Source organism: Ochlerotatus camptorhynchus, unplaced genomic scaffold, assembly GCF_037179485.1.
Source record: "Ochlerotatus camptorhynchus isolate MF236.1 unplaced genomic scaffold, CSIRO-AGI_Acam_v1.1 ptg000434l, whole genome shotgun sequence".
Taxonomy (NCBI): Eukaryota; Metazoa; Arthropoda; class Insecta; order Diptera; family Culicidae; genus Ochlerotatus; species Ochlerotatus camptorhynchus.
In genome coordinates, this window is record NW_027040920.1 from 9,784,041 (window position 1) to 9,928,219 (window position 144,179).

Here is a 144,179-nt window from a genome sequence, read left to right on the forward strand (position 1 = left end):
AACTGTAAAAATTCTTTGACCAAGAATTTTTGGCTAATTTGTTAGTTCATTAACTGTTTTAATTGATTTTAATTGTTTCAAACATTGTTTTCTGAATATAAATTACAGTAATGACCCGATTTTGTCAGCCCCTCCGCGCTTCAGACTTTTTTCTTTCAATAATTTCACATACCCATAAATCTAAATTTTTCTCATTCATCGTTAAAAGGGATATTTAAAGTATACTTTGGTGCAATAGGTTCAAGAAGATTACTGAAAAAGGGCATAGGTTTTGTAGAACATTGGACAAAATTGGGGGTTGACAAAATCGGGACATTACTGTATATGAAGAAAAAAACGTTAAAAAATAAAAACAAAATGACCAAGAGTTCTGGCTATACCCGATTTTTTATAATATTTTAAATGTCCATAACTTTAAACATAAAAAAAATGTTCATGAACTTTTTTAAAACTAAAAAAAGTAATATAATTCGGACAAGGGCATTTACAAATATTTAGGTTTTTTTTTAAATTTTCACTTGCAATTAATAAAACATTATTTTTCTCTACCACTTTGTCTCATGCCGTTTTAGTTTGAAGCGAACCCTCACCCGGGTTGCAACCTAAGAGCTGTCAAACTGATAGTTTGAACGCCATTTACCAACCTAGGTTCGTCACCAAGCAACCTGAAGAACGACTAGGTTCGAACCCGAATTTTTTTCGATGTTCATCAGTTTCACGCATACATTCAATCAGTGTTGCGAAAATATCAAAAAATCAAATCTCACCAACGCCCAAGATCACGCTTGATTTTCGTAGACAAAAAACAACAAGCAAACTACTGCGGTTGATTTTGCAAGCTGTGATATCGCAGCTCGGAATATCAAGCTAACCAAACTCACCAACTGCAAATCTCACCAAACTGTGGTGAGATTGATTTTAATGATTTTTGCTTTAAGCGAACCCCACACGTATCAATATATTGAAGAGAAGGGGAATTATTGACAATAACATTGATGATGTGATGACATAAATATTGTCAATACCGATGTATTGACGTCAATATAGAATGTATTGACAATACGGTTATTGTCAATAAAAGCAATCGTGTAGGGTCCACTTTACACCCGAATGCAACCGCAACTTCCATAACAGCTTACAGCAGTCCCTTCGCATCTGCCATCGGTGATGATTAAAAAGAGATAGCAAACTATGCTTCCCCTTTCTAAAAAAACGATGTGCAATGGACACATTTTTGTGTCTAGTCAACTCTCAGCTTGATTTTTGCACGTTGTGGTTAGTCTCGCAATATCAAAGGAGCTTGTAAAATCAATATCAAGCATGATATTTTGTTCCAATATCACGCGTTATATTGCGAGCGCATGAGAGCGGAAAAATATCAATTGATTTCTGATTTTGCCAACACTGCATTTAATGGTGAAATTATTATGGTGAAATGTCAAAAAGGTAAACAACAAAGAATCAGCCAGTCTGAAAATATTGAAAACTATTTCAGTGAAACAAATAGGGAATCGATTGGACTTGTAGTTGGCCAGTTGGACCGAGAAAAATAGTTAGTGGCTTATGGTCTGAAGATTTCCGGAAAACCCCCGGTGAATGGTCAATTCTTGAAAGACAGCCTAGAGATTAATGTTTTTTTTTGTAATTTGTATAGAATATTGAGCATAGATGAAATATGCAATCCTCAGACTGATTCTGTTACTGGGTGGCCAGAAAATGGTTATATGAATATCCCGAATCACCGCAAGTCTTACCAATTTTTATATGTGGTACGAGACAAACGCGGTTTTGTTAAACTGCATACAATTTTGAGCAAAGATGAAATATGCAATTTCAATAGTGATTCTGCTACTTACTGTCCATATTCCTCAATTATATGTAATTATGCTGTTGGATTACGTCTCCTTCATGGTCATAAATTAGTTCGTAATTTGCGCGCGTTCAAATAAATTTTGGAAAATATAAAATGGCAGCGGTCACAATCAGCAGTGAACAAGGGAATTCCCAGTGTATATTTAAGCTGAAAACTGCTGTTGAGCAATCGCTTGGCAGCTAACTGTCATTGCCTTTTTGACTTTTCTATTTCAAGTCACACATGCACATGTACACAACATTTCAGTTCACCCAGGTCACCGCGAGAGTGATATTTTGAAGAAACTAACCCAGATTTGAACCTGGTTCATCAAACTAAAACGGCATCAGACGTCATTTAGATCAGAAGTGCAAGCCCGTGGTATTTTTACTAGATCCTAGATGACCGAATTTTAGCAAAAATGTGGATCATTGCCCCTTAACAAACAATTATGCAAAGTATCATGCAAATTGGAGAAGTTAGAGTTTTCCGATTCGTCATTTGACGTGGAACTGCTCAATTGCTGAAATTCCCCAAAAATTGGATTGTATGACATAACGTCGGATGACAAAAGATCGAATGACAAAACGTCGAATGACATAATGTCTTAAGGACAAAAGGTCGAAGGTACAACAGCTCGGGTAGACAAAGAGTCGAAGGGGGGACAAAATGCGAATGGACAAAAGGTTGAATGGATAAATGACCGAATGGACAAAAGGCCGAATAGAGAACTTCATTCTGAAACGTATTCATTTCATCATGATTTCTTATCTCTAAAAATAGTTACATGTCATCAGCACTCTGAGATTTTTCAAAATAAGAGAGATACGTAAAAAATGAAAAGAAGAGGTCCCAAATACGAATCCCGGGGAACTCCTGGCGTGACTGGAATTGGATTAGATTTTTTCTCGCTGAACCTTAAAATTTGCTGACGGGCTGTTTGATTTTTTTCTCCGGAACCAGAAATTTGTGGCATCGCGAATGATAATTTTAATTTCAGTTTATTTACGCGCTGTAAGGTGAGTGAAAGAGCTCGGCACGGTCGGTGTTGATGTTGGTTCGCTGGCAACTATTTTTGCAAAAAAATAAGTGTTTTCGTCAGAAATTGATATCGAAAGTGTACCAAAAGTGCTTCTGAACGTGTTTCGCAGTTGGGTGTGGTGAAGTTCGTGCATTCCTGGTTGATTTTCAGTGGAAATTCCGTTTGACGACGACGGGTTTGCTTTCGGGAGAGTGACGTTTATTGGATCCGTTTCTTTGCACGGATGTGTTTTTTGTAACCAGCGGCGTGTAAGTGTGCTTGTGATTTTCATTGCCTCCCGGGAGGCCGGTTCACCATGTTTGGATGTCACGCTTTCGGCGTGTAGTTCTATCGAGAGTCTCGTCACCGTGTGCGAGTTTGAACACGGCCCGGTTGGCAAGTTAGCCGGGGAAAGTGCTGATAATGTGTCCGTCGCCAGTTTTAGTGGTGATTCGGTGGCCGACGTTGCCGTGAATCAGCAAGTTTACGGCTTGCAAAAGTGCTCGTATGCTGGTCTCTCGCCAGTGTCGGAGATTATGAGCAAGCTGAAGGATGCCTCGCTGGATACGCCCAACACTGGACGGGCGGTAGCTGGTGGCCGTGAACGGTTCCTGGGGAAAGCACTAGACGCGACCCTCCTCCCAGATGACCATGACAATGCAAGAAAATTTGTTTTCGTTGAAGGAAGTATTACAACAAAGGTAATTGCTATTAGATATTTTTGCCAACAGTGACAGATAGCAGACATGAAGCTCAAGTGAAGGTGCCGGGCAAAGGTGTTTTATCCTAGATAAATGGTAAGTTACAAATTCGCTGTTGTCGTCGTCGTAGGCGCCGTCGTATTCGCCGTCGTAGTATGTCGCTGTCGTAATCGCCGTTGTAGTCACCGTAGGCAGTACCGTTAGTATATTTAAAATTAATCATCAGCCGCTGAAACTATATGAGCTATCACATATTTCTGTTGTTCATTACATGCCAAGTGAAAACTTAATCATATTTAGCCGTGGAGTGTTGTGGTTTCGAGATGCTCGATAACCATAGAGGGATCGGTTTTGCTTAATGAGCAGAATATCATGGGTTTAATCCCATGCTCTCCCACAACATAATAAACCGCCATCGTTGGTTTCCAAGAGCATAAAGTGCAGTTGATAACCAAAAGTTGAAAATTGTTAATAATTGTTAATAATAGAAATTGAAGGAACGATTCAGAAAAGCAATAAGTATATTTAGACCAATGTGACGTACGCCTGATCCAGTTCGGAAGACATTGTTAACTACTTTGGAGGATTTCATTTCATTGTAATAGCTTCTTGTAACCGATAATGAACGACCGTGGCTTGTTGTGATGTAAGGGGCACGGTGGCCTTAGAGCGACAGTTTTTGCTTACTGAACCCAAGCTCTTTTACATTACTGAGTTGATAGGGTCGCGTCATTTGCTTAACAGGCTTTAAACGATCGCGTCACTTCCCAATGTAAATCCAGATCTAACTTACCCTTCTCACTAACAAAAACTTCCTTCCCGTGACAACCGTGGAGATGCAGAGGAGTACTCGGTCTCTAGTAACAACGGTTGTTGAAATCAGTCTTGTAAGCGGTCACGGTAGTCGACATATTTTCTGTGATAATTGACTGCCTTTGCCTGCGACACTTGCAAAACAAGCTATCATAGTACAGTACCAAACTCAAATGTCATTTGACAGGCTCTGTCATACGACACTGTCGCCGAAGACCGTCACGAATGTATGTATTTTAGTTTCTCTCATTATAAGAGCTGCTGATGTTGTGCTTGTGTGAATTCTGAAAAAATTAAGCAATGATGTCCTAGGAATAACATTTCTGATCAGAAATGGTTTAATTTGCACCAAACTGAGGAATTAGAACAAAATCACTCATATCATATGATAGTTATTTGATCATTTTCTTTTTGCTCGAATGTAAATCTACCGGTTGTGTTGTGTGAGAGAGACGACGGTAGAGCATGAGAGTACGAATAAAAACAGACTGTCGCGCATGACAACGAAGCGAGTGTCGTAAAAAACGTCAACAGTTTCAACCTCTGGTTGAAATAACAGTCCTTTCCCTCCCCGATGACCGTAAGGACCTGGCCGGCACCGTTATTGACCTCAAAAATACGGATACTCTGGGTTGTGTACACTGAGAATGGATTGCTAGTCTCATATTCATATGGTTCTTTGTGCAAATTTCGTTAAATCTGGTCAATCACGGAGTAGCAACTACTGAAATGTATGGACGTCAATGCTCATGCTCATGCTCTCTGAATCTCCCAATTTGCTGACGGTCCGTTAAATATGACTTAATCCAGGTAAGGAGTTTCATCTCAATTCCCATTTGCCATAATTTAAAAATCAACATTGGAATGTCAAGTATATCGAACGCTTTACTGAAGTCAGTATGAAGAGCTTCTATTTGGTTTCCTTTGCCGATTGCAGTTAATGAGTAATCAATAAATTCCAGGAGGTTTGTTGTTGTTGAACGACCTTTAAAAAAGCCGTGTTGTGCATTTGTTATTCCATGTTTTATTTGGCTGAAGATAATTTTGTTTGTGATTGATTCGAAAAGTTTAAAAATGCACGAGATGATGGCAATCCCACGATAATTTCGGATATCAGATTTTTTACCGGATATATGGGTATTAACAACGATTTTTTTTTTAATTTCTGCGGGAATGTACCGGAGACAAGTGATTTATTGAACAGCCAGTATAAAGGGGTTGTGAGTTCTGTGGATACATTTTTCATGAAAGCTGGCGGGATTCCCTCTGGTCATTACCAGCCTTTAGTGGCGTCCAAATCTCTTAGACCTGTCAAAACATCTTAAACATAAATGTTACTAACACCAATATTGCTCTAAAAGTCAGGGAAGTATTATCCAAGAAAATGGAGTACGTCTCTTGAGAAAATTTGGCAAAAAAGATTTCGTACATTTTCTGAATTATTGCCAGACATTTTTGATGGAAAGTTGCACGAATTTTAGTTTTAACGGAATTGAAGAAGTTTTTTGGACATGATTTAATTTAATTTTCAGTTGCAGACCCTGATTATTGCATTTTTGTATATATTTTGTGAGCCTTTTGCTTCAGATATTTAAAATTAATGATTTGCTTATTGAACCAAATCGGATTTTTCGAGCGATAAATACGTCGTCGTCTTCTTCTTAACGGAATTTCCTCTTGTTTTATTTTCAATAAAATTTTATAAAAGGCGTCTACTGCACAAGCAACATTTTGTTGATTTCTCAAAATTGATTGCCAGTTTGTTCTACTAAATTTATTCTTAATATTGTCATAATTAGCATTCTAGTAGTCAAAGACATTTTCGCAGTCACAGTCGGCGGGATGGCTTTCATGCACAAATATAGAATACTCAATTGCTGTGTGAAACGCTTATTTTTTCAATGATAGAGAAACAGATTCACTTACACAGAAATCTGTTTTTGAATGGAGTCAAGGGCTTGTTCGTAGCTTTCATCGTTTTTTTTTTAAATTGTTGAACAAACACTGTCTCACTGTTAACCACTTTCCCCTACTAGTAATACCAGTAAATTATCGGTTCCAACGCATTTAAGAAAAATCAATATTGGAAAAAGACAAAAAAATATTAAATTTCGTATCCAGACGATGGTAACAAAACTATGATTTGAAAAATACATTCTTCCGTATTCAATGTAGATGAAATGGTTGTCATGTCGGCCTAAATGCCCCTAATTTGGGCCTTTTTCCTAAAAATCAACAATCGACTAAATTTTCAATATTGACCAAAAATACCCATCAGTACCGTCCCAATGACGTGTTCAGCAGGTTTTTAGCGATGGGCCCAATCTTAGATCCATAGGACAACATTAGAGCCATTTCCCCTATAAGAGTGATGTTTTAGATCATTACAGCTCCCCAAAACTAACGAAAAAGGCTCTGTAAGTGTGCACTGAAGTTCATTGCCCTACCCGTGTCATTTTGGATAGAGGAGTGTAGCGACTGGTGTTCGTCCGTAATAAGCTTGCCCATTAGACTGATGCAAATTTTGAAATTTTTGCTCCGCAGTGATCAAATTTTTCCAAACTGGGGCCTGATTAGCCCCCCAATATTTGAACTCATTTAGTGAGAAACTGACTTGGCACAAACAATTCGAAGTTTATATGGAAATTATTATTAGAAAAGCATTTTTCAAATCTATCGAACAATTCACCATATTGCGCTGTTTAAAAAAATGATAGTTCTGCTTCTAAACAAAAACTTTGTTGAAGACCACTTTTCAATAAAATATAAGAAACAAAAGTTATTAATGATTCAAGTTTCTAATGTCTTATGTTTATGCTCAATCAACTGTTCAGCAGGCAACATTGGTGTTTCTGGCGCGTATAATAGAACGCAAAAATCATTGCACTACGTCAAACTGCACAATACAGTGTTGCCCGCAAAACAGCTGCTTGATCATGTCATAAGATTATCAGTCTCTACAACAATTAATAACTAATTAAATTAACGTTTCGCTGAAAAATGATCTTGTGCGAAGTTGTAGCTGAGAATATTGCCCTTAATAATAGCTATAGAACTTTTCAACAGTACCCTATGGAAAAAGGCTAGAAGACTATGAACAAAAAGTTTGGATATCCCATAGTACTATAATTCCCATATAAATTTCAATTGGCTTGCGCCAAGTCAGTCTCGTACCAAATGAGTTCAAATTTTGAGAGGCTAATCAGCCCCAATTTGGAACCATTTGAGCACTGTCGAGCGAAAATTTAATTTTTTGTTTAATCAGCCCCATTTACCCATTCCTACGCTCCTCTAACTAAGAAAACACGGGTAGCGAAAACAATATATGCAGTTACCTTTTTACCTTCAACGTATCGTCACATGCGAGATCGAATTTTAGCCACACATTTTCCAGACACAGAAAATGCTCCCTCTAAAGCAGCGTTTCTCAATATATAGGTCACGACCCACCGGTGGGTCACGGGCTGCCCTCAGGTGGGTCGCAGAAATATATATAATAACTTGAACATAGGTTTTTAAAATTGAATGCAGAATTTATCTGATCTGAGCTAGAATAATCAATTTAAAGGCCATTTTGACATTGGAAATGTAGGTAATGTCGGCCTACATGTCCCTAATTTGGGCTCATACATAAATTCAGCAATCGACTATATTTTCAATAGTGACCAAAAATATCCATTAGTACCGTCCTAATGACGCGTTCATCTAGATAAAATTGATAAATAGCAGACTTTTAGCGATGGGCCCAATCTTAGATCCATAGGCCAACATTAGAGCCATTTCCCCTACATCCAGTTTGGAAATTCTAGGCCATTTTGAATTATTTGGAACATTTTTGGCGTATTGGGGGCTATTGGATCGTTTCTTGATTATTATGAGCGTTGTCATTTTCAGACTGGTTAGAAGATTTTTTTTGCCAATTTGTTGTTTTCAAAGCAATTCTGGGCCGCTTTAATCTTGTTTAGCGAGAGTGCACTCATGAGGCCTTGTTGGTGTTTTGACGCGTGATCGTGAAGTAATGAAATTGGGTTGTTAGCGGAATGCTGAAATAAAACAGCAAAAAGGGTTATCTTCCATTTGATTCCACTTAATTAATTTTGGTATCCATGACAGATACTTATTTAGATTACAATGTGCAGTCTTCATCAGTGTCTTTCCCTTTAAAAACTTTTCAAAATCGGATCCCTTTAAGTACTCATCCCATACCTAAAAATGTCAAGATCACAAATATAAAAATTGAAACTAAAACGTGTAGAATCGGAACCTACTTAACTAATAATAACCATAGATTTAAGTAAAGCAACGGAGAAAAATCTAAATAAAACTCTAATAAGGAAAAGTTTCGAATAACCGAGTTCACGACGTTTTAAAAGCCAATTTAGCGATAAGAGGCCCTTTTCACGATTTAAAGCCTTCTTTTGGTTTTTATGGTCATTCTACCTTTGAAAGTACACACTTCAAAAAAAAATAATGTAAATTTAGGTGCTGGTTTTTTAAATTGAATGCAAAATTTATCTGATCTGAGCTGGAATAATCAATTTGATGGCCATTTTGGCATTAAACAGCCAGTTTGGAAATTCTAGGCCATTTTGAATTATTTGGAACATTTTTAGCGTATTTAGGGCTATTGAATCGTTTTTGACATAAAATTGAGTCATAATAGACGCAGAATTTAGCTCAATCAAACGTACTTTCGAACTCTTCAGTCTCGGAGCACTTAATTTAACATGACATGTTTGTTTACGTCTCATCCTTTGTGTCAAAGATGGATTCCGTCACGTGTAAGATAAGGTATTTCTAAGTGTGTAGATCTTGAGTCAATTTTACATGGGCATGAGGTGGTTTTCGAATTAGTTTTAATACTAAATTATTGTTTTGATACTACTTATGTTTTCAGATCATTTTCACACATTTGAAGCCTTTTTTGGACATATTTGCCGATTTGGCACAATTTTAGAAATCGACATTAGGAGATGGAGCCGGTCGTTTACGGGAACCCAATCCCAATTCTACCCAGGATCAAAGGTCTCCCCAAAGTCCACAAACCGGGGAATGAAATGCTAGAAATGCACCCCACCCACTAGCGAAGTGGCTAGTCACAGAGTTCCAGAGTATGCCGAATCAGTTCCAGAGTAAAGCAGTTAGCAACACCCAGCAGCTAAACTCTTCAGGAGACATCAATGAGGACGAGATTATGGTATCTTTCGACGTCACAGCTCTTTTTTCCCAGCGTACCGGTCAAGGAAGCGATCAACCATTTGGAGGACTAGCTATTAACACAACGAGAGGATGCAGCATGGGAAACAAGACTCGGACGTACCTTAAGCTGTCCCGCCTTTGTATGGAAGAGAACTACTTCTCTTTCCGAGGTAACTTCTTCAAGCAGAAGAAAGGAGCCCCAATGGGAAACCCCCTATCTTCTTCTTGTGTGAACTTTTCATGGCCAACTTGGAGACAATCCTGAAGGAGAAAGGATTATTACCAAACCGTTGGTGGAGGTTTGTTGACGATATCTTCAGCGTAGTTAAACGGGAAGCCCTTCCGCAAATTTTACATGAGATCAACAGAATTCACAAGAATATCAAATTCAAGAGGTTGAAAAAGACGGGAAACTCGCATTTCTCGATCTTCTAGTCATCAGGGAATTGTCATCATCTTCTTCACTTGAATACGAAATTTACAGAAAACTAACAAGCACCAAAAGAGTTATCCCCTATACTTCCAACCATTCCTTCCAACAGAAAATGGCCGCCTTCCACCACATGATTCATCGGATGCAGACTCTTCCACTCAGCGACACAGGAAAGGTTAAAGAATTACAGTAACAGCAAGACTCAACGGATACAAGGAGACCACAATCCAGGCAATCATCTATAAAAAAGCGAGAATTGTACAAAGGAGATTATTTACAACCCTTACCGCAGCACCTGAACCCTTGAAACGAGTGTCCGTTCCATTTGATCAAGATATTACTTGTAAGGTAAGACCACAGTTAAGACAATTTGGATTAGATTTAGTTTTCACAAATAGAAATAACCAGTTGAAATCATTGTTAGGATCCACTAAAGACCCAGTTAATGTTTTAGGTAAAGCAGCTGTATATAAAATAAGCTGTAATCATTGTAACAAAGTATACGTAAGACAAACAAAGAGAACCTTAGCAACTAGATTTAAAGAACATATAGCGGAGGTTAATAAGACCAAAAAGCAAAAGGAAAAAGGCCTAACATATGATTTCAAATCAAAGGTTGCAGAACACATCTTCACAGAGGACCACCAACTATCGACGGGCGACATCACGATTTTACGGACCGTATCTACACCATGGAAATTGGATGTTGCAGAGAGCTTAGAGATCAACAAACAACGGAATTCAACTTAACTCAACAGGGATCAAAGAAACGGACACATACCCAAGTAGCACCTGACGGATTTCACGCCAACTCATCCAGTGGTTGGCAGCACCCTCTCAGAACCTTATGGAACTTTGTGGGTGTGGAGACTTAGCAATTTTAAGCAACTTTGCGTACTTATTTTTTTTCAAAATTTATCTCGCCTAACATTTGATAAGGGTCAAAGTTTTTGTCGATTTTTTTTTCAAATCGATATAGCTTAAAAATGACAAGCCCTACAAAAAAGTGATGTATGGCGAACTTTTAGCAAATAATCTGAAATTTTATAAAAAAATTTAAATAAAATAAAAAATCGGTTTCTACACTCTAAAAAAATATATTTAAAAATTAAAAGTCATTTTCCCAAAAATGGTACCCCTCAGATTTGCTTGATATTTTTTCTCATGAAAGGCAATATAATTACCTAACTTTTCTTCATACATCGCAAAGTGGGCGCTTTTAAGGAAAAAAAGTTGTTCGAACAACAACTTTTTCATGTTAATTTTTTTTTAGCGTGTTTCACTCAAAGTCGAATAGTAATACGCGCACAACCTTATTAAAATTCGATTAAACTTTATGGGTATACTTTTCGATAATCTGGGCGAAATCTAGCCTAACATTTGAAAAGGGTACAGAGAAGTTACCTGCAAATCGTCCAATAAGAGTTCAGAACAAAACGTTCTAATGAGGAACAGCCATCTCAGCATGGTTTGCACTTTCCTGTGATGGATTGTATTATAATATATGCATACACTCTATCCAACTTCTATAAAACCACCCTCAAATTGTTCCAAATCAACAGGTAAACTAAGTAAAAATCACTTAGTATGTTTTATTCATGAAAAGATTTCAATTCATGTATTTGTGATTAATTTAATTAGAAAAATAATCATTCATTTATTTTTATGTATTAGGTGTGTCCATTAGTAATGTCTTAGATGATGTCTCTTAAAGAGGCTTTTATGATTTTTGAAGAGAAATACAAAAGTGTTAAAATCGGATTTACTTCGTTCACTCAGCTCCGACCAAAGCATTGCATACTGTTGGATAGTACAGGTACACATAATGTATGTGTCTGTACTATACATGAAAATGTTAAATTGATTATTAATAGTGTAAAATTTGATTCATATAAAGAAATTGCAGACAAAATACTTTGCAGTAGTCCTATTAGAACCATAGATTGTTTTTATCGTACATGTGAAGAATGCATTTCCACAGATAGTATCGTGAGGGAACTTACATCAGTATTAGAAGCAGATGATATGGAAGAAGTTTTATTTCAACAGTGGTTGACTACCACCGTTGTAATTTGGAAACTATTATTAAACCTACAGATGAGTTTGTTCAATATTTGACGGAAAAAGTTGAAAAGCTCATAACCCATGATTTTATTCATAAAGAGCAATCATCTTACCTAAGTAATAAAAAAAATTCTCTTCAAAACGGTGAAATTTTAGTGATTTGCGACTTTTCTGAAAATTATTCATTTATTATTCAAAACTCAGCACAGGGGTATCATTGGAACAATAATCAAGCTACGATACATCCATTCGAAATTTACTACATAAAAGAAAACAAGTTGGAAAATTTAAGCTTTATTATTATTTCAGAAGTATTGACCCATGATACAATAGCAGTTCAATTATTTATATCAAAATTGTTAGATTTCATTAAACAATCTATTAGTTTCACAAAAATTACTTTCATGTCAGATGGAGCAGCGGCTCATTACAAAAATAAAAAGAATTTTGCCAGCTTGTGCAACTTCAAGTCCAAGTATGGATTGGAAGCAGAATGGCACTTCTTCGCAACGTCTCATGGGAAAGGCCCATGTGACGCAATTGGAGGAACTCTCAAACGAATGGCAAAGAGAGCAAGTCTTGCTCGAGATTATGGAAACACAATCACAACTCCACAAGAACTGTATGACTGGGCAGTTAAACAAACAGATACAAGCATAACAAAATTGAACTTCTGCTTCATATCAAATGATCAATACACAAAGATGTCCGATGAACTCAAGGAGCTGTTCAGTCATGTAAAAACTATACCTGGTACACAAAAATTTCATTGTTTTGTACCTATTTCTCAAAACATAATTTCTACTAAGCGATTTTCACATTCAAAGGAAACTCCGAAAAATTTCACTCTGTTTCCGATAGACTAATAATCAATGAAAAACTCAAATTATGTATGGAGAATTATAGGAAAATAAATTATGCACTAAACAAAAACACTAGAGTTTTCATTTATTAAAACACCATTCGAAATGCAGGAAAATCCTCTGTATTAGGCCCTTTCAAATGTTAGGCTAGATTTTTGTTTTAAGCACGCCCAGATTATCAAAAGGTCAAAATCTTTATGCTCATTAAGTTTCAACGGATTTTAATAAGGTTGTGCACGTATTACTATTCGACTTTGAGTGAAACACGCTAAAAAAAAATTAACATGAAAAAGTTGTTGTTCGAACAACTTTTTTTCCTTAAAAGCGCCCACTTTGCGATGTATGAAGAAAAGTTAGGTAATTATATTGCCTTTCATGAGAAAAAATATCAAGCAAATCTGAGGGGTTCCATTTTTGGGAAAATGACTTTTAATTTTTAAATATATTTTTTTAGAGTGTAGAAACCAATTTTTTAATTTATTTAAATTTTTTTATAAAATTTCAGATTATTTGCTAAAAGTTCGCCATACATCACTATTTTGTAGGGCTTGTCATTTTTAAGCTATATCGATTTGAAAAAAAAATCGACAAAAAACTTTGACCCTTATCAAATGTTAGGCGAGATAAATTTTGAAAAAAATAAGTACTCAAAGTTGCTTAAAATTGCTATGTCTCCACACCCACAAAGTTTCATAAGGTTCTGAGAGGGTGCTGCCAACTCCGAAGACGAGTTGGCGTGAAATCCGTCACCTGTAACATCTTTTTATAAGAGAGAAAGAGAAACATGTTACACATTTATTACATAAAAGTAACCATGAAATATATGCAGTTACATATCAAGTCAACGTGAAGTTACCTCATGACTTTCTAAGTAATAGGACACATTAATGTGACACAACGGTCACTGGTAACTCTAAAGTCAGATTGTCACGATTTTGAGATAAAATGCGACTTATTTATTTATTTATTTATTTTTATTATTATTATAGTCCATCTGACTTGATAGTCTCAATGAAACACTTAAATCTAAATGTAGTCACTCATTAAAAATTAAAAATTGGTCAACAGCAAACGATGACGAAACATCGAGGCATTGATGTCAAAGTCAAATAGGTCAGAGGCTTCGTTGAATTGATGAATCATGGCGACAAAGGAACTGTTTGCAGGATAGTTGGTTGCATGTACTACTTCATGTAGCAAGGTTCTCGGACGGAGTGTTCGGGCAGGAGCATACAGATTGATTTTGGCCAGTAACTCAGGAACATCATATTCTGCGAGTAAAACTTTAGCAACGAAGACGACCTGCGATATGTTTCGTCGCTTAGCAAGAGTATCCAAACCCAGTAAACGACAGCGGGCAGCATACGGTGGTAAATTCAGCGGGTCACTCCATGGAAGATAGCGCAGTGCGTATCTGACGAATTTGCGTTGAACAGCTTCGAATCGTCCACTCCATACAGCTTGGTAGGGATTCCAGACTACACTCGCGAATTCCAGTAGTGAGCGTACCAATGAACAGTAAAGGGCTTTAAAACACAGAGGATCACGAAATTCCTTAGATATCTTGAACATGAATCCAAGCTGTCGATTAGCTTTGTCGATCGTGGTTGAGAAGTGGTGAGTGTATGTAAGCTTTTCATCCAACATGACACCGAGGTCTTTAACGTGATCGACACGTTGAACTGCAGTTCCAGCAACGTTATAATCAAACAAAATGGCAGTCCTAGTTCGACGGAAACTAATTACGCAGCACTTTGAGACGCACAGGACCATAAAATTACGTTCACACCAATCATTAAAGATTTCAAGAAGGTTTTGTAGTTCTAAACAGTCGGCATAGCCTCGAACGACTAGATACATCTTCAAGTCATCGGCAAAAAACAATTTACCTCCGCGTAGTAGAATAAACGTTACATCGTTCACAAATAAAGAGAAGAGCATTGGTCCCAAAGTGCTACCCTGTGGAACTCCTGATCTGTTCGAGAAACAGTACGATGAGTAGTTTCCAATGCATACAGTAACTTCACGTTGCACGAGGTACGATCTAAGCCAGCTGCAGAAGGAAACAGAACATCCAATTTTTTCAAGCTTTGCTAGCAGAACGTCGTGCACAACTCTATCAAACGCAGCTTTAAGATCAGTGTAGATGGCATCCACTTGAAGTTTCTTGCATACATTTTCCATACAGAACGACGTAAAGCTGACGAGATTAGTTTCTACGGAGCGGCCAGGAAAGAAACCATGTTGACATGTACTTATGTAATGCTTGCAGGAAGCAAACAATCTCTCATTTATCAGCGACTCAAACACCTTAGATTCAACCCCAAGCGAGGTAATCCCACGGTAGTTTTCCACATTGCGTTTGTCTCCTTTCTTGAAAACAGGGAACATAGTAGACCGTTTCCATAGTGCGGGAAATTTCTGTTGACGAAGTGACAGGTTGAAGAGCAAGGACAACGGAGCAGCTAAGATATCGGAGCATTTTTTTTAGGACTGCAGATGGAATAACACTCGGACCTGGTGAAAATGATGATTTGGTTTTACTCATCACAGAGAGAACCATTTGAACATCTACGGCAAAAATATGCATGTTTACGACGTCGGTTGGCACATCACGGACGGCTCGCTCAATTTCTGCTTGCGATGGGGAGTCATTCGAGAAGACGCTTAAGAAGTGCCTAGCAAATAGGCTGCATTTGTCCTCAGTTGTCAATGCTACGTCATTGCCGAGAAACATTTTTGACGGCAGTCCAGTTTCCTTCCTCTTAGTATTCACAAACGACCAGAATCCCTTGGGGTGGCATTGCAGATTATGTTGAGTACGAATTACATACCTCTAGTAAAGAAGCTTGTTGTAGTGGCGATAATCATTGCTGGCAATTGAAAAATTTCGCTTGGTAAGGGTACATCGTCGATGAGTGAGAGCACGGAGAGCTCTAGATCGCACTCGTTTCAGGTTGCGGAGAGTAGCGTTAGACCAAGGCGGTTTTCTTGGAGGTTGGCACTTCGGTACTGAAGCACAAACACAGTCACGCAAAAGGCTATTATATCGAGCGGCTGCTGTATCGATATCAAGGTCATTCAACACATTCCAGTTGATCCGGGACAAGGAACGTCTCAGCAAACGGAAATCGGTCTTCCGGAAATTGAGCCGAGTGGCAGTCATGGTTTCATCAAAACGAATTTGAGATCCGTTCGCGATAGATATATCCAAAGCAGGGTGGAAATTGTCAAGAGGAACGATGACATCAGGCGCTTCAACGACGACACAGTCCAGAAGTGCACTTTCGCTAACAAAAACCAAGTCAAGAGACTGGAAATTGAATTTGAAATTGGGAACAAGGTTTATCTGGCTCAGTCCATGAAAAGCCGTGCAGTCAACAAGCAAGTGGCTGGCAGGAGTAGTTGAAGATGCAATCGGATCTGGAAACGCATAACCCTGGCCTGAGGGTGACCAGCTAAGCCCAGGCTGATTAAAATCACCAAGCAGAAGAAGCACATCCGTTATATCAGCCATGGACGATGCAAATTCTGTAGCATCCAGATGAAGCTGCATTGTGGTGCAGTCATGTCGACGTTCAGGGGGAATATACACCGCTCCAATGAGGATGTCCCGCGAAGTGAGGCTGACCTTAACCCAAACCGCTTCAATTGTAGTAAATAGTTCGTTGGAGATTACGCAGGAGGCGAATTCGTTGGAAACAGCGATGAGCACACCACCACCGCGAGTACGAATGCTGTTGGATGAATTACGGTCTAATCTGTAGACAGTAAAAGAGTCACCAAACAGTTGCACTGAATTGATCCTCCCATCGAGCCAAGTTTCCGTGAATACATAAACGTCATATTCCCCGTCAAGCGCAGCCAGATAAACATCGTCCAATTTAGTCATGAGTCCCCTGGTGTTCTGATAGTAGACACGTAAACCGCTAGAGGGTTCGGTGCGAGCCGTGTCAATGATAACTTGTCCAGGATCCGCACGAGAGAACGGTGAACTATCAGGCAGTGAAAGATCACCTGACGTAGAAAGGCTCGAAGTGGTGGCCATAAGCGAAGATGAACTGAAACGAAGTGGCGGATCAACAGTTGAATTCACATGGACGAGTTCATACTTGCCGTAAACGAGTGGTTGGAAGACCCCTTCACCAGGCCCACACACAAGGCCGGGACGGCTGCAGGTCGCTGGCGGGAATGGCTCGACTGTGGCGGGGGGCTCGGGGGCTTCCATGATGCCAACGGCAGTGCGTCCCAGTAAACTAACAGAAGTTGATTCATCATAATAGTGTAAGTCGTCAATCTTCGGCAGGACTAGATCAGAGGATCTGAATGCTTCTTCCGGTGAATTTTCTGTGGAGCGTCTCGGCTTCTGGTATGGTGGGGCTGGTATACTGTTAATGTTATCTTCAGACCACAATTGTCGAGGAGCAGACATATACAATGGCACTCTGGAAACCAAGAATTTTTCAGACAGAGCAGTTGTTGCTTGCTGATTATACTTGCCTTCAGTTGGAGTTTGGAAGACCCCCTCTCCTAACTCAAACGCAGGGCTGGGACGACTGTTGAACGCTGGCAGCATAGGCTCGACTGCGATGATAGGATCAGGGGCTTCCACAAGGCTAGTTGCAAGTGTGCGTCCGAGTGTCGAGTTGAATAAAGCAGGTTGTGCTTTTATCGGAAATGATCGGCTGTAGGCATAATACATTTCAGGAAGTGGATTGTTGGAAATAATGTCGTACTTGCCTGAGATAGGGTTTTGGAAGACCCCTTCATCAAATCCAAACACAGGACAGGGACGGCTGGAGGTCGCTGGCAGGAATAACTCGACTGTGATGGATGAATTAGGGGCTTCCATAACACATATGGCAGGCGTGCGTCCCGGTGTCCAACATGGGTCAATCACGAAGGAGTTCATTGTTGAAGTTCGACTAGAAGTGATAATCGTTTCAGGGACGGAATTATTCAGAAAGCGATCATACGTGCCTGCGGTTGGATTTTGGAAGACCCCGCTTCCGGACTCAAACACAGGACCGGGACGACTGCAGGTCGATGGCAGGAGAGGCTCGACTGTGATGAGGGGATCAGGGGCTTCCAAAATGCTAGTGGCAAGTGAGCGTCCCGGTAATCGGTTGATAAAAATGTGGTGTTGAGGTTCAAGTTCCTGACCCGGCAATATCACTCCGTCATAGATGATTGATGACTGGAATTGGCGGACTTTGGAGTTGTTTGAGGTATGTTTATTTGTAACAATCCTTGAGGCTTCCAAAAATTTTCGACTCTGCGGTTGTCCACGAATTTACGAAATAGCATTCCTTTGGGCCATGTAGAAGACGAAAGAGCTTTCGACGTCAAATCTGCTGAGACACCGACTTTGAAAGAAATGAAAGACATGGTGCTGACGTCTTTGTTCTTTGAAACCAGTCGGATAACTTCAACATCGTCGGTTGACAAACGATTTTTGGCCAGCTCACCAATTTGCTCAGGAGTCACATCACGAGAAATCCGAGATAGGTAAATCCAAAACTTTTCCACCGGGGCAGGCACAGTGAAGTGGCCTAGGCTTGGAGATACAGATTTACCAGTAGCATGCATTAGGTTTGGTACATTATTGTCCTTTCTTGGAAATAACCGCCGGCTTCCTATGGTTCTTGACATAAAACCAGACCGTCTGGAGGAAACTGGAGTGATGGAAGCAGTATTGGTCAGCTTCGTGAAATTGGACCGAATTTCAATTTTCAAGCCCTCCAGAATCTCTTGTTTTAATTTCCCCAGCAACTCTGGTCTCAATGATGACACAGTGTAACCTTTTTGTGTCGATCTAATGTTATCAATTGGTTGAACTGTAACTGTGTTGCCACACGATAGCGACCGAAAATTTACGAATATGTAACTTGGCAACTATTGTATGCCGCATTACAGTTACATTTTCGTGTCAGCGTGACCCTAATAGTCGCATGTCTCCAGATGGTAACACATATGCAATCTCTATGATCTGGGCAAATGAAAGTTACACTGCCGCTCTAAAATGTTTCACTTATCGCAATCTAATTGTTTGTTCCTTTTTTAATTATCAAAATGTTAAAATATTTAATTAATGGTGATGCAATTGTGAATGCTGAGCCTTAAGGACAAACTAATAGAAACGAGTTTTTGACGTAGGACTGCGTCTTTGATTTCTATATGGGTGTTCACTTTGTGAAAACCGAAAATGGAACATGTAACAAATTAAGAAAGATTTTGAACGTTAATAACTCAGCTGCCCCTGGTCCAATTTCAATAATTTTATCACCAATCGATCAGAAATATGGCTACGCATCGATAACAATGCTTCCTATTGAAAAACTAGTAAATGTCCAGCATTGTCCAAAAGCATCGAATTAACTAACAAATCCACCAATTACCTACATGCATATGCTGCTTCCCCAGCACAGTCGTCAGAGAGTAGTAAGTAGACGAAACAAGTCGAAGTGGCATTCGCCTCCGATCCTCGGGCGCGTCTGAATAGGGAGGATGGAATTGCGTAATATTTTGCACACTCATCACCATACTCAGAACCACACGCTCCCAACGACCACATCACTGTGTGGTGGTGTTCGGTCGTCGAAATTAGTAGCAGCAGTAGCAGTGCTTTCGGCGTGTGGCGTTGAAAATTGTTCTCCAGTAACAACGAAAGGCTGCCTGCAAGCAGCGAGCCACAGAGCCCACATAAGCAACCATCAAAGGAGGAAGAAGCTGCACCGCTATGCTATGGATCGGAATCAGTAGCTCTTCGTGAGTCGCTGCGGGTCGGTCATCTATGCCAAGCGTGTCACCCTCGCTCCAAACGACATACAGCTCGACAGCCTCATCCGTGTTGAACACCCAGCTCAGAATTACTCAACCATCACTACAAAACGGTCCTTTTCAGTGCCACCAAAAATTTGTTAAAGAGTATTATTTGGACATTGGTCAAGGTCATCAGTTCCCGCAAGCAGCTATCTATCAAGGCTCAACCTGGTCTCTATAGAAGGTATGGAGTTGTAGGCCCGAATGTATTGGTGAGATTAATCATCGTCCGACCATTTTCCAGAACACGCTGGTAGGAAGTAAAAATCCATACAGAATTTGAGAGAAGTGGGAATAATTCGCTTTGGGTGTATATTCAGTCCCCAGAAAGCCAATAAAATCAAATTTGTGAGAAAATTAGCTCTCACGAGTTCAATCTCTCGAAGTCCCTCCTTGTTTACATATTCTGCACAAACGATATTTTCTGGGGCGCGCGCCCCATTCATATAACTCGGAAGAAAATCATGTGAGGGGTGAATTGAATACACTTTAATACCAAAATTCATAAATAACAAAAAAAAATCAAAATACACCTTTTAAAGTCGGGTAGATGAATCGAAAATACTCAAGGGACTGTCATTTTGGATTCTCTTCGTCAACTTTAATATCATGAAACTTTTTGTTAGAAGTGTAACTCTCAAACTGAGTGTTCACAGAAGATTTTTTTCTTCGAATCATTTATGATCAAAAATATGGTAATAAATCAAATGAAATATAAGATGGCGCATTTATTTTATCAATATAAAACTCCCAACTTCACCGTAAATATGAAACTGCATTTTTTTTTCTCTGGTGCGTTTTTTCGTTGCAAATATCTCTAATGATTATTATAATTTTATCAACGCCTCAAAATGTTCATTCCATAAAAGTACTATGTAAAACAATATTCATCGTCGAAATTAAACTAAAGTTAATTAACGTTGCAATTTAACTTATTTGTATGTAATCCAACATTGTTACTTCATCACTACTGTGTAACTAGTTTTGTAACATTGAATTGGTTATATATCATCTCACATCTTGCGCTTTTTTGGTTGCATTGCTGTTGCCTTCATGGTTACTGTAATGATTTTACGACACATAATTTGGTCACAAAATAGTGGCAGCAACTTTTATGTGACAACATGTGCTACTTGGGATGTGGCTTTTCAAGTTACTACCTAAGACACATCAACGAGTAAGCAGTGGAGTAAATACTCCTATAGGAAATCAAATTTAAGTTTAGGGTAGATAGGGGAAATATGGTCCCCCTAAGAAAAACACATCATAACACATGAAAAACATTCATAAATGTTTGATAAAGGGTGTCCACGATGAAATTGCCACACACAAAATTGATTCGCAAAATTCGAGTTTTCATCCGATTTCCATCAAATTTTCAGGGATTGAGAAATAACTATTAAACTTCATTTTACCATTTTACTCGTATTTTATTTACAGTCCATACGCAAATGCCCGCACCTTGGCCTTAACCCCGGCCATAAGATTCTGCACAACCTGTGAATCAACCGTTTTTTGCATGTAAACCCATACTTTCTTCAGTTCCTCGACTGTCTTCACTACCTTAGGTCGTTTAAGAAGGTGCTGCTTCATAATCGCCCAGTACTTCTCGATGGGGCGGAGCTCCGGAGTGTTGGGAGGGTTGAACATTTTCGGCACGAAATTGACCTTATTGTCCGCATACCACTTCAGCACGTCCTTGGAGTAGTGGCATGAGGCCAAATCCGGCCAGAAGATTGTTGGGACGTTGTTGGCCTTCAGGAGAGGAAGCAGCCGCTTCTGGAGGCACTCTTTTATGTACACCTGTCCGTTCATCGTGTCCTGGGTCACGAAAGGTGCACTCCGCTTCCCGCACGTGCAGATGGCTTGCCAAACCAGGAATTTCTTCGCAAATTTGGACATCTTCTGAGTGCGGACATGCTCCGGAACGCTGAACTTATCCTTGGCCGTGAAAAACAGGTTGCCGGGGATCTGTTTGAAGTCGGCCTTCACATATGTTTCGTCGTCCATGATGCAGCATTCAACTTTCGTCAGCATGTTGAGGTACAACTTCCTGGCACGGGTTTTGGCCGACTTGTTCTGCTTCTCGTCGCGATTAGGGGCCTTTTGTACCTTGAACGTTCGAAGCCCAGCCTTAGTTTTGGCCTTCTGGACAAAACTTCGGCTTAGGTGCAGCTTCTTAGCCACATCCCTAACGGAGGCGTTCGGATTTCGGTTGAAGGCCCCAACTACGCGGTTGTGATTTTTGGTGTTGTACGGAATACTTTTTCCTTCACTTCTGGGCTTCCGATCGGTGGTCAACCGTTCCTCGAACCGCTTAATCACTCGCGACACCGTGGAATTCGCGATTCCCAACGTTTTAGCGATGGAACGATGCGAGAGATCCTTGTTCTCGTGATGAATGCGCAAGATTTTATCACGCACGAGCTGTTCTTTTGACTCCATTTCCGCGAGTTTTGATCACAGGACTTTAAAACTTGCAGGATGTAAATAATGCACTATGAACTAAATCCACCCAAATTTTCATTAAATTCTACCCAACGGTTAAAAAGTTAGAGCAATTTCATAGTGTGGCAATTTCATCGTGGACACCCTTTAGCTGTGATCATGCTCATGATTTGGAATATGTTTGATAATATACAATGTTCAAAATATGGTTAAAATATGAGAGACTCAATAATTGTTTATGTTTGAAAAATTTCAGTTTTTGCTCCGATCAACAACCATAAGGGGCAATATGAGCACCCTAGTAAAAGTTTACGTTTTGACAGGTTTTCACTAGAAAATAACATTCAGGAATCATGTGACTGCATATCATATAATATTGTACAGATTCCGAGCTAATGATACATTTCCATTATTATCTTAGACATGTAATTGAATTTTAATACGGTTTTCATGGAGATGCATATTAGAAGCATTTACAACAAGTTTGTAAAAAAATTAGATTGAGTTAATAGGTATTATGCCCAAACGAACGGCGGCCCATCTCGCCCCGTATGGTCATTTTGCCCCCATCCCCTACCTAGCTTCTAAGTGAAAATGTACCTGGGTTAATATAGATTCGGTAAAATGCGATTTTTTTCTTCAGTCGAGTATTAGTACAAGACACTGAAGAAGTCTGCACATTGTAGACGAAATACGTGTATCTGTCAAGGATAAGCAAATAAAGTAGTGGAAGTGAATGGAAATTACTAATCCTTCTCTCTCTCATTATACAGGTATTCTACTAAGAGGACAATTTTATTTTTTCTAGCTATTTTATCTCTTTATGTATATTTTTTGCTGTGTTGGCGTTTCAAGACGTTAAAATTTCATGTTTTTTTTCGGCGTTTTAAAGCCATTTTGGAGTTTTTTTTAGATCATTTTGACCTTAGAACATCTGCATTTAACATTGGTGGGTGGTCCATGTCTATCGTCAAACGACGAAACTGATTGATATTATCTAGTAAATAATTCCGATTTTATTATCTTGCATATCAATCCAGCAACAACAATCCTAATATCTGACATGAATTGACCGGAAATCGGCATCCACCAGTTCCAGCAACGATCGGCTAATCCGTTTCCATCAGCAGCAACCAACCCCAAGCCAGAACAATTCGATTTCCGATTCTCATTAAAGCAAACCTTTCGTCTTTCGTCATCTCCCCGCAACCGTGAACACCCCAGACAGGAAACGTTGCACTTTGGTCGATCTAAATTGCTTTTCAAACGCTTGATGACTGAAATAGTCCACGACAACGACGAGGACGGCCAGCACACGTCGATCACATTTTGTTTCCTAGTATCTACCGCCGAAAAAAAGGAAGACAACAAACGACGACGATGCGTTGACAAAATGCAAAGATATTCCGGGTCAGCTGGGGTCATCAACGGAGTTATAAATAAATTCATTTTCTTTGGAACCAATGGTTGTGCGTTTTGTTGCACCTCTGACGTGCCCTCCTTTTACGCTGTCCCGTGCCGTTCCTTCACGTGCGCTCTCTGTATGGGATGAAAGGTAAACTTCCAGTCACATTTCAAACCATACAGGTATGCATAGGAGGAACGACGACGGTCGGGTGTTTTGATTTTCAAATTTAGTGAAATTAAGTACCCGCGCCGGTGTCGAGTACTGAACTCTAATCGATTATCGATTCCGGCTCAACACCCCACCCCACCCTTGTCCCTTTCGCTTTGTAAGGATGGACTTTTCCAATTATGAATAGGTAATATCCCACTTCCTTTGTCTCACCTTTCGAACAACGACGACAAACGTGTATGGAACAAAGTGGCAAACATTCTTCAATGCTCCACCGGAATGGAAATCGGAGGGAGGCACAAAAGCCAACTTTTCGCTTCCGACCCCACTTCAAACGGGATGGCTGAAGCCTTACATAACGCCCTGCACCGCTTGTTCGCAGTCCGATAACGTTGAAATATCGAATTTCAGCTGGCGAGGAAAATGTCTTTTCCCTGAACTGCTTTCCCCGTTGTCGCCTGTCAAACGCCTGCATCAGAAGAAGGAAAATATCGAACACATCCGCTTGGGGACAATCACGGCACGATCCGGTAAGAGCCAGGAGAAACCATTGATTTAATACCTGGGTGTCAATTTATTTAAACCAGGTTTTCGAAAACATTCAATTCAGTAGCGCACGGGAATTAACCCACATTTTGGATATTCCATTTTTTGTATCCTGAGCCTATTTTACATTTTCATCGACCGACTCGTTCTGAATGGTGATCGATGCGGGTACGCGTATGAATAAGGCAGAACCCAGCCATTAGCATTTTATGACACTTTTTCACCTCGATACATGCTCCGATAGTTGAGTCCGTGATCGCGATTGATCTATTGAATTCATTCATAATCACCGGACTAGGCTAGGAAATGAAGTTTGAACATCTGCGGGAAGCTCAGCTGGCCTTAGAAAACATTGAAATTATTCCGGCCTCCTGAAAATATACAAGTAAAATCGTGTTACAGAAGTTGAACAACGATTTCGTTTCTGAAAAACTTTTTTCTTGATTGAAGTTGACTAACTACTTTAGACATGCAAACAACACGAACTTGTTGCGTTCCTAGGTAGGCATTTATCTTTCAACCGGGGGTTTCGTTTTCTTTATGCTTTCCATCATCAACAGATTAATTAAATTATGACATTTTAGGTTTTAACAATTTTGTTTGTGTGCTAAAAATGTGCACACAGTAGAGGAGGGTCACAAAATTTTAATCATCGATGTCTAAATGAAAAACTTAAATCCACCTATGGTGATATCTAACCCTTCTTATTTTTCAAAGTTGGATGATGTATTTTAGTGTCCACCTCAGAAACTGGTCACTTTCACAGAGGTACCCGTAAGTATACGGATGTGGCCAATGCATTGCAATGTGGTCGTCCTGGGCACTGAATATGACTACCATTGAACTTGTTTTCGAATTATCATGTGATTTGATGGGTCGAGTCCGCATCGTGCTCTCATGCCGTGCGGATCTATTTGCTTTTGTCTGAAGGAAGTGCTACTGCTACCTAAAGCTACAACTACAACTACAGCTCTTAGATCCTTTTTTGGACCCTACTCGAGGTAATTTTGCTTGAATATCGATTTGGAAAGTTAGTCTTTAATCCTTCAGATTCTTATAGTAATCTGCTTGGAAGTCGATTTGGATAAAAGTTTTAGCGGCCTAAGCGCAAAAAAAGAGCAATTTCTTGATCCCCCTTCTGATGTAATTAATTTGAGCAGTCAATTTGATTTGCTCACGGTAGATGAGAATGATGCATCATCCAGGAAAAATTCTAGTAAACTTTCCCGGCTTAATGTAAAAGATTCCCCATATTGTGATAACCACTTCCGATTTCCATGCTCTTCGCACGGAACTTTTGAACTTCCTGAAATTCAAGTTTTCACCGCAAATTGGCCATCGTGGTGAATGCCGTCTGAAACCTTGGACGGATTCAAACGTCTTCTTAAGTATCTTACTGAGAAGCAGCACCAATTTTTTACTTACGACACCAAAACTGAACGTGTTTTCCAGGTTGTCATGAAAGGACTGCCCACTGGTGAATCTCTGGATCAGATTTTCAGTTTTAAGATTTTGTGACATGCGATGCAATGTTTGTTTTTGTTGTTTATTTTGACGTTTCACTTGTTTTCACTTCCAAGCTAGAATGTGTTTTACAATAATAATCTAAAGGGTAGCCGTCGTCCTCAAACATGTTTGTATTCTCTTATAAACATTTGCCTGAAGAATAAACTTTTCATATTTGAACAAGTTTTTAGATGCGCCACGCTGAAAATATTTTTTCGTTAATTTTCACACGCTCCTTTCGTAAAAATGGGTTTCGTAGATAAAACATATTTTTCACTAATTGTTCGAACTATTCGTTTTGCATTGCGTCAGGTAAAATGCTTCATTCGTATAATACAATAACTGAATTTCGTATGGAAGTAAACACGAAGATGATTTGTGAATTCGTGAACATTTCGAAACCATTCGTTCACATAGCTAGTAAAGGGTGTCCCACATCAAATTGGATCACGGAAAAAACCGATGTAGAAAATTACCTAGTTGACCGATCCTTTTCAAACTTTCAGTTAATAAAATATAACGAATTAGTAAGCATATGGGCATATTTATTTCATTCAACTTCGATACCATAACCGTACGCTCGCACCTTACGCTTAACTCCACTCATTAGGTTCTGTACAACATCTGGCTGCAGCTTCTTCTGTACGGAAATCCACTTTTTCTTCATGTCTTCTTCAGATTCGACCTTCTTGGGATGCTTCCGTAGTGCCTGCTTCATAATAGCCCAGTATTTTTCGATGGGCCTTAGTTCCGGTGCGTTGGGGGGGGGGGGGGGGGTCATTGGGTACTAAAGTGACCCCGTTGGCTTCGTACCACTCCAGGACAACATTTGAATAGTGACACGAAGCTATATCCATCCAGAAGATCGTAGGACCCTCGTGTTGCTTAAACAGACGAAGCAGACGCTTCTGTAGACACTCCTTAAGGTAGATTTTCCCGTTTACAGTCCAGGTAGTCACGAACGGCGCACTCCGTTTGCAACATGAGCAGATCGCTTGCCAAATCATGTATTTCTTGGCAAACTTTGAAAGTATCTGCTTCCTTACTTCCTCCGAAACATCAAACTTGTGCTGGGCGGTGAAGAACAGTAGCCCCAGAAGATGCTGGAAGTCCGCCTTGACGTAAGTCTCATCATCCATGATGAGACAATGAGGCTTCGTCAGCATCTGGGTGTACAGTTTCCGGGTCCGTGACTTTCTCACTGTATTTTGCCGTTTGTCACGATTTGGAACCTTCTATACTTTGTACGTATGCAGTCCCTCCCGGTCCTTGGCTCTCTGAACGAAAGACTTGGACAGATTCAACTTTTTGGCCACATCCCTGACCGAAGCATTGGGATTCCGCTTAAATGCTTTCACGACACGCTTGTGATCCTGATCACAACCGACCGCATTTCTCCTTCCGTTCGATGCTCAGAGTTTCGTAGTAACGTTTAATCACACGACTCACCGTTGACTGCACGATTCCGAGTTGTTTTCCGATGTCCTGATGAGAGAGTTGAAGATTTTCCAGGTGCTCGCGCAAAATCAATTCGCGACGTTGCTTTTCGGGTGACGCCATTTTTTTCAACTTTCGAAAAACTGGCAGCGATAAAAATACAGTGTAAACAATACACTCTAAACTACTTCTACTCAAGTTTTCAAGAGAACATACCCAATGCGTAATTTTCTACAGCGTTTTTTTCCGTGATGCAATTTGATGTGGGACACCCTTTATGCATGCATGTCATTCGTGACAATTACGAAATCAAGGAATCAAAAATATCTCCAAATGACAAAATGACAAGCGATCAACGAACCGAATGATAATGCTATGTCAGAAGTAGAAAGCAACAATGCTATAATCTTCTTCCTTTTTTTATGACAAGCAGCCCATGCGACACAGCTCACTCGGGGTGGTAGAAGGAAACGAGCAAATTGTTGGCAAGCTGCTTCACGAAGTAAAGCCGAAGATGATACACGTGTGTTAATGGGAATTTTTTTATTATGTCTTTTTTCGATTCAGATCAAGCTATGTCCTCATCTATGTATATTGCAATAAAGCAGGCAAGTAATAAATATATCATTATCTTTCTACCAATCCGATCGAGCTAAGTTACAGGGCGAGTTTGTCATGGTAGTCGTAGCAACAGTTTTGTCTGTATCGTTGGTTGCTTTATGTGGTTGGATTCGCTGTACGAAATCATTCGTTCTTGTCCTAGTTGTATCCGTTTGTGGTGTAAATGTTTACGTACAATGACAGCCAGAAGTAATGTGTGTGAGTGAAGAGTGAGATAAGTTACTCCATTAATTTGACATTATGATGTGGAACTGTGGCGGTGTGTTGTTGGATTTTATTGGACCGATTCCCAGTGTCCAAGTGTCCATGATACTCTGCAACTGCTACCAAATAAACAGATTGCCAATCAACAAGGGAATACGTCACATTTATCAACCTGAGAACCTTGTCGTATACGAGCTGACGATCCCGGCCGCGACGCTGACTACGGTTTGTTTTACTTGCTGGAGGTCAACATGACGGATGCAATCTACTACTACTATGTTGCCATCGAAGTGTTCAAGAACTATAGCAGGAACGAGTAGTTTACGGTCCTAGAAGTGGGTAAGTATTTAACCATCGTTTCAAATTCGTTTTGAAACTAATCTTTTATTTAATGTTATCCATAACATGGCGATGTTCTCACAAGAATTGTCTTTATATTCTCCTTCATTCATTTAGAATATTCATTAGAAATTAAACTGTAATCCTCTTTACAATCGTCATGTAATTTCACACAGAACCACTTAATAATTCTACTTTGAACTTAAATAATTTACTTGGCGTTGTAGTCAAAACTTTTTAAAAATACTTCCAAATTTATATCTTACATACCTTAGTATCTCTTTTTTTAACTAGTTCGTTTATTTGGAAGGCTCAATCGCGTAAGCTTTACGAAGCCGATAGTTCATTGTTCTATGTTTGTAACAAAATTCACTTAATTCTATGTCTAGTAGGAGTTTGGCCGAATACTCGCGGCTTACTCGAGGTTAGAGAGGTACATTGTCGAAGGATAGGATCAGGGTAGGAGCTGTGGAGGGCAACCTACACTGGAGGGTCGATGAGGGTTGCACCCATAGTGACCATCAGGCGATTCGGTACAGTGTGGGGCCAGGTGAGAGGTGAGTGGCAGGAGGGAATCCTTCCTGCGCTCGAGGCTGGTGGACGTCGTTCTTCGAGGAAGAGGTCTTCGGCGAAGCACTGAGGTGGGAGCGAATAACCTTGGATCTGACGGGGGAAGAACTGGTAGCAGCGCTGACAAGGGCGGGCGATACAACCATGCCTAGGAGAGCCTATCCCAGGCATGGCCATAGACCGGTGTACTGGTGGAGCGAGTCGATTGCTATCCTCAGGGCGTCTTGCCTCCATGCGAGAAGGAGGATGCAACGAGCTCGTACGACTGAATCTCGGGAGGAACGCCGTGTCGCTCTTCGAGCGGCTAAGGCGGCCCTCAATAAAGAGATCGCCAGACGCAAGCGTGCGTGCTTTGACAGCTTATGCCAAAGCGCCAACACGAACCCATGGGGGATGCCTACAAAGTGGTCATGGCAAAGACCCGCGGCGTGACGGCACCCCCGGAGAGATCGCCCGCGGTACTGGCTCCGATCGTTGGGTTCTTGTTTCCACGTAGGGACGTAGACTCCTGGCCGCGGATCCCAGGCGCGGATCAGGGAGAAGTGTCTAGAGTGACCAACAGTGAACTTAGCGATATTGCCAAGTCGCTGGTGGTGGGCAAGGCCCCGGGCCCAGATGGGATCCCGGTTGTGGCTCTGAGGGCGGCCGTTGCGGAAAATCCAGACATGTTCCGTTCTGTTTTTCAGACCTGTCTGAACGTAGGCATCTTCCCAGATGCATGGAAGCGGCAGAGGCTGGTGCTGCTGCCGAAGCCAGGAAAACCTCCTGGGGACCCGTCAGCATACAGGCCCATCTGTTTGCTGGACACCACTGGTAAACTGCTTGAGAGGGTCATCAGTCAGGTTGTCGGCTTACACCGAAGGAGACGGCCTGTCAAGCAGCCAGTACGGGTTCCGCAAGGGCAGATCCACGGTGGAAGCCATCCGCGACGTCATCCAGACGGCAGAGGTGGTCCACCGGAAACGAAGGGGCATTCGCTACTGCGCGGTGGTAAGCCTAGACGTGAAGAACGCGTTCAACAGCGCGTGCTGGGGGGGCGATAGCCCGCTCGCTACACCATCTCCAAATTCCCGGATTCTGGAAAGCTACTTCCAGAATCGTGTGTTGACGTACGACACAGAAGATGGCGAAAAAAGCGTCAGAGTCACCACAGGAGTGCCACAAGGCTCCGGTGTTATGGAACGTCATGTACGATGGATTGTTGAGGATAAGATTCCCGGTAGGCGTGAAAATTGTAGGTTTTGCCAACGATGTCACGCTGGCAGTCTACGGGGAATCCCTCGAGGAGGTAGAGCTGACAGCGGCTCACTGCGTCAAGCTTGTCGAGGAATGGATGAGATCCAGGAAACTGGAGCTTGCCCATCACAAGACGGAAGTGGGCTGTGGGGGCTTTATCCCGCATGATGTCAAACAGCTCGGCAGTGAGTGCCAGTAAGCGCAGGCTCCTCGCTGGGGTCGTAGTATCTATCATCAGATACGGCGGCCCTGCGTGGGCTGCGGTACTGGATATTGACTGCCACAGGCGGAAATTAGAGAGCACACACAGGCTAATGTGCTTGAGGGTGGCCAGTACATACCGCACTATCTCGAGAGAGGCCGTCTGTGTCATAGCAGGGATGATGCCAATCAGCCTTATCATTAAGGAGGACGTGGTTTGCTATGACGCGAGGTCCGTTCGAGGGGTGCGCAACAACGCGCGAGCTGTGTCGACCGCGAGATGGCAATCGGAGTGGGAAAACTCCACAAAGGGGAGGTGGGACTTACTGCTTGATACCTTCCGTATCAAGTTGGGTCAACAGGCGCCATGGGAAAGTAAACTTCCACCTGACACAGTTCCTGTCAGGCCATGGCTGCTTTAGGAGCTACTTGCATAGGTTCGGACATGCAAGTACTCCCATCTGCCCCAAGTGTGCTGGCGTCGAGGAGACCGCCGAACGCGTTGCGTTCGCTTGTCCACGCTTCGAGCCAGTATCGAGCGCTATGCTAGCGATATGCGGAGCGGATACCAGTCCGAAAAACATCGTTCCTAGGATGTGTGGTACCACCGAGAACTGGAGCGCGGTGGTGACTGCGGTCACCCACATAGTTTCGGAATTACAACGACAGTGGCGTGCCGAGCAGCAGTTGCCTACTGCCCGGCTAAATCGATAGAGTATTACTAGAGAAGCGCCATAGCGCTACAGCGGCCCCTCCCACGTAGTAATGCATTCGGGCGGTTCCGGGGAGGTCAAGGGCCAAGCGCAAAGGGTAAGGTTTAGTGGGTCGGGAGTGAAATTCTCCCATCCCCACACCCTGAGTTCCTTCTCAGGTGTCTGTGAGCAGATTCCCCCCTGTATAAAAAAAAGGGGAGGAGCTTGGGGGTAAGGTTCGTTGTCTCATCAGAGCGTAAACCTTAGAATCTCTAGAATTCATTCTAAAATTTCCTCTAAATTCCTTTGGAATTTTCATCAAAATTATCGAATAAGTTCTTCGAAGTGATTGTATCCGGAAAATATAGTAGTTGAGTGGATTATTATTTTCCAAAGAGAGGTCGAAGTATATTCTTTCCCGGCTCATCATCGAAATTCACGGACTTCTCCCGGTGATTTAGAATTTCCGGCTATTTCTCGATTTCCCGGTTCACTGGTCACCCTGTGTCCAGTATACAATAGGTCTTATCTATCTAGTCGAAACACAGCATAGGAAACTTACTCAGAGAGTGAGTAACTTTTGCGTTGGTCACACAGCGCATGAGAAACCTACGTAAAAGTGACTCACTCTCTGAATAAGATTCGTTTTCAGTTGCAGGCTGCTCAAGCAAGCCTTTTGAATCAAATGTTACTAGCGCTGCATGGTGAGTGAATTGTGAACTAAGGGACCAATCATGCGATGGGTATTTTCCTTCCGAATAACTTCACAGAATACAGAAAGCTGCTTTCTGGCCGTGCTGTCAAGATAAAACATGGAATTTGATGAAAATTGCTCACTGAGCTTGACTATCCAATATCCAATTTCTAGCAGAGATGGCAAGCTAAATACATTGAAAACAAAGACTCAGACAATAAGTCTCTTTTACTGATCTTTATGGATTTTTTTTAAATCGTTCAACTCATGCGTTGAATGACCTACGCTTTAAAAAAAAATCATACGAATGAGTAAAAGTTACTCACAACTTAGTAAAAGTTATTCACTCTCAGAGTTAGTTTCATTTTCAGTGTACAACGCAACGAACAACTTGGAAGCAGTCAAACTTTCTACGTTTCGCTTACTTAAGCATTTGGATTATCATTCTATGCCCCTCCTTTTTTCTGTATTTAGCTGATGTAACGGGCGGCAACTAAAATTTTGGAATTTCTTTCTCAAGCTGTCAAAAAAAGACAAACATACTTGAAGAAGATCTGATTTATTGAAATTAAAGATACATTGTCCATTGTTGAAAAAATTAGTGAACATTTGAAAACGGTACGTAATGGGATGTTCGGCGAAGCTTCCATTTGATGTCGGAACAGGAGCGTTGTACGGCCTTTATGTCAACTTTGCGAATGCATCTCTTGATTCTACCAATCAACTGTTTGCAATTCGTGGCTCTCCAGTTATTTTTGTACACCAAGGAGTTCAAAACCCCGAAGAAATCTTCGATTGGGTGACACTGAGGCAGATTTGTCGGGTTGTGGTTTTTGGGTACAAATGGGATCGAATGGGTATTCAGGAACGATTGTGTTTTTTTGGCGTAATGCGATGACGCTTTATCCGGCCAAAACACGTATTGTCCATCAGCATGATGTTTTTGTAGAAACGGGATCAACATTTTCTTCAAACATTCGTTCTGGGACACATATTGATTGATTGCCAAACCAGAGGGCTTGAACCATGGCTTAGAAATGCCTTTCTCGGAAATGGCAATGTACTGCATCACTTTCTGTTCAAACTTATGTTTAAACTTATATTTTATGTTCGGAGGTGCAGTAAAACTATCCGTTGAATAGTATCGATCGTTTCCGGGAATCTGCGTCTTCGAAAGAGGGAAGTAACTTTCGTCGTCCAAAACAAAACTTTTTCCGGAATAATTTTTATTCAACCAGCGGCATTGAGATTTCAGCGTTGAAATCTGTGCGTCAGTATATTCCGACTCTTTTCAATGTTTTGCAGATGTATTGGTGAGAACAGTATTGCGGCATCCCGTTGGCTCAGTGAATCCTTGTTGTTGAAGGCACGAGAAAGAGAACGAAGTCCTTTTGCGTCCATAATTTTGGCTGGTCTTCCACTACCTTGCTTGCGAGCAGTTGTTGGGGATCTTAGGATATGGTAAACAGTCGAAGCCGCAACATTTTCGCTTTTAAAATGTTGTACCGTATACTTTTTGCCGAGATTTCTGTGCAGTTCGTAGAACTGTACAACGCGCTCGCAAAATACTTCTTGTTTCGACGGCATTTTGAGCAAAACTGAGCAAGCATAAACAACACAGAAAATACTAGCAGAACGAGGAGAGAGAGAGAGCTAACACATACACACTCTTATTTCTCTCTGAGCTCGTTTGTTGTTGAGCATAGAGGCCTCGATAAAAATTCCAAAATTTTAGTTGCCACCCGTTAGGAGAATGAATAGATAAAAATGCTACGATGTCCACGCTGCAGCAAACAAGTTCGAGGTAGACCCGTCCAACGTGCAACGCTGAATGATTATGCGGCTTCGGCTTGTGTTGTCAGGGACCAACTTTCTGATGGCTGTATTAGGGGTTATTAGGGGTATTAGGAATTCAAGCCACGCCTACATAACACATCCATCGAGTAAGGGAAGTCTTCCCCTACTCGATGGTGAGCCATGGCTTTCAAGAAATCATCGAGAGAAGTCATTGTTTACAAAAGCTGTTTCGCCCTAATTCCAGCTCTATCTAGATTTAACATTTATAATGTGCTATATAGCACACACATTTTATAAAACTGTCAATATGATCGACATACAAATCATCAAAATGCATCGATTATTGGCCAAGCTATTAGCATTTAAAGTCTGACCAATTTTCGTTGCATTTTCTTGGATTGGCACCCTTCCCGAAAGACGTAGTCCTACGTCAAAAGCACTTCAAAGGATTGAGAACAAAGGTCTGAACATGATTTAGAAGTTGCCTCCGTAATACTGCTAATACAGTGCTACCATAGAGGTAACTCTAAGACCAGAAGGTCCCGAAGAAACGTGCTCAACTTTTTGGCTCAGCTCTGGTCCCAAGCTAATCGATGCACCCCTCGAAACATAGGAAAATCCACGAACCCCTCATTTTATCTGTCAAACTTTTATAGCGAATCAAAACAAACATAGTGTGGTACTAGAATTTCGACTAGAATGGGGTACGTTAATCGATTTTCTTGGAACCAATTGGCTAGTCAAGTAGTGAGCCAATTCTAAATCATTAGTTTCCACCGGTTGGTACTACCGAGGTACATAGAATTTAAAATGTTGAGACATTAGAACAAATGTCCAACAAAATAATTAATAATTTCTGGCAAAAATCATTGCTATCCTCCTCAATTCTCTTTATATTTAGAAATGATTTATTTATAGTTTTTAATTTTAAGATGACAATTGTTATGATGACATGCACCTAGGTTAAAATGAAATGTAATTTATTTAGGCTAACAGCTTGGAAATATATCAAAGCATTCAAAATAATCAATTAGATAGAAGAATGTCCCAAATACTGCATTGTTTAAGGTTAACAACAGTTGATGACAAGCATTTCAGCAACTACAACATTCACAAACGACATTCTAGTGGGTCAACAGCGCTAGATGTTTCACCGAGGAAGTCGAAGATCGTTCCCCCGTTCTCACATTTTCATCACCGGAGTATATCATCTCCAGGAGCACGCAGTTGACAGTTTTACGATTGCTCCGGTATGTTGTGTACCTACCTACCACCTACCAGCGGCCGTATATCGTATTTTGTGCCGTACTTACGTGTCAGAAAACGCATTTGTTTGAAATTCGCGCACGGAATTTCAACGTAAATAATATTTATACCGAAATACTCGAACACACATCGCATTCGGTTGCGCCAATTTGATTGACTAATATATTCATTAATTCATCATTTCTCAATGACAACCCAGTGACTGGCTCGTTAGTTTCAGTGGCAGTTGTTTCTCATACTCATATCTGGCGAAGGCTTAGCCAAATGATCGCCCCTGTTGCATGACCTGCAAGGACAATGATGATGTCCGATAGGAAGAGAAGCAGATCTTTATCGCAGGTTCCCAAACGCAGCGGGCACCACTCCCATCTTTGGCCCGTTAAAACCAATTACGGTAGTAGTAGTAGTAGGACTTGTTCCGAGGAATATGTATTATCGAGGCAAAAGCGTGCTACCTGATAGCAGATAGTGGCGAATTTCAACGCGCTTTTTACAACTCTTACAGTCATTAATCGCTCGCTGTCACAGGCTGGGGTAGGGCTGGCTAAGTCATAACATAGCTTGGAATTTCTGTGTATGTGTTCGGTAGTTGTTCCGTAAAAATTAAGTCATCAGGTGGCTGCTGCGTTCTGAGCGCGGGATATCCCGTAGCTTGACAGTGCTATTCTTTTGTCTCTGTTTCTGTGGTTAACCCTTTGAGGACTAATGGTTACGGAACAGTTAAATTAAGTGGCATCAAATGTCTCGAGTTGGACATTAACAAAGATGCCTTGACAAAATCCCAACAATTTTTTTCAGATGATTTACCCGCAGGATTGCATTTTCGATCATTTTGGCACGCAAAGGGTTAATCGCAACGGTTATTTGCTATTGTGCGACACGCAGGCTTATTAACGTGATGGGTTTTCTGCCTCAGCTCTCCTTTCACTTATCGATTGCCGGTGGCCAGAAGCAGTCGCCATGCGTGCTGCAATTACATCATGCAAAAAGGTGATTATAAAGAATGGCAACATCCATCCATCAGCCGTTCTGCCGGAGAGTCCATCGGGAGAATCGGCCAGAAGGAAATGTGGAATACCCTACATATGAGTACGATCGATGTATACCGCCACGTTCACATTCGTAATCGGTTCTCAAATGGGAGCTATAAAATTGACGACGTCGTCGACGACGACAGCAACAACAACAACAACAGGAGGTTCGTTTTCATTTCATTCATCACCGGCCCAGTCTGCAGCAGCACCTTAAGAATAAGGCACTTCGTCATTGGTGGCGATCGAAGAAGTGGGCCACATGGCAGCAGTAGCAGCACTTGTGTGACGACTTTGTTCATTTTTCGCTTTATTCTTGGTCGATTTCCTCCTTTTTTTTGTGTGCTGTTGAACAATACGTTCAGTGGGTATTAATTGCTGCTTAAATGATAACACACAAAGAATGAAATGAAGCGACGCGGTTCACATTTAGAATGAGAAGTAATGCGTTTGTCCTTATGGTTTCTGGTTCACATCATTGCTTCCAATGCGACTTTGTGGCTCGTTCGAATGGTGCTTTGTCTCCGTACTGGTGAATTCGTTGGTTTGGTTTTTCTGGGTTTGGAATTTTGTGTTCTGCAAATTTTTATGCAAAGGTGTCCTTTCCGCAGTTTTCCTGGGTCTGCAAAATAAGTGCTTAAAATTAGTATTTTCTTTTCAATTTATCTTTTCTTTTCAATAGTCTCAACTAGGGTTGTTGTACCGGTAATACCGGGTGGTTTTCTGGTACCGAAATACCGGTACAATACCCGTTCAGTTTTGACAAAAAGCACGAAATTTTAGTGTTGCCAAAATCAAACTGTGACAAAATCGAGTGAATCGATTTTTGATTTAGTTGATTTTGGACGACCATGTGTCATCTTTATGGCATAGACGTTATTAATAATTAATCTTTTATTTAAAAATTGCAATCACAAGGACCAAAACTAAATTATTTTCAAAATCCGTTTGATGTTGACACCGTGCCAAAATCGAACCCCTTGCCAAAAACGAACGGGCACTGTACTGCCCATAATCGCATATCAGCCCCATATGGATAGGATATCAAGCAAAGATGGGACTGTTATGCGATTATGGGTAGTGTACTGGCATGTTAAAATACCGGTATCAGGGCTGGTAGCGAGTCACTTTTTAGTGACTTGGTCACTTTTTTCAAGCCAGTCACTAAAAAGTCTCTTTTTTTAATGCCAAGTCACTAAAGTCACTTTTTCTTGTAATCAGTCACTATTTTCAACTTTTTTTAGCGTGCATTTATTTTAAGATTGATCATTCTTTGCTTTGTGACGTTTAATCGTCTTTCTCTATCTACAGGGTGTCTACTCATCTTTCTAAATAAAATTACCTGAGTTTTCCAGACCTTTTACGGATAAATTCCAGGCTTATAATAAGAAAGCTATTTTTTAAATGCGTTAAAAATATGCTTTTTTACAGATCAAAACAATAGCAATTTACCCAAACGTTTTCAAGACATGGCAATCTGTTTTAAAGAAACAGCTGCAACAATCAAATCCATTGAATGCTGAAGTTTAACACTTACTAAATTCTCACTTTATAAAGTTAAAACAACTTTCTTAATTTGAGTAAGTCCAAGATCTAATATTATTCAATATCTTGAAGTTTCGCATAGATATTGAAAATTTTCAAAGTGCCAGAATCAAGAAAAAAATAAATGATTTATTTCAAGTTCGTAATTAATTTTATTAAAGATTAGAGTACTTCAATGCAGTCCCATTAACTTCACAATAATGGTAAGAACTTTGAAAAAGTTCTGAGTAATGAAAAGCAATGCTGAGAATTTCATTGAAGCTCCATATAATAAGGGAAGTTAATACGCTGAAAATATGACGAACTTACTGGAAACTTTAAGAACCTCAAAGCGGTTCTTTTAGCATCCGAAAATTTTCAGGAATTTTTATGACAGACATTTCGAGCTTAAGAAGAGATCCGCGAACTTCAGGAATGTGTATGAACATTACCAAAATGCGGGAGCATTTGAAAGAAGCTTAGAAAATTGAACAATTTCAGAGGGAGGTCAGTTCCACTAGTTTCAGAAAATTAATGAAAATTTAAGGCAGTTTTCAGATTTTCAGATAACTTCAGATACGTTAAAAATTTAATGGAGGTCTTCCCATGAGTTTAGAAGTTCAGTGAGGCTTAAACATTTTTAGGATAGTTTAATTAAATTCAGCGCAGTACAACAAGCTTCATGAACTGCAAAAAACCTTGGAGAAGTTATGAAAATTTCAGAAAAGAACAGAGAACCTCAGAGCAGTTCTGTTAACATTAGAGAAGTCACATACATTATAAAGAAGTTTAGAAAACTTAAGTGAATTTTTAAATCTTTAAAAGAGATCTATGATCGTTAGAAAAATTGAGGAAAGTTTAGGGAAGTTTAAAAATTTAATGAGAGGTATTGTGAGCATCAGGCTAGTGTGTCAAACAAAAAAAAAAAGAACTGCAAAGCAGTTTCATTAACTTCAGGACAAATTTGGAAACTTTCAAGTAGTTCTGAAGACCTCAGAATAGTCCATTCTGATTTCCATTGAAATATACCTCAACATTTCGATTATGCTTCAAATTCAATTTTCTTTCAGTTTTCCTCGGAAATATCTTGAAATTAAGAACAATAAGAAACCTTTTGGAAAGATTCTCCGAATATTCATTGAATTCATTTCAGATTTCTTTTTGAATCTCAATCCTTCCCTTGGAATTCTACTCACAGAAAGAATTCAGTCTCCTAAGAATTCATTGGCATTCCTCCTCACAAATTCCTTAGATTTCTTCTCATAACTTGTTAGGCAAACTTTCCTGAATTTATTTTCCGAATTTCTTTGAAGATGTTCTGGAGCTATTCTCAGATTTAATTGTAATCCTCCTTTTAGTATTTTCAAAGAATTCCAAGAACCCGGATTCGTTCTCTCCCACAAACTTTATGAAATTATCCTCAGAAGACCCTTGGAATTTTCCTCTGAAGATGTTGTGCTCCTCAGAAATTACTAAGAGTTGTCTTTAAAATTTGCTTTCAATTCAATTCAGGGTTTCTTGAAATTCTACTCAAAACTATCGAGCTTCATAAGAAATCTTAAATTCCTCAGAACTACCTTGAAAGCAGATTGCATTTGATGTTTTTCTGAAAGATATCTTCCCAGAACTTGTTCGAAAAGAGGTCCTAAGAAATTATAATAAAATTCCACGAGCTTTTAAAACTGTGCATGGACTTTGACTCCAGATTCTTGAAAATTTCAGGAGGTATTATTGCTTTTAATTACTGAACTAGTTCAAATTTAAAATTTCTAGGAAATATGCATGTTCAAAAACAAAACAAAACATTTCAAGTCTCGTTTTTTAAAAATTTATTTGTTACTGAAGAATAATCCACTCCATCCATACTCAAAGTGTGAATGAAAATAACGAGAAAAACGAGAAATGCTTTGCATATTAAAATTTATTCTTTTCTTTAAAATATCCTTAGTAATAAAATTATTAATTTCTCTGAGCCTTCCAGGTATTTTAAGGAAAAATAAAATTTCATGAGGATTCCCGGTTTTCCAGGTGCTTGCAGTTATTAGACACCCTGACTAATACCGTGGGTTTGGCCATAAACTTTCTTTTGAATCTTTCACTTTAAAGGTTCATATCGTAGGGGAATTTACGTATTCTCGGCAACCTAAGCAGTGACGTTCTTTCTATAGCCTTTTTCTCTAAGGAACGCACACATATGCAGTATTGGTTTGTTTACAATCTTGTGCTGCCAGCTGCTCTAACAATTTCAGTCGAAAGAATGGTCAAAAACTGTTTTGAAACGCTTTTACAAAGCTCCAATCTTCTCTAGTGAGAGCGAGTATTGTCGGCAACCAGTTTTTCTTCGGCAACCGTTCCATTTGAACTGCATGTAAATCTACTGTTCTATTATCGGCAACTCGAAATCAGCTACAATTTGTAGTGCGTGTGTTGCATTTCAAGAAAACCTTGCTAGATTGCTTTTTCTCAGTGGTAAAAATATAGTCAAATTGAAGCTGAAAGCATAAAGAATCGTTTGCATGCATTCAGCGAAGTGTTTTCGTAAGAAAATCCAGTGAAAATAGTGTTTCAATTTGGGTTGCCGAAAATAGTCTGTCATGCCGAAGCCGTCATTTCCCCTACATAAATGTTTATGAGATATTTATTTAATAAGTCTAAAACATCAAACATTTATTTGGCCATCAGAACAACTAATTTTCTTCTCTTAGGTCACTTTTTAGTCACTATTTTTACAACTATATGTCACTATTTGGTCACTTATTTCTTCAACATGGTCACTAAAATCACTATTTTGGACAGCAGTGATAGCTACCAGCCCTGCGGTATTTTCAGTACTGGTCATTTGGAAAATGCTAAATCTAATTTAAATTTTTGATGTTAAATTTATTTTAAAGTATTTTTAGTAGCACTGTCAACGAGTATTGATTTTGAAATATGTTATTAACTGTTGTGAACAAACATGTACAGAACGGAGGTGATTGAGAAAAAAATCTCCGAATTAAAAAATGAAACAGTAAGCAAAGTGCTTAAACAGTAGTTTTCCATACGCACTCAGACCAACTGCCAATCATAAAAACTGCAAGCTTCAGGTAAAAGCGTTATATCTTGTATATTTGTACTCAGGTTTGTTATAGTGGATACTTTTAGTTGCTTTAGTAACCAGTAGGGTGGGACGAAATTCAAATTCCAGTTCCAATATGATTTTCGGGGGCCTTTTAGGTTCTTTAGTAACTGTGTAAAATTTCAGGTCGGTCGATGGAACTATATTTTAGCGCCAGCGGTTTTAATTTTACATAGGATTTTTTTATGGGAAAACTTACTTTTTCAAATAAAAATCTGGAAACGTCACCTCTAAAAATAAGTCAATCAAATGATTCCTTAGGAAATTTTACAAGGAAACTATTCTTCCAAGACCGCAAAACGATCCAACGCTTGTGGAAAAAGTTATTTCCAGTGCTGTAAATTCTCAAAATCAATTGATTTTTTTTGATGAAAATGAAAAAAGCAGCTATCAGCTATCAAAGGGGACCTCCTTCGAATGGGTGATATGAGCTGCCTAGTCATTTGACGAAGTCATGGATCATTCTCATTTGAGTTCTGGTCGACATTCCGGCGAAAAAGCTAAGCCAACCTGACTTCTACCAAACCCCAACCCGATGTTGACTCTACATTTACCCGGCATAAACCCAAAATTGACCCGACAAAAACACGACATTGGGTTGGCAGCGACCTTAAATTTGCCTTACATCGGGTCGATTTGTCTATTCGGGACCATTTTGCTGGGTTTCTTCCATACTCCACTGTCGTATATCAAATGATAGTGAGTGACTCAATTGACAGTGACAATGAGCTGCGAATAAGAAAGGGACTCCTCACTGTCAGCTGCCGCCTGCTGCTGTCTACGCGAGACAGTCACGTTGTGTGGGAGTTCACTCAGCATGGAGGAAAGCCGATATCATGCGCAAAGAATCTTCGATTTGGATGAAAGTTTGCCCAGGGTCAGCGTAATTTTTCACAAGGGCGTATTAGTTTTGGTGCACAATTTATTCAAACAATCCTACTTGAAAAAAAAAACTTCGAGTGTAGAGCAAAACCGTCTTGGAAAAAAGTGTAGACTTTACGAACAAGATATCAGAAATCAATGCTCATTTCGTTTGACGAACAGTTAAAATCAACCGAAACTGTCTAGGTTGTTCTTTGATTAGGTAAAATTTCAGTCAATTTATGGAACTGGTTTTAGAGTTCTGTGGTTTTTTTTAAAGCACTTATAGAACGACTCATTAGAATGAATTTGGACTTCTGACTGGAAAGTGGAGCCCAGGGTCACGGGATGAACTTTCGGAAGATACCGAACAACAGTGAAAGAAATCAATAAATGAAAGTGGACTTAGAGCTCTTCGGTTATTTCGAGAGCACTTATAGAAGACTCATTAGAATAAATTTGGAATTGTGATCGAAAAATGGACCCCGGGGGCTACGGGATGACCTTCTGTAAGATCAGGAACAGCCGTGAAAGTGGTAAATTCATAAAATTGGTCCTAGAAAGCACTTCTAGAAGACTCATTTGAACGAATTTGGACTTGTGACCGGAAAATGGACACTGGAATCTACTGGGTGAGCTTTCGGAAGGTTCTGAACAACAGCGAAAATGGTCAATTCATGAAACTGGGCTCTTTGTTTTTTTTCGAAAGTACTTTTAGAAGACTAATTATAATAAATTCGGTCTTGTGACCGGAACCTGGTTAACCTTGCAAATAATCCGGAACAATAGTAAAAGTGATCAATTTGTGATCGAGCCTAGAGCCTATTGGTCCTAAAGCTCAGCGTTTTTTAAGTACTTTAGAAGACTCATTAGCAGACTTGGGAAAACACGCACCGGCACTGCGAGCCGTGCAAAAATATTGCTCCCCGTTCAAAGCTAACACGCACTCGGTTTCGGTACCTCTTGTCGGCTCGCCACCGATACGAACAAGAAACCTGAACGCGGAGCCGTTTTATTCGACTTGGTGCCGTGCTATGGTTATTCGGTGCGCTCCGTGCGGCTCCGTGCCAGGGTCCGGTGCCAGACAGAATACAGTGCTTCTTCTTCTTTTTTCCACTATCGCAGTGTGCTAATTTTTTTTCGTTCCTTTTCTGATTGACCTTTCCGGCTATACTGTACCTCTTTACTCCTATGAGAAAACCTCACAAACAACTGTCATTATGTGCGTGAAGCATGGCGGGCTGTTCCGTACTCTGTCGCTCAAATGAAAAATCTCAAAGGGGCTGTTCATTAACTACGTATACAGTTTTTTGGGATTCTTGACCCCCTGAAATTTTAAAATTTGTATGGACCGTGGACAATTGCCAACCCCCCCCCCCCCCACCATTGTCTACGTAGTTTATGAACAGCACCTAAGGAACTATCACTCTGTGAAAAGCCAATGCCGTCAATGCGAATTAATGCAACAGCGATTTTCACCATGTAGCATTAATGCGGCAAATGTTATTGCCTTAAAACCATAGTTTTTTTTTTCCCGCAAAGGTCAATTAAAAGTTAATTTTGTTGTTCTTTTTTTCACTGGCGAATACAATTTGCTTCACTATAGCGTTATTTAGAAAACTTTCTCTAGTTTACGCAACGCGACACAATATGTACCAAACATAATCGTAGACGAGAATTGGCGTTGACGGCGACTCTGTAGCTCTTTACTCCTATGAGAAAATCCATAAGCAAACGTCAGACTGTGCGTGAAACACTCCACCGAAAATTCCTATCAGAAAATGTCTATATTTGCCGGAAGAGAAAATTTTTCGACGGTGCCAACGAAAATGGCCAACACATCCGTATCCGAATGGACCCTGTTTCTGTCGAGAGAAATGACAGACGCAATTAAGAACGCGTTTTAAGTTTGCTTCGCACCATGGATTCTTATGTAAAAGGAAAACCTGCTTGCCCATTTTTCTAAACTATTTCAGAACAAATTTCTTGAGTTCATCGAGGAAACTATGAGCTACTTGCTACCACTTCCATTGAAAAACTCAGTTTTGACAAAAACGCAAATGGGACCATAGCGCAACACCAACAACGAACGATACGAAATCATGAGCGGTTCGTTGGCTCCGTGCCGCACGGTGGCGAGTCGAAACCCGTAGCACCGCGTTCGGGTTTCTCTTTTGGTTCGGTGGCGTGCCAACATGCTGCACCGACACCGGGTGCTTTATCGAAGAAACCCAGTGCTGTGCATACATGAGTAGGTTGCCACCGAGCCGCACCGAGCGGTGTTTTTACCAAGTCTGCTCATTAGAATAAATTCGTTCTTGTGACCGGAAAATGGACCCTTGGAAAATCCAGAACAACCGTCCATTGGTCCTACAGCTCTGCGGTTTTATCGAAAGCACTTATAGAAGACGTCTTATAATGAATTCAGACTTGTGACCAGAAAGTGAACACTTGAGGCCACAGGGTGACCTTCCAGAACTTCCGGAACAACCTTAAAAGTGTTCAATTCATAAAATTGGTCCTGGATATCTGCGTTTTTTTTTTTTCGAAAGTGCTTCTAGAAGACTCATTAGAAACGATTTGGCTACTGGAAAATGGACCCTGAGAGATAACTTTTCCGAAGGTCCAGACCGTAAAAGTGGTCAAATAAAAAAAAAAAACCCGAATTTATCCACCTATGGTGTGATCAGACCCTTCTTACTTATTCAAGTTTATTTATTTTATTGTCATTATCAGTGACCAAGCCCCCCCCCGTGTCATCCAGAGACGCTACGCTACTGCCTGGGGGTACCCGGAATTTATCCGGGTGTAGTCTATTTGGTGAGCCTACCAATCACCTTATCATCGTATTTTAATGTTATTTAATGGGTTTTAATTCAATTCATATTCAAGCAACTTCCCCGGGTACCCGGAACATGTCCAAGTGTGTCCAATGTGGTCTGGAACACTTAACACGACTTGCATTGATCTTATTTTTGAATTCTGTAGTAATTTGATGTGTCGCATGATGGTTTTGATACGTTTTCCGTTAAATCCAGCGTGAAGGCCCATATTCACCGGATCTTATTCCGGCCATATCTCCGGAACCGGTTCACTGATTCCAAAACCGTTCAATAGCGTTGAAGACCAATCATTTGGCGCCGAGTTTGTCCAAATCGGTTGAGCGGTTGCTGAGAAACGTGAGCGCATTCATTTCATTACATACACACACACATACAGACACACACACACACACACACACACACACACACACACACTCACACACACACACACACACACACACACACACACACACACACACACACACACACACACACACACACACACACACACACACACACACACACACACACACACACACACACACACACACACACACACACACACACACACACACACACACACAGACAGACATGTTCCGATCTTGTGACCAGAAAAAGAAACCTACTGATCATGTGGTGAAGTTTCGGAAGATGGCAATTTCTGGTTTGTGTTTTTTTTGTTAATTACTTTATTTGTACAGACTCAATCGAATAAACTTTACAGAGCCAAATTATAATTTTCTTTATACGTTATCAATGTCTTAAATCTAAAATTCCGGTTTGTGGAAGAGTGTAAAATACTCCTAAATATGGGTATTTCGGAAAAATACAAATACTCCTCAATATGCACATTTCAGGAACTGGGACGACGTGTAGAGGCCGGAAATCGATCATTGACACCCTTTGGGGATCCAAGACTCCATTAATTTCTATCAACTGAATTGGTCTATCCACATAATTGTCTACTCTATGTCTATCCGGATAATGCGGAAGGTTACTCAGTGGCCTCCAGTTTAATTTTCCGGTCACAAGTCCAAATTCATTCTATGAGTCTTCTAGAAGTGCTTTCGAAAAAACGGCATAGCTCTAAGACAATTTTCATAAATTAACCGCTTTTACGGTTGTTCTGGATTTCCTGGAGGACCAGCTGGTGCCCCAATGCAAGGGCGAAGCTAGATTTCGCCAGAAGATGGTCGGTAATTTATTTGCTCAATTACTTTCCCAAAGACACCAGGACATTATGTTTCTAAATGTTCAACATACGTTGGTTCTCCTTTTTTCTGTACTTACAGGTACGCCAGTTAAAAATAATGAACATCACATCTCCGAATGTTGCAGCAGCATTTGAAAGAACTAATAGAAATGTGAGTATGATTTTGGAAGCAATAATTGAAGACAATCCACCAAGTCGTCCAACACATCTGATTACGCTATAAATTAACAGACCATTCGCTGTTCCAAAATGAAACATGGTGAGGCGCTGCTTTTATTTTTTTCTGAGATTCTAAACTTCTTTAATTCTAAAATTCTAAAATACAAACTAAATAAAAATATATAACTGGAAAATTCTGAAATTCTAAAATTCTTAGACTCCTAAATTTTTAAATTCTTTAATTCATAAATTCTTTCGTTTTTAAATTCTTTGTTTAGAGATTTTTTCTAAATCGATTTGCATAGCTAAAATTATTTTCATTTTGTTAATTTTGATTGAAAATTTACTAGCTTAAGCAAAAATTTGCAACTGATGTTCATCGGCTTCACATTCTTGCTACTGGAGCAGGGGTGTCTAAACTTCTTTCGGTACCTTCCCTATCAAATGGAACGGCGGATACTGAAACAGCTGCGATAATAGAGGCAATCAACGAGTGGGTTCTGCAAGAAAGAATAATTGGAATGAGCTTAGAGGCAACTAATGTTAACTCTGGCGTAAAAATGGTATTATAACCCGTCTTCCAGTTCTATTGAAAAGAAACTTGCTACCATTGGCATGCCGCCATCACATCGCTGAAATTGTGTTCAAACACTTTTTTGAAATATATAACGATAAGTCAAAGTCGAACAATCTTGGTGCAAACATATCAATCTACCAAGAGCTTTAGGGAATATCCAAAATATGAAGGTAAGTTTCGAAAACTTCAGGTAAGCTCCTGTACTTTGGGAAGTTTAAAGATCTTTAATGGTGAGTTCTGAGAAGTTCAGGACAGGTCCATCAACTTTAAAAAAAATCGTGATCGGAGAACTTCATGACAGTTGTATCAACTTCAAGACTTTACAAGAACTTCAAGAAATATGGTAGGTTAAAGATTTATATAAAAAGGTAAGAGAGCTTCGGCAAAGTTTTCAGATATTCAGGGTAGTTCTATGACCATCCGAAATTTTTTGGAAACTTTTGGGAAATTCCAAAAACTTAAGGCATATTTTGAAAAGTTCAGGGCCGTTCGATAAATTAAAAAGAACTTTTCGGATGTTTCAAGAATAATGTCCAGAAATCTCCATAGAATTTGGAAGTGTTATGACCATCAAGAATATTATGGGATCTTCAATAAAGTTCTGAGAATTTCAGGAAAATTCTGAAAACTCTATGTTAGTTCCATTAAGGAGAATCTTACCAACCCGGAAAAAAAATGTTTTGATATTTCTTAAAACCATCAGTGTTTTCCCCTTTTTATAATTTACGTGTAAAAACATTTTTTCTTATTAATCATTGCAAATAGTTGGACTCAAAAAACAGCATAAATCGATCTTTCGGTTTTGTTTAGGGTCCACATTTTTATATGATGACATAGAAAACATATTTATAAAACCAACATGTAAATTTCTCACGAATCTAAAAAAGCTAAAAACTGTTTTTCTTGTATTTTCTGGATTGAATTTTTAAAAAAAGAACTAAATGAAAATTCATGAAATTTTTTTTGACTCCAAACAAAATTAACAGGTTGATTTGTGCAGTTTTTTTGAGTCCAACTGAATAAGAACAAATGTTTTTAGACGTTGATTTTTTCTAGAAAAATATAAAAAACTCTTTAAGGTTTTCTATATCTTTTTCCAAAAGCTTTCTTTACCTTTTCCAAAAAATAAAAATTAAATCAAAATGCAGTTTTCTTTCGGGTATTAAAACTTTACCTTTAAATAAAAAATAAACTGCGGGAGCTTTGAGGATTCCGTGGTAATTCTTAGAATTTTAAGGAACTTCTGATAACGTCAGGATGGCTCTGAGAACTTCAAAAACGTCCAGAACTACGGAAAAGTTGTAAGATCCTTAATATTAGGCTCCAATGCTCTCAGGGCTTTTCCATAAATTTCAGGAAAATTTCAAGAACTGTTCCATTAAATTTAGGAAAATATCACAAGTTTGAAGATATTAAATTAATTCGATTGAGTTTATAGATTTTAAGATTAGTAACATGAACTTTTTGGCTGTTCTGTGAAATTAAAAATAGTTCCATGAATAACATAAAATTCGAGGAACTTCAGGAAAATATATTTCGAGGATTTTAAGTTAAAATTAGAAAAATTTCAAGGAATTTTAAGAATATCTAAAAATTAAAAATGTTCAGAGAACGCCAGGGATTTTTTTTTATATATAATCACTGCGACCAACATATTGATTTTCTGTGATATATCTGTGTCCTTTGGTTAGTGCATGTTTTGATATCTCATTACTATGGAAAAGTAATGAGGTATTCTTTATCGATACAGTTAAATCATACACACTTGCTTTTCTCAGAAGAAGCCTCATTTAATTGTGATGTTCCACATCATTTGAAAAATTCTGGAATCTCTTCAAATATTCACCTTTCCAGCTATCACAATAGGTCTTCTTAGGAAGAAAAACAAGCGATGATACTGAGAATCGGCCTGGTCTGAACCTTTTCTTGTATCCAATCTCTATTATCAGGAAAAATTTCTGAGACAGTTTCATTTGTTTCAGGGCAGTGTCAGAAACCTCCCCAGAAGAACTTCAGGATAGATTAGAGAACTTCAGAGTGTTTCACATAGTTTTTAAAATCTTTAAAGAAGATCTGAGTAATAAAAGGAAATACCTGTGATTTTGAGATTAAGAAAAAAATATGATTTCATTAAGTAAACTGTAAAACAACGTCACCGCTATGTTCTTAGGCTTGCTTCTATCCTCTTCCACTAGGATATCCGGAACATATCCGCAGGGATGGATCACTCTTTTGGGACTTTTTCGTTACTTTTAAATATAGAATGCCTACGTTAAATCCAATTGAATTTTTAGTAAACCCACCTTAAAAAAGATAGTTTAGTCCTATTAATCTCCTTATAAAAAATTAAAAAATCTGCACCTTAGAGGTACACTCTGTGTTTTCACTGGATGTACACTTGCGAGTGTAGCTTCAGTGAAAACACTGAATGTGGTTCTACGGTGCGGATATTTTGAACTTTGATAGAGAGATTAATAGCACTAAACTATCTATTTTACGATGGGTTAACTGAAAATTTAATTGGATTTAGCGTAAGCATTCTATATTATGAAGTAATGAAAAAGACTCAAAAGAGCAATCCATCACTGCATGTCCGGATTTCAAAAATGGCCGCCCATGGTTACGGCCTTGAATTCTCATCTGATTTGATGTGTCGGATGATGGATTTTGATTTAAAAGGGTTTTAGCTCTTCCCAGGGGATATCCGAAACGTGTAAAAGCCTTGAGAAGAACATGCTCTCTTAAACTTTTTCACAGTCTCGAATATGAAATCAGCGGTAAAGTCGGAAAATTCGTCAAAAATCATGCTATTGCTACGGTTGCGGGAGACATGAAAGATAAATCGTCGTATGACAAAGCGTCGAATGACAAAAGGTCGAAAGTACAAAAAGTCTAATGATCAAAAAGTCGAACGATGAGAAGGGGGTTAAAAGGTCAATGAACAAAATGTCGAATGGTGACAAGGGGAAAAAATGTCGTATGGTTCAAAAAGGAACAAATGGTCTAATGAACAATAGGTCGACTGGTTCAATGAGGGAAAATAAATCAAATTGTATAAAGAGGGAAAACGGTCGAATGACTCGAAGAGGAAAAAATATCGATAAGACTAATCGTCGAATTGAGCAGATCCACGCCAAATGACGAATCGCTCAGACTCGACTTTCTTCGATTTACATGATTGTTTGATATGGGCTAAAATTCGGCCATTTTAGATCTTATATTTTTTTCTAAATGGCGTTTTGACATTTTTCAATCAGTTGAAGCATGAAAACGTCATTTCTGATCGATATGACGTGCAGAACAAAATGACAGGGAGAAAAATCTACATGGAATTTATAGTAATTTTTTTTTAAATGTTAAAAACTCAATTATCCCAAAAGGATTTTGGTCAATTTTTATGTTTTTTTTTGAAAAAAAATACAAAATTTTGAAATATATTAAACCGTAGACACTTGCAAATTGACAAAAACCGTAGGACAACAACTTTTGGTAAATTTTTTGAACTTTTTGTTAGTACGCTTTTTATGTAGTTTTTGCACAGAAAATATTTGAAATATTTCAGATATTTTTTCTTATGTAAAAATTACATAAGCGTACATTTCAAAAGTTCAAAAAATTTACAACGAACAATTTTGTTCTACGGTTTTTTGTCAATTTTAAAGTTTCCAAAGATTTTTTTTTTTATTATTTGGAATGTTTGCATTGTTCATGACCTTTTCATAAAAAAATTGTGTATGATTATCAAGGACATTTGGAAATATTCAAGTTTTTAACACTTTTTTGAATTTCTACTCAAAATTATGAAAACGTATTTACCGTTTATATTTCTCCTAGAAAAACTTTATTATTCTCTATAACTTTGTGTCAGAAGTGACGTTTTCGTGCTTCAATTTACACACCCAACCTAGGGATGTAAGATTTGCTTACAATTATGTGGGATTCATCATCCGCATGAACGGAGGATGTGATGTACCGAGCTGCAGTACAATGTAAGAAAATTGGAGATCAAAAAATGTGAAGTGTATAATTAATTATGACAAAAAAAAAAATTAATTATGACGAAAAAAAAATTAAAAAAAAAGGTTGCCAACTGGACTCGAACCACGATCTTAGCGATAATCAGACCTGCGCTTTCTCCACTGCTCTCTCCATGCTGGCCAATTCATATCATTCTCTGTGGTATTCGCTGCGGAGAATGACAACAAATGCAACTCACTAATTTTTGGTTTGCGTGTAGAAAAAAGTCAAATACGCCATTTTCAAAAACAATTACAAGATGTCAGTTGCAGAGTTACTTGGTTGGAAGAATTTACACTCGTTCTGCAATCTATTTGTAGGTGAGTATGACTATTTTGTTTCTGTGGTGCTCGCGCGAATGAATGAAAATTCCCATGCTTGGCAAAGAGGGACAACAGGACGAATAATTAGAAGGGAGAAAAATGATGAATGGACAAATGGTCAAATGGACAAAAAGGTCGAATGACAAAAAGAGGAGAAAAAATATAATAATACACACATATATCTCAAGAAAATAGACGAAGATTTACTTTCTTACAAGCAAGCGCAATTCTTTCAAATAATAATGTTTAATTTTTTTTACCTTTTTATTTGTTCCAAATTCATATGAAATTACATTGCATTTTAATCTAAGTGCTTAATTATTATGATATACAGTACTGGACAAAATAAATCATACACCCATATAATTTTCCTTTGGAGCTCGATATATCAGGTAGATTCAAACATACAATAATGGTTTGTTCTGCAATACTTCTGTATGTTTTTCGCTAAAACTGTGCAGGTATAGAATCCCTAGTTACATCGCTAGTTTTATGGTGGTTTTAAAGTATTCTACAAGTCTAAATCATGGTCTACAGAAGCTTCATAAAACCATAATTGATACTTGGGAATATTCAATATTTTGTATGACTTTCTCAATCATCATTTATAAGTTGTAAAAGGAGAATTTTGAGTTGGACAAAATAAATCATACGCCTGATTTCTTATTGAAAATTCTTGTTTAATTCAACTTTCAATTTACATTTTAACACTCTCAGTATTTGGTATGACCACCCTTTGCTTCCAACCGTCGTGGCATACTTTCGACAAGGTTTTATAGATATCCTGAATCGATATTCTCCCACGCTGCTTCAAGTGCTTCAAAATAAACGTTTTTGTTGGAAACCGATGCTTTATCCACTTTGTTGTCCAAGTAACACCACAAATTCTCAATTGGGTTGAGATCGGGAGATTGGGGAGGCCATTCCAGCGTTTTGATCCGATTTGATTTGAAAAATGCCGTTGTTTTCTTCGCTGTGTCCTTTGGGTCATTATCTTGTTGGAAAATGTAATTGGATTCCAGGCCAGTTTTCAGTAGTGAAACTTTCAGATTTTCACTTAACAAGTCAATGTACACATCTGCAGTCATTATTCCCTTTATATGAGCCAAGCTTCCAGCACCAGACCACGAAAATGCTTCCCATACCATGATATTTCCGCCTCCGTGTTTAACCGTTTTTTGAATGTATGGTTCCTTAAGAGCGTCACCGGAACCTCGCCAAACCCTTGATCGCCTTTTCTGTCCAAATAACTCAAATTTGCTCTCATCCGTCCACAGAACTCGTTTCCAGAAGTCCACAGTCATTCCGGCGTAATTTTTTAGCAAATTCCAGTCGCTTCCGTTGGTTCCGCTTGTTGATAAAAGGACGCTTCGATGCCAAACAGCTTTTCAAACCGCTCTCATTAAGTCGCCGGCGAACAGTACGTCGACTTAAATACACTGAGATCCATCGATTCTACAAAATGCCTCAACGAATACTTCGGATTCTGCTTAGCCATTCGAACAATTCTGATGTCATCACGATTACTTGTCGCACGATGACGTCCTTGTCCGGATAAATTACTCACAATTCCTCGTGTTTCGTACTTTTTCCATATGTGCTGAACAGCTCCAACTGAGATCGAGTACTTTTCGGCAATTTTCCGAAAAGAAATTCCTTTTTCACGATCGCGAATCACCAAATTACATTCCGTATCGAACGTTCGACTGTTTCGGTCTAGTGTTACTTGCACTTTGTTATCAGTACTAGTTTTTTTCCCTATTGAGGTTTTTTTTCAATCCGCTTTCACACTGAGTGGTGTTATAGTATACACAAGTGTAGTGAGCATCGCGGAATTGCATTTGCCGCACAACCGTTCGAGAAAGGAAGCAGTCATTTCCGGCCGAGTCCGGCAGATGAGCTGTTCATCTTTAGCCAACAAATTTCATCGCATCACGCCACTGCAACATCAAGGTCATCGAGTTCACCAGCCGGCGAGCCAGCCGGTGCTTTGTTGAAAACACTCGAGGGCAACAATAGAACGATCATCACCATCCTCACATCAGTAGATCATCGTCATCAGCCACACTCCGTGCGCTTGTGTGGAGAGTTAAGTAACAAACGGTTATCTTCCGTTCTCCGCAACCTGATTAATCTCCATACAGCGTTGATTAACTTTTCTGACACCTTTTTGTTTTTTCCTGAAAAAGTTTTCCTTTTTTTTTCTTTTTCACTTTGGTTTTTTGCTATTAATTTTTGCTGATTAATCTCCTTATAGTGTTGATTAACTTTTCTGACACCTTTTTGTTTTTCCTGAAAAAGTTTTCATTTTTTTTTCTTTTTTTTTTCACTTACTGTTTTTTTTTTGCAGTCTGATTAATCTCCCTATAGTGTTGATTAACTTTCCTGGCACATTTTTTTTTGCTTTGTTGGATTAAGTATTATTTTTACCGTCATATTTCTGGATAAGTTTTTTTTTTCTTATATATTTTTTTTATTATTTTATTTTTTATTTATTTTTTTTTTGTTTTGCTAACGCATATTTTTTTTTTCTTCTTGTTTATGTCGAAATCTGTTGCGGAGGTACTTAAGACCCCGCAATGGATGAAACAAATGATGGCGGGGGTATTTCGCTAGCAGATATCTCCGATGATGAGTCTGTTGAATCTCCATCATTCTAAAATCTGCTTCTCACAGAAGAGAAAATGGATACCTCAGGGGACTCTACTTCGGACCCCAAAACGAGCACTGGAGCTTACCCAAAGGTGATGTCTAAACAACAGCCTCCTGCACCCCCTGCCCCCCCTTCTCCACCATCGCCCCCTCGTCCACCTGTTCCTCCTACTCCAACCGTTCCCTTAAAAATTTCTGCGACCCCCCGCCATAAAGCTTACCCAAGTGGCTCAAAAGGTCCGTGGGTTGTTTTTTTCCGGCCCAAACAAAAACCTTTGAATATTTCTCGGATTTCGAAGGATCTGACAAAACATTTTTCGGCCGTAACCGATATATTTAAGGTGACGCCAAACAAACTGCGCGTTACCGTTGATGACCTGAAACAGGCAAACCGGATTGTTGCCTATGAGCTTTTTGCGAAGGAATATCGAGTCTACATCCCCAGTTGCGACGTAGAAATCGAAGGAGTGGTCACCGAAGCGAGTCTAACTCGCGAAGATTTCCTTCATGCCGAATCCTTCGGTATTTTTAAAAACCGTGCCCTTCCGAAAGTGAAGATTCTGGATTGCATCCAAATGCAATCAGTGTCTCTCATTGGCACGAAAAAAACGTACTCTCTGTCAGACTCGTTCCGTGTGACCTTTTCAGGATCGGCGCTACCTGACTACGTCGTAATTGGGAAGGTTCGACTGCCTGTACGCTTGTTTGTACCGCGGGTAATGAACTGCTCAAAATGCAAGCAACTTGGTCACACCGCTGACTTCTGCTCCAACAAACCGAGCTGCGATCAATGCGGCGAGCTGCATGCAGATGGTCCTTGCCGGGCTACCTCAAAATGTGTTTACTGCAAGGACACTCTGCATGCTTTGGTTGATTGCCCGAAGTACAAACAGCAGGGAGAAAAACTTAAGCGGTCTTTGCAAGCTCGCTCCAAGAGGTCACTTGCAGAACTCTTAAAAAACACCGCTTTATCTTCCCAAACCACCCCAAAAACCAAAAACACATACTCCATTTTGCCAAATGATGATCAGGGCTCTGACTCAGAGGTTGGTGAAGGTAGTCCCTTTGTCTTTAAAGGCAACACGAGAAAGCGATAAAAAAAAAACGTCACTCAAAATCCGCGTAAGACCTCTCGTATGGACTACCAACCTACCTTGACAAATTTAAGAGGTAGCGGAAATGTACCGAAACCCCCACCACCGGGATTTAAATCTTGTAATTTTAACAAGGACTTTCCGCCACTTCCGGGATCATCTAAAACCCCAGATATCCCAGTTTTTCAGCCAGAAAAACAGCTGAATAATCAGCAAGAACATGATGCCATGCTCACGTTTTCTGGAATTGTGGAGAGCATCTTCAATATATTCAACGTCTCTGACTCAACTCGGAACATTATTAATTTAGTGCTTCCATTCGTGAAAACTCTTTTGAAGCAACTAGCTTCTAGGTGGTCCTTCCTTGCATCGATCATATCCTTTGATGGATAATTTTCCGAATGAGGTCGGGGATATGATCTCTGTTCTTCAGTGGAACTGTAGAAGTCTTATACCGAAACTTGACACATTCAAATTTTTAGTTCACAACTCACTTTGTGATGCATTTGCTCTTTGTGAAACATGGCTTTCTTCAGACACCGATCTCCCTTTCCACGATTTTAACATTATTCGCCTTGATCGAGCAGATTCGTATGGAGGGGTGCTTCTCGGGATTAATAAGCTCCATTCCTTTCATAGAATCGATCTGCCTTCCGTGACAGGCATTGAAGTTGTCGCATGTCAGGTAAATATTCGAGGTAAAAGCCTCAGTATTGCCTCAGTATATCTTCCTCCAAGAACTGCGATTTCTCGCCAAGGTCTCTCAGATATCTGCTCAGCTTTATCTGAGCCTCGGTTGATATTAGGAGATTTTAACTCCCACGGTACAGGCTGGGGGGAACTGTACGATGACAACCGCTCAACCCTGATATACGACCTTTGCGATAACTTCAATATGACAATTCTAAACACTGGGGAAGTAACACGAGTGGCCAAACCTCCAGCAAGAGAAAGTAGATTAGACCTCTCCCTCAGTTCGAGTTCACTATCGTTGGATTGCTCGTGGAAAGTAATTCAAGATCCCTACGGTAGTGACCACTTGCCAATCAAAATTTCTATTACCAATGGTTCATCTTCCACTCGCTCGGTTGACATCGCGTACGACCTCACGAAAAACATCGACTGGCAAAAATTTGCGTCCACGGTTCTCGGTGGTACTGATTCGGTTGAGATACTCCCTCCGCTGGATGAGTACTCCTTTTTATCGCGACTTATCGTTGACTGCGCTCTTCAAGCACAGACGAAACGCGTTCCGGGTGTTTTCGTTCGCAAACGAGCTCTCACTCCGTGGTGGGATAAGGATTGCACCGACGCGAACAGCGAGAAGTCCGCCGCGTTTAAACGCTTCCGCAAACACGGTAAGGTCGAGGATTTCGAGCGGTACACCGACCTCGAGAAAACTTTTAAGAGCTTGATTAAAGCCAAAAAACGCGGTTACTGGCGTCGGTTCGTCGATGGTTTGTCGAGAGAGACTTCCATGAGAACGCTCTGGAATGTCGGCAGGAGAATGCGCATGCATCACCGGTCAACGAAGACAAGGAGTACTCAGACAGTTGGATATTCAGCTTCGCGCAGAAAGTTTGCCCGGATTCGGTGTCGGTTCAAACCAACGTTCGTGATAGTCCGTCGGGTAGTAACGAAATAGATTCTCCGTTTTCGATGGTGGAATTCTCACTTGCTCTCCTCTCATGTAACAACTCAGCTCCAGGAATGGATAGAATCAAGTTCAACTTGCTCAAAAATCTCCCAGACGTCGCGAATAGACGCTTGTTGAACTTATTCAATCAATTTCTGGAGCACAACATTGTTCCGGATGATTGGAGGCAAGTAAGAGTTATCGCCATTCGAAAACCCGGTAAACCCGCGTCGGATTATAACTCGTACCGTCCCATCGCGATGCTGTCCTGTATACGGAAATTGTTGGAGAAAATGATTCTTTTTCGTCTAGACCAATGGGTCGAGTCGAATGGTTTACTTTCAGATACGCAATTTGGATTTCGGAGAGGCAAAGGAACGAGCGACTGTCTTGCGTTGCTTTCAACTGAAATTCAACTGGCCTATGCGCAAAAACAGCAAATGGGTTCAGTTTTCTTGGACATTAAGGGGGCTTTTGATTCTGTTTGTATCGATGTCCTTTCGGATAAACTCCACGATAGTGGGCTTTCACCAATTATGAACAACTATTTGAGCAACTTGTTGTCTGAGAAATATATGAGCTTTTCTCATGGAAACTCGACAACTTCACGAATTAGTTACATGGGTCTCCCCCAGGGCTCATGTTTAAGCCCCCTTCTTTATAATTTTTACGTTAAAGACATTGATGGTTGTCTTGATGAAAATTGCTCGCTAAGGCAGCTTGCAGATGACGGCGTTGTGTCCGTTATAGGGCCAAGTGCACCGGACCTGCAAGGACCATTGCAAGATACCTTAGACAATTTGTCTACTTGGGCTATGAAGCTGGGTATCGAATTCTCTCCGGAAAAAACTGAGTTGGTTGTTTTTTCTAGGAAGCATCATCCTGCACAGTTACAGCTTCAACTAAAGGGTAGAACAATCACTCAAAGTATATCTTTCAAGTATTTAGGTGTCTGGTTCGATTCCAAATGCACATGGGGAAAACATATTGCGTATCTAAAACAAAAATGCCAACAAAGAATCAATTTTCTTCGTACAATTACCGGAACTTGGTGGGGAGCACAACCGGAAGATCTTATCAGGTTGTATCGAACAACCATCTTGTCGGTTCTAGAGTACGGTAGCTTCTGCTTTCAATCCGCGGCGAAAACACATATCTTGAAGCTGCAACGAGTTCAATACCGTTGCCTCCGAATCGCGCTTGGCTGTATGCACTCGACGCATACGATGAGCCTCGAAGTACTCACGGGTGTTCTCCCACTGACAGATCGTTTCGCTGAGCTGTCTTTCCGGTTTCTCATCCGTTGTGAAGTATTGAATCCTTTGGTAATAGAACACTTTGAGAAGCTGCTCGACCAAAATCCTCAAACAAGATTCATGAGTTTGTATTATGAGTACATGACGCTGGAGGTTGGTCCTTCTTCATTAATCTCCAATCGTGATGGCTTCCAAGCCTTCTATAGTTCCTCTGTAAATTTTGATCTGACCATGATGCAAGAAATCCATGGAATACCAGATCACCATCGGTCGATGGTTGTTCCCTCAATTTTTGCAATCAAGTACCACCATGTAAGTAACGATAAAAGATTTTTCACAGATGGGTCAACCATAAATGCTTCCACTGGATTTGGTGTATTTAATCAATTTCATAGCGCCTCCTATAAACTGCAGAAACCATGCTCCGTATACGTTGCGGAACTCGCAGCTATATTTTACGCAGTAGAGCGAATTGCCTCACTACCTTCTGACCATTATTTCATTTTTACGGATAGTCTTAGCTCATTGGAGGCTATTCGTTCAATGAGGCCGATGAAGCACTCCTCGTATTTCCTGCCTGAAATACGATCTAAACTGAGTGCTTTATCTAACTGCTCCTATACTATCACCTTAGCTTGGGTCCCATCTCATTGCTCAATTCCGGGTAATGAGAAAGCGGACTCATTGGCTAAGGTGGGCGCTATGGAAGGCGATATTTTTGAGCGACAAATCGCCTTCAACGAATTTTTCTCCATTGCTCGCCAGCAAGTCCTCATCAGTTGGCAACAAAAATGGAATGATGGTGAATTGGGAAGATGGTTACATTCTATTCTCCCACAGGTGTCGAACAAACCATGGTTCAAAGGGTTGGACATGAGCCGCGACTTTATACGCGTTATATCAAGGCTTATGTCCAATCACTGCTCGTTAGACTCGCACTTCTATCGAATTGGGCTCTCAGGCAGCAATTTATGTGCGTGTGGCAGTGGTTATCACGATATCGAGCATGTTGTTTGGTCGTGTACCTTACACCGTGTTGCCAGATCTGAGTTATCCACATCCCTCAGGGCCCGAGGAAAACAACCCGCGATACCCGTTAGAGATGTTTTGGCGAGCCGAGACCTTGCCTATTTGAATTTAATTTATGTGTTTTTAAAATGGATAGATTTGAGGATTTAGAAGTTAGTGTCATCTTGTGTTCTCCCAAGTTGTTAGCTACCCATCGGTGTACCCCCATGTTTGTCTTTTTCATCAGAGTGTCGCCTAGTTCGAGATCAAGAGCACATTGCTCTCCAAACCTTGTGTTCACAATCCCTACCCTGCCATCCATTTGTTACAATTTGTTACCCCTAATCGGCCCCCGCTTTACTAACGTTAATTTTAAGTAATTTTGTTATCTAAACAATGAATATCGGCTCCGCAAAGCTACAGCAAATGAGCCTGGAAAAATAAACAAATTATTAAAAAAAAAAAAAGAAAAAAAAATCACCAAATTTCTAACATCGAGCGAAATCTGCTTTCCCGACATTTTTCACTTTTCAAATGACGCAAACAAAACACAATGGTGCGATGCGCACGCTTCCCGGGACAAGAACTGTCAAATATTACGCCGTGATGCCAAATCTTCAGATTTTGTTTTTATTCGATGGCTAAAAAATAAAATGTTAGGAGTGTATGATTTATTTTGTCCAAGCACAAAAGTGAGCATATATTTATTTAAATTTGTAACAAAAATAGCAGAATATTATAATCCTTTAAATTTGTCGAACCTCTTAACGGAATCCCTTTATGAAGAGCTTTGAGTGGGTTGGTTTATTTCTTTTAAATTCCGTTATAATTGCTTATCTTTTGACAGATACGCGTATTTCGTCTACTACTTGCAGACTTCATCAGTGCCAAGTACTCAACACCATAACAATTTTCATACAGCTAATTGAATGCACCATGAGAAATACTTGAAGTTTCCTGAATATACTGCTGAAATTGCGTGCAAAATAGCAAAAATATGATGTAATGTACTTTTTTGGGTTGAGCGTATGATTTATTTTTTCAGTACTGTATATCAAAGTGTGTTTACATTGTTTTTTCTTTGGCAATTCAATATTTTAAACAGGTTTTCTATACCTGCATGTCAGTATAACAATTTTCATCTTAAAACTGAACACTTAAACTAAATGTTAACTAAATATAAAGGGAATTATTAATTATTTTGATGAACATTTGTTTAAAGTCTCAACATTCGAAATTCTATGTACCTCGGGAGTGCTGTACCAGGAAGGCAACGTTAAAATCATCTTCAGACCTTTGTTCTCAATCAATTGAAGTGCTTTGTTCCTGGTAGTGCAACAACTAGACAACTAGACCAACTTGGCACAGCGTAAAGCATGGTCGGTCTAAAAACTTGTAATATGAAAAGTTTATTCTTCGGGCCAAGTTTTGATTTTCTGTTTATAAGAGGATACACACATTTTATATATTTGTTACATTTGGCTTGAATGTCCTCAATGTGATCTTTAGAAGTTAACTTTTGTTCAAGAACTAATCCAAGATATTTCACTTGACTTTTTTTTTTTCCTCTGTTCGGGACATAACACCACTGCGACCAGTAATTTGATCTATTGTAGTATATCCCGTGTCCTTAGTTTAGTGCATGTCGTATTACTCCATCACTATTGAGAAATGATGAAGTATTCGGTTTTGATACAGTTGTCATTCTTGCCTTCATCGCAAGGAATCGATTCTAACTGAAAGGTTCCGCTATTTATACCCTTCGGAGTTGGAACACCCTCCAAAGGCGCGCCCCTTTGTCAGTCAAAATTGGATTCCTTAACAACAAAAACAAGCTATGACACCGATAATGACCATGCATCAGAACCCTAGTCTTATCCACTTCAAACTAGGGAACAACGATTAGAAGATTAGGAATCACATAGGTGAAGACTAACTAACTCATTTTTTCCTTGTTTCAAGATCATCCTCGGTCCAGGCAACCCGAGGATTTATCACTATCAACAAGGCATAAAAAGTAACAAGGACTAAGATGTGTTCCTTTGATTACTGAAAAATCCTGTTCCCCTAGTTTGAAGAAGTTAGGACTAGGAATCGGTGGTAGATCTTACATCCCGTAACGTACCACGAAAAGGTGATCTACCCACGTTACGGGGCTTCACTTGACTTAACCAAGCAATGAGAACTCCGTTCATAGTGACAATGTGACTACTACTACTAGGTTACAAAAGTACTCAAATTTGGCCAATAGATGCTCTAAAACACAATGTAAAACATGCCAAAACTGAGCTCTTAAAGACGTTGTTTACCCCTTGACGATAATAGGTTAAGGTAATGCCGATGCCAACATTTCCCCTATCTAAACTTTTCTGCAGTCTACTGCAAATAATACGAAGACCTTCTTCCTTTGGCGGAAATGCCTGTGTCATCGGCGAACAAAAATTTGTGGCAACCCTGAGGCAAATCAGGGAGGTCCGAATAGGCCCAAGAATGCTACCCGGAGGAACTCCTGCTCTAACAGGTAGTGGTTTAGATTTTGATATTTAATAGTTTTCTTGCAGAGTTCTGTCAGTTAAATTATTTTCAATTAATTTCATAATATAGAGTGGAAAATTAAACTTTTTCAATTTAGCAATCAAACCTTCATGCCAAATACTGTCGAATCATTTTTCTATGTCTAGAAGAGAAGCTCCAGTTGAGCAGCCTTCAGATTTGTTCAATCTGAGCAGCCAAAAACACTATAAATGTGTTTATTTTACGCGATATTTTCATGCAAAATCGATTCACGAGTGTTTCGGAGTATTGCGTTCCTATTGTGTCTTTATAGGTATATAGTTTAATATAAAAACTGAAAACAACACTCAGCAGGAGGCATCCGTTAGTCGTAGACTCATAGAGTCATAGACATTTTCTTGTCTTCTCATCTGGACATTCCTCACGCCAAGCTACTGGACATATTCACCGTATAAAAGAAATCTTTATAGCCCTCCACTGACTCGCTGCCTTGGTCGGAGCAGGGCAAAGGCATGCATACAAGGCCCAGACGACTGATGAAGGTCTTAGTTTTTCCTATTGTATAGAGCATTCTATGTGGTGCTCTTATGGCGTGTCACATCTTTATGGCCAAAACGACACCACGCACGCGGTCATCCTGCGTCGTGGACGTCGGTTGTGTTGGAGAATAGAAAAAAAAAATCACCTTCTACCTACTTACAGAGTTTACGACCGTCATCGAGCGTGCGCCATCATGTAGATGTAGATTTTACAAATGAGGTTCTTCTTTACAGTGGCTAATTCATTTTAACGCTAATAATGGAAGTCGCTTCGCAAACATATCGCTGAAAATTGGAGCAAACATAGACTGAAAGGTTGAAATGTTTGATAACCCAACACAACAGTTCACCAAATATGAATGCCCATACGTGGGTCAATCAATCACAATCGGACAAAGAAAGGACTTTACACCGCTTCACTCCTCGCGTCCCGCGCGGCCAGTCTACTAAGTACACTAATAACATCAACCATGCAACAAAAATAGAAAGCAAACAACCCGCCAGTCACCACCGTACCCATTACCTTCTTTTTACACTTCCCAGCTGGTTATAAGAAGCAAGAACCAGCGACGAAGGCAGCAGGTCGTTCGGTCAATAAAACACCATCATCATCATCATCATCATCATCGTCGGCGTCGTCGTCGCCTAAAGGCACTTTAGACTTCGGGCAAAAACGGCAACACTTCTTATTTACATATCAACTAACAGTTTATGTTAGATTTGGAGGAGTACACGGAGAAGGGGGTTGAACGCAACGCAGCAAGAACAACGAGAGTGTAATCATACCCGTCAATTACGGATTGACATGTTGTTATGAAACTTGCTTACTCAACCTCCAAGGCGCGTTCAAAGATCGAGAACAACCATTCTCCTATCATCAACACGATTATGAAAACTGTAACACGGAAAGCGCGGACTATTGTTTTATAATTCCATCCTTGAATTATGACCCTTTCTAGCCGGGACTTATGCCTCCCCGAGGATCAATTAAGCTTCCAATGAGTTCGGATGTTTACGACGATTTTAGAATTTATAGCTCGTGTTGACGGACAAATAGCCTAACCGGAGGAACTCATTCGGTAACGATACTACACTCGGTGCACAGCACAGGATTGGAAAAGATATAGGCTAATCCGACATCGTGACGGCGGCTGCTGCAACGACGACAAACGGCGAGGGCAGATTTGATTAAGACAAAAATAGCGACACATTCCTTGAACTTTTGCACCTAAAGCCCGTCCGGGTGTGTGGTGTGTGGTGCGGAGGGAAGGGTTTACGGGCTAGTAATAGGCGCGGTAGAGAGGACAGTTAGACGAGTGTTTCGTTCGGAGTGACGCGGGAAATAGCAAAGGAAGGGTAGAGTGGCCAATTTACAGTTAGCTGCTTTAGGGAAGTGTGTTAAAGTTTGACCAAATGTAGTAATTATCTTCAATTTAAATCTTGACAGTGGACATCATTGAGCTAAGCGTACATTTTTAGAATGAAATCGAAACAGTTTTAAAGACTCTATGACATTATCACGAATGCTATCACCCCGAATGTAAAGGCTGACTAAAAGTAAATTGGTACGCACAAAAAGACCTGTAATTCATGATTCAATAAGTTTAAAAAGCCCTGAATGGTTGCTCTACAGTACTTTTGATAATTTTTCAAAGTTACAGCATTAGATGGTTACATTTCTCCAGTTCGAACGAAATCTCGAACCTTCCTCTAGATGGAGCCCATCAGCGATCGCACAGTGGAAACGAACACGGAATCAGCGCAGTTCTTCCATTTTTCCCGCATTTGCTGGATGTCCTTGACTGCCCCGCCGCTTCGTCGAAGTCGCTGCTTTGAAATTGCGCAGTATTTTTCGATTGGTCTAAATTCCAGCCAATTCGGAGGATTCATTAGCTTGGGGACAAAATCGATCTTGTTGGCAGCATACCACTCCAGAACCACCTTGGAGTAGTGGCAGCTAACTAAATCGTGCTAAAAGATGACTTTGCCCCTATGCTGCGGATGAACGGCAATACACACTTTTTCAGGCATTCTTCGATGTAAACATTGGATGTCATCGTTGAGGATGTGACGAATGGTTCCGTTTTCAGGCCACAACTGCAAATCGCTTGCCAAATCATGGCCTTCTTCGTGAACTTGTCGGCAAACACGAACTTGAATCTTCCCGGAACATCCCAACTTCCAGTCGCGATGTAAATTTTTTGACCTGGGAGCTGCTTAAAATCGAGTTTGACGTATGTTTCGTCATCGATCAAAGTGCAGTCCTTGTGTTTCGTCAAAACACGGTCGTACAAGAGCCTTGCACGCTTTTTGACCACGGAATTCTGCTTCATGTGCCGGTTTGAATGTTTACTGGCTTTGTACGACTTGTATCCTTCCCTGTTCCGCACCGTTTGAAAGTTGGCGTTGTACATTCTGGCCACATCTCGGATCGAAAGACCGGAGTTGGCTTTAACGCACCTCAACGCCTTGCTGCGCAGCTGACGATCCCTGGTCCCAGTTTTTTCGTAGGTTCGCTGATTCCTTTCCACACTCAGGGTTTCCTTGTAGGTTTTGAGCACTCAACAAACTTTTGTTTTCGGCATCTACAGCACTTTAGCCAGCTTGAAACCGGACCACTCCGGATTTTCCAGGTGTTTGTGCTCAATATATTTTCTTCTTTCGAGTTCCATTAGACGTTATTTCTGAACGCGGTCGACTAAGGCTTGTACTCGAAAAAAATGCACCATTTTTATCCGCGTGTAACTTTTTTATCCGTGTGTAAAAAATGATGAAAATCTGGGTATAACTAGTTTGGAGTGAATTGTTTACATGTGCAAAATTTCATAACAATCGGTTCAGTGGTTATTGAGATGTCATCGAAACAAGAAGAAAATCGCCGGAGAATTTTGCTTGCCGTCATGGAAAATCCGACTGCGACCATGAGATGGATCGGAAGACAACTGGGAATCACCCATACAACTATGTCTCGGGTGGTAAAAATCGAAGATAGCTGACCCTGTGAAGGCCCGGAAGATGTTGGATTATTTCAAGCGTAATCCGAACCTTTCGATTCACGACGTGGCTCTGAAGGCAAAGTGTTCCGCCTGGTTCGTTCAGCAAACCATGAAACGAGCTGAGCTTCGTGTATTCATGGTCCGGAAGGCACCGAACCGGCGTGATCAACAAAACACGGCGGCCAAATCCCGCGCAAGGAAGCTGTATCGAGAGTGTTTAACGAAACCGATGTGTGTGGTTATGGATGACGAAACCTACATCAAGGCAGACGCAAAGCAGATACCGGGGCTGGAGTTCTACGTTGCCAAATCACGGTTTGATGTTCCGGAAGACATAAGGAAGAAGTAAGTGGACAAATTCGCCAAAAAATACTTGCTCTGGCATGCCATATGCCAATGCGGTAAACTGAGTAAACCGTACATCAGAATGGGTACCATCAACAGTGAAATTTACCGCACCGAGTGCCTCCAGAAGCATCTGTTGCACGGAGGCGAGACATTATTTTGGCCGGACCTGGCATCATGCCATTACGCGCGATCGACGTTGGATTGGTACAGAGACAATAACGTTGTTTTTGTACCAAAAACCGCCAACCCCCCAAATTCACCAGAGATTCGTCCGGTGGAAAGATTTTGGGCCATAATGAAGGCCAACGTTCGAAAATCGTCCAAGGTGTTTAAGAAAGAGCTGGAGTTGAAGAAAGAATGGATGAAAGTGATCAAAAAGGTCGGATCCACCATTGCACAAAATGTAATGAGGGGTCTTAAGGGAAAGGTGCGGGCTTTCAGCGATGGAAAGGAAATTGAATAAAGTAATTATGCCAAAACATAATCCATATGTATTAGTTAATTCCCTGAAAGTTTCAAGAAAATCCGACTCAAAATAAATTTTTGGCGAACACTTTTGTCTGGTGCTTTTTTTTTCGAGTACAGGCCTTACTTTGATCAAACTTGCACCAGTTGTTCTGTATAGAAGTGTAAACAAACCACTGTCAAAGATTTTCGATTCCCAACACTAGAGGCATGCTAGTGGTGCGCGAGGGACAAACCAATTTACTTTTAGTCAGCCTTTATTATTACCTAGAATTTCTAAAAATGAACAGCTTTTTTTTATCAGCGTATGCAGAATATAAATTATTTAAGGTCCATTAATTTATGCTTTGATGTTTTAATTGAATTTCAATACAGAATATTAACCATGGAAAATTAAATAAAAAAGGAGACATAAATTAAAAAAAAAAAACATAAAATATAATAGCGAAATTTTCAGAGAAATTATGTATCCCCAATCACTGGAAATTTAATGCTTCTGCTTTACAAACCTTAAACAAGCAACTAAATTTGACACCTGAGTGGAGCAAGGATGAATTCGAAGATGCCAGTGAAAGACGCGAATGGACAGTTACTTACCGACCCCACTGACCAGCTGAAACGTTAGTTTGAGCACTTCGAACAACTTTTGCAAGTTTTGACGTCCAACCAGCCATAAAAATCTCGGCATGATCCACCAAGGGTACGGCGCATTACTCGCGTCAACTCTGAGGCCTCATCACTACAGGAGATCGAAGCAACTATCCGAAGTATGAAATACAACAATGCTCCCGGGGTCGATCGCATATCAGCAGAGATGCTCAAAGCTGACCCAACGCTATTTGCGGGACTTTTTCGGCCGACTGGATGCAGGGCGTCTTAGTGAAGGTTCCTAAAAAGGGGAATCTTACTGTACGCGACAACTGGTGAGGCATCATGTTACTGTGTGTTGTTCTTAAAGTTCTGTGTAAAGTTATCCTGCGAATTCCACTACGAAAAAGCTTTTGACCAACTCAATCACGAACATCTATGAGACTCCCTGTGACGCATAGTACGAGGCATTCAAATGTAGAGTCCAGCATAACGGAGCCTTGTCCGACCCTATCTGGGTAGTGGCAGGTGTGAGTCAAGGATGTATACTATCACCGCTACTGTTCCTCACCGTAATCGAAGAGATCATGCTAGGTGCAATTGACCGTGCAGCCTATCACTATGGAGCACCGCAACGACTATGATTTAGCTGATGATGTTGCGCTATTAGCACAAGGGCGCTATGATGTGCAGAGTAAGCTCAACGCCCTAGCCGAACGCTCCTCTGCGGCGGGTCTCACCATCAAAGTAAACAAGACCAAACCGTTGAATGTCAACACGCCCGAGTAACATTGCAAGCTTTATAGAGGTTTTATAGCATTCTTAAAGTCTAAATCATGGTCTACAGAGCCCTCATAAAACCAATATTGTTACTTGGGTGGACAACCTTTCCGACTTTACGGAAGCGGGGCAAGCACTGAAGAAAGTCTAAAGTTTCCAATATCTTAGCAGCCAGATAGCGTCAGACGTTGTTACCAAGAGGTGCACAAATCAAGAAGGCTAAGGCTACTCTTGCGAGTTTACGAAATGTACGGAGATCTAACTAGATAAGTCTACGTACCAAAATTCGAATCTTCAATTCAAACGTGAAATCTGTGTTGTTATTCGTAAGCGAGACGTGGTGTGTATCAACGGAGAGCACTCAAAAGCTAAAGGTGCCTGGTGGCCTCACAACCGGATCTCGAATGCTGAGCTCCATCGTCGATGTAATCAGAAACCGATATCAACAGAAATTCGAAACCGTAAGTGGATGTGGGTTGGCCACACACTACGAAGGGGCGTAAATGAAATCTGCAAGCAAGCGTTGAATTGGAACCCGGCAGGACATCGCAGCAGGAGCAGAGCCTCAACAAGGAAATAAAGGAAGTCGATAGGGGATCTGACAAGGCAAAAACGAGTAGACGTTCAGGATGGAAATCTTTCACGTTGGCCCTTTGCACACTAGGGTTGTGCAGGATACATAAGTAAGTAAAAATCAGTATATGAATTGCCTACATTTAGGCGCGTTTACTACAAAATATGTAGTTTTTTTTTCGCAAATCGCATCTTTTGTTGAAATTTTATCCCCAGATTCTTTTTCATCGAACACAAACCAAGCATGAATTCTTTTTTTCTAAATACTGCAGTGCAATGATCAACCTCAGCCCCGAATTGAACATTAGAATTTTTAATCTAATTTAAATTCTAAAAATTAAATAAACATGTCATGTCATTTAAAAACTAACTGTATGCATTAAAAACACATTCGCTCGAACAGGTTTAAAATAGGTTTTTTTAGTGAGTAAAACAAGCGATGATACTGATATTTGACGATGCATCGGAACCCTGGTCCGAACCTTTTCTTGTATCCAATATCAAACCGAGGTTCATAACCGTCAACAAGAAGAGCTTCGGCCAGAGTTCGATTTGGTAGATCTTACATCCCGTAACGTACCACAAAAAGGTGATCTATCCCCGTTACGGGGCAACATATGGTTGGAAAAGTAATCAACTTCACCCCGTTTTACTGTATTTAATTGAATTTTGTTCAATTTAACGGTGGATCAAAACGCTACGATGTTTTGTGTCTCACGTTTCAGTCTTTGGGCTTGACGTTCTTCATGGGATATATAGTTGTACCGTCTTTCTTTCAACGCATAAAGAATTAAGATCAAAAACAAAAACTAGTTCTGTTTAAGATACCAACCCCTGGATCGAAACGTTGGCGATGATAAAACTGTACTCAGCAATTTTTTTTGAAGACTTAAAATCTCAAATTAAGATATTAATCTTTCCGGTACATCTCTGAAGTTCTTGGAACTGTCCTAAGGATCTTTAAACTTAAATGAAATTTTCAAGACTTTCCTAAATTTCACAGAACTTTTAAAAATTACGGTATTTTGCCTGATGTTAATTGATCTCTACAGAACCCAAGTAACAATTTTGGTTTTATGAGGGTTCTGTAGACCACGATTTAGACTGGTAGAATGCTATAAAACCTCTATAAAACTTGTAATGTTAATTAGGAAGTTCTTGCAATTTTCCTAATGTTTTCGAAACTTCCTTTTAGGTCATGGAACATCCCTTAAAATCTGTTAACATCCCCGAACTTCTTTCGACTCGCCTGAAGTTTTTGTTCCTCCATGATAATGTTCCCTCAATTATCAAGAAGTTCTTTAAACTTCTCTAAAGTTCCACCAATTTGTCTGATATTCATGGAACTTCTCTGGAATTATATTCCTGATTTTTTTCTTGAAAGTTCCTGCAATTTTAATTAATGGTACTTCTCAGATATCCTCTGATCATCCTTCAAGTACTCGGGACGTTTCTGAAAATAACACGGATGAAATCACATTTGAAATTGTTCATCAACATGCTCAACATTGTTATAAATCCGATTTTGGTTAGGTGACCGCACCACATTCATGGCGATTTTACTGAAATTCGTTTGCATTTCACTAATTAAATATGATTTTTATACCAACAAATCGCATTTTTAAGAGGCAACTAACAGTCAGCCTCAGAAAGTGTCATCAATGATGATCATCAAAAAGTGGGAATGAGTCAATGAAAATAACCACCCACAACTTCTGAAGCTTTTTCCAGCATAAACACATGAAATACATCAACAACAAGTATTTCGAAGTTTGCTCCGATTCATTATCTTAATGCACTCACCTTTTATTCAAGCAACATCTCATTTTGTTGGGTAGATATCTGCTTTTCAATAACATAGAATTTAGTTTTGGCTTAGCACTACGACACACAAAAAATCATCATAATAAAAAAAATCCAGCCCCAAATTGAACGCCGCTTATTTTACTTACTTCCAGAAGAGATACAGTATTTGAATTGTCTTCACTACGTCTGCACATATATTTACTTTCACAATTTAATAAGTTAAACCCGATTTATAATGAAAATTAGCTGAACAACTGTATTTTTAATCACGATTTGCCGGTAAACAACGAAAGATCACAACAAGACTAACACATGCGCACAGTATGAATGTATTCGTTAAGCTACGCATCCCATGTTTTATCCTAGCAGCAATCATTGGCCAATGTTGCCAAAACAGTTTCATGAAACTATTACATAAGATTCAGTAAAATAAATTCTATGATTGATAGAAGCATCTTTGTGTATTCTTACTATTACCATAAATAAATTGGCATAATGGATTGCATCATTCGAGTACTTTTTGGACGACCTCCTACCTGAGATTTTAAGAAAATATACTAAATATACTAAGCAGTATGATTTCAATACTACCCATCTATCAAATCTCATAAAATACGTAAGATGTAGCTGTATTAGTTTTTCATGATTTGTGATATTCTCGATAACACCAATACCACCAAAATGGAAAACAAATACAAGCAAGTGATTGATTGATTGACATTTGAGCCTTAAATCGCATCAATATATTCCACACCTGGTGTGGTAAAAGTCTACTTCATCTGAATGTAAAAAAATGTACCGCAAAAGCATTTAGCAGAAAAATTGAAACACCGCATATTGAAATATCATTAGGCAACCAAATAGTAGAAAAATGCAAAATTGTAAGAGATCTAGGTGTAATCCTAGACTCCAAACAAACTTTTATAGAACATTATAATACTATCATTAGTAAAGCAAACAGAATGCTAGGCTTCATTAAAATGTTCAGTCATAATTTCGAAGACCCGAAGCTATTATATACCACGCCTTACATCCAATTCTGGAATACTGCAACCTAGTATGGAATCCATACATTCCCATACACGAAGAACGCATAGAATCTGTCCAAAAACAATTCCTTTTATATGCTTTACGTAAATTGAATTGGACTGCATTTCCATGACCATCTTATGATGCGCGCTGTATGCTCATCAATATACAAACACTTAAGGAGCGCTGGTGGCAATGCTTTCTTCATCAACGACATTATTTCAGTGCGAATAGATTCAGCAGAAATTCTCGAACAATTAAACTTTTACACACCTTGTCGATATCATAGAACACGGAATTTATTTTCTGAAAAATCGTACAGAACAAACTATGCAAAAAATAGCCCAATCAATGGAATGATGCGCCTGTATAATTTGCATTGCGGAACTATTGACATCACTATGTCCAAGCAGCAAATGAAAACTAAGCTAATACAGAATAGAAGTAATGCATAGTATGTAAGTAAACATTGTAATAATCATTGTAAGTAGTCTACACTGGCTTGACGAAATAAAAAAATAAATAAATAAGAATAGAAGCACGAAGCTATATCCGGCCAGAAGATCGTAGGGCCCTCGTGTTACTTGAACAGAGGAAGCAGATGCTTATGTAGACACTCCTTGAGGTAGGTCCCCCCGTTTACAGTCCCGGTAGGCACGAACGGTGCACTCCGTGTGCCACATGAGCAGATCGCTTGCGAAATCATGTATTTCTTGGCAAACTTTGAAAGTTTCTGCTTCCTCACTTCCTGGGCGGTGAAAAACAGTAGCCCCGGAAGCTGCCGGTAGTCCGCCTTGACGTAAGTCTCATCATCCATTATGTGACAATGAGGATTCGTCTGGGTGTACAGTTTCCGGGCCCGTGACTTTCCCACCGTATTTTGCCGTTCGTCACGATTTGGAGCCTTCTGCACTTTGTACGTATGCAGTCCCTCCCGGTCTTTGGCTCTCTGAATGAAAGACTTGGACAGATTCAACTTTTTGGCCACATCCCTGACAATTGGATTCCGCTTAAATGCTTCCACGAAACGCTTGTGATCCTGATCACTTATAGAACATACATTCTGACCGCATTTCCGTTAAATGTTCAGAGTTTCGTAGTAACGTTTAATCACACGACTCACCGTTGACTGCACGATTTCAAGTTTTTTTTTCCGATGTCTCGATGAGAGAGTTGAGGATTTCCCAGGTGCTTGCGCAAAATCAATTCGCGACGTTGCTTTTCGGGTGACGCAATTTTGTCCAACTTTCGAAAAACTGACAGCGATAAAAATACAGTGTAAACAATACACTCTAAACTACTTCTACCCAAATTTTCAAGAAAACATACCCAATGGGTAATTTTCTACAGTGTTTTTTTTTCCGTGATGCAATTTGATGTGGGACACCCTTTAAAAGCAGGGATGCCCGACTGAGCAATCTATGTTGTAATTACGTAAGGTATTTATTGGTTATTTGCGCCTGCTCGGGTAGTGATGTTTAGGACGCTTGTAGCGCCACCTAGCGGCAAAACTTTGAAAATGTTGTTACACACATTTAGAAATTTTTACAGAAATCTGTAAAATTGTACCGAAATCTCAACAGCTGAACGTTCGGTAAACAGTTTCGCAGATTTCCTGTAATTTTTCACAAATATCTGTGAATTTTTCGCAGATATCTGTAAATAATTACAGGAAAACGGTAAACTGTACTTTCAAGAACTGACTGTGTTGTTGTTAGATTATATTAGATTACATTAGATTAGATTACCAATTTAAACAACATTAGGCAATGATTGCGAAAACTGGGGTAAATTATTAGTACCTTAATCGGTACTCTTCCCTAGTTCGATTTAAAATAGTTGGAGTTTTAAGGTATATTAATTTATCTAATAAGGTGAAACTTTTGCCCAGCCCGGAAACATCACCAATTTTTGTGATTTGTTGTTCGTGAAAGTATGTTTCTGAAAGACATGCCAAACAATTGTTCAAGCATTACTTTTCACTTTGTACAGACTTCGAAAACCTCAAAACGAACTTTTATCTCACCTTGCCCTATCTTTGAATAATTGGAATGTGCTTAAAAACAGATCAACTGCATCATTCAACATGACTCGACGAGACTGTAGCTGTTTTTCCAATATGGGCCACAATATTCGATGCTACCATCACTCCGAATCCGTTCAGGAAAACATTCGATTAAAACTGCGCTCATCACTCAACCGTTGCTAGATTTTTTTTTGTCCCCTACTCAAACCAGCTCCCCTCAATTCCATCTTCTTCCTGTCCCCCAAACTGATTCCTCATACCACTAGTCACTTTTCTTTTATTTTGTTTTGCCTCAGATGATGGTCCATTTGTGTCATACATTCTGAGCTGCGAGAAGATCAGCATCATCCAAGCCAACAACAACAGTTCGCTCGGTTCGGTTCGGAGTTCGGAGATTGCCTTGCATTGGCCACTTAGCAGAAAAAGTAATGTGGGGATTGCATTTCTTCGAGGAGCTGCTTGCTGCTGCTGCTGCTGCTGCTGCCGAGAGCTCTGTGTTTCAACTCGGTACTAGTCGCGATGATACCCCAGCAGACGTGCCATAGACAGACGGCGATGAGATGCAATGTGCGGAAATGAGGTAACGGAGGAATGAAAACTGAACGAAAATGAAAGTGGATTTTCCTAGCTGCCCTAACGGAGTTGAGTATCCTATTCTTGTCTTGATTGTCGATGCATTTAAAAAAGTAAGAGGTTGTATCCAAGACACGACCGTAGATTTGACGTAGGATTACGAAAGGTAGTTCTGATGTCACAGCAAAAGTATAGTACATATTAAATTGATTTCTTAACTCGTTATCAGTGAAAAAGTTCGATAGGTTGAAATTCGAAAGCAATTTGAGAGTTATTTTTTTTTAGGTGCTCTGTTGATGTCCATATAGTACAAGCCAATCCTGGACGATGTGTCTAGGATACAAGCTCTTACTCTTAAGTTAACTCTTTTATCAGTAATTTGTGGTCCTGAAAAGGACCGATGGGTCGGAAGCTGATAGCGGTGCGGAAATGAAATATGTATTTATTAGGGAAAACAAATCAATCCGGACGGCAACTAGTTCCATGCTTTGTGATGCAAATTGGTAGCAAAATTTGTAATTGATTGCACACTGGGCAAAAATTTACAAAACCGCGCCTAAATTGAATATCTCGGCTGCCAAACGGTTTCAGTCAACATGTTCAGTCTCATTGGCCGGAGACTTTTGCGTACCGAGATAGAGGGCCGGGATCAACCCTAGTTCCCGGTAAAGTAGGAAATTCCACTATCTATCGACATAATTTTACACTTTACTTACCGTATATTACTGGAAATTGATAGTACTAAGTATATATGGTGTAAAGAGTAAAGTAAGTAAAGAAACTCTACTGACCTAAAGGAGGATCCGGAACGACCGATAAAGTGGCCACATTATAAAAAATGTCATAGAACAATGCGATTTTTCCTATGTTTGTTCAGAATCATGAGATCAAAGCGAATTTAATAAAGAATTTTTCCCAACTTGTGCGGTAGACAAATGCTGCACGGTTTCGATTATACGACCTGCTTTATCGGAGGACCAGAATAGGGTCGTTTGATCCCAAACTATAGATTCCATATTAAATACGCTTTCATCTCGTTATTCTGAACAAACAACAGTTCTAGGACAATTTTTATAATGTGGCCCACCGTTAAATCCAGATTATCGGGAGAACCAGAATATGGCCACTATACCAAAAAATATTGTTTCCATATTAAATACGATTTGATCTCTTAATTCTGAACAACATAAAAAATCGAAAGATTCTAGGACAATTTTTATAATGTGGCCACTTTTTCGGTCAATCCAGATTATCCGGAGAACCAGAATATGGCCACTATACCCCAAAAAAATAGTTTCAATATTAAATTCGCTTGGATCTCATGATTCTGAACAAACATAGGAAAAATAAGGGCGTTCTAGGACAATTTTTATAATGTGGCCACTTTATCGGTCGTTCCGGATCCTCCTTTAGGTCAGTAGAGTTTCTCTAAGGGCGTATATGGTGTCATTACACCATATATACTTAGTAATATCAATTTCCAGTAATATACGGTAAGTAAAGTGTAGTGGAATTTCCTACTTTACCGGGAACTCGAGTTGATCCCGGCCCTCTATATCGGTACGCAAAAGTCTCCGGCCAATGAGACCACCACCAATCGATTCAGCAGAATGTTTCCCTTTGAGAATATGTATAACATGTTGACTGAAACCGTTTGGCAGCCGAGATATTCAATTTAGTTGCCGTTTTGTCAATTTTTGCCCACTGTGGATTGGCTTGTTTAGAATTAAAATCCATCATCTCTGGATCAAAATCAGACCACATTCATGCCGCAACCGACTTTGTTTTTTGATATGGCACCCCCAATATTGCCTTAGAATTACATGGTATGTTAGATTACATATAGGAAGTGACATCCGATTGATGACCTTGACAAATGTCTAAAAGATACTCTATCAAATTTATGGTGGTCCAGAAAAGGACCGTTTTGTCGTGATGGTTGAGTAATGCTGAGCCATTGGGGTTTTCAACACGGATGAGGCTGGCGAGCTCTTTACTCCTATGATAAAATCCATAAGCAAGCATCAGACTGTGCGTTAAACATGGCGGACGTCGTACTATCCTTTCACTCCACCGAAAATTCCAATAAGAAACTGTCAATCTTTGCTAGCAGAGACGATTTTTCGACGGTGCCATCAACGCCAATAAGTACCGTTTAGTGACACCGGATGTAATTCGATTTTGAAATCTGTGTTAGGGAAAGCGCTTTTTGCTGGCAATTGTTGAATTCTTAATGAATGAATGATGAATTTTGATCATCATTGCAACAGTTGGACATTTGTGTAATTTTCAATAGTGACCTATTGAAAAATTAATAAAGTGTTCAATTTAGCAGACGCGTAGCAAAATTTCTAATCGATTGGCTTGTTTAGAACTAAAATCCATCCGCTATTGACAGAGTTATATGTGGTCAAAACCTGATCATTTTTCGCAATGCGGTCAATTTTGGATTTTTGAAATTGCACCTCCAAAATGTTGCCGAAAGACGTAATCCTACGTCAAAAAAGGTGGCAACATTTTGAGGAGTTGTCATCCGCATTTCGTAGCCTCTAAATGCATTGTATTTCACCGCTGTTCCAGATTGTGGCTTGAATCCTATTTAATTAGCTACAGTATCCCCCACTAATCCGGCTCTCGTGAATCCGACGACTCGATAATCCTACATCACGGTCTCTTATGGAGCTTTTATACTTTAATATGTTTGTAACATTGACTCGTATGGATTTGATAATCGGATGATTAGGTCGTATGAATAAAAGCGTTTACTTTACTTTTCCCGTTAGAAAAGCACGGGAAAGTAAAGTAAACACTTTTTATTCAAATCCACTAATCCGGTCACAAATTTGTTGGATTAGCAAGGGGATACTGTATCAGAAATGAAACAAATTCAGAAACATTCACAAATATATGAAATTAATTATTGAACGTTAATTTTGCACCTGTCTTAAATTCATTGTTCTTTGTGTGCTTCCACAGCTGTTTATAAAAAGTTTTCTAAGCCTGAAAACGTATAGAGTAAGTACACTAGTTATGGCACTACCCAAGTAACCATAGGCACGTTATTTCGTCTTTTTGGTTATATACAGCTGAACAACGGCTATACCAGTGTTTTCAAGTTCTGATGAGGCCCGTATATAGCCAAATAGGAGGAAAAACGTGCCTATTGTTAGTTGGGTAGTGCTACAGTTTTTGGCCCTAGAGCCTAAATCAAATTTGAAATATGTTTTCATGGTTTTTTTTCCGTACAATTATGAAAAAATGCATTTTCTAACTTTGTATCGAAATAAATTCTATATATTTTTTAAATATGGCCGATTAGAGGACCACTATGGCAAAAAAAAATGGCACGCCTACCCTATTGAATGTCAAGCGCAATGATACTGAATACCCACAAAAGTGGACAGATTTTCCCACTGGAAAAATTGCTTGACCACAGTAGAAATCGAACCCGCCCCAGATTCTCACATACACTATCACGAAAATCTATCAATTATTCATCTTCGAGCAGTGCTGTTGATTGATACGGAGTCATCCCGTAGCCCGATTGCATAGCACAACTCATCAACGTCGTGCAACCGGGAGATAAATGATGTTGACGGTTGTTCCCAGCAGTGACCCGCGCCGATAACGTATCTCGTCAAACGAGAGAACCCGACCGTCATAGCGATTATCGTATCTCTTCCCCCATTTCCTTCTTCCCAGCAAAGCGAAGGTTACCAACCAGACCAGCTCCGAGCCGAGCTAATCCGACAAGGGTTATTTACGGGGATACGGATTTCAAACCAGGGAGCAGATAGCGGTGTGCGGTGTGTGACACATCTCGCTTATCTCGAAACATTTGTATTCTTCAGAGTACTTCAGTTCTTCTTCCCTGATTCGTTCGTTCGTTCGTTCGGTTTGATGCAGCGCTTATCGTTAAGTCAACTTTGTCACACCGGCGACGACCGCGCTCAACAGATCATATTTTGACTGACTCTCACGGACTGTGCACTGAATGCGAGAGAAAAGATAGTGCTTAATTTTCAAGACGAATACGGCCCTGGAAAAAAGTATGAAGAAGAATGAAAAATTACGAAAAGTCCAATGCAATTTATCTCAATGAAGATAGGATCAACTGATAAGGCTTTTATCAAATTGGTATTGACTTTTTTTCTATCACGTGAGAATCTTCTATGTGGAGTGAGTTAAGACTAGAAAATGCTAAGTTGGAATTTTTTTAATAAAAAGCGTACGTTGGGGATGCCTTGGACAATAAATAAAAATTAAATATCAAAGGGATCATCGAGATAAATTCGATCACATGCACGCTAGACAAGAATCTGGCCGACCACACTTTGGCATGGCTACCTGAACAACTTAGTCAAAAACAGCAACTTTCTAGATCATAGTTTCTCAAACTTTTATTTGATTATGATCCACTTTGAGAAATTACATACGCTTGTGACCTACCTATATTGAATACAGATGTCGTATGGCTAAAATTATAATAAATCTCTATAAATGACTATAAATCTCAAAAAAGCTTTCAAACTAAATAGCTCATTTATTTGACGTCAATCATGTTTGTAGAAAGTTTTTGTTACATTGATTACCTTAAACACTAGTTCACTTAACTTCATGCAGCTTTGTCTTGGTACAATATGTATGAGCATATAAATAGTTTTAAATAAATGGTTCTCCTAGTTATAATTACGTGCGGAAATATTGTTTTAGTAAGGATTTGGACATTGTAAAGTCTTTAGTATTGTAATGTTTATTGTACATAGTCATCATTTGATTAATGGGCCCAAATTTGGCATAGTTCGTAAGATGATAATTTGTAGAAAAATAATGTTTATGTCACTTATGCCATGACCTGCGAGATTTCGACCACTGAATACGCTTCCTGTCTCAAAACGAGTACCTTAACCGCCACCTCCGAAGAAGACCACTCGTCACAGTTTGATTTGCCCGGCAAGAAACTCAACCTCAGGGCGGGTTTATGTGTAGAAGAGACCGAAAATTAGTTTGAGGGCGATTCAGCAGACTGAAATCCCATGAGGGGTTGAGATCCTCACAGATAGAGGATGGTTCTAGCCGCCGGTCTACCGAAACACAACAACCCCCACTCACATTTATCATCACTGGAGGAATTTCCCCTTTCGGATTTCCTCAACCGATCGTGACACGTGAGTGCAGGGACTGTTTTCCCAGGCAGTCCAACCTGGAGTAAATTCTGCTTACAAAAAATACCACAACAAATAACGCAAAAATAGAACGACGCCAAATGTGAAAAACCTAGTCAACCAAAATTAACAGTACACGGAAAGCTTAAATTTTACGAAAAACAACATTTATTTCAGGGCCAAATAACGGAAATCATTCTATAATTTATTAGAGTTCCTAACCTAAGTTTGTGCATAGTAGGGGAAACAGTCCTATTGTCGCGGTACGTTAGAAGCGTTAGAAGCCTATTGCTGTGTATGGAGGTCTCCATACACAACAATAGGCTTCTAACGCTTCTAACCTACCGCAACAATAGGACTGTTTCTCTACTTGTTCCTTTCCATATGTTTGTTTGTTTGTTAGCTCTCCCTAATCGTGTGTGCGGTTTTCTGATCTGGTTCTAGCGATTGCTAGCCTATCCTTTTACTTGCTTCGAGCTCATGTGTTTGTGTGTGTGGAGATTTTCACGGTACCAATTATTGTCGTCGCTGCTTCATCCGTATCGGCACAGAAGCATCCCTTTGTCGGAGTGAGGTCAGCAAAGAAGCACTCTATTGATCGGTGTTGGTGTTGCGCATTGCACCCCGGACTGGTATGGTACGGAAATTCCCAATCGAATCCTCGAATTGGTACTGATACTAGCGCCGATTGCCGTTGGCGCAGATGTCGACGAGGGGATCGTCGGTTATGCTGGCGGATTTGGCCAACGCTCTGTCGGAGAATAGGTTAACGGTGTCTTCCGTCCGGATTCTTCCCAAACCGGGAACCTTGACGCTGAAGCGTGGGGTCTAGAGAGCGCGAAATTTTATCATGGGTGCGGTGTGCCGAGCAAAGCCATGTATCGCTAGAAGCGATGCGGTGAAATCTCCAATCTGCACAAAACGATCCTGTACAAAAAGCCGTCGAACGGCTGTTCGACACATTTAAGTATAATCTCCACACAAAAGACATTATTCACCTTACCTTTGTATACACTTTGCACACCCAAAAAGTAGACCGCACGTAACTTCTAACCTAATGATTGAACTCTACAGGCTAACGGAAAGGAACGGGAAATCTAACATTAAATTCAGTCTCACATTTTAAACTTCACATACCACGAAAAACACACGGCGACACTAAGTACACTTAAGTATCAACTACTTGCACCCTCGCCTCTTCCACGGTTCGAGTCAAAGTGAGCGAGTAGAAGTTCCAGAAACCTTCAGATAGGTCATCATGGCCAGAAGTACGTCAAATTACCGAAGTAATTCAACGACCTTTCAAACGACAATTATCATCATCTTTCTCTGAAAATCATTCAATGCTACATCCCAAGTAACATTGTAAGTTTTATCGAAGTTTTAAAGCAATCTACAAGTCTAGATCCTGGTCTACAGAACCCTCATAAAACCAAAATTGTTACTTGGTATCTCTTTCCTAATCATGCAATTTCAACAGCGTATTAATTGGCTGAACGTATTGGGAACTCATTGCTTGTTGTATGACAAGTGTAACTCTACATGAGAGGACATTCCTTGGCGGGGAACACATTTATGATCTAAATGTAAAAAACGTAACTTCATGCAATTTGATTAAATGAGTAAATTGCATAAATATGAATTCTGAATAAATAAATAACTAACAAAATAAATGAAAAGCGTACTTGTTACAATTTGTGGTTGAAATAGGAGACCAAACTATGCTGCAATATTCTAGTATGACCTGACATAACCAATGCACAATGTTTTTATCGTAAGAGGTCATGAAAGCTTTAGCAGAAGAGTTTTATAAAGTCTAGCATGTTGTTGGCTCTTTTTTTTTTATCTATTTGTAAGGCTCAATCGCGTTAGCTTTACGGAGCTGATAATTCACTGTTCTTTGTTTGTAACAAAATTCACTAAATTCTATGTCTAGTAGGAGTTGGGCCGAATACTCGCGGCTTACTCGAGGTTAGAGGGGTACATTGTCGAAGGATAGGAAAAGGGGAGGAGCTTTGGGCAGGGTTTCGTTGTCTCATGAGAGCGATGTCGCCAGTATGAACGGTAGAGTGGTTCTAGATTCGTTTGGAGTTCGACCGGCTATGGTGACCAGTGGGCGACGATGAGACTCATCGAGACGGGGGACAAGACAAACAAAAACTAATAAAGAGATACAAAAGACAAACGAATTAAATTCGTATAGCAGAGATCGCGGGTACCCAACACGTCTCTGATAGGGATATAGGGTTGTCTTCCTTGGGCCTTGAGGGTTTTCAAAAGTCTCTCTCTGGCGGCGTCATTATCCGTACACTGCCAAACTGCGTGATCGATGTCATCGTAACCGTTTCCACACCGACAGATGTTGCTGTCCACGAGGATTATTCTATTGAGATGTGCATCTAGCAAGTAGTGGTTGGACAGAAGTCTACTCATCGCGCGAATGAAGTCACGACTTAAGCCCAAGCCTTTAAACTACGCTCTCGAAGAAACATTAGGAATAATTTAATGTAACCACCGTCCAAGATTTCCAGTGTTCCGATCGGTTTGCCAACTCGAAAGGGTACTCTGACGCACTAAATGGTTAAATTCATCGTGTGAAATTTACCTGTCATAAAATTCGCCTTCCTGCGCGCCCACCTTGGCGAGAGAGTCCGTCTTCTCATTGCCTGGGATTGAGCAATGTGAGGGGACCCATACAAAGGTAATCATATATGATCTTTAGACCAGCATACTCATCTGCTCCCTTACCTTTGAAAGGAAATAAGATGAGTGCCTACCTTGTTTCATCGACCGAATAGCCTCAATCGAACTGAGACTATCCGAGAAGATGAAGTAATGGTCTGTGGGCATGTTGGGCCCGAAGACGTTGACCGGTGTCTGCATTCCATCGAGGAGGCGATATCCCGGTCCAGGGAACAACACGTGCCAGTATCCAGACAGGTGAGCAATACTCTGAACCTTGACCGATCTACCAAAGACCTTATAAGACTCCGTAACACCATCCGAAGGCAGTACCAACGCTCTGGTCTGCCTGTCCGTAAGACCCACTGTAATCGTCTAACAAAAACCATCCAAGCCAGGATGGTGGTCCTCAGAAATCAGGACTTTGCTAACAGGATCCGCTCTCTCCCAGATTGTGCAATGCCCTTTTGGAAACTAACCAAAATTCTTAAAAATAAGCCAAGACCCATTTCACCACTGACCCCACTGGATAGTCCCGGCGACCCAGTGGTTCATCTGATAACTCCTGAAGAGAAGACTGCCGCGATAGGTCAACACTTTGTCAGCTCTCATAATCCCATCGTCAGCCTTCATGGAACTGAGGTTGCTGAAAACGCAACCAACCTCCTTCATATTCCGAGGAATCCGAGATTACGGCTGACAAACTGTTGGCCTACATCAAATCATCTAAAAACATGAAGGCCCCAGATTTCGACAACATCCTGAATCTGGAGCTCAAAAACTTGAGTTCCACTTTCTACAACCATCTGGCACTGATTTTTAATCTTTGCCTCCGACGTGGTTACTTCCCCTCGTGCTGGAAGTCAGCTAAAGTCATACCCATCCGTAAACCTGGGAAGGATCCGTCCTCTCCTTCAAGTTATCGACCAATCAGGTTATCAAAAACTGTTCGAAAGAGCAGTCTACCAACGGCTCCTAACATCTGCCGAAGAAAACAACTTGTTACTCGAAAAAACAGTATGGTTTTCGGAAAGGTTATTCGACCGACTACCAGCTGACTCGAGTCCTTCGTCAAAAAAAATAAGAAAGAGTGTTTACGCGACGGAAGGGTGTATCTCGCAAAACCGGTTCATGTAGTTTATGAACATCCCCTTTTCCTTTATAACTTTTTGTTCTTTGACTGTTTGTCTTTCGTCACATATTCCATGGAACGCTAACAATTAAAATATGGGTCATTCCAGCTCAAGTAGGTACACCACCTGTGTCACCGGTTTGAGCCAAAATTATCCAAAACGCTTATTTTGGCATTCTGAACAAATGACCTTTTTTTATTTTGCTTTAAAGTGCCCAGATCCTTGTCGGCTACAACTCTGGATTTTCGAGATTTTTAATAATTTCAACTTTCAGAAGAGATTACTCTACAACCAAATAAGCTATTCGTGATCTTAGAACGTCAATTTGAAGATTTTTTTTTATGTAGATTTGTATAGATGTACCAACATTTTGTTTTGGCTATTGTAACTACAGTAAACAGGCTGATTACCGGCAGGTATTTTCATCGTAGTTCTAAAGCACAACGTTAATGTTGGCCTATGGATCTAAGATTGGGCTCATCGCTAAAACTCTGATATTTATCAATTGTTTCTAGATGCACGCGTCATTGGGACGGTACTAATGAATATTTTTGGTCGCCATTGAAAATTTAGTCGATTGCTGAATTTATGTATGGGCCCAAATTAGGAGCATTTAGGCCGACATTACATCCATTTCCCCTATTTTAGCATGGTACCTATCTTTAGAAATGTTTTGTAAACAAGAAATATTCAATATGGGTCATTCCGCGCCAAGTGAAAGTGACCTATTGCAAATTGGTCTAAATTGGGAGGAGACACTTATTTAAGACCAATTTATATGAGTTCAAATTTGTATGCCATTTGGAGCATTCCAAGGTCCAAGGAAATATTTTCTATTTGTCGTAATTTTCATGAAAACACTACTGTCTTTTAGTAATATCTTTGGATTTCGGAATTAAATAAGCTACACACGGTAACTGCAAAATACCTGATTTTCATAGTTTTGGCTCAAATAGGACTACGTCTTTGATTTCTATATGGGGGTACACTTTGTGAAAACCAAAATGGAACATGTAACAAATAAAGCAAGATTTTAAACGTTAATAACTCAGCTGCCCCTGGTCTAATTTCAATAATTTTATCACATATCGATCAGAAATATGACTACGCATAGATAACAATGCTTCCGAATCTTGATTTTCAACAAGAAACTATTGAAAAACTGGTAAATGTCCATTGTCCAAAAGCGTCGAAATAACTAACAAATCCACCAATTACCTACATGCATATGCTGCTTCCCCAGCACAGTCGTCAGAGAGTAGTAAGTAGACGAAACAAGTCGAAGTGGCATTCGCCTCCGATCCTCGGGCGCGTGCGAATAGGGAGGATGGAATTGCGTAATATTTTGCACACTCATCGCCATACTCAGAACCACACGCTCCCAACGACCACATCACTGTGTGGTGGTGTTCGGTCGTCGAAATTAGTAGCAGCAGTAGCAGTGCTTTCGGCGTGTGGCGTTGAAACTTGTTCTACAGTAACAACGAAAGGCTGCCTGCAAGCAGCGAGCTGCAGAGCCCACATAAGCAACCATCAAAGGAGGAAGAAGCTGCACCGCTATGCTATGGATCGGAATCAGTAGCTCTTCGTGAGTCACTGCGGGTCGGTCATCTATGCCAAGCGTGTTACCCTCGCTCCAAACGACATACAGCTCGACAGCCTCATCCGTGTTGAACACCCAGCTCAGAATTACTCAACCATCACTACAAAACGGTCCTTTTCAGGGCCACCAAAAATTTGTTAAAGAGTATTATTTGGACATTGGCCAAGGTCATCACCCAACAAACAATTGAGAGCTCTTATAAAACACCTGAGTTGATCAAACGTTGAATAATAGCTTCCAGAGTTGAACAAGAATGTAGTAGTATTGCCATTTGATTAAAAGTTTTAAAAGCTGTTGGAGCACTCTTAAATGATTGTTTACGTTCGGTTTAACTATATGCTTTATAAGACCTACGATAACTTTTATAGCACCTTAGTTAAACTGATTGACAAGAGCTATATAGAACGTGAAATAAACGCATCAGAACAAACCATTGGGAGCTCTTATAAAACACCTGAGTTGATCAAACGTTGAATAATAGCTTCCAGAGTTGTACAAGAATGTAGTTGTATTGCCATTTGGTTAAAAGCTTCAAAAACTGCTTGGAGCACTCTTATATGATTGTTTACGTTCGACCAACCACAATTTTGTTGCTAAAAATAGCACAAGTGATAGGCATGTTTATATAACCATAAGGCAATGATGATTCGACTGCAAGAGAAGTCACTCAAGATGAGCTTGATATACTTCTCTCATATGATCAAAATATGTATTCAAGAATAGAGCAGATGGAAACAGAAGCGGCTGGCAATCCGGGATCATGAGTTCGAATCTTGCTTCGAGAAACCCTCGGTGGAGTAGAGGTAAATTATATATAGGTGTTATTAATAAATGCAAACATTAATTTAAGACATATATCATATGATCAACGATAACATTTCTAGATAAATTCTCTCAATTAATGATTAGAGAGATTAATTGAAAGAATATCAATCAAAGATTAAACAGATGCTTGTTACTACTTCCTCCATGATCACAGAATGTGAATTATGGCATAATTACATATTTTTTCAATGTGCACAAATAAATTAAATTAATAAAAACTGTACAAGCAATTATTTTGGCGTACCACGACAATTGTTAAACTAATTTTAATCTGTGAATATTGTGAGTACTTACACAACGGTTATTAAGGAGTCATTAAAAAGTGCTATAAACGCTTTTCACCGCTTGCTGTATAGTAATTATTTAGGAGTCATAAAAGAGTGTAACAAACGCCTCTCAGGTTTCCTCTCTACTAAATTTCAAAGCAGCTGTCAGGAAGTGTCTACAAACGTTGTATAAGAGCTTTCACCAAAACAATAAAGCTTGACTTTAAATATGTATCTATAAACGTTGTATAAAAGTTGCTTCTATCCGGTTGATAAGGAGTCATTGAAAAGTGCTATAAACGCTTTTCACCGCTTGCTGTACAATGATTATTTAGGAGTCATAAAAGAGTGCAACAAACGCCTCTCAGGTTTACTCTCTACTAAATTTCAAAGCAGCTGTCAAGAAGTGTTTACAAACGTTGTATACGAGCTTTCACCAAAATAATAAAGCTTGAGTTTAAATATCTATCTATAAACGTTGTATAAAAGTTGCTTCTATCCGGTTGTTAAGGAGTCATTGAAAAGTGTTATAAACGCTTTTCACCGCTTGCTGTTTAATTAATATTTAGGAGTCATAAAAGAGTGTAACAAACGCCTCTCAGGTTTCCACTCTACTAAATTTCAAAGCAGCTGTCAGGAAGTGTCTACAAACGTTGTATAAGAGCTTTCACCAAAATAATAAAGCTTGAGTTTAATATGTATCTATAAACGTTGTATAAAAGTTGCTTCTACTCCTATACCGCGTATATATATAATGCTGTAGTTGAACAGGTTCTCCAAACCAGTGTAAACAAGAGTTTTACAGAAGTTGTAATAAACAAATTGTACAGTTATTATTCAGCATGCAGTTGAATAAAATCACAATGGAAGCGTTTCTTCAACAAGAAATTGATTTTGGAAAAACGTTTTACTGAATACGTTAGACAACACCTTTGTGTTGCAGTTGTATAGGTTCTCCAAACCAGTGTAAACAAGGGTTTTATAAAAGTTGTGGTTAACACATTGTGCAATTATTATTCAACTTGCAGCTGAACAAAATCAAAACGAAAGCGTTTCTTCAACTGGAAATTGTTACTTGGGCAGTTCCCGCAAGCAACTAGCTATCAAGGCTCAACCTGGTCTCTATAGAAGGTATGGATTTGTAGGCCCGAATGTATTGGTGAGATTAATCATCGTCCGACCATTTTCCAGAACACGCTGGTAGGAAGTAAAAATCCATATAGAATTTGAGAGAAGTGGGAATAATTCGCTCTGGGTATATATTCAGTCCCCCGAAGGCCAATAAAATCAAATTTGTGAGAAAATTAGCTCTCACGAGTTCAATCCCTCGAAGTCCCTCCTTTTTTACATATTCTGCAAAAACGATACTTTCTTAGGCGGGGCGCCCCATTCATATAAATCGGGAGAAAATCCTGTGAGGGGTGAATTGAATACACTTTAATACCAAAATTCATAAATAACAAAAAAATCAAAATACACAGCTTTTAAAGTCGGGTAGATGAATCGAAAATACTCAAGTTGACAGTCCCTTGGATTCTCTTCGTCAACTTTCTCTTTGAAATAAATACTACAAATTTGATACCCTTACAAATAAAAATCGGAAAGAGTTAAGATAATTAATGATTGATCAATTAAAAGAACTAAATCAAGACCAACAATTGAAATGGCCTTAACTCCATTTTGTAAACAAACCTTGTAAGGCCATTTTCTCGCGAACCGAAACCTTCATTCGCAAACCTTAACTACAATTGGGTAGAGGAGAATTTCTCCTACCTGTTCATTATGTTGATTTGCCTTTGCGGACTTCCGTTCGCGAGAAAATGGCCTTACAAGGTTTGTTTACAAAATGGAGTTAAGGCCATTTCAATTGTTGGTCTTGAAATGTTCACATTTGTTCTGTCCACTAGCGGTCCTACGTCAAGCTTCCGTTCGTGCCCCTAGGCACAGACCCTTCTACTTTTTAAATTCTGTACCCCCTTGAGCTGGAATGACCCATATGTTACATACATTACGTAAAACCGTAAAAAACTCTCATATCTGCTGGGATTAGGGCGTAACAACCTTTGTAAACAATGACTTATCTCGATGATTTCTAGGAATTCAAGGCACGCCTACATGAAGAAACATATCCATCGAGTAGGGGAAGTCTTTCCCTACATGATGGGGATGCCTATTTGCCAGGGTGAGCCATGACTTTGAAGAAATCATCGAGAGAAGTCATTGTTTACAAAAGCTGTTTCGCCCTAATTCCAGCTATATCTAGAATTATCAACCTATGAGCACCATCATCATCAACCCTGGTAGTCGGAATTCTTCCCATCATTACAATATTAAGACATAATGCCAGCGCTAAACGAACGTTCGCAAAGCGTGAAAAACCTGCCGAAATCAAACTGACACAACCGTATCATCAGCCACATCAAGAACACTCAAGAGGACAGAGACCGGCTCCGTCCTGGGAAAACGATTCGACAAGGGACCGAACGGCGAGAAAAAAAAATGAAGATCTCTTCCGCCTGCTTGTGAAAAATTCGTGTCTCTCGATCTGCGGTCGGTCGCATTTTCCCAAAACAACAACACACTTAGAGGAGTTAAATATTTTGTCTTAAAATGTGCTCGGCGGGAAAAGTGACAAAAATTTCTGCTTCACCAACCACCCCCTCCCCCGAGAAACCCGTTCTTGCCAAGGCGGCTGAACTGCTAGAAATGTGCTCTGCGTTTGCTGGCTGCTGATCTCGGCAGTGTGTTCGATTCGATGGTGGTGATGCACGTTCTTTTATTTGTTGTTTTTTTTTTCGCTGGCTTCTCAACTGGTGCTGATGCTCATTTGACTGACTCAGTTGTTCAAAACTCACTCACGTATCTAATGTAGCGGAACAGAAACTGTTTTACTTATTTTGTCTTTCTTTTTTTTTGGTTGGTGCTTTTCGAATTTTCGCTTTTCCGCCTCCTGCCCGCTACCACTCACTAGGGGTGCTCTGGCTGAGTTGAGTTGCCGTCAACGTACCTATGCCTAGAGTTCACGCGGTCGGGACTGCGGGCCTGTTGCGAGGAGAGCGAGAAGTTTTTTGGGATATCTACCGAAGATACTCGGTACGTGGACGGACGATACGGTGTTGTCGATGGATGGCAGTAGACTGGTTCATTGCTTCTGCTAGTCAGCACTTTTCTTACGGGAAATGGAAGAACGCATCATAGCGGAATTGGTAAGACTTTCGAATCAGCTTCAACGAATGTTTTCTGAACAGTTCTAAAACGATCGACTGGGAAGCAATAGGCGGCAGTAGCTGGCCAATGCGTTGAATGGTGGTGCAATAAGAACAAGACCATAGACACCCATCACAAACCCGAACGGAGGAGAGAACAGGCAGGGAAAAACGCTGAAATATTCAAATAAAACATATGTTCATCAATCCACTGACTGGCACAGAAGTTCAAATGTTGCTGCTATTGTTAGTTATTCCCGTTCGGTTTTTTTTTCTCTTTGTGGCCCTGTGTGTGTCGTATTGGTCTGGTGGGTATTTTCTGTGGATTGGGACAAAACACACCACAAAAGTCAGCGAAATATGTGTATGGATGGTTCGTTAGTTTGTCGGTAGCTGATGTCTGTAATATGACAGAGAGACAGAGAGACAGAGAGATACACGGCACGGGTGAGGCCATCGGCCGGGGCCAGGGCAACACGGTGGCAAGACCTCAGGGCGAATTTTTCAGCTTCGTATTACATCAATTTATTACTTTTAACAATGTGAGCTTGACTTTTGCTACACATTATCCGAGTTGACTTTTTGAGTGCCGTGATATTACCGCGGGCGGATCAACGCTAAGGAACCTTGATTTGAATTGTATTCATTTCGTTCGTCTGTATCTGCTGAGATTTTGGGTTTTTATTACACTGAAAGCAGGATTATTGAGTGTCGTATTATGAAAAGTACAAATCATGCCGGATGTCATCAAAATTTAGGAATAATTTTCAGATGCTTCAATGGTGTTGTTGGTTTATTATGAGCTTGGGAATTATTCAATAAGCATTACCGCTTTCATGACGTAACGACAGAACATTAAATATATTGGCACATTATGATAAACCTAAGCTACCTACCTGACGTATATGAGATCAGCGAGTGTTGAATTCTAAATTGTTAATAATGTTCGTTCTGCAAAATGTGGTAGGTCGGACGAATAATTCTTAAACTTTTTGTAGTACTAGTCTCAAGCTTCAAAATGGCTACCCGTATGAACATCATGGCTTCTCCCATTCTTCCCTATTCATAGTAGAAAAAGGGTTTAAAAAATATTGGAATTGATGATAACTTTTGAACCAAATAATAGGCGAGATGGCTTTAATGTTGACCTATGGATCTAAGATTGGGCCCATCGCTAAAAATCTACTATTTATCAATTTTATATAGATGAACGCGTCATTGGGACGGTACTAATGAATATTTTTGGTCACTTTTGAAAATTTAGTCGATTGCTGAATTTATGTATGGGCCCAAATTAGGGGCATTTAGGCTGACATTACATCCATTTCCCCTATTTTAGCATGGTACCTATCTTTAGAAATGTTTTGTATATTGATTGATACAAGAAATGTTCAATATGGGTCATTCCGCGCCAAGTGAAAGTGACTTATTCCATTTTGGCCCAAATTAGGAGGAGACACTTATTTAAGACCAATTTATAAGAGTTCAAATTTGTATGCCATTTGGAGCATTCCAGGGTCCAAGGAAATATTTTCTATTTGTCGTGATTTTCATGAGTAGTGTTTTTTCTTTGGATTTTGGAATGAATGAATCTACACACGGTAACCGCAAAATACCTAATAATGACTACAAAGTAAGCATTTTCGAGGGATAATATTCTTAAGGTAATCATATATGAGTTTCATAAACTCCAGATCGCTACTAGCCAAAATATCCCGAACTGGAACATTAGGTTGTCTACCTCGAGCGCGAAGGGAATCGTACAGCTCAGATCTGACTCCACGATGCTCAGCACAAGACCAAATAATGTGAGGCGTCTTGGTAACTTTGTCCACATTCACAGAGATTGCTGTTCCCCAGCCCAACACGGAACAAGTGAGCGTTTAACGAATAGTGATTGGACATGAGGCGAGACATCAGACGTATGAAGTCTCGACACACCTCCAACCCCTTGAACCAAGGACTCTTCAACACCTTAGGGATGATCGAGTATAACCATCGACCCAAACTTCCTTCACTTTATTTATTGTGCCAGTTGACGAGTGACTGTTGACGATAAATGAAAAAAAAAAAATTCATCGTAGGCGATTTGTCGATCGTAAATATCGCCTTCCATAGCGTCCACCTTTGCAAGCGAGTCCGCCTTCTCATTGCCCGGAATCGAGCAATGAGATGGGACCCATGCAAAGGTGATGACAGAAGATCTTAAAGATAAAGCACTTAGAAGCACTCATATTTTCATGAGAAGTTGTGAAGAACGATCTTGCGGAATCAACTTGGCCAAACTTTGCAGCGAAAATTGACGGAGCAATCATGTAACGATGATGCTCTGGGATTCCGCGAATCTCTTGCGTCATGGATAAATCAAAATGAACAGAATGACCTAAGTCGGAGAAGCAAACACGATAGGGATTATGCTGGGAAGGGCTGACTTCCTGTGTTATGTACACGTAGTACAATGACATAAAACGAGTTTGAGGGTTTAGCTCAAGAAGCTTTTCAAAGTTTTTGATTACCAGTGGGTTTATAACTTCACAACGGGTGACGAGCCTGAGGGACAATTCCGAAACCGATCAAAGAGTGGCAACATGCCCGCCTACACTTCAAGAATCATCGTATGAGTCGAGTGCATGCATCCTAACGCGATACGAAGACAACACAGTTTGGTGATTTGTGTTTTAGCCGCCGACTGGAAGCAAAAACTACCGTACTCTAAAACCGATAAAATCGTTGTCCTGTACAACGTTAGAAGATCTTGCGGATGAGCTCCCCTCCACGTTCCTTTAATTGTTCGGAAAAAATTGATCCTTTGTTGGCATTTCCGCTTCAGATACTCAATGTGGGATCTCCAGGTGGATTAAGAATCAAACCAGACCCCAAGATATTTGAAAGACATGGAATGAGTGATCGGTTTACCCAAAAGTTGAAGCTTCGGTTGTACCAACTCAGTTTTCTCCGTGGAGAATTCGATACCTAGCTGGATAGCCCAAGTAGACAAATTGTCTAAGGTATCCTGTAATGTTCCATGCAGGTCGACCCGTTTGGACCCTGCCACAGACACTACGCCGTCATCTGCAAGTTGTCTCAACGTGCAGTTGTTACTTAGACAAATGTCAATTTCTCTGATGTAGAAATTATACAAAAGGGGGCTTAAACATGAGCCCTGGGGGAGACCCATGTAACTAAATCGAGAAGCTGTAGAGTGTCCATGAGTAAAGCTCATATGTTTCTCTGACAGAAAATTGTACAAAAAGTTATCAATTAATGGAGAAAGGCCACAAGCGTGGAGTTTGTCTGAAAGGACTTCAACCGATACTGAATCAAAAGCCCCCCCCCCCCCCCCAAGAACACAGAAGCCATTTGCTCCTTTTTCGCAAAAGCCAACTGAATTTCTGCGGAAAGCAACCCGAGACAGTCGTTCGCTACCTTGCCCCTACGGAAAACAAAGTGAGTATCTGAGCGTAGGTGGTTCACCTCAACCCATTTTTCCCAGCAAAAAAGGATCATTTTCTCCAACAATTTTCGAATGCACGATAACATTGCGATGGGTCGGTATGGGTGTCAATCTGACGCGGGTTTTCCAGGCTTTTTAATGGCTATAACTCTCACCCGCCTCCAATCATCCGGGGGACAATATTGAGCTCCAGGAACTGACCAAACAAGTTCAACATGCGCCTCTTAGCGACGTCTGGGAGGTTCTTCAACAAGTTGAACTTGATCCTATCAGCCCCCGGAGCCGAATTGCCACACGAAAGGAGCGCGAGTGAGAGCTCCAGCATTGAAAAAGGCTGGCTGGTCTCGTCTATCGAATTCGTCGTTTCGCGAGGAATCATCCGTGCCGGGACGGAATCAGGACACACTTTTCGCGCGAACTTGAGCGAAAATGGACGATCTCTGGAAAAGGTTAGATTCCGAAATGTTGGAGAGGCTTACGGATAAGTCAATACAGTTTTATCCAATATAATGTTATAATATTTGGTGTAATAAAATTTGAGTTTGATATGATTGGATTATTTATTTTCAATCTGTAATATTATTTTTTAATATCTACAAGAACATATAATCAAGCGCCTGCATCCTCCATTAAAAAAAATGTATTTTTTTTACCCATTTTACCGGATCTCATAAATTTAAGCATCTCAATCATCAGAAAACTCTGAGAGTTGGGTAATTCCATGAAATGTGTATCTAGTTTTTTTTTCATATGTACCGATATTGAAAACTGAACGAAAATTAAATTCCACGAGTATGAATTTTATAATTTTTATAATTTTGGTTTTACTTGTTCCGTATTGGGCTGAGGGATATCAGTCTCCGTGAATATGGACAAGATTACCAGGACGCAGATTACATTATTTGATCTTGTGCTGAGCATCGTGGAGTCAGATCTGAGCTATACATATGATTCCCTTCGGGCTGGATGTAGATAACCTAATCTTCCAGTTCGGGATGTTACTTGCTGGACGTGATCTGGAGTTTATGAAGCTCATATATGTTTTCTTGAAGAATATAAACCTTAGGATGTAAGTTTGATTAACCTTGTGTTTAGTTTGTATTTTGGTTGTGTGTGTGTGTGTGTGTGTGTGTGTGTTTTTTTTAAATGTTTGTAATAATAGTATAATTTCACACCTAAATTTTTTCGCCGAGATTTATTTATTTATTTCGTCAAGCAAAGTAGACTACATACAATGGTTACAATGTTTTACTTACATACTATGTACTATTTCTATAATGTTTTAGTTTGGTTTTAATTTCTTCTTTTGACATAGTGATGCTAATGACTTCACAGTGTAGATTATACTGTTGCATCATTCGATTGAAGGGGCCATTTTTTGCGTAATTTGTTCTGTGTGATTTTTCTGAGAATTATTTTCGTGTTCTTAGATGCCGACAGGGTGTGTAGAAGCTTAATTGTGAAAGTATTTCTGATGATTCTATGCGATGTGAAATAATGTCATTGATGAAGAAAAGCACTGCAAATTCGAAGATTTATTTGAGTGTTTGTAAGTTGATGAGCATACAGCGTGCTTCATATGATGGAAGAGGAAATGCGGTCCAATTCAATTTCCGAAGGGCATATAAAAGGAATTATTTTTGGACGGATTCTATGCGTTCCTCGTGTATGGCAATGTACGGATTCCATACCAGGTTACAGTATTCCAGAATAGATCTTACGTATGTAATATATAATAATTTGATAGTGTATGGGTCTTGAAAATTATAGCTGAACCTCTTAATGAAGCCCAACATACTATTTGCTTTCGTTATGATTGTATTATAATGTTATACAAAAGTGAGTTTGGAGTCTAGGATCACACCTAGGTCCCTTACAATTTTACATTTTTCTACTTTTTGGTTGCCTAAAAATATTTCAAAAAGAGGTGTTTCTACTTTTCTGCTAAATATAATTGCGTTGCATTTTTTTACATTGAGTTGGAGTAGACTTTTACTACACCAAGTGTTGAATAAGTTGATTTAATTCTGGAATTCTTCTGTGTCGCTAGAATTACTTATTTCCACGAAGAGCTTTATGTCGTCTGCATATATAAGAACTTTTATTTTTTTAAGTATGAATGAAATGCCGTTTACGTACAAAATAAAAAGAATTTGGCCTAAATAAGAGCCCTGGGGCACTCCAGAGCACAGTGGTTCCCCTTAGAACAAAAGTTGGCCAAAACCTCAAAATTGCTGCAAGTAGGCAAAAAACAGTTGAAATAGATAGTTGAAGATGCTAATTTCAAATAACAGACTGTAGTGGTAATTTTTATACGATAGATGGAGTAGATGAAAGCATAGAGTTAATAGTTCCGTTAGAGTACGGCAGTGTGAAGATTGTATATAGATATTAGACAAGCGAGCTAGGACAACTTTTAAGGAAGGTACAAATCGGTTTTTTCATCTCTCTTTACTAAACTCCCCCTAAACTAAAAGTGTGTCCACGATGAAATTGCCACACACAAAATTGATTCGCAAAATTCGAGTTTTCATCCGATTGCCATCAAAGTTTCAGGGATTGAGAAATAACTATTAAACTTCATTTTACCATTTTACTCGTGTTTTATTTACAGTCCATACGCAAATGCCCGCACCTTGGCCTTAACCCCGGCCATAAGATTCTGCACAACCTGTGAATCAACCGTTTTTTGCATGTAAACCCATACTTTCTTCAGTTCCTCGACTGTCTTCACTACCTTAGGTCGTTTAAGAAGGTGCTGCTTCATAATCGCCCAGTACTTCTCGATGGGGCGGAGCTCCGGATTGTTGGGAGGGTTGAACATTTTCGGCACGAAATTGACCTTATTGTCCGCATACCACTTCAGCACGTCCTTGGAGTAGTGGCATGAGGCCAAATCCGGCCAGAAGATTGTTGGGACGTTGTGGGCCTTCAGGAGAGGAAGCAGTCGCTTCTAGAGGCACTCTTTTATGTACACCTGTCCGTTCATCGTGTCCTGGGTTACGAAAGGTGCACTCCGCTTCCCGCACGTGCAGATGGCTTGCCAAACCAGGAATTTCTTCGCAAATTTGGACATCTTCTGAGTGCGGACATGCTCCGGAACGCTGAACTTATCCTTGGCCGTGAAAAACAGGTTGCCGGGGATCTGTTTGAAGTCGGCCTTCACATATGTTTCGTCGTCCATGATGCAGCATTCAACTTTCGTCAGCATGTTAAGATACAACTTCCTGGCACGGGTTTTGGCGGACTTGTTCTGCTTCTCGTCGCGATTAGGGGCCTTTTGTACCTTGAACGTTCGAAGCCCAGCCTTAGTTTTGGCCTTCTGGACAAAACTTCGGCTTAGGTGCAGCTTCTTAGCCACATCCCTAACGGAGGCGTTCGGATTTCGGTTGAAGGCCCCAACTACGCGGTTGTGATTTTTGGTGTTGTACGGAATACTTTTTCCTTCACTTCTGGGCTTCCGATCGGTGGTCAACCGTTCTTCGAACCGCTTAATCACTCGCGACACCGTGGAATTCGCGATTCCCAACGTTTTAGCGATGGAACGATGCGAGAGATCCTTGTTCTCGTGATGAATGCGCAAGATTTTATCACACACGAGCTGTTCTTTCAACTCCATTTCCGCGAGTTTTGATCACAGGACTTTAAAACTTGCAGGATGTAAATAATGCACTATGAACTAAATCCACCCAAATTTTCATTAAATTCTACCCAACGGTTAAAAAGTTAGAGCAATTTCATAGTGTGGCAATTTCATCGTGGACACCCTTTAAATCGTTGACTTCACGTAGAAGTAATACTAAAAACATATAGTCAAAGTTGAAATAGATGTTTTTTAGCTGTACGAAGAAAACTTGACAATCAAGACATCACAAAAAGGAGTATAGCAGAACAAAAACCAATGCACAATGGTCCCAAATGGTAGGAAGACAAAAATGTTTGCGCCCAAACCGTCAGTTTTAGGAATATGGTTTTTGTTCAATCTTTTTATGTTCGTAAAATTAGGGTGGTCCATAAAATTGGTGAATTAAGTATACAAACTTTTTTTTTTATTTGAGATAGACCAAAGCAGAGTTCTAAACAGTTGTAGAACAATCAATTCAAAACAACTTTGTTGAAAACACATTGTTTTTATCTCTTATGATTCATGAGTTATGATTTTTTTAAACAAACAGGTTAGGGTGGCCACTAAAATCAATTTTCTTTGAATATCTTTTCATGCGCTAATTTCTCGTAAAAATATTGTTCTAATTACATTTAGAACTTTTGATGACGCATATTTTTGCTCAAGAAACTAGGTTACTATCTTTTTTGATTAGAAAGTTAAAGGCTATTTTCTTCGAAAAAATGGCTCTTATCAATTGGCAATATCTCAAAATGGAGCAAACCGATTTTCAAACATTTAATTTCATTGGAAACATCATTTTTTTTCTTTATTATAGAGATTTTTTGCCATATGGCTAGTTCTTCTCTTCATTGGAAACATCGTTCATTTTCATTTTTGGTAAAAATAAACTGCAAGAGCTTTTTCTGTTTAAAGCATTTAATTTAATTCAAAAGAAGTAATATTTTTCAGCAAAAACTAGCCATAACTTTTCAAATAAAACAGATATCAACTTAACAAAAATATGCGTCATAAAAAGTTTTGAAGTGTCTAGCATAAAAATTTCACGAGAAATGAACGTATAAAAATAGATTTAAAGAATGCCGATTGTCTAGGGGCCACCCTAACCAGCTTGTTAAAAAAAACATAACTCATGAACCATAAGAGATAGATATATGGTGCGTGTGTGTATCCGTACGTACTGTAAGATTTGATAAAGAGAAACCAACCGTTGAGATATTGTCAAAAATCTAACACTGCTTCTTGACGCCAAACTCGGCCTACGGATTCTAAACTCGGCCTAACGCATTGAAACGCCAATGAATTCACTTCGGCCTATAGGATGATGATAAAAAATGATTCGGTTGGAGCGCTTCTTTCGCAAAAACATTCATATCACGCGTTCTCATTGACTTCGTTCGGTAGCTTATTAACTAAAGTATCGTACCAAACACATAATTGACTTGTTAACTCTGAAATCATGGATTTATTTGAAGTTTTCTGCTCGATTGGCCCAAAATGGGCGATTAGGCCGAAGTAGTTCTCTGCCCTATCAGCAAAAGTAAAGGCCGAGGTAATCGGCTGTTGAAGATTTTACCGAGCTAGATTAAGTGTGTACACTGCTGATATCAAGTTGAATAGGAATAAGTTCATGTTTTAGGAATAATGAAAGATTCGTATCGTAAATCATATTTCCTTCTCCCTCTCCCCATCCACGAAACTGTAAATCTCCACTAAACTCGAGATGACCACGAGTACTTGGTTCAATTCCTTTAACTTTAGATTTAAGATATTAAGAATGTATAACACAAATGATAATTTGGCTCTGTATAGTGTATTCGATTGAGTCTGTACAAATTAATTAATTTACAAAAAAGAAAATTGGCTTTGAAACATGATAAAGTGCACACAGAATAAATTTCATACATTTAGGAATTAGGAAAATGTTCAAGATATACGTCCTTAACATTCTAAAAAAAAATTAATTTTGAGATCCCAAAACCAAATGTTTTCAATATTTTATAACTAAAAAACTAGTTATCTCAGATACAGATTGTAAATATAAATTCTTCAAATACAAATTAAAATAAAAGTCAACGAAATTAGATCAATTGTCATTAATCTAAGACTAAGATCATTTTCGTAAGATCCTTTCTAGACAGTCATGTTTTAAAAATTCTAGTACAATTTTTATAATTATAATATGTTTGACCTAATCAAAATTTTTATAAAAAATACACAAAATAACTATGTCTGAAAAAAGGTTCGACGAAATTTTGTTAAAAAACGGCGTTGATATCACAGGCTTAGGCGAGGTTTGAATCTCCTAGACTACAAAATTCGTAATTCAAGATCTTGGGAAACATACCTAGATTCTGAGGCTTACAGCATTTTTTGCGAGGAAAATTCTTCGAGATAAGAAAGTAAAAACAAACATTAAGATTTAAAAGATTTAAAAATCTGGACGAAATTATGACAAATTGGGTTATAATTTAATGTTATCAGGTTTAAATGTCATAATCCTGATATTTGAAGAGAAAAGAAAGTAATAAAGCATTTATCCAGAAGAATTTTTTATTCGATGCATCGGACTAACTAACATTCGGAGTTACATATAAAATCAAGAATTAATCTAGATTTTAATTCTAATCGAAAGGAATGAAATCGAAACTTGAATGATTGGATCCCTGGTTGTAGCTAGATATTAATTGAATTTGTTTTTTACAAAGCATTGTTATTTTTTTTAAATTTAAACGGAGTTATTTTCGGTTAAACCTATTCGGTACCAATCACAGTAAAAAAATAATATATATATCACAACAAAGTGGATGCTCTTCAATCGTGTCGAAAATATGGTGTAATATTACTTACCTAAAAGGACAAAATTATCATTAATACAGTGCATGAACTGACATTACGCTGCTTTTACTGCATTTGTTTATTTTTGTGGCCATAAAAATTACATGAGATTTTCGACATGATTGAAGTGCATCCTGTTGGATGTAATATTAAAATTTATTTTGGCTGTGATTTATTGTTTACACGTACTTTATACAGGTAAGAACTTTTTCAGTGATTTATATTTATTTACTAGCTGAGTGTGCCCGTCCTGGGGGGCCTCATAGCCTAGTCAGTAAAGGCACGGTATTACCAAGCCGGAGGCGGCGGGTTCGATTCCCGATCCGGTCGAGTGAATCTTTCGAGTTGGAAATATTCTCGACTTACCTGGGCATAGAGAATCATTGTGCTTGCCACACAATATACAAATTCATGCATTGGTATTGGCATTAATAACTGTGGAAGTGCATTTAGAACACTAAGTTGAGAGCACGCAATAAGCTAATATGCACTAAACAATAAGCTTGAAATGCGAATAAAAAGAAGAAGTGTGAACCGCCCCCCCCCCCCATATGACCATCTCCTTATTCTGTTTCATTTGTATGGGAGCCCCCCTTTACAGAGGGGAGAAGTCTCAAACCATTATAAAAACCTTTCCCTGCCCCAAAAACCCCCGCATACAAATTTTCACGCCGATCGGTTCAGTAGTTTCCGAGTCTATAAGGGTCAGACAGACAGACAGACAGAAATTCAGTTTTATTTATATAGATAGATAGATGGTAGTGAATAGCAATTATTTTGATTTTTTATATGATTTACTTGATTTAATCCAATTTCTGCACATTTGTCAAACAAAGTATGAAGTTCCCAGAATTTCCTCAATTTTTACGATGTAAGAAAAATCTCTCGGCTCATGGTCAATTTGTAGAGCCTGAAGACGTATTAGTATACCATCGATTAAATATCGATATAATATACACACAGCAAAAAATAAATTTTAATATTACATCCAAGAGGATGCACATGGCCACAAAAATAAACAAATGCAGTAAAAGCAGCGTAATGTCAGTTCATGCACTGTATTAATGATAATTTTATCCTTTTTGGCAAGTAATATTACACCATATTTTCGACAAGATTGAAGTGCATCCACTTTGATGTGAATTATTTTTTTGCTGTGCATTCAAAGTGTTTTTATGTTACTTCATACGCGAAGTTAGCGATTTTCAGAGTTGGTTCGAAATGCTAACATGAAGCTTTAGTGTGATAATTTATTAGCTAGAGAATGATTTTTAGAAGAGGGTAGTTGGATAGTTCCGTTAGAGTACGGCAGCATGAAAATTGAATAGAAGTTGAAAATGAGCGAAGGGCCATTAAGCGACAGTTTTAAAGTCAAACGCACATGTTTTGCCTAACCCGTACGATGTACGCGGACACTTGATGTATGTCTTCAAGTCTACAGGCAAAAGATGTGCGGCCTCCTTTTGCTCATTACTGACTGCGGCTGTGGAATAGTTCTAGCGACGTTTCATCACTACCTAAAGCCCCACGTTGCGAGAGCATTTCCAGTCGATGGTGTGTTATAATGCAATTCCAACTCTGAAAATCGCTAACTTCGCGTATGACGTAACATAAAAACACTTTGAATGTAACAACTCAAGGCGGGAGTAGCCGTCAATGCTGATGATGGTACAGCACGCAACAACCACCCTACTGCTTTCTCTGAGATGGTCAAGTTGGTCATGACGAGAGGAGCAACACAATAGTTGGGTAAAGAAGAATTGCAATGATGATATTGTAGTGAAAAGTAAAGCTTATGTTTATGGGTTTTAACTCCATTTCAGTTAATTCTTTTAATTTGACCGATTTTCATCTATCATATGACGATCATATAAAAGATATCAACTTATCAGCATTGTAAAAGTATCCAATATTCATCTAGCATTTATCTAACACATTTTCAATCATAGCGTTTTCATTGGATTTTCTTATAGCGCAAATTTATTAGACTTTCATATCAAGAACAACATGTGAAAAGGGCATACAAGCTTTTTGTAAACAAACATTCTCATGCCCTTTCCTCGCTACCCATATGACACCAACGCAAACCATCAACATCGCCGGATAGGGGAAGGTTTCCCCTTCCCGATGATGTTGTTAGTTTGCGTGGGCGACCCTCGGTAGGCGAGAAGAGGGCCTACAAAGGTTTGTTTACAAAAAGCTTGTATGCCCTTTTCACATGTGGCTCTTGATATAACGAGAATATGTCATAATGTTCAGTGCAGCCAAGGATAATAATAACAATCATTCAGAGCAAACAATTTGAGAATTCATGTTTAGGAAAATTTGGTAAAATCTGCAGGCTGGCAAAATCGGGAGTTGAAAAAATCGGGAATGTACTGTATATGGGACGTATTGTACATCTATTGTAATCTTCTGCAATGATACTTAATGATTCACTTCTTTTCTACAGTGATTCAACAATTTCCGAGCTAAATCCAATATTTTCAAAATTGGTTTAAAATTTTTAGAAGTGAGACCAAATTCTGAACGATTCAGGAAATTCCTAACTGAGGTGACACTTTTCAAAGCAGATTCAAAACTGAGTCTGAACTTTTTTGAAGTGAGTTCAAACTTTCGAATAAGTCATCAATATTTTTATAACTGAGTCTAAACTTTTCTGTTATGTTGTTCAATCCTTTTTAAAGTTGTCAAAACTTTCCTGAAGTGATTCAACATATTCCAAATCCAATCTTCAAAGAATTGGTTTCGCATTTTCTGAAGTGAGGCCAAGGTTTCCTGCATTGATTCAACTTTTTCCGAACTGAAACCAAACTTGTCAGAACGGGTTTGATATTTTCCTAAGTGAGCTTCAGATTTTTGTTAACGGCTTTGGCATTTGGCAAGGACACAATCTTGCTGAAAGTGAAAAAAGTTTTCCGAAGTGAACCGACAATTTTTTGAGCTTAAATTTTCCAAATGGTGCCAACCTTTTCTAAAGTGGTTCAAATTCTTCTTTAGGGAGTCCAAACTTTTCTGTCGATTGATTGAATTATATTGAATGATAGCGTGAGCTTTCTTGAAGTGATTTACCTAACTTTAAACGTAGATTCCGCTCCCTTAGATCCCTTCCTCGTTCTTGTGAGATTCACATCCTTTGAAAAGTAGGCTGAGATTTTAAAGAATGGACCTTCGTGTGTTCATACCTGATGGTAGATTTTTTTTAAGCAAGCACAATTGTTGAGACAACTGGGTTTACATCCACAAAAGTACGTATTTTTATAGAAATTTGGGTTTCTTGATCAGCCAAGTTGGATTTTGGCTCCGTCCTTTGAAAAACAGGCTTGGATGTTATGGAGTAGACCTTTGTGAGTTCATACGTGATGGTAGATTTTTTTGAAGCCAGGTTGGATTTCGGTTCAATCTTTTCAAATTTGTGCTTGGATTTTATAGAATGGAACTTGCTGAATACCGGAAGGCCGAACCTGGTTAATATTCACAAAAGAAGGTATTTTCATAGAAAATTATTTTTTCTGTTTTTCCGAACTGAATTTTGGCTTTTATCTTTGAAAAATAGGCTTGTATTTTAAAAGAAGTTGCTAAATCCATACGTGAGGGTTGAATTTCTTAAATTTTTTAGAACACCGAGTTTAAATTCACAAAAGTACGTATTTTCATAAAAACATTGATTTTCTGTTCTGCCAAGTTGAATTTCGGCTCCGATCTTTGAAAATAGACTTGAATTTTATAGAATGGACTTTGCTGAATCCATCCGTGATGGTAATTTTTTTCAAGAATGCACATTTTTTTAGAAAACTAGGTTTGAATTCTCAAAAGTACGTATTTTTATAGAAATTTTGGTTTCTTTTTTAGCCAAGTTCAATTTCGGCTCTTTCCTTTGAAAAATAGGAGTGGATTTTACCGAATTGCTGAATCCATCCGTATTTTCATAGAAATTTGGTTTTTCGGTTCTGCCAAATTGCATTTTGGCTCATATCTTTGAAAAATAGGCTTGTATTTTTTAGAATGGACCTTGCTGAATCCATACCATGAAGGTTGAACCGGGTTTGTAATTCGAAATTTTTATTTTTGGTTTTCCTTTTCTGCTAAGTTGGATTTTGATACTGTCCTTTGAAAGTTATGCTTAGATTTTATAGAAATGACCTTGCTGAATTCATATGTGATGATTATTTTTTTTTAAGCACACACAAAGCCAGGTTTAAATTGACAAAACTACGTATTTTTGTTAAAATTTGGTTTTTATGTTCAGCCAAGATGGATTTTGGCTCCTTCCTTTGAATATTACGCTTGGATTTTGTTGAATAGACCTTTCTGAATCCATACGTCTGGTAAGATTTTTGGAAGCACAAACACTTGTTGAGAAAACTGAGTTATATTTGGAGGGAGGAACTATCGAAAACAGAACGTTTTTTTTTCATAGGAACTGTTACGTTTGTGGTATTCCTCTTGATGGTTTATCCGGAATTTATCAATACGCAAGAATCAATTGCTTTGATACTATTTTTCTAGATTATTACCAATGTTCTTCCTTGAAAGGATACAAAAACTTATGCGCGAAATGTCTTGTTGATAACCCGAGTGTTACACATAATAAAGTCAACATTTGTGGCATTAGTGTCAAAAATCACGGCTTCAAAGAAGTATAAGCCTAAAGCCAAGGCTAAGAAAAAAAAGTTAAGGGTTGTGTCAAAAGCACGACCGCATTGTTGACGTAGAATTGCTAGATATTTTTTGCTGCTCCATTCACTTATATATTAATAACAGAATAAATGGTTTAGAATCTTTTCTACAATATCGCCAATTTATCCCAGGAATTTAACTCTTTCTGTAAAAATGTGTGGCGACATCGTTCTTAACTTAAAGCTCATCCCACACCTGCCCGATATCATCCGGTCACAGCGCCTGCGAGAATTATCTGCATAACGGCAGAAAGAGAGGGAGAAAATCCACCTCTTGCTCATGCTTGCTCCTTGCCATGCCGTCCAAAGCGGAAATGAACAGAGGCACGTCAGCAGCGCTGTTTTATAACTTTTCAGGTTCAAGCAGAACGATGTGAAACCAAGTGGTACTAGATTATGACGACTGGGTTTGGGGAAAACGTTTATTTAATGAAAACGATGAAATTATTATTTGTAAATTTTTCAAGTATTTTTTTTATGGAAAATTGGAAAAGTATTTATTCCAACAGATTCGTAGAGTTATTTCCTATCGATTAGCGTATTTGGATTTTAATTTAATCTTTAATTGACAACATTACAAGCGTTCAAAACCTAACACTTTTTTGCAAGACATTTTCTCGATTTGCACCCCAGTATAGTCCACAAAGACGTAGTTCTACGTCAAAAATGTTAGCGTTTAATATATATGGTTTTAGTAAGAAAGTTCTAAAATATACGGTTTAGATATAATGTAAAACGAATTCTAAATGTTTTTTTTTTGTTTATTTTTTATCCCCCCCTCCCCCTCAACTAGTGCGAGCATCGAGTGACAAACGAAAAAGTTATGATTTGTTCCGCCCAACTATTACGTTTCCCAAGCAACTCAGCTTGTCATAATCTGGTTTACATAACTTATATATGACAATCTCAGCTGTTAAAATTTACATCTAGTTAGGGGAATTTACGTATTCTCGGCAACCTAAGCAGCGACCATATTTCTGTACCATTTTTCTCTAAGAAACGAACACATATGCAGTATTGGGTTGTTTACAATCTTTTGCTGCCAGCTGCTCTAACAATTTCAGTCGAAAGAATTGTCAAAAACTGGTTTGGAACGCTTTCACAAAGGTCCAATCTTCTCTAGTGAGAGCGACTATTGTGGGCAACATCTTTTTATTCGGCAACCTTTCTATTTGAGGTGCGTGTTAAACAGCTGTGCTTTCATCGGCAACTCGAAATCAGCAGCATTTTGTAGTGCGTGTGTTTCATTTCAAGAAAACCCTGCTAGATTGCTTGTTCTAAGTGGTAAAAATATAATCAAATTAAAGCTGAAAGTCTAAGAATAGTTTTAATGCACTCAGCGAAGTTTATTATTAAGAAAATCCAGTGAAATTAGCGTTTCAGTTAGGGTTGCCGAAAAAAGCCTGTCATGCCGAAGCCGTCATTTCCCCCTACTTAAATTCAACTCATTTATAGCAAAAAAAAGCGCAAGAGGTGGGATCTATACATGACATATGTCACGAAATATATGGTTGACTTGCGTAACTAATGTATGACTATAACACAACAAGCGTTGCCAATATTCCAGATTTTTAGTCGTCTTGCCAGATACACAGACAGACCACGTATATTTCCAGATTATTTAAATATGTTCCAGATTTTCCCAGATTTTTTAAACATGTTGCATTAAAAATACCACTGCAATTGATTTACCCTCTAATAAAACGTTGGACATTATTGGGATTTTAAGGTCATTCTGAAAATAGTTCACAGTTAAGTAAGAGGCGAATTCCTTGTGAAATCAAAGGAGAATTTCAAGCTACTTCTGAGTAGAACTACATCCATATTTTTGGGCTTCGTGGTCGTGCGACGTCATCCGTCGTTCAGGCGTATTGCGAGTTCCACGAAGTGAGGGTTCGATTTCCGCTCCAGCCGGTGCAAATTTTGGCAACCTGAAAATTTCCCTACTAGTCTAATGGGTGCGGTGTGTTGTCCGTTGTATAGTGTTAAATATTCAGTCTGTGCAACCTCTGGTTGAACACGGTGTCAATTGTCTTGTCAACTCTGATGACAATTGCATGGAAATTTTGTCAATGAAGGAAATACAATCCGGAAGAGAAATCATAGAAAATTCTAATGATGAAACTTAAGGAGTATCCTGATACGAATCGTGAGAATAATTTCAATGGAATTCTGTCTGTGAGAATAATTTGAATGGAATTCCATGGAGATTAATTTTAATAGAATTTTAAACGCAATTTCTGGGAGACTTTCAAAACCATTTTGGCAAAGTACTTGAGTAGTTCGATAATACTGAAAAGGATTTCAAAACAATTCTGACCTTACCTACAAAGCAGTTTAAAGGGAATTATGGGATGAGTCTGAGAAGAGTGTGACGGTCATTCTGAAGAGTGTGCCAAGGAAATTGTTAAAAATATTTTAAGAATTTCATAGAGAAAAATGGACACAAAATTGAGCCACTTCTTGGGAATAATTACCAATTTGAGGGAGTTGTGGAAATGGAGAGTGATTTATAAGAGATTACAAGAGGTAATGCTAAGAACTCTTAGAATGTTATTAGAAAAGTTTAGATATTTTCAAGATTATTTTAGGGGAATATAAAAAAGAAATATGATGGAATTCTAGGATGATTCGAATTGAACTTCCAAGAACTTGAACTTAGAGAGTTCCAAGTAAATTCAGAATAACAAAAAAAAAAATCATGGGACGCAGGAAAAATATAAATCCGGAATTTAGAATCATTGCAAGATCCTGAAACTTCAAAAATGAAGCTATCAGACTTTCATTTTAGTAATATAGTAACATTTTTCTTTGGCATAATGGTCATGTGAATAGTGGAGCTACCCGTAGTTTAGGAAAACTGTGTGTGAGTTCCACGATGTTAGACTTTGATTCCCACTTCAGCCCGGTGAATTTTGCTTCAAAATAAAATTGCTGGGTGCTGTGTGTTGTACATTTAACACAATTTTTTAAATAGTGCGTAATGGATATTTGAACTTTTTGGGCATACCACGTCAATACTTTTCAACTTTTGGATGATTTTAGCAATGCTAACAAGTTATTTGCTTTATTTAATTTATTTAAACATGTAATGTATAACCATTCTAGCACTCTAAATAAATTCCAGATGATCATACTGACCTATTTTTACGGGAGATTGGCATATCACTTTGATTTCAATAGAATTATGTTAAAAAGAGGATTTGACCTGGCAACGCTGAACACAACTACTGTTTTGAAGATGTTCTAAATGGATTCAATCCTTCCAACGAATGGCATTTGTTCATTGTTCCATCATCATTATTGATTTTATTGTGCGAATAAAGTGTGTAAACTGAGATTCCGTACTTAAAATTTTTTGTGCGGTTGAAAATTTATGGTGAAACTTTACATTCTACTTCTAAAAACTCGTTGACTCTTAGAAAAAAACTTTTTGCAAAAAATTGAACTGCACAAAAAAATCTGTATAAAATTCTCCAATTTCGAAAGCATCACATTTCTAGCAAAACCAATATAATTTCAACATTTAGACATCTAGAAATTAAATAATTGTTATCAAAACATGTTTATAACACTTCCAAAATCCAACCGCAGGCAAGTATGATCGCTTTCTGAATAATTCCGTCCCTGAAACGATTATCACTTCTAGTCGAACTTCAACAATGAACTCCTTCGTGATTGACCCATGTTGGACACCGGGACGCACGCCTGCCATATGTGTTATGGAAGCCCCTAATTCATCCATCACAGTCGAGTTATTCCTGCCAGCGACCTCCAGCCGTCCCTGTCCTGTGTTTGGATTTGATGAAGGGGTCTTCCAAAACCCTATCTCAGGCAAGTACGACATTATTTCGAACAATCCACTTCCTGAAATGTATTATGCCTACAGCCGATCATTTCCGATAAAAGCACAACCTGCTTTATTCAACTCGACACTCGGACGCACACTTGCAACTAGCCTTGTGGAAGCCCCTGATCCTATCATCGCAGTCGAGCCTATGCTGCCAGCGTTCAACAGTCGTCCCAGCCCTGCGTTTGAGTTAGGAGAGGGGGTCTTCCAAACTCCAACTGTAGGCAAGTATAATCAGCAAGCAACAACTGCTCTGTCTGAAAAATTCTTGGTTTCCAGAGTGCCATTGTATATGTCTGCTCCTCGACAATTGTGGTCTGAAGATAACATTAACAGTATACCAGCCCCACCATACCAGAACCCGAGACGCTCCACAGAAAATTCACCGGAAGAAGCATTCAGATCCTCTGATCTAGTCCTGCCGAAGATTGGCGACTTACACCATTATGATGAATCAACTTCTGTTTGTTTACTGGGACGCACTGCCGTTGGCATCATGGAAGCCCCCGAGCCCCACGCCACAGTCGAACCATTCCCGCCAGCGACCTGCAGCCGTCCCGGCCCTGTGTGTGGGCCTGGTGAAGGAGTCTTCCAACCACTCGTTTACGGCAAGTATGAACTCGTCCATGTGAATTCAACTGTTGATCCGCCACTTCGTTTCAGTTCATCTTCGCTTATGGCCACCACTTCGAGCCTTTCTACGTCAGGTGATCTTTCGCTGCCTGATAGTTCACCGTTCTCTCGTGCGGATCCTGGACAAGTTATCATTGACACGGCTCGCACCGAACCCTCTAGCGGTTTACGTGTCTACTATCAGAACACCAGGGGGCTCATGACTAAATTGGACGATGTTTATCTGGCTGCGCTTGACGGGGAATATGACGTTTATGTATTCACGGAAACTTGGCTCGATGGGAGGATCAATTCAGTGCAACTGTTTGGTGACTCTTTTACTGTCTACAGATTAGACCGTAATTCATCCAACAGCATTCGTACTCGCGGTGGTGGTGTGCTCATCGCTGTTTCCAACGAATTCGCCTCCTGCGTAATCTCCAACGAACTATTTACTACAATTGAAGCGGTTTGGGTTAAGGTCAGCCTCTTTTCGCGGGACATCCTCATTGGAGCGGTGTATATTCCCCCTGCACCACAATGCAGCTTCATCTGGATGCTACAGAATTTGTATCGTCCATGGCTGATATAACGGATGTGCTTCTTCTGCTTGGTGATTTTAATCAGCCTGGGCTTAGCTGGTCACCCTCAGGCCAGGGTTATGCGTTTCCAGATCCGATTGCATCTTCAACTACTCCTGCCAGCCGCTTGCTTGTTGACGGCATGGCTTTTCACGGACTGAGCCAGATAAACCTTGTTCCCAATTTCCAGTCTCGTTTTCTTGACTTGGTTTTTGTTAGCGAAAGTGCACTTCTGGACTGTGTCGTCGTTGAAGCGCCTGATGTCATCGTTCCTCTTGACAATTTCCACCCTGCTTTGGATATATCTATCGCGAACGGATCTCAAATTCGTTTTGATGAAACCATGACTGCCACTCGGCTCAATTTCCGGAAGACCGATTTCCGTTTGCTGAGACGTTCCTTGTCCCGGATCAACTGGAACGTGTTGAATGACCTTGATATCGATACAGCAGCTGCTCGATATAATAGCCTTTTGCGCGACTGTGTTTGTGCTTCAGTACCGAAGTGCCAACCTCCAAGAAAACCGCCTTGGTCTAACGCAACTCTCCGCAACCTGAAACGAGTGCGATCTAGAGCTCTCCGTGCTCTCACTCATCGACGATGTACCCTTACCAAGCGAAATTTTTCAATTGCCAGCAATGATTATCGCCACTACAACAAGCTTCTTTACAAGAGGTATGTAATTCGTACTCAACATAATCTGCAATGCCACCCCAAGGGATTCTGGTCGTTTGTGAATACTAAGAGGAAGGAAACTGGACTGCCGTCAAAAATGTTTCTCGGCAATGACGTAGCATTGACAACTGAGGACAAATGCAGCCTATTTGCTAGGCACTTCTTAAGCGTCTTCTCGAATGACTCCCCATCGCAAGCAGAAATTGAGCGAGCCGTCCGTGATGTGCCAACCGACGTCGTAAACATGGATGTTTTTGCCGTAGATGTACAAATGGTTCTCTCTGTGATGAGTAAAACCAAATCATCATTTTCACCAGGTCCGAGTGTTATTCCATCTGCAGTCCTAAAAAAATGCTCCGATATCTTAGCTGCTCCGTTGTCCTTGCTCTTCAACCTGTCACTTCGTCAACAGAAATTTCCCGCACTATGGAAACGGTCTACTATGTTCCCTGTTTTCAAGAAAGGAGACAAACGCAATGTGGAAAACTACCGTGGGATTACCTCGCTTGGGGTTGAATCTAAGGTGTTTGAGTCGCTGATAAATGAGAGATTGTTTGCTTCCTGCAAGCATTACATAAGTACATGTCAACATGGTTTCTTTCCTGGCCGCTCCGTAGAAACTAATCTCGTCAGCTTTACGTCGTTCTGTATGGAAAATGTATGCAAGAAACTTCAAGTGGATGCCATCTACACTGATCTTAAAGCTGCGTTTGATAGAGTTGTGCACGACGTTCTGCTAGCAAAGCTTGACAAAATTGGATGTTCTGTTTCCTTCTGCAGCTGGCTTAGATCGTACCTCGTGCAACGTGAAGTTACTGTATGCATTGGAAACTACTCATCGTACTGTTTCTCGAACAGATCAGGAGTTCCACAGGGTAGCACTTTGGGACCAATGCTCTTCTCTTTATTTGTGAACGATGTAACGTTTATTCTACTACGCGGAGGTAAATTGTTTTTTGCCGATGACTTGAAGATTTATCTAGTCGTTCGAGGCTATGCCGACTGTTTAGAACTACAAAACCTTCTTGAAATCTTTAATGATTGGTGTGAAGGTAATTTTATGGTCCTGTGTGTCTCAAAGTGCTGCGTAATTAGTTTCCGTCGCCATTTTGTTTGATTATAACGTTGCTGGAACTGCAGTTCAACGTGTCGATCACGTTAAAGACCTCGGTGTCATGTTGGATGAAAAGCTCACATACACTCGCCACTTCTCAACCACGATCGACAAAGCTAATCGACAGCTTCGATTCATGTTCAAGATATCTAAGGAATTTCGTGATCCTCTGTGTTTTAAAGCCCTTTACTGTTCATTGGTACGCTCACTACTGGAATTCGCGAGTGTAGTTTGGAATCCCTACCAAGCTGTATGGAGTGGACGATTCGAAGCTGTTCAACGCAAATTCGTCAGATACGCACTGCGCTATCTTCCATGGAGTGACCCGCTGAATTTACCACCGTATGCTGACCGCTGTCGTTTACTGGGTTTGGATACTCTTGCTAAGCGACGAAACATATCGCAGGTCGTCTTCGTTGCTAAAGTTTTACTCGCAGCATATGATGTTCCTGAGTTACTGGCCAAAATTAATCTGTATGCTCCTGCCCGAACACTCCGTCCGAGAACCTTGCTACATGAAGTAGTACATGCAACCAACTATGCTGCAAACAGTTCCTTTGTCGCCATGATTCATCAATTCAACGAAGCCTCTGACCTATTTGACTTTGACATCAATGCCTCGATGTTTCGTCATCGTTTGCTGTTGGCCAATTTTTAATTTAGATTTAAGTGTTTCATTGAGACTATCAAGTCAGATGGACTATAATAATAATAAATAAATAAACACGAAAAACAAGAACATTTACACTTGTATCATATATTGAAGCTATAATTCGGTATTGCAACTCTCAATTAATGGTTTATAACAAATTTACAACTGATTGTATTTGATGAAAACTTCCTAGCCTTATATACAACATGTTCTCATATGTTATTTTTGGAACTGAAATATAGCTTATTAATAACATGTTATAAATAAGTTACAGTCAAAATGTATTCATGTTTGTTCATGGTTCTAAAACTGACATATGAAAACATGTTGTATATAAGGCTAGCAAGTTTTCACCAAATACAATCAGTTAAAAATGTGTTATAAACAGGTAATTGAGTCATGCAATACCGAATTATAACTTCAAGTACCTGTCAGAAAGGTTGAATACTTCACAAACAACAATACACCGGGTTTAAAACAAGATGTTTTCCAAGCAATCAATATATAACTTATTTACAACTGGGATTTGCTACATTTTTCATGAACGATGCTGCAAGTGTTACTTGGGTTGTGGTATTCCGCTTGATGGTTTACCCGGAATTGATCAAAACCCAAAAATCAGTTGCTTTGATCCTATTCATCTACATTATTATTATTTAAGAGATGAACTAGCCTAAGGCTAAAAATCCCTTAAATAAAGTTAAAAAAAATCTATATTATTACCAATGTTCTTCATTAAAAGGGTACAAAAACTTATGTGCGAACTGTCATGTTGATAACCGGAGTGTTACGCATAATAAATTCAACATTTCTGGCTCCTGGTATGCTTGTAGTGTCAAAAATCACGGCTTCAAAGAAGTATAAGGCTAAAGCAAAGGCTAAGAAGTAATGTAAACGTTTGAAATATACGGTTTAGATGTGATGTAAAACATCACAAAACAAATTTGAATGTTTTATTTTTTATTACCCCCCCCCCTTGACTGGTGCGACCAAATCGCGATTTGTTTCGGCCTAATTTGCAGGAATGTATTAATGTCCTGAAATTTGCAAAAACGATTGAAAAGCCTTCTCCGACGACGAAATTGCAGGATCTGTTCTTTGCCGTGATTCCTTACAGAGTTGGTTGTACAAACCAGAGTAAGAGAATCTAACATTTCCCAGTTGGGTGTAATATCTCAATTTAAGCTTCTAGTTATGTTGAGCTTCTCAAGCTGGTAAAGGGCTGTTCATTAGCTACGTAGACCGTTTATGGGGGGAGGGCTGTTGGCAATTATGCACAGCCCGTACAAATTTTATGAATTGTGTATGGACAATTGTCCAATTGTCCAATTGACAATTGTACGCAGTGGGAGGGAGGAGGTCAAGAATCCCAAAAAACTGTCTACGTAGTTAATGAACAGCCCCTAATCAATTGATTCAAATCCCACACGGTGCTTCTAACCGCGCGAATGAAGAGGATTACTGTACGCCTAACAACCAGAGCTACAAATAACATATTTAGAGTGAGCTTAACTCCATCGAATTTCAGCTTCAAAATCACTCACAACTAATGATATCATTAACCGCGTAATTATCGCCGCGTTTTTCTTCTCTACTACCAAATCACACCGTGAAAGCCATTTTGTGTGTAAGTGATATCATCTCATTTCGCTCGTTATAAAGCTTCAATTTTCGATTTCGGCAGTTCAGCGAAATCTTCACCGTTTCCGCTATTATTGCCATATATATATGCGCTGTATTGCCATAAAAACGGGCCCCCAAAAATTTCTCATTTCTCGTATATTTTATACACTCTTATTATATTGCTCTCAAGTAACCGAAAATTTTCTCCTCACCCCATCAGCAGCGCATGGCGGCAGTTCGGTTGTTGGGGTGTCAGCTCAACTCAGAGCTCCCTCTCAATCGAACCAGGCCGCGTCAAGAAGCCGAACAAAAATCATATCAATTTAACCAATTATGCTTCCTCGCACTCCTCGGCGTATTTTAATACAGTTTGTGTTCGTGAAGTGAAGTCCGTCTGTCTAACTGCGACTGGCTTCATATGGGCTTCAGTTATTTTTTTTTTACTTTGCTTTACTGATGTCGATGATGAAGCCGTTTCGATCGCGTACATCTATGTAGGTACTGTGCACGCATATGGTTTTGCTCGCGCGCCCCCTGCCTAGAGCGAGACCCGCCATAACTTTCGAATCATGTGGTGTCCCTGCGACTCCTATCACTGTGACTGACTGTTATGCTGTTCTTGCATATTGACACACAAAAACACTCAAACACTCATGTCTGCTTTTTTTTTTTAATACGCACATATGACCGCAAACGCACTTATTCCTTTTTGTTCTGTCTTGGGAGCTTCTACATCATCTATACAGGAAATGTTTCATAAATCAGCACATTCATTGAAGGGGATATTTTCTGGAGCTGGCTTGACTTGTGGAACCGGTTGGAGGGGGGAGGGGGAGGATAAACACTTTGCGTGAAAAAAAAAAATCTTATCACCACACAGCGCGTTTCTCATAAATTGCCTATTCATAGCACAATTTGAGGACGCGATATCGCGCTTTTCTCCTTGGCGGATTCTGCTGCGAACTTGCTTGCTTGATCACACACAGTCTCTTGGCAGTACCACGTCACTATTATCACACACCAGTGCACATCGCACCACAATATCTCCGGAACGCGGCATCCAAATTCAAGTTTGCTGACTTTTCAGAAGGCTTTGGATTTTTTTTTCAATAATACTTTTGCCGTTTTGGAATCGTTGGAATTGGGTTCGGACGACATCTTTACCTGACAGTATTAGAAGTATTTCAAAAATATCTAATGCTGCCCGGTAAGATGTGAACAGACACCCTACACTGTTGGATGGATCCTCCGGACGTACTGCACTCAAGTCCAGCTCCATCCGGTGTACTTAATCCAGAACCGGTAAGACGAAGACTTGTCCAGTAATTTCTCCTGCCTCCGGTTTTCACACCATCATCATCGTCGTCTTCGTCGATGCACATACAAGAACACACTCCGAGGCATTGTGGAACGGAATAGACACGACGCGCGCGCGAGCGACTTAAAATAAGACTGATGTCTAACTGCGACGACTGGCGAGCTGCAAAGGAAAAATGTGCTTCTTTGAAAATTCAAATTATCTCCACGTACGGGACAGGCCGAGTCCGGGCCCCGGACGGACGAAAGAGCGAAAGAGAGCGCACGAACGAGCTCAAGCGATAAGGGAAAATTGAGCCGGCTGAGCTGAGCGCGAACGAGAGAAAGTAAAGAGCAAGAAAGAGAAGCTCGATTAGGCGCCTTCGGAGTGCAAAACCGGTCGTCCCTATCCCACAGAAGTCGCTTAACCGCGCAGGAGCAACCGAAATGGAAAATGATTAAAAATTAAACACGTGTCCACTTCGGGGCAGCTTGGTTTCGAGCTTCTCTTTCCCGCATTGGACTCGACTTGAGCCGGCCGAAAATGACCCGATACGTTCCAGTGGTCATCATCATATCGCTGTTGTTGCTATATTGTGCCCGAGGTCTGATCCAAGAAACCCAACCTAATGCAATTTAATTGATGCCTGTATGTGTGTAGGTAAGTAAATAAATAAACACAGCGCGAAAATTGACCGTTACCCTAAGGGCGCCGCCACGCGTCCACTGCACGTACCAACCATCATCATCGATCACCGTTTAACTTTTCCACACTCGCTCGCTCGCCTTCTCTGTGCTGTGTGTGGTTCGCTCTCTTTCCCGTTCTGTTCTTGCGGCCGCACGCATGCGCGCACTTTTTCGACACTTTCGATTTTTGGGTCGAAATGTGCAATACGTGCGTGCGTCCGCCACGCCGGTTGGCGAAGATTTGTACGAGATGTCGCAGTTCTTAACACTCTGATCATCGCGGCCGGCAGCGGCGGTGGCAATGATGGCACCCCGACCCGACACCGCACTGTCAATCATTCTATAATTAAGTAATTTTACGAGATTCGGAATCTGCTGCCGGTCGTTGCGGACCGAGTTGGATGGACTTGGACGGAATGTCTGAAAGCTGCCACGCGGTTTCTGTTTTAGAGTGTATGGGACAGTAGGTGCAGCAAGGCGCATGTGCGTGCGAGTTGACACGAGTTCTGAAGATGGTCGAAATTTGTCAACCGTTCGGGATTTTCTTAGTTGGGGGGATTCCTTTTGTTCTGTTTGCCGTGGCAGCGAAAGTGGACAGATTTAGGCATTGTCGCATGACTGTTTCTTTCGCTGCTAGCGTGGAAGTTCCTCTTAGAAATGTAAATTTAGATGGCGGAGTTGGTCATGCATTCACATTTTCATTTGTTTGTTCCATTATTGCCGCAACTTTTTGACATTTTGAAAATTTAATAACTGTTTCCAGAAACCAAGTGCGCAAATTGTGGCGAGCGATTGAAGCAACAAATGTGTAGAGCTTTTTGAGTGTGTTGATTTATTTCCTTTTAATTCCGTTATAATTGTTTATCTTTTGACAGATACGCGTATTTCGTCTGCTACTTGTAGACTTCATTGGTGCCAAGTACTGAAGTAGTGAAGTCTGCAAGTAGTAGACGGAATACGCGTATCTGTCAAAAGGTAATTACGGAATTACAAGGACATAATCCACGTACTCAAACAGCTATTCATATTGGGATTCCGTTAAGAGGTTCGACAAAATTAACAGATTAAAACATGTGTCATAATATCTTATAAACTAAGAATTGCAAGTGTATAAATTTTATAAACGTTATGTGAGATTTGCATTAAATTAGTGCTTTTACAGCGTCTGCAGTGTTTGCATTATGTACAGGGCTGACAAATGTCATTTTCAATGAAAAACTTCCCGAGATTTTTACAGAGGATCTCTACTTCTGTCTTAAAAGAGTACAATGGCAAGGTGACAGACAACCTTAAAGTGAATTTGTTTATTATTCAGTTCCAACCTGGATCGGGTATCAAGATCGGCTCTGCTTGTTTTCTGACAAAGGTCACTTTGATCGTTTGTTTTTAAAACTTACCTCAGGTTGAGGTTCGCACTGACAAAATGTTCGCACTGACAAGAACTGGTTCCACCCCGATAATAAACAAATTCGCTATTAGTTTCACGTACCCACTTACAAATAGTAGATGTCGCCACACGACGGGAGTATCCTTCACCGATGCAACGGTATTTCTCTATGGAAAACCAACAACTTGTTTCACTTTGTGTGGATTTCAAACAACAGACAAGAATGCCATATGAAAAGAGCTAATTTATGATTTTAGTGGTGAAATGAAACAAATCCATACAAATTGAACCGAGTTTCATCTTCTTATATCATAGAATGGCAATAAAAATGCTTTGGTTTCTTCAGTTATTTTTTGCCCTCGAGTTTGATTATTACTTACTTACTTAAGGGTCCTGTGCACCACCAGCGGTGCAAAGGGCCAACGTGAAAGACTTCCATCCTGGGCGGCTGCTCGCTTTTGCCTTGACCTGGGCCCAGGTCAGATTCCTATCGACTTGCTTAATTTCCTTATTGAGGCTCCGCCGCCATGAGCCCCTGGGTCTGCCTCTGCTGCGATGCCCTGCTGGATTCCAATCCAGCGCTTGCTTGCAGATTTCGTTTCCGCCCCGTCGAAGTGTGTGGCTGACCCACCTCCACTTTCGCTCTCGAATTTCTGTTGCTATCGGCTTCTGATGACATCGACGATGGAGCTCGGCATTCGAGATCCAGTTGTGAGGCCACCAGGCACGAATTATATACCGCAGGCTTCGGTTGATGAAGACCTGCAGCTTTTGAGTGTTCTCCGCTGATACACACCACGTCTCGCTGGCGTATAACAACACAGATTTCACGTTCGAGTTGAAAATTCGGATTTTGGAGCGTTGACTTATCTGGTTGGATCTCCATACGTTTCGTAAACTCGCAAAGGCAGCCCTAGCCTTCTTGATTCGTGCACCTATGTCGCTCTTGGTCCCGCCGTCCGACGCTATTTGGCTGCCAAGATATTGGAAACTTTCGACCTTCTCCACTGCTTGCCCCGCTACCGTAAAGTTGGAAGGGTTGCCCGTGTTGATATCCAACGATTTGGTCTTGTTGACGTTGATGGTGAGACCCACCGCAGAGGAGCGTGCGGCTAGGTCATTGAGCTTACTCTGCATATCAGAGCGCCGTTGTGCTAGTAGAGCAACATCATCAGCCAAATGGAAGCCGTTGAGATGCTCCATGGTGATAGGCTGCCAAAGCAGCCCACGGTTCGGTACACGGTCAATTGCACCTACCATGATCTCGTCGATTACGATGAGAAACAGTAGCGGTGATAGTATACATCCTTGTCTCACACCAGCGACTACCCGGATAGGGTCGGACAAGGCTCCGTTATGCAGAACTCTGCACGTGAAAGCCTCATACTGCGCTTCGATGAGGTTGACGATTTTATCCGGGACTCCCTTGCGTCTCAGGCCGCCCCACAGATTCTCGTGATTGAGACGCTCGAAATCTTTTTCGTAGTCAATGAATACCAAATAAAGGGACTCTTGGAATTCATTGACCTGCTCCAGGATGATGCGGAGCGTGACAATATGGTCCACACAAGATCGCGCGTCGATCTTCTCCTGTATCCGATTCAGGATAACTTTGCACAGAACTTTGAGAACAATACACAGTAACATGATGCCTCGCCAATTGTCGCACACAGTCAGATCCCCCTTCTTTGGGACCTTCACTAAGATGCCCTGCATCCAGTCGGCCGGAAATGTCGCGGTGTCCCAGATATTACAGAATAGTTGATGCAACATTTGTGCGGATAGCATGGGGTCAGCTTTGAGCATCTCTGCTGATATGCGATCGACCCCTGGAGCCTTGTTGGATTTCATGCTTCGGATAGCTGCTTCAATCTCCTGCAGTGATGGGGCCTCGGAATTGACGCGAGTGATGCGCCGCACCCTAGGCGGATCATGCCGAGATGTTGATGGCTGGTTGGCCATCGAAACTTGAAGAAGTTGTTCGAAGTGCTCAAACCAGCGTTTCAGCTGGTCAGTGGGGTCGGTAAGCAATTGTCCAGTCGTGTCCTTCACTGGCATCCTCGGGTTCATCCTTGCACCACTCAAGCGTCGTGAGATATCGTAGAGGAGGCGTATATCGCCAGTGTTTGCGGCTTTCTCCCCTTCGTCGGCCAGGGAGTTCACCCACGCTCGCTTCTCCCGTCTGCAAGAGCGCTTGACTTCCTTCTCTAGAGCCGAGTACCGTTGACGGGCTTCGTTCTTAGCTCCTCTGGTTCTCGCCCGCTCTATCGCGGCTTTTGCTTCTCTACGCTCCTCAATCTTCCGCCAGGTTTCATCTGTGATCCACTCTTTCCTCTGGGTGCGCAGCTCACCCAAGTTGTTCTCGCTTGTTTCTATAAAGGCATTCTTGATGGCCGTCCATTGTTCTTCTATGCTGCCACCTTCTGGAACGTCCGCAGCTCGAGTCTCAAGTTCTTCAACAAAAGACCTTTTTACCGCTGGATCTTCAAGTCGGCGTGTGTTGAACCGCCGCCCGAGTCTCTCCTCCCGTCGCTGGATCCACGCCATGCGTAGGCGGATTTCGCCGATTAGAAGATGATGGTCAGACGCGATGTCGGCGCTGCGTTTATTCCGGACATCAAGAAGGCTCCGTCTCCATTTTCGGCTGATGCAGATGTGGCCGATCTGATTTTCGGTATGTCCATCACGGTAAACCCACGTGACTTTGTGCACTGGCCGATGGGGGAAGAGTGAGCCCCCGATCACCATGTCGTTATTGCCACAAAATTCTGCAAACAGCTCACCGTTCTCGCTCATTTCGCCGAGACCATGGCGTCCGACTTTGATTATCCTTCAGATTATTGCTTTGAGAATAGTTGTGAAATGAAGGCTTGGCCTGGGCCCATAAAAAAATGTTTACTTTCCCGTGTTTCTCTTACGGGGCAAGTAAACTGCTGAAATTGGAAATTAGTCCAATTCCAAAAGTTACATATTTAGCCGAGGGACAATACAAAGAACCGGTGCGTTGAAGTTAAAATCAAAAGTACTTAAAGTAATTAAGGCGTTTTGAAGTAGTACTGACTGTAATTAAAATTAATGTAATTAAAAGTATTAAAAATGTAATTAATGAACTTTAATTACGAAAAGTCGACTGTAATTAATGGACTTAAAAATTAGTTAATGTTCTACACTGTATAATTAATGTAATTAAAGCAGTAGTTAATGGAATTAATTTAATTACAGCCGATGCTTGCGTCGGAGTTGAAGGTTATTGCGTTCCTCTAGTATTTAGCTTTAATGGCATTCGAAAGACGTCCAAAGTTCTCCACTGTACTCTTTTAATCTAGTACCTCAAATTGTACATTTTTCAGTACTAGCTGCGTATACAGTATCTCTCCACTCCGGCTCTCCTTAATTCGATATCACGGTCTCTTATGGAGCTTTTTTTTTACATTGGTAACATTTATTTGTACGGACTTGACAGGCAGATTATCAAATTTGTCGGATTAGCGGGGGGATACTGTAATAAGTACGCTCTTACTTGCTGCAAAACCATTATTTTTTGTTCATCATCGACGATAATCGCAATAGCGTCGAAATCACCGATTTTTTTTTCCTTGTCGGGTATTTTCATCACTGCGACCATTTTTCTGATCTATTGTGATATATTCCCCATTTTTTTTTTTCTTTAGCTATATCAAGATGCCGTATCACTATTATTAGGAGTGATCGCCATCGTTTGACTAATAGCATTATCCCAGCACGGCATTATACTTCGAATAAAGTGCACTGCCGTACTGGGAGTTGTTCTCCAAATGTCAAAGGGTTCTATCAGCCCCTTGTCGAAGAACTTACGCCTTTTATTGAAAATTGCCGGACAGTGGCATAGCAAATGTTCCGAGTCTTCCTTTTCTATGCCACAGAAGCGACACACATCATCTTGAAGTTTTCCAATCAGCTTCAAGTGATAACGGCTCGGACAATGACCTGTTATAAGACCTGCATATATACTAAGATCTTTCTTAGAAAGTTCCAGGATTTTGTGGGTCACAGAAATGTTTGGATTAATAAATCGCTTCGACTGCCTAGCAATGGAAGTGTTCTTCCAGTTTTCCTCCACTTTTGAAGATTCCCACGCTTTTAGCTCCATTCTAAGAGATGCAGCCGATAAGCCACAAAAGGGCTCTGGCCCGATGAACTTATGAGAAGATCCGAGTCTTGCTAGTGCATCAGCTCTTTCATTTCCCTCAATCCCGCAATGACCAGGAACCCAATATAAGTTGACTTGATTATGACAAGACAATTTTTGAAGTGATTGAACACACTCCCAGACAAGTTTTGATGTACATGTCGCCGACTTTAAAGCATTTAGAGCAGCTTGACTGTCGGACATGACGCATATATTTGAACTCTTATAGTTTCTACGCAAACATATAACGGAACACTCTAAAATTGCTTGGATTTCAGCTTGGAACACAGTTGGCCATCTGCCCATAGGAACCGATATTTCTATCCCTGGGCCAGTTACTCCTGCTCCCACTTGATTGTTCAATCTTGAACCATCTGTATAAAAAACAATCGATCCTGGACGAAGAACCGGGCCACCAAATTGCCATGAATTACGCCCAGGGTCAACTACTCGAAAAAAGTCGATTGAAGTTGTATCTTTTCTCCATCCAGTCTTCGTTGTTCCTTACTAGAGAGTTGATACTAACAGTTTTTAGAATCGTAAGATGTCCTCTAAGGTCTCCTTCAAAGAGTTTCACTGACCTTGTAATCCTTAGAGCACACTTTTCGGCTTCTAATTGTACAAATTGATGCAATGGTAGCATATAAAGCAAAGCATCCAAGGCCTTCGATGGTGTACTTCTCATTGCACCTGTTATTGAGAGAGTTGCTAACCTTTGGAGTTTTTCTAACTTTCTCTGAACAACACTCTCTTTTGTTTTTGGCCACCAGACCAATGCACCATAAGTAATCCTGGGTTTCACAATTGCCGAGTAAATCCAATGGATCATTTTCGGTTTCAGTCCCCACTGTTTACCGAATGTTCTTTTGCATATCCATAGAGCATTAGTAGCTTTGTTTATTGCCTGCTCTAGGTGCATATTCCAATTAAGTTTACTATCAAGGATTACTCCAAGATATTTGACAGCATTAGAAAGTTCCAAAAGTGTGCCTTTCAATCTTATGTTGTCTAATGAAAATTTCTTCCTTCGGGTAAATGGCACGATAGTAGTTTTAGAAGGATTTATGTTTAATCCTTCCCTATCACACCACGATGAGACAAAATTTAAAGCAATTTGCATTCTGTTAGCGATAATACAATCATATTTGCCACGTACAATTATGACTATATCATCTGCGAAGCCAATTATTTCGAAGCCATTGGCTATTAAATTTTTGAGAAGATCATCAACTATTAAAGACCACAATAGAGGTGATAACACGCCTCCTTGCGGGCATCCTTTGGTTGCTCTTACACTGATTAGTGAGCTTCCAAGGTTTGCTGATATTTCTCTTTTTGATAACATTTCATTGATCCAATTTACAATGCTTTGATCGAAACCATGTTTCATCATAGCTGTAGTCATTGAATCGTGAGATGAATTATCGAATGCACCTTCAATGTCAAGGAATGCAGCAAGTGAAATTTCTTTTGCTTCAAAAGAACTTTCTAGTTTTGTAACAACCGTATGGAGTGCTGTTACTGATGACTTACCTTCCTGGTATGCAAATTGATATTTGCTCAGAGGATTTGTGGCTAAATATGATGACTTTATGTGTTCATCTATTATTTTTTCCATTATTTTTAGCAAAATAGACGATAAACTTATTGGCCTGAAGGATTTTGGTGAAGTTTTATCCTTTTTATTAGCCTTGGGAATAAAAATAACCCGCACTTGTCGCCACACTGCCGGTATATAGCTTAATATTAAGCTTGTTCGAAATATCTTTGTTAGAATAGGCATTACAACCGCTTTTCCCTTCTGTAGTAGTACAGGAAAAATTCCATCCCTACCTGGTGACTTGAAAGGTTCAAAGGAGTCAATCGCCCATTCAACTTTTCTTTCAGTAAAGATTTTGTTGGCCAAAGTGCAAGCATCAGCTCTTGTTCTGTCTAACTCAGTCGTTTCATTCAATATTTCATGAATATCCGTCCTGGTTTCATCGATACCAATTGCTGTTGTCGTCACGTTTTGGTCTTCGTTTGAATTAATAATAGAACATGGAAAATGCGTTCTCATCATCAACTCTAACGTTTCATTTGTAGAAGTAGTAAAAGAGCCATCCTCTTTTTTCAAAGTGCCCAGACCATTGGAATGATCTTTAGCGAGTATTTTCTGCAACCTAGCAGTTGCTGGAGTATTTTCAATGTTCTCACATGTATGCCTCCAGTGTATCCTCTTTGATCTCCGTATTTCCTTATTATAGGCGGTGAGGGATTCCTTATATTGTTCCCACTGTTGTGTTCGTTTAGCCCTATTGAAAAGCTTCCGGGCTTTTTTACGAAGTTTCTGTAGCCTGTTGTTCCACCAAGGTACATCCCTGTTTGTAGAGCGTTCCTTTTCGATGCAACTCTCATAAAAGGCATGTTGGATCAAATTTGAAAGTTGTTTAGAACTATTCTCAAGTTCTTCACAAGTGTTTAAGTTAATTGCTATCGTGTCTCTTCCTGCCATTAGCTCTGAATTATATAGCTCCCAGTCTGTTTTCCTAGGATCTCTAAAAGTTTGTGTGAGCTGTTGACCAGCCTCATATTCAAATAATATTTGCTTGTGATCAGACAAAGATATTTCGTCTGACACATGCCAATTTTTGATTTTGTCTGAGATTATTGGACTACACAAAGTCAGATCAAGAACTTCTTGTCTAATTGCATTTATAAATGTTGGAGCATCTCCTCTGTTACATATATCTATATCATTGTTGGAAATATAATCTAAAAGGTACTCACCTCTGGTATTGATGTCCGTGCTAGCCCATATTGTGTGATGAGCATTTGCATCACATCCAATTATAAATGCCTTATTTTGTTTCTTGCAGTATGAAACAAACGCCGCTACTTCTGGTGGAGGTACATCTCCCAGGTCTCCTGGAAAGTATGCTGAAGCAATATATATTTCCGTTTTCCCGTGAGTTGTTGGAACCTCCATCAGGACCGCAACAATGTCTCTTTTTATAAATTCTGTAATAGGAACTAAATTTACTCTTCCATTTACTAAAATTGCAGCTCTTGGAGCTAATTGCCCTTCATCGTAAATTAACTTACAAGATTTTGTAGGAACTCCTAATATCCTACTTTTATTTGTCCATGGCTCCTGGATAAGGGCAATGTCCAGTTTTCTCTCTGTGAACCTTTTACAAAGTACAGCAGTTGCTCCCTTTGCATGGTGAAGGTTCACTTGAACAAATTTGATTTTATTGTTGTTGAAGTTGTTGTTGTTCACCGCTCGCATAGGGATTTAGTTCTTCCCCAACATTGGTTTTGCGGTTCCCCTTATTTGGATTGTTTTCTGCTTGGATCCTAGTAATTTTGTATCCTGGCTTCAATCCTTGTTTTTGTGGTGTATTCTTTTCTTTTCTTTTGTCACCGACTGTATTTGTAGTGTAGCCAGGAGCATTACGGTTTGTTTTTTTGCTCTCGACACCACTTGGTCCTGGGATTTCGTCAATTTGATCTACGATCATCGAAATCACCGATAGTATCCTCGCTCAATTTTTATTTGTTTCGATTAATTCGATGACACTCAAATATTTTCGTTTTAAAAATCATCTGTTCAAACTTTTGGTTCTGTTCTGCTCAAAGACACACGAGACTACAAAAAACAAGTTTCAAAAAATTGATTATGAATTGTGCATACGACTGAAAATCAAAACGACATTAAGAGACGAACCAGCTAAAGGCTGAACGTCTCTATAATAAATAAATAAAAAACAAATGACATTTCCCGCTGGCAACACTGGACTTCCTCTGTCACTAATGTTAATTTTGACGTCGGACGCGCATTCCGGTTTGGTGGACGCGCGACAATTAGATGAATTTTAAGCTTGGATTTTATTTATTGTACATACACACTAAGATTATTTTACCGAAATCTCAACAGCTGAACGTTTGGTAAACAGGTCGATGATTTTTCACAGATTTTCTGTGATTTTTCACAGATATTCGTTAAAAAATTACAGGAAATCTGTGACAAATCACTGAACTGTTTACCGAACGTTCAGCTGTTGAGATTTCGGTAAAATTTCACAGATTTCGTTAAAATAATCTTAGTATTTAATTTCCGCATTTGCCCTATTGAGAAAAACTTTCTGAAACTTGTGAGTTTGACAGAACCACCAGCCATGCTTGGCATACACAGTTTTGGTCACGAACTGCTCATTTGCTAATATCTTTGCACAGAGTTGCCAAAACATAGTTCTTTTTGAAGCAGTAGATAGAATAGAGTTTATTTTTGTTATAGATACGTAACAAAAATTTGATTTTCATTCTAGTTATAAACTATATTTGTTTTTGCGTTGTAAACATGAAGTGAGAAATGCTTGCCGCATATCTCGGACTTAAAGTGTAAAAATTTATTGGTGTTGGTTCAAATATTAAGATTTACCTACTCTTTGCATATTTATAGTAAACCATGATCCTTATCTATCAATTACTTCAAAGAAAAACAAATTTCAACAACTGAGTGAAAAATTATTAATAAATAAGCAGTTCGTGTGTACAACTGTGCATGCCAAGCATGCCACCAGCACCAAATTGTCGGGGTGCACTGGCAATATACTGGAGTTGTCAAGTTGCCCCCGGGTGGTCTTCTTCTACTTCTGTTCCTTTTCTTCAATATCACAATTTTTTGTCATGACAGAACGTGACAGTGCACAGTGGGTTATGGCTGGTCAAAACCGAGGTCAAAACATCAAAAATGAATGTTTCTGTGTGTGTGTGTGTGTGTGTGTGTGTGTGTGTGTGTGTGTGTGTGTGTGTGTGTGTGTGTGTGTGTGTGTGTGTGTGTGTGTGTGTGTGTGTGTGTGTGTGTGTGTGTGTGTGTGTGTGTGTGTGTGTGTGTGTGTGTGTGTGTGTGTATATGTGTGTGTGTGTGTGTGTGTGTGTGTGTGTCTGTGTACAATCTAATCCCACTGTCCGGCAGTGTTATTATGGAAGAAAACTGCTTTTACTTACCCTTAAATTAAAGTAGGTTTAGTCCGGGAGTTAGAAGGTGTTAGCTCTATTGCAGCTCCAGTGACCCGTTTTAGAATGCCTGGTAATTCACGACCACTCCGAGGTCACTTTTTATTTATTTTATTTATTTATTTATTTATTTTTTTCGGCAAGGGGAAAAGCCAAGATGGAAACATTTAATAATTCCTTACACACTCAGATTTTCTTGCCGAGATGGGCACCACCGAGCAGCTCGGCATTTTATTGTGCTGGATCTCAGTGAAAAACTTGCCGAGATTCAGCTAACAAACGGGAATTTTGCCGAAATCTCAGCTAACAAACATATTTTTTGCTGAATTTCCAGCAAAATAAAATGCCGAGCTGCTCGGTGGTGCCCATCTCGGCAAAAAAATCTAAGTGTGTATGTTTCAATCTCAGGCGTAAAAACCCCTTTCAAAAGATTTTTACAAAATTTCATTAACAATAGTTTACAATTCTTGGTTTCTTCCCCTAACTAATTCATTACAATGCATACAAAATAGTTACAATGAACCATTGGCAGTCTAGAGACTGATTGGGAGGTTCTTTTTCGATATTCAACTGTGTAAATGAGAGTTAATTATATTGATTAAAAAAAAAATAGCTTTTTAGTCTAGGCAATATTTTCTGTGACGTACTTTTTCAAGGCCTTTTTGAATGTATAAATCGAAGGGATATTTTTAAGATCCATTGGCAAATTATTGAAATTAACTATAGCGGGATAAATACAACCAAATCGAATATAGTTGGTTCTAGGGATTGTAACTCGAATATTGTTAACATTTCGCGTATCATATCGGTGTGTATCACTTAGTGTTTGAAAATCTACATTATGTTTGATCAAGTTATTTTTTACTTTGAATATGAATAGAACCGATTGATAATATTTAATTTGGCTTAAATTCAACACGTTATTATTAGTATACAAATCAATAGTTCTTACATTCGGGTCTAAATATTGTTCCCAGAAAATAGTTCTCATGAATTTGTTCAAAGTTGTAGATATTTTGCTTGTAACATAGAGTAGGTGCATTTTGCCAAATTATATTTAAGCAGCAAATTTGTGAATGAACATGGGCATAGAACAGATTTTTTTTTCTCTTTCATAGGGATCATATGACTACTTTGTCGAAGAATTCCGAGAAATTTTACTAACTTTCGGTGAACTTGATCAACGTGCAGATTCCACTTAAGGTTTTGTTGTAGTATCAGCCCCAAGTATATTGTAGAAGCAACCCTTTCTAATTTTTCTTCACCTAGCCACAAGTCATAATTTAGGTCACAAAATCGGTTGGTACTGGAGAAAATCACGAACTTGGTTTTAGATGCATGAACTGTTAAAGAATTATCATAGAACCACCGATGTATCAAGTTCAGATCGTGCTGCATGTTTTGAAATAAATCTTCTATACTATTAGCAGCATAAACAATCGCAGCATCATCGGCATACAGTTGAAGTTTTCCCTTTAACGGCAGCTCAAAAATGTCATTGATGAAAACATTAAAAAGCATTGGGCCTAGTATGGAACCCTGGGGTACTCCGAAATTAACATTTAGATCTGAGCTTGTGTGGTTATCAATGACTACGCGTTGTTTCCTGCCATTTAAATATGTTTCAACTAGTTTTAGAGCATTATTCCTTATACCATAGCTTTGTAGTTTTGATAACAGTATACAGTGCAGTACGCAATCAAAAGCTTTTGACACGTCTATAAAGATTGTGGAGCAAATTCTACGTTGGTCAATATTCTGTTGAATTTCGTTGACAAGGTTCACAGTAGCACTAGTAGTATTAGAATTTGGCTGAAAACCATACTGATTTTTGTTGATTATTTTATGTCGATCAAAAAAACTGCATAGCCTATGCTCAATGAGCTTTTCAAATGGTTTGGACAATATTGGAAGTATTGAAATCGGTCTGTAGTTGCTAGTGTTATTTTTCTGACCACTTTTGTAAATAGGCACAACTTTAGCAGATTTTAAACAGTTTGGAAAAACGCCTTCTTCGATTGACTGATTAATTAAATATGTTAATTTGGGAACAAAAAGTGGAATGTTATTTATAATTAGTTTGGATGGAATTCCATCTATTCCTACCGCACTAGAATTCCTAAGACCACGAACATAGTTACTTATTTCATTATTTGTAGCTGGTAGCATAACAATGGAACTTAGAATGGCTGTATGTAGTGTCAAATTTTGCGAATCATGGTTGAAAATTTGGGACAAATTGTTGGATAACTCATTTGGTATATTAATAAAATAATTATTGAAAGCATTACATATTTCCGTTTTATCCTTCAATATCGTATCACCGACAATCATTTCTGGTATGCGTTTATGGAAGCCTTAGTATCTTTGTGGAAAACAATTTCATTTAATATACTCCATACCTTTCTTATGTTACAACGATTTTGTGCTATCAAATTTTGGTAATAAGATTTCTGTTTTTGTTTTATGATACGTATGACATAGTTTTTTTTTGCCTTTTATAATTTTGTTGAATTATATGATTTGCTGGCCATTGAACGGTTCTTTGATACAACAGATTTCTAGACCGTATTTCTCTCAGAACTTCTTCATCAATCCAGGGTGCTTTACTACGGCATCTGTTACTAGTATGCACTTGATACGAATTTCTCGCCATTGTACCGGTAATGAGCTCAGTGAAACTATCGATATCAACTGTTGTTTCTAAGGACTGCGTTAGTTCAGTGGAGATGCGACCAAAATCATATTTAACTATGCATCTATCTGCACGAATATTGGATGAACGATTATAACCGAAGCTGGTCAGTAAAACTAACGTCATCTAAACACACAGAGAATTTTTGGCACTTTTACTTACAATAAGCCCCGCATGTTCACTCTACCTTTATCAAATGGATAATGGTATCATAAACACACTTCCAGATTCAAAAAATATTATTTCCAAATCTGGCACGTATATAGTTTTGAAATTTGTTCAGCTGTATTAAATCTTATCAATTTTGTTTCGAATACCTCTTGATTCATCTGCTGGCAGCACTTACTGGCCCTTACCGGCGACCAACTCATCTGCCCGCAAATGCAACAACGCCTAAATCTCAAAGCTCTCCGAACGTCCCCTCGAAAATGCAATCGAGATATGTATAAGAACAATCCTCAACTGGAACGTACTCACCAAATCAATACATCCGGGAGCAAATTCCCGATGCTTATTTTTCTCTCGCAAACCCGTCGTCGTCGAACGGCAAAACAAGGAAATTCGGTGAGCAATTTTGTGACACGGAATTTTCACTGAACATAAACAGCGAATTCACGAATTTCACCACACCCAACTGCGAAACACGTTCAGAAGCACTTTTGGTACAATTTCGATCATTTTCTTTCGAAAACACAACAAAAAAAGTTACGAGCCAACATCAACACCGATTGTGCCGAGCTCTTTCACGCACCTTGCAGCGCCTAAATAAACTGAAATTAAAAATTATCACTCGCGAGGCCACTAATTTCTGGTCCGGGAGAAAATCAAACAACGCAGATCGCGACATCTCTTCTGATGCTTGCAAACATGTTGAATCACGTTTTCTTTCTCTATTCTAAAACTTCCCGGAAAGCGAGAAAACTAATAATCACACACGGCAGAGCGCCAGCGATAATCCGGCAATTGCAGCCGAAAACTATGAGAGCGAACGCACGCACAAAACAGAGAACAAACTTAAAACACAACCGTATCCAAATGCGTTCGAAACTGCACCCGCACTTTAGGTGAATCATCCTGTCGCAAAAAAGCCATGCATTAGACGGATTCTTCATCGCCTTTAACTGGTTTAGCGCATTGGTCACAGGCGGAAGTCATGCTGACTCAGTTTCCAAAAGTGATTTAGAAACAGCGGTGGAGATGCTCTAATACGCAAAGAGGAATTGGATTCTCAAGATCGCCTAATGCTAGACAGTATACACTACAATATGTCTGATTGGATAACTTTTTCACTGTTTTCACAACACAAAATATGCTCTAATTAGACAATTATCGCAACGAACTGCACTTTCCACTAACTAATACAATATTACAGGTATACCGAACGGAAAAAAACGAATAACGATAGCCCGTGTGATAAAAAATCGACAAATTTAGCAGCGCACAATCACGACGATGTGAATAACAACAACTCCTCCAGAAACTCCATCAAAAATGAATGTTTCTATAATTTAAATCCATTCTTACATATCTTCGCGAATCAAAATCTGATTTTTTTCATAGATTTTCGTCGAAAATTTATTTTTCTTCAGACGTTTTAGTAAACAGTTACCAGCAGTTTTCGGTATACTTTCACTAAACTTAATTTCAATGTTTTTCTCCAGTAACGATAGAAAGCTCGATAGAAAGGGCTCTCAAATCGATTACACCATTGCTGAAACATCTCTAAAGAGAGCATCTACAGTAAGGATTTGGGTGTTCTCTCAGATTCGAATCTTGCTTTTAAAGACCATGTAGGATATACCGGGTGTCCGAATATAACCCGTACAACAAAATTGCGTTGAAATTATCTTTTATTGACAACCTAAAAAATCAATATGCATTGTTTATTAAAGCAATATTTATAGAAGAAAACAGTCTTATTCGTTCATTTCAAAATGGGCGCCCCGTGCTGAGATACACTCCTTCAAGATATTTCTTCCAAAACCATTAGAAAAGATGCTTTCAAATATTCCAGTGATTTATACGGGGTTATGCAGGCTTTTGATTCCAAGATAGACCATACCGAATAGTCCATTGGATTCAAATCCGGTGAGTTGGAAGGCCATTCCTCTTTCGTCAAGGCGTTTGCAGAGACTAATAGCACAAACGAAGTGACAGACGGAGCGGCTCGAAAACTTTGGTGACTAACCTGCTATTGCAATTTTTCAGTGTACCACATGGCAACACCACTACTACTGGATTGAACCACATGGCAACACTACTACTGGATTGAACTAGCATTTTCACCAAATGTACTAGAATGTTTTGGTTCTATCTCTTTCACTCTACTCAAAACTGAAATGCATAAAAAAATGAGAAAATGATACGCACTCTTTGCACACTGTCAAAGAATCATTGTACACAAAATCAAATTTGTTCAAATCAAAACAAAAAAAACTAACCCATCTGGTGGATGATGGCATAAGCTTCCAAGAAAATTCTATTACAGTGAACCACATTATTTAAATGGATTTCTTCGCCAGTTAGTCGTCTGTCACTTCGTTTGTGCTAATAGCAACCGGTGGAAACTAACGATTTTAAATTGGCTCACTACTTGATTAACCTATTGGTCCCAAGCAAATCTATTAACGTACCCTATTCTAGTCGAAATTCGAAAACGCAAGGGGGCACATTCGGCTGTAAATTAGGCTTTCCAACGAAGGCATCAGTAGCAGTTTTCGCAGAGATGGAGAGTGCATCATCAGCTATCGACGTCACTTACTGCAGTCCGTCGCTGGTGGCAAACATGAATTGGAGAGTGTGCGAAGGATTTACCCATAGCGACCATCAGGCAACGCGATATGGCATCGGCCAACGGAATCCTGTGGCAGTACGCAGGACGAGAACTTGTGACCTTAAGTGGAAGACGAGTTGACAGAAACGTGCCCATGATACCACCATGCAGAGGAAACTGGAGCCAAATAACAGACGGTGTCCAGCTTACTGGTAGAACGGGGCAATTAGCACCATCCGCATTAGTTGTCTCAGAGCTAGAAGACGTAAGCATGAACAGAAGCAAACATAAAGGAACTTAGAGGAATGCTCCGGGCGGCCAGGGCCGCACATAAACAAGAGCAAGTCAAACTGTATCAAGGAGCTGTGTCGAGACGCTGCTGCCCAGTAAGCGGTCTCCGTAATCGACACATTTTCTGTGATAATCGACTGCCTTTGCTTCCAAAACTTGCAAACCAAGTTATCAAATTACAGTACCATACTAAAATGTCATATGCCAGGCTCTGTTATACGACACTCATAATAAGAGCTGCAGATGTTGTGAGTGTGTTAATTCTACGCCTATAGCCAGCAACGATGTCCTAGTAATAACATTTCTGATCAGAAATGCCAAATTGAGGAACTAGAACGAAATCACACGTGTCGTATGATAGTTATTTGATATTTTTCTTATTGCTCGAATGTTGTTCTACCGTTTTTGTTGTGTAAGAGAGACGACGGTAGAGCATGAGAGTACGAATACAAACAGACTGTCGCGCACGACAACTAAGCGAGTGTAGTAAAAAAAAAGTCAACCGTTTCAACCCCCTGCTGCTGCCAACCTCTGAGACGACGCACATCGTGTCGTGATGGCAAAGATCAGAGGTCAAGCGATGTCCGCTGAAATGTACCCAGAGAACGTGAAAGTCATCGTGGAAGGACTTTTCCCGAAGCAATATCCAACGACCCGGCAGATCGTAGCAGCATAGAGGTAACTCTAAGACTAGAATGTCCCGAAATAACGTGCTCAACGTTTTGGCTCAGCTCTGGTACTCTCTACGGTCCCAAGCTAATCGATTCACCCCTCGAAACATAGGAAAATCCACGAGCCCCTCATTTTATCTGTCAAACATTCATAGCGAATCAAAACAAACATTGCGTAGTACTAGAATTTCGACTAGAATGGGGTACGTTAATCGTTTGCTTGGGACCAATAGGCTAGTCAAGTAGTGAGCCAATTTAAAATCGTTAGTTTCGTATTGATTGTTGGTAGCAGTGCCTGCTGGATACTCTCGGAAAGCTCTTGAATAGGTTTATGCTAAACAGACTGTCGGAGAGGCAGTTCGGATTCCAAAAAGGAACAGCAACGGTGGATGCAATTCATACAGTGGTCGAGAGAGCCGAGAAGGCGTCAAAAAAGAAGCAGAGAGGATATCGATATTACACCGTGATAACGATTGACGCCAAGAATGAGTTTAACAGCGCCAGCTTAGAGGCCATCACCGGAGCGCTGCATAGAATGAGGGTTCCTGACTACCTGTGCAGGATTTTATGGAGCTACTTCGAGAACTGGGTTCTGGTCTACGAGACAGGCATGAGATCCTTGTTTGGACCCTACCTGAGGTAAGCCTACTTGGATATCGATTTGGGAAATTCCTCTTCGATCCTTCGGATTCTTATAGTAATCTGCTTGGAAGTCGATTTGGAGAAACGTTTTACTGCCACCATGCCTAAACGCAAAAAAAATTAGAAGGGTCTATGCCTAGGGGCATGAACGGAAGCTTGACGTAGGACCTAGTAGACGGAATAAATGTGAAGAGCATTTAGTTCTTTTAATTGAGCAATTATCTATTATCTCAACTCTTTCCGATGTTGAACTGTAGGCGTACGAAATTTATAGTAATCTTTTTCAAAGAGAAAGTTGATTAAGATAATCAATCAAAATCACTTGCACCCCTGCTTCCAAGTTTGGTTACAAGGTTACAACTTTGGAGAGCATTTTGTGTGGTCGTTGGGGGCTTGTGGTTCTGAATATGGACAAACAAGCACAGATAAATTCTATTCCAACTATTTATTGATGTAAGCTTGATGGCCCTGAAAAGGGCCGTTTTATTGAAGAGGACATCCATAGCCACTTACGCTTGGCGTGTTTAGTGTAGGTGACAGCATCACGGATCTCATTTTCCAGGAACACCTTCAGCACACTTCGTAAATCAGACCGGAGATACGTCAGACACCGCCACGGCGAGCCAGACGACGGATGGTGGTTATCTTGAAGAATTTGCGTTTGGTTCTGAATATGGCGATGAGTGTGCAAAATATTACGCAATTCCATCCTCCCTATTCACACGCGCCCGAGGATCGGAGGCGAATGCCACTTCGACTTGTTTCCTCTACTTACTACTCTCTGACGACTGTGCTGGGGAAGCAGCATATGCATGTAGGTAATTGGTGGATTTGTTAGTTAATTCGACGCTTTTGGACAATGCTGGACATTTACCAGTTTTTCAAAAGTTTCTTGTTGAAAATCAACATTCAAAAGCATTGTTATCGATGCGTAGCCATATTTCTGATCGATTGGTGATAAAATTATTGAAATTGGATAGGGGCAGCTGAGTTATTAACGTTCAAAATATTTCTTAATTTGTTACATGTTCCATTTTCGGTTTTCACAAAGTGTACCCCCATATAGAAATCAAAGACGTAGTCCTACGTCAAAAAAAGCAATCTCTTGATCCCCCGGGTGATGAAATTTATTTGAGCAATCCATTTGATATGCTCACGGATGATGAGAATGATCCATCATCCAGGCAAAATTCTAGTATACTTTCCCGGCTTAATGCCAAGAAGGAAAATGTCCCCCCTATTGTGATAATCACTTCCGATTTCCATGGTCTTCAAACGGAACTTTCGAACTCCGTTGTATGCAATCTTTCTCAAATGAAAAGAGAACAAAAAATCAGTGCTGTTAATGTTCATATCACTCGACTGAAGATGAACTAATACAACCATTCAATCAATTATGTGAAAACGAATTCTCGCATGACCATAATTTGGAGATCTCCTTTCATATTCGAAGCTCATCGTTACTGTCAATTGAGTCACTCACTATCATTTGATATACGACAGTGGAGTATGGAAGAAACCCAGAAAAATGGTCCCAAACATACAAGTCAACCCGATGTCGGATCAATGTAAGGCAAATTTAAGGTCGATGTCGACCCAATGCCGTGTTGTTGTCGGATCAATTTTGGGTTTATAACGGGTCAAGGTCGGGTAAACATCGGGTTGGGGTTTGGTAGAAGCCAGGTTGGTGTCGGGTTGGATTAGCTTTTTCGCCGGAATGTCGACCAGAGCTCCGTTTATGTGTAGGTTACACTCAATTGAATGATATCAAGATTTTCTAAAATGAGAATGATCCAGGCCTTCGTCAAATGACTAAGCAACTGATATCACCCATTCGAAGGAGGTCCCCTTTGATAGCTGATAGCTTCTTTTCTCATTTTCATCAAAAATGTTCAATTGATTTTGAGAACTTACAGCACTGCAAAGAATAATTAAAGTTATGAAAACTATATCCATAACTAGGACAATATGTTGTATATATGGGGTTTAATCCACTCTATTGGGAGTTTAATTTGCTACAATAAAATAATCAAATTGACATGCCATTTATGCAATTATAACGATTGCTATTTTATTATTTTTCATTAAGCACAGGTAAAGATGAACTGAATTTATGTTAATTTAAATAGGTTTTAGTTAAAAGCCTCTAGGTGCACTTTGATTTCTAATGTTGTTTTGCCATGTCTGCCATGACTAACATTAGTAAGTTTCCGAACTTGTTTGGATCCTATTTATGGAGCCTTTACATTGTTATTAATATATTATTGAATAGAGCATCAAAAATAATCTCGTAGTTCTACGTCAACAATGCGGCCGTGCTTTGGACACAACCCTGAGCTTTTTTGTCATCCGGGGATGTAGCTAAGATGGTAGAGTGCTCGCTTAGCATGTGAAAGGAACCGGGATCGATACCCTGCACTTTCAAACCATCGTAATCGTTTTTCGTTACGCACAAAACTGTAGATAGGAGAAAAAAAATCTAATCAATCAATCACAAATTAACGGCCTACTCCTAATCAATTATCGATGATCAAACAAATTACCCAAAAAACCAATAGCTAATCAATTTGGTCGTGCGTCCTTGTTGGCATTGTTGTCGAATAGCAGGTGTCTGTGTCATTAAAATTTGACAGAGAAGCCCATTATCCAAATCACTCGGGAAAGGCGTAAATTACTTGCGATAATTTCTTTCCTTCACAAACTAGGTATCGACATTCGATGTGTGAAGTGAAGAGGGAGAATAGGAAACTATACACTTGAGCACCGTTCGCCCAGCACCGTTGACGGCGGAGGTCTTCCCTTTTCCCCGGTTGAAGATGGTAATTATGCTGTATCTCCCCTCGGTATGGAGCGCACACCCGCGATTAGATGGGAAATATGGGTTGGGGCCGACAGCGGGAGAAAAAAAAAACGGTAGCAGATAAATCGAAAATAGAAGTAATTAACATTTTATTCATCCACTTAGCACGTCATTACCGGGCATGAAAGCGAATCCGAATGAATGAATTTCTGTTTTCGGAACTGGTTCTTACGATGGTATCTGCCTACCTCCCATCCTCTATATGCAAGCGGGAAGCGAACGTGTTGATTTTTCGAAGCGCGAGCGCAGCCGCATTTCTGTTTACTTGTTGCTCGATGCGGCCGGCCCCTCCCCCTTCCGCTTGAATGGAAGGTAGAAGCAGCTGATCGAAAGTGCCTTCTGGCTATTGCTGGTCGAGGCTGCTGCTTAACCGGCTTAATGCTTTTCGTTCCGCATTAGCCTGCAACAGAAGTAGCAACAGCACCATCAACCAACAACATTCATACAGGTGGGACCCGTGGGTTCTTCATCGTACCTATTTACATGGAACGATCCTCGGCGGCGTTGAACAGTAGCGCACCTCGTCGAACATTTCACTAAATCGATCTTTTACACAAATCTCAAGCGGAGTTGTAAAAATCTTTTAAGCAGCATCATCAGCACCAATAGGCACATCATAAACACGCAGTTCGAGAGAAGGTGTACATTAAGTAATGCGGTTGTTTGCCAAGTGATGAGTGATTATCGTAATTTATTTACAGATCTCTCTCACGAAAGACGTTTACGATTGATTGCGCGTCTCCGTTAATGGATATTTTCCCTTTCTCTGTTTTCCTTTTTTGTGTGTCAGTGTGCACAACAATGATGGACGTCCTTGACAGGTAATAAAAAAAAAGTGAAGAGGTTTTGGGCTAATGTTTTACCTGTTTAAGGCGGAATGAGGAACATAATTATTGGGATTGATAGTGTACGGGTTAAGAAACGAACCGGGCTGTAGTACGGATGGTAAAACGTTCGGTTAACTTAAAATCACCTTTCACAACCGTAAGCGTGATTGCCTCTCATCTCAAAGGGCCTGGATTCAATTCCAGTCGGCGCCGCCGGGATTTTCTGAGGTAATCCAAAGTCTTTAAATCTGTTTTATGACTACTGAACAAAAACTCAGACTTTGCAGTTTTAACGGTAGCTGTAATGTGGTTCTGAATCACTACTTATAACTGAAGAATAAAACCAAAACAAAACATGCAATTATGTTTTATGGCATGCTATTCATGACCGATTTAAAACTTGAAGCACTCTTATACCTTCATTAAAGCCTCATTACAACTATCATCTTTATCAGAGGCCTAAGATTCACAGATGAGGAATATACTACAACAATAACAAAAAAATACTCTGAAAATTGTTACCAATAAAAAAAAACAAATCAGTTCAGAAACATGAAATGGAAACCGCTTCAGTGCTTTTGAACACGATAAAGATAAGACGATCGCTGCTCATATAACATAAGGCACAGTGCGGTGAAGAAGCTCTTGAACAAGCGGCTTTCCGATACACTTCCGAAAGATCCACGAACCCTTCTTGAAACAACGCAGACAGTTTCACTAAATCTGGTTGGAGATGGCCAGTATAATTAAATTATATGTAACTGGATATTGTTCAACAGTAGTAACAGTTTTGTACTAAATAGATAATCTTTAATGCATGGTGCTAATAAAGACTTGAATAGATTGCTTGCTGGTTAAATTTCGTATAGATTCAAAACAAAACAAAAACACTGACTTCCACTGCCGCTACCAGTCTGTCTACTTTTAAAACGATCCTTATTTCCCTTGCATAAAGGCTCGTGGATCTTGCGGAAACATATCGGAAAGCTTCTTATTATATATTTTTAGGAGCTCTTTTACTGCACCGTGCCTTATGTGCGAGATGAGAGCCCACAACTGTAGATCCTCCAGCAATTCCACATTAGCGATCGTCTCTTCCTCCTCATATTCAGAAGCACTGAAAAGGTTTTCATTTGTCAAATCTAAATCGATTTGATTATGTGCGTCTACGTAAGTGCCAACATCATTCCTGGTATCGAATTTTTCCAGTATTCTCGGCATCCGTAACAACTGGATTTTCAGGCGTTGGATCCATAGCTTGATGTTCATTTACGATAATGCTGTTCTGCGTCGAAGAATCCATTATTTGTCGAAAATTCTTTACACGTGTATTTCTTCTCTGTAAATCTTAGGCATTTTATAAGAATAATAGTTGTATTGAGGTTATAATGAAGCATTATTAGGACTTTAAGTTTTATAATGGTAATGAAAAAGTATGTCATAAAACTTTGTTGCATGTTTTATTCAAGAGTTTTAAAGAGGGATACAGAGCCACCTTAAAGTCATAGTTATAACTATAAATGCTGAGTCTTAATTTGATAGTTATAAAATAGTTTTAAAGACTACGTGAAGGCCTAATTTTATAACCACCATGGGCTGCCATCGATGCTATGATAAAACAATAATAAATCTTCCAAGCTTTAACTATCATCGTAAAAATCCAATTTAAAACCTTCAAGGGTGTCATAATGTCTTGCGTATCATGTTTCATGTTTTAAAACGGATGCTACGAACGATGCCAGTTTCTTGCATCGAATGGATGGGCTCGTCGTTTCCGGAATCGTTTTGGACTACGTACGGTTGTAACCGCTGGAGAAAAAGCTTCGGCTGACCTCGAAGCTTATGCCAAGTTCAAAGGAGTGCCTTTGAAGAAAATCCTGGAAATGTCGTTTGAGCCCTTCGCTGATGAATCCGCATTATTTATTAAACTAATTGCATCCCGAACGGTTGTCTTGTGGGATGAAAACGCTGCTGCTGGACGTAAATTGAATCGGAATAGGTACACATTTATGCCCTGTTGGAACATGGACAGATAGAAAAGGATTTATGAATCCGATCTTATCAAAATAATTAAAATAGAAACTGATAGTATTAAAATCGTGTTGAATATCCAAATCTATTACAATAGTTCTCATTACGTGGCATAGTTTTAAGTGCCTTATTAAATGTTATGTGAAATGTACGTGAAAACATCGAAAAAGATAGGTCCGCTCTCGTAAAACGTCGATTTGACTAATTATTTTACATTGAATAAAATAAATTATTTTTCAGATTGAGCTAGGCTGAGATTATTTTTTATGATTTTCGCATTTATGTTTGCTCATTGCTAAATTTACTAAAATATAGTTATATCCAAGGAAATATAGATAGAAAATCGAAGATTGTAAAAAACAAGCAAACTAATTCTAACATGGCGGTGGCATAAAAGTTGATTTTCATGGGACATTTGTGAAAAAGTTGTTTTGCTTTTAAGAAATCCTTAACAAAATCCTTAGGTTTTAACATGGCTTTTATGAAGAAAACTTGCAGGCTGAATTGTATTTATCTAAAGCCATTTTGCTTGATCTTAATTCGTTCAGATTTATGGCAGCATTTATGGAGGCAAAGTTGCCTGCAAAAGTTAAACGTCAAAGTTTGTTTATCTTTCGATAGTTGCGCTGTGAGATTCAGCGTTCTTCCAGGCGATTATCTCCCGATGGCTTGGAAGCAGTTACTAAGAAAGTGTTCACAACATTTCGCATTTGGCACAGCTGTAACCTCGATAATTCCCGAAAAGATCCCCTTCTTCTGGATGGTTCTGGAAGTGCACCATCAAACGATGCAGGAATGTATAGTTGAATTAATTTTTTCCAAGTGATGACCCTTTCACCGAATAAAATCGCAGCTATGGATCGGAATCCAACTAGTGTCCGCTAACTGACAGTTTCAGTGGTTTGCTGTCGGTACTGACACAAGTTATTCCGATCTTCATCTATTCGCAAGGTCTGGAGAAGGCTGATCTGTTCTCAAGCTGTTTTGACAATGTTTTCTGAATTTGAGGACCACGCTCACTTCTCTCTTTTCCACCAGATGCTCAGTCGTTGATGGTACCCGTTCCGCCGGACGTGCTGGTTCTTCTAAAGAACTACATTTTACTGAAATCGACCTCCCTTCGGTCGTAAGCATCGCTTGAATTTTTCTTCCAACTTCGATTATCCTTCGAGATATCCTTGTCATAAATTTGGTTTTTATTCACTGTGAGGATCCATCCTTAAAATTCAATTTGTAAACAGAGGAGATTTTATGATAAACTTTTAAAAACCTAAAAGGCAACAATAAATGCCATTTGCTCTAATTTAAAACTTAATGGTTTTATGATTGCTTTTATAATGATATAACAGGGTTATAGAGTATTTTATCAAAACAGCAATAAAAAATTGCTAATGAAGTTTATGATTGATTTATAGAACAGTTTTATGGTGGGATTGAGAACTACTTTAAATTCAATTTTAAAACAAGACAGTTTTTGACTTCTCGCCAGACTGTAAAGGTTTTTAAAACAGCGAAAAGGGAACTACTAAGCCAGGAACGTGTTACACTGTGAAAAGCTGTATTTAAACGAAATAGATTATTCATTGCCATTATAAAACCATCATAAATCAGAGTGGATGCCAAATGATTACAGAATTGTTACTTGGGTTGCCACCCAATGTCACTAGTGAGTGCCAACCCATGGATCGATCCGTTATCAACGCAATCAAAACGTGCTGTAAGAGAAAGTTGATGCTAAAGTTGGTTCTTGAAGACGAACATCTCCCTTCAATCAACGTCTGAAAAATATTTCATTGTCACTATGCATGGATTGGTTGGCCAGCTCGTGGGATGAGGTACCTGCATCAACAATGAGGAATTCTTGGAATAAACTGATTGATGAATTTCCAGGATACGTAGTATAATGATTCTTCGTCTGTTGACGATAACGCACAAGACATCAAGTTACTCATAGCTGCTGCAGACAAAGCAGCCAGTACCAATACAAGTGAGAGTGACGTTGATCGCTGGCTCAATGATCAGGTTGTTGATTCGGAGGTTAATATTTTAAGTGTAACAAGCACGGGGGCAACAATCACGCATTTCGGCGGAGCTCACATCAATGTGAAGAAAATAGTGGGTGAGGATGACTGCAACATACTATTCTTTCAAGCATCCAGCACTGCGATGTAAGTGTGAAAGAGTAAGGTGTTTTGTTCTGCCGTTCCTCCGTCAGTTTTACCAACCGGTGGAAACTAACGATTTAAAATTGGCTCACTACTTGACTAGCCTATTGGTCCCAAGTACATCTATAAGCGTACCCCATTCTAGTCGAAATTCTACTACTACACTATGTTTGTTTTGATTCGCTATGAAAGTATAACAGATAAAATGAGGGGTTCACGAATTTTCCTATGTTTCAAGGGGTGCATCGATTTGCTTGGCACCGAAGAAAGTACAAGAGCTGAGTCAAAAAGTTGAGCACGTTTCTTTGGGACCTTCTGGTCTTAGAGTTTTCTCTATGGTTTTACCACTGTCAGTATGCCCAAAAGTGTCGGATTGTCCAAAAATGTCAAAATCATGTGAGCTATGGTGCATATATATGTGGTTGACAAGTCATCAGTACACCGACGAAGAAATCATAAATCAGTGCTACAACGGTTAGATGATGCAACATGTACGAATGAAGAATGGTTGAACACATCTGGTGAAAATGTTCAGGAAATCGACGAGCAACGGACGGTCTATGATGAATCTCCAAACAGCAAACAAGATTTTTCTAATGTACTTAAATAGTTGAAAAATGTGATTGAATATGTCAGAGATGACCTTCAAGAAGTCACTAAACTGGTATCACTGCTAAACAAACTGATTGATGTTGAATGGAAGAAGCGTAACCTGTAATTATGTTTACTTGTTTGAGAATCATTCTTTCAACAATAAAGTTCCTTTGAATTTTAAACAGATTTTTTCCGCAATATTCGTCTCAAGATACATTTGTAGACCCCTGGAAAATGATAACATTCAGACGTTAATTTGATTTTGTTATAAGAGTGCTTTTTAGTTGGGCCATGCCCAACTAGCGAACACCGAACTAACGAGCTCCCAACGAGCGAATCTCCGCTGTAATATCCTAAAAACTTAGGCCTAGCCTGATAATAATGCAAAGATGTGGGTCCGTTACAAGTGTTCTGGTACAATGAGGGGCCTGTAGCATAATTCTACATGAACTTGTAATTTGTAAAACAATGCCTTTCAAATGGGAATTACAAGTTCAAGTCATTTTAGTTTCATTATGCTACCCGTCTCAGGGATGCCACATTTGAAGACATGTTGCATAATTATGTTGCTAAGCTGTCTCAATTCTATCATTATTTCAGAACATTTATGAACTTCTTCAAACATACAGGAAGACCCTCACATTTTGTAGGTATATTATTGAACATCTGGGTACGTCCCTGAAATCCTAAGTTATCTGAACTATTCAACAAAATCCTGAGTTTCTATGAAGTTAACTAAGTTTCTGATCAGTTTGACGAACTTTTATGAAATTTCCAGCACTTTTTTTATGTTTTATTAGGTTTCTCCAAGGGGTGGTCACTCTACGCACTTATTTTGCGCCAACATTTTTCTCAGTGTACCTCAGTGTGCCGCAGCTGTACGGGCAGTGCCAAGAAGTCATTGAACTGACTTTCATTTGCTTGTGAATAATGCCTTGCTTGGCCACTTGGTATTTTAACAGCTCTTGTTTTTGTTTTGTTTTTCAATGTTTTCAGAAACGACACGGACTCCCGTTGGGATTATACACTGGATGCATCCGTCTCCAAGGATGCCTGAAGCGGACGAGCTCCGTTGCTACACGATCCTTCCATCTTCGGTGGAGCCGACCCCGCACAACGAACGTCAATCAATAGTCAACCAGCCCGTCTGGGAGCCGGCGAAGGAAACGGATTTGCACCGCCCGAGTATCATCCGTCGGAAAACTGGAAATCAACACAGGCCAGAACACACGTCGGACTGATGAAGGACGCATCGCTGACCCGAAACGGACCAGTCAACTTCATTCAACCGGCACAGCAACAGAGCGCAGTGATGATGGTCTACGGACACGATAACAACACAGCCAACACCAATAAGCTGTTCAATTTGTTCTGCCTGTATGGAAATGTTGTCAGGATCTCGGCACGATAAAGTTCCTGAAGACCAACGAAGGTACCGCCAGTCGAACGCAGCATCCATCACTTGAACAACATCGAATGAATGGAAATTATGAGGCAAAATTCAAATTGCATTTTCCAAGCAGAACTACTTGCCAGACAATTCGATCAGCTTCAAGGTCTACAGCGCCTCCAAGAACAATCGCTTCCCAGGCCAGCAAAAATCCCATTCTCCACTTCTTCAATACCCCACCCGTATGCCGTCCGAGGATCTGCTGCTGACTGCATTCACCACCAAGGACTGCCACCCGTCGCAAGTGCGAATGTTCCCGCTGAAATCGGAAAGTTCCTCCACCGGATTGGTCGAGTTCTCAAGCAACCCTGGCGAACGCCATCACAAAATTCCCGTTCATTATGAAGTTGTGCTTCTCCTCCTCCAAGAAGATGAACGGTGCGTGGAGCAACGAGAACATCGAAAACACGTTAGCTTTGAAAGAGCGGAAGTTTGTTTTTCTGAGAACAGAAAGGATTTTCCTTTTTATGTGTAGTTAATTTTATAATTCGTTATTATAGGTAATTTCTTATTGTTGTTGGAAGTGCAAAAAGGCAGGAGAGTAAAAATAATTGGTTAAACTTTTTGAGATTTTGCCAAGACGGTCCTCCAACATTATATGAAGGACGATGGAATGGTTGGTGAAGCAGCCACCGCCATGGATGTATTCGAGCAGTTTGAATGGTCGGATGGTATAGTTTTTGTATGGTTGTTGACTTTCCGATTAAATCTCAAACACCGCTTGTCGAGACCAGACCGAGATTTCCATCGTCGACCACGGCTATACGAATTAGCGATGCAACTCCCGCGGCTGCTTCCAATGCTGCTGCTGCTGATCCTTCTGCTGGTTCGTCTCCTGTAAAATTCGCCAAAAAAGACGGACCATTGGAAGCAGCCGCAGCCGTGGGAGCTGCATCGCTAGTTCGTGTAGCCATGACCGGAAACCTTGTTCAGGTCAAGATACCGATGTCAGCTGTTCTTCGTCTGGGAGGAAATGTGGATGCGACTGCCGTCACGGGTGTAACGGTTTTGAGAATCCATGGCGAGACTTGGTGGTGCAGCGGCGCCGGTGGTGTAGTGGTAAGCGTGATTACCTCTCACCCCAGCAGGCCTGGGTTCAATCTCAGTCGGCGCCGCCGGGATGTTCTGAGGCATAACATCTCTGATCACGGGAAGTAAAGCCGTTGGTCCCCGGTTCATGAGTTGATGAGTCGATAGGTAGGGTCCAGGTGTGGTAGCTGTCTCCCTGGCGTCGGTAGCATTGGTGCTCAGCACGGAAAACAAGATCGACGGAAAACAAATCAAAGGAAAAAAAAAAAAAAAGAGACTTGGTGGAGATTCACGGTTGTTTTGAAAGTAATTTGATTATATTGTGGCAACATCAATAACAAATTTTGACACATGCACACTGCAAGCGCAGAAAAAGTTCAGTGTTGCCAGTAACTTTAAAGATCATAAAAATTGTAACCATGGGTGCCAAACAGCACCAATGACTTCGCCCGGGTGTGCCCAAGTTTGATTTTGGCACACTGTGTAGAGTGACCAACCCCTTGGGTTTCTCGAATTGCTACTGCACTCTAGGAACGTCTCCATTTTGGAATACAGATTCAATATGCATTTAGTAAAAAAAAATTAAAGGGTTGTGCCCTAGACACGACCGCAGTATGACGTAGAACTACGCAAAAATGATGTTTATCATGTGTTTTTGGCTATTACGCTTTATCTTTAATTTTTCAAGTATGTTTCGGTTATGGTTCAATAAATTATGAAAATTCAAATGTGGGGTCCTAAACAAGCAGTGATTTATTTTGAAGTAGCACCCCAGTATAGTCCACAAAGACGCCATGCATGTTGTGGGATAAAACAATTGCCAAAAAATACATATTTTTTTCAGTAGCTCATTACTTTTAAATTAGGTCTCTGAAGCAGAGAAGAAAGCGAAGGTTGCATTTTATGATAACGCAACAGGCAGTTGTGTTTTCCTTATAAGAAGACGGTACTTTCAATATTGAACAAAATGTTGGTTCATATGTCAGCGAAGTAGAGGAGGAAGGGATATAACGATCATACGGGGATTACGCACCTCTTTGTTCAGCAATTTAGAGGACAACCCTAACATAAAATTATCATGCATCATCATTATGTAGTTTACAGCGTGCTCGTAGAATGATGCAAAATAGAATACTGGTACTTTTCTCAAGTCAAACGTTTGGTTTTCAATAAGTTGGTGCGTACTACAACATTAATTGAAAATTCCTTTAATTTTCAGTTATTGAATTTCAAAGTACAGAACAAAAGCTCGAACACAGTTTCTCCACCTGTTCAATGTTTTGATAGTAAGCATCATAGTTAAGGTACACCGGGGTAAGTTGAAACGGTACGTGTAGCTCTTAGCGGAAATGAATATTCACTGTAATTATTTTTGAGAGGCATTGTGTTTTGTGTAAAAAATTTCCGCGTTTCGATCTAGTTGAACCCAAGTCTTCTTCGACTCCATCGCGGGTGATCCACCTCTAGGTGTGTTTACATCTGTGCGGATTTGCTAACGCTAGTATACAAGCCAACTAGCACATGCTGGTAGACGCTGATTCCCTGCTTAAATTATGCAGGCTACTTTTTTGCACAGTGCTAATACACTAGCGCTAGCAAATCCACATAGATGTAAACACCACATTAACCACTGACTTACTCCTGCTTGCTGCAGGACCCAGTTTCACGCCGTCCCAAGCGGTAATGAGCAGAGGCACGACAGCAGCGCTGTTTTATATCTTTTTTGGTTCAAGCAGAACGATGTGCAACCAAATGATACTCGATTATGATGACGTTTATTTCATGAAAACAGTGATAAAATTATCATTTGTACATATTTCAAAACTTTTTTTTATGAAAAATTGGAGAAGTATTTCAACAGATTTGTAAAGAAATATCCTATCGATTGGCGTATTTGGATTTTAAATTCATTTATAAATGACAAAGTTACAAGCGTTCAAAACCTAACACTATTTCACCATACATATTTTTTGATTTGCACCCCATTATAGTCGACAAAGACGTAGTTCTACGTCAAAATACATTTAATTTCCATCGTTTGCATCAACCATTCTGTGGGATGTGAACATCAGAACAAAGCATGCGCATTTTTGGTGACACCTCTACATGCATCGATGCGAAGATAAACAAACACAACAGGAAAGAAAACTCGTCGCTCTGCGCGATTTCGGTGGAGTAGAGAATTCACGAGAAATTTCCTGCAACCTTCTCCGGTAGCAACGAAAATCTCCAACGAAATCCTGCAGAAGCTCCCTCCAGAACTTCCACTGCCAACATCGAAATCACGCAAAACCTGCTCCGCCGAGAACGCGGGACAACTCCGTCGAAATTCCGTAGAACCTCCGTAGGCATCATCGGAAATCTCCACCCAAAACACGAGATGATACCGTAGAGATTTCCTGAAACTTCCGTTGGCAGCACCAAAAATCACCACCGCGAATGCGAGAAAATTCCGTTTAAATTGGAACCTCCGCTGGAAGAATCGGAAACATCCATCAACATTGTGTAGAATCTACTCCGTTGAGAACGCAACAAAACGGCATCGAAATTTCGCATTTTTTGGGTCATACTTTATGTAATTTTATTTTATTTATTTCTCA